Here is a 144,179-nt window from a genome sequence, read left to right on the forward strand (position 1 = left end):
AAATAATAAACCAAATAGCACCTATGAAACTAGAGATGTTATCTGCATTAGAGCTGACCCACTGAAGTAATTGGAGTATTAGACATAAAAAAAATAGTCCTACAAAGGAATTAGAACCTACACACACACACACACACACACACTGGGTGTTAAAAATGGAAGAAGAATGATTGCTGTCTTGGATGAGCACAGGAAATGATCCAGGCAGGGCTGACAGGGAATCAGCAAATAATAAAGGACATAAGAGTTTCTGGTACAACCTTGAATATGATCTCAGAACTTCTGGAGGTCAATTTAATACTCAAAATATCCTTTCCTATTTTAGATGGCTTTTTTCCAATGGCGGTTTATTTATGCAATTAGATGGAAGGACTCAGGAAACATTTTAATAGCAGCACCTGATGCCAGGCCAAGTTTACCTGGGTAGATTAAATTGGGGGTGGGAGTTAGGTTTTGGTTTGTTTCATCTCTAGACAAGGCCTGATGGAATACTTAGCTCAGAAGGATCCATAACCTATTAATTCCCAAGAATGACATGCAGTCAAAAGTTTTCTACAAATAAGGTAAAACTTCAGTCCCCAAAATAATGCCACAGGCACTTTTACTGTGCTTGAGAAGTCACTTCCAAATGCCTATATTGAAATTCTGGCCCCATGCCTTAGAGCTGTTCACATTTTGCTACATGAGAAGCAATGCACTTGCCAAACTGATTTTCTCAGTATAATGAGAAAAGGCTGAACCATTTTGCCATTAAAAACATGTACTTGTTTCCCAGGTATGTGTGCAGCAGTTACTTGTGTCTCTGTCAAGCAAGTCTTAAGTGTGATATAAACATTTTATTCATTACAAGACTGCATTTTCAAGTTACGCTTGCAATTTGAATAACCTTATTTAATACTTTTTTCTTCTTGAAAATATATAAATACAGAGGAAACTGATCTAGGCAACACCAAAAAGATACTGATCTCAACTAAGTGCCTCTATGATGCTGGCTTATGACTGCCATTCGAAATTGTCAGTGGGAATTGTTGTACATGAGAACTGGCAGGAATATCAGCTCATTTGTGTCTTTTGTTTGCTTTTCCTTAGAAGTCTGAAGACACCTGCCTTTTGTGCTGTAGCTTTCAAAAGCCAGAGAAACAGTACATTAAACTTCAAGAACATAGCTGTTCAACCGTAAGCACCCCAAAATATGTTAGATTTATTAAAAACATGAGCTCTACTTTAACATGTACTGTCACCTGGAGAGATTAGAGGCTATATAACTTACAGATTTTTCACAGCTACCTAAGTGAAACTCCAAGTATCTGATCCTGACACCTATTTAAACAGGATTTGCAAAGATGCCTCCCAATTGCAATGTGGGTCTATTTAAGCTCAGCCACAGATTAATGGCTGCAGATACACTGATGCTGCTGCTGGGCTCAGGCACTGCCCCACACTGGGCTCAGCTCTGCCAAGTCCTGGCCTTCTCTTTGGCAAGTGTGTGAGCTCATCTGGGTACCCCCATATGTTCCTGCAGCCGTAGCAATAATCACAGAGCAGCGGTGCTCTCTGCCTACAAGTTAACTCATTGAGTTCTAAGGGGACAACACGTGCAACAGGGCATTATTTTCATACAACTGCAGAGCCCAGAGACCTTTGGAAGCTTTTGAAGTACAGTCACTGGTAGAGCTTTAGGATGTTAAGGCTTTGCAACAGAGGTTTAGTGTTAAAGAAGATGCTATTGCTTAAACTTTAAACATCAACTAAACACCTGATGGTGTGGAAGCATAAAAATTTTCTTTTTTCGTTCCCCTCTAAATTTACTTCTACTCTCTAATGGGGCTAAAAAAAACAAAATAAGGCAAACCCTTAAGGAAACACTATTCTCCTGAGCTCTGTTTCTTTGTCCTCTGCCCCCACCATAGTACATTCAAATTTGCTTCAACATACGTTCAGCAGGGTGTTCTCCTTTGTAGCAGATGCTTCAAACCATTTTTATTTTTGACACTGCCTGCAGAACACACCAAGATCTTCTCTGAAGGAACAGCTGCTACCTCAAGAAAAGAAAAAGGGGGGTGATGCATGTTGAATATTTCCCATGGCTCTATGTCTCCACAGAGCATTTCCCAAGGAGGAAGGAGTTCTTTTGGTGTCTTTTTGAATCAAGCAAACAAAGGATTTCCACTTCATGATCACCAGACATTCTTCTGTGAGATAAACAGGAATGCATAAAGGTCCTACATTCCTTTAAGTATACAGAATAAAAACCACTACGAGATTCGAAAGGTTTATAAATGAAAAAGCTTTTGAAAATCACCATCAAGGAGCCAAGAAGTCTGGCTTCCCCCTTGAATATCGCTCTCAGCCTCAACTAGATGCATTTTTTCATTCAACTTTCTCACAATGTTCACCTAACTCCACTTGCCAGCATGTTTTGCCAAATTAGAAAAACTGCTGCAGAAACCATCTGCTTGACATTGCTTACATATAATAAAGTATCGCTCAATACAACGTATTGGAAATGTTTGCAGATCTTTACATGGGAACCAAGAGCAGCAGTGCTGACTCAGGCAGATCTCCCACTGATGTCAGTGGGAATTGTACCTGAACGAGCACCGCTGGATCTGATACAGGGCTGGCTGTGCAGCGATTGCTGCTCACTGACATGAGAACATATGGTTATAGTTTAACAATACCAACTGCAATGGCGATGAGAAGGAAATTTTATAGCATTTCTGGCTTGCTGCTCTTTTATAACTATCAAAAACACTCAAATGATTTGTACGTGTCTGCTTCTGAAACAGTTTTTCCCAGCTTTAAGAGAACACTGAGAAACTGCTTTAAAGTTAGGTCCTACCTCAACAGCAACAGTTTATCTGTTGATATAAAAACTTGAACACAAGAAAGACTACATGTGAAGTCTAAAATAACACTTCACAATTTCCCAGCAGATTGTAGTACATTATCTCTGGATGACAATGCAGACATTTCAGTACATCCCCATTGGTTCAATCGGAATCAGAAATAAAGCCTCCATAGCACAGACTTTGCCAGCACAGTAGTAGGGATATGTGTGTGACACCAAAGGACAATGGCTTCTCAAATTTGACTCCAAATTTAGTTGTTACAGAATTACAGCTTTAGTAAGTCTAAAAGCTAAGAGTGTCACTGAAGTTACAGCACCTATGAATTGTGATCACCAGAGCAGCACCTCTAGGTGGATAAATCAAGCCCCCCCCCCCACCAATTTGCAGAAAGGTGAATAATGGCAATACTGAGAAAGCAAGGAAGAGAAGCTATGATGCATGTTTTCACAAGTCTCAACCACAGTTTTAACAGAAGGGGTTCTGAACCTTCAATACTTCCTAGGAAGGGGCCACATTAGAGAACCAAATGCCAAAGGGTAGGTGAAATACTTCTTATTGCAACCCACTAGTTAGCCCACACCCATCACAAAGGTTGCAATTTGGTTTTAGCTGCCAGGCACATGCCCTTCTCTTTCAAATACCGCAATAAAGACTCACATGTTTTGCTTTACAGAGTTTCTACTACCATTATTTTACCAGCCATGGGAACACTTCCAGATCATGTCTAGAAAAGCTGTACTCCTTTTGCTCAGGCACAGGGACATGAAAGCTGACAACCATCAAAACATTGTCTATGTTTTTTTCATGTGAAGAAAGGCAAAAGAGGCTGGAAATTAAGAATATAAATGTAAGGGACATCTCACAGCAAACCTCAAAGTCATACAGCTTTGTAGTAAGTGACCATTCTCTCTGTAAGATGTTCCTCAGAGTGGACCTCTGAGTAGGTATATTCTTGTGTTTAGGGTGCCAGGATAGAGAGACAGAAGTTTCAACTTCATTAGTTAAAGGATGATAACAACTTAGTGTGTGACCTCTGATTTGGGCAAAAGCCAATGCACCACCACTTCATAAATTATTGCTCAATTTGCTCCTGAAGCAGACAGTAAACAACATTTGCATTCCGCTAAAGTGAGCCTGGAGAATCCATGTGAGGGACATCCCACCCAGGCTGGAGCTCACCAACGGAGAGGAGACTCTCTTTGGTACATTCTGTGAGGAGGTACTCTGACTATTTGCTCAGCCTCAGTGCTTGACTCATCCTTAGCAATATGGATGGGCACTCTTTTTTTCCCCATAAACCCTCTTGGAAGAGAATCTATTTGCACAGGAGTGGTTAGGAAGAACACTGAAGTATCATTAATGTTCTCCATGGTGCATTCTCATCACAAGGCTTCTGTGGACCAAGAAAATTATATCAAAAACACTCTGATCCCCAAAGCCAGGTCCCTAACTCCACATGAAGGAGTGTATCTACCATCCACAGAATCACAACATGCAGTTAGGGAACAGTAAAAGAATAAAACTATTATACCTTTAAAATTAGCACTCCTGGAAGATGGGTAAGTGTTAGAAAAAAACATCTGAAAGTTAAAATAAGGATGTTTGGTTTAGAGAAATCCTCACAGAAGGGGCACTAACTAAAATTCCAATGCCACTGTAAAATGTTGATTAACATACAGATACACCATTAATTTATCTTATGACATCAATTCCCACTTTAACAATAAAAAGCTGTTGGCTTGGGTCAAGTGAAGGAACAGAAAAGACAACACTTAACAGTTGTGTTGCTGCAGTTATTCAAAGGAACATGAAGCCTAGTTACATACAGGAAAATACTAATTTTAGGAAATGCTTACCTAAAATGGACCTCATTGGTAGAAAAATAAGGACTACCAGGCCATTCCTGAACAGCTGCTTACCTTGCTTATGACAGATCACTTGACACAGCTGTATTTTAACTTCTGTGTAAGCTATTATACCTTTATAGCTCTTTCTTCCTGTATACCTATTGAGACAAAAGGTTAAAATTAAATAAAGCAAGTGGGAAAAGTAGGAAATGCAGATCAGGGCTGTAGTTTCTTCCCCTTTGCAAGATAAAGGTAAGGAATGCAGTACCTACAGCTCACCTTAAGCAAAAGCCAGCCCAAAAGTAACCTGATGCTGAAGCAGACATCAACTTACACAGTTGTGCCCAGACACACAAATATTATTATTTAATTTTTGACATCCCTCTGTTACCTTGCCCTTGTTGCTTCCACTCTTCCTTGTGTTGCTGTATCCTATTTATCTCACATTTCTCTTTTCCAGCTGGAACTGTAATTCTGTTCCCAGGGGCGACTGAGAGCAGGGCAACCATCTGCAGGTCAGTGGTTTTACCTGGATCACCAGTGCACAGCACTCAAACTCCAACCTACCTCCAAAGCACAGAGTCCCAAAGCACGACTTGGCACAAAACTGAGGTTTTGTTTGGAGGAATCTGACCAGAATGCTGTTAAAAGCAAGAGTACAGCTCTATGCAGAGTGAGTGGGAGCAATCAGGGACATGATGTTGTCTGTGATGTCTCTCACACACGAAACCAAAGCAGTGATCCCAAAGAAGTGCCGAACAGAAACGTTTGCAAAGCTGCAGGAGGAACTGAACTTCACCTCTGTGCTATGAGCAGTACTATGTTATTTAACACTTCATCAAAAGAGATATGAGTTTTACTTTGGACAGTAGACTTTATTAGAAATTTTCTCCTCATTCATCAGTAAATTCACATTAAAATATGCTGAAGGCAGTTCAGTCTAAACATTTGACATTCTGCCATAACAACAACTTCCAGTTTAAAAACTAGATAACTGATCAGGCAGATAACTTGAAACATGTAAGAAACGCAAATAGAAAGCAGCATCTTAAAAAATGGGATGAGCCTGAAAAATTGATACATTTCAGATGGAGATGGGGAAAAAAACCAAAATCAGTCACCCCATGATGGGAAACAGTTAAATGAGAACTCCACAGACGCTAAACAGATAAATAAACATTGTAACCACACGTACATTAAAAAGAAAACAAAGTACTTAGAGTTCATACCACATAAAAATTATAAATTTGTTCAAATAAAAAAAGTGACAAGCTTTCTAAAATATGAATATCCTAAATTCTTGGGATAGTGAACACTTTGTTATAAACTGCAGAAGTTTGGAGGGACTAGATTTGGTCTTGAAAACAACAAACTGCGCCTTACTGTTACCAAGTCCAAAAACTGATCTGACACATATACCCTTTTTTTTTCCTCTCATGTTTTCAAACCGTAGACTCTTCTTCTAGACAATAATCTGCTTTTTTGAACGTTAGAGCTTTTAGATAGTGTAGGCCTAATTATGTTGAGTGCTGAACACTCAAAACTCCCAGCAACTCTGTGTACCAAAGACAAGGTTTAAATATTTTTCAGAAGTTACTGCCAAGAATTTTCCTTTGCTAATTTATTTTTATTTATTTGGGTAAGGTGTAGGAGACAAAAAGAAAATCACAATATTGAAGAATGCTCTGTCCTGCAGGACAGTGTATCTTGCAGGTCAGATTTTCTATTGGCATTTACCAGAGGCAACAAAGATAAACTAACATATGAGAGATGAGAATAATGGCCTTCAGGACTGTAAACACAACAGGCAACAGATAACACATGAATCTCAATCAAATCAACGTTTTCACATTCTTTAGTAGTCCCCCACAGTGATCTGCTTTCACTGGTTCAGAAAAAAATATATATTAAAAATTAAATAACACTTAAGTGTCCATCACAAAGATTTATATTTTGCTGTAAACAATTTTCTGCCATTTGCATTGATGTAGTCCAACGTGAGGCCAGAGGGTTCTAGACATCTTATTGGTACTGTAAATAATTTTTCAGAGACAGAGGCAAAGGTAGAATTTCTATGTCATGCAGGCGGTCTCTGCCAAGAGCAAAACGAATTGATCTTCGGCACAAGTCCATTAAAGGCAGGGGTTCCGCTGAAAAAATAGAAGAAAGAAAAGAAGGAGTTAATTTTTCAGCACCTCCATTTACAGGCAATGTTTTATTTATTAACACAGATTCTGTATTCTATCAAGCAGTCATAAAGATAGTAATGGTATTGGGAAAAGTCTGATAATCCTGAGGCAATTAAGATAATCAATGGAAGCCAAAGCAGAATTCTACACATTTCACCCATAATAAGGGGCTGAGAAGTTTCAGACTGAGCTTCCTTATCTGTGAGGTTTAAAATAATAATCCCCAACCACTCTTCAGGCTTACCAAATTGCAGCATAAGAAGTTACTACATTTCCAGATTTCAAGCAAGACAAAGAGTTTCTAGTGTTTATAACACAACATTCGTCATGTCGTGTTAACATGAACTACACTGGCAACTTGTGACCTTCACATACCAGCTCCTTCTGCATCTTAGAACTGGAAATGCTACTTAAGGGTACCCAGCTTAAGGGTACTTCTCAGCCAACAGTGCTTTTCCTACAACACTCTCTTAGTCTTTCTTTCTAGGAAGTTCATTGGAAGCAAAAAACTAAACAAAACACCCTCAAAAATCTAGAGGAAATGTAACCTTTTCCTCCTTGAATAAATTAGGGGAGGAGGATTGGGCTGACTGGAAGGCAGGGTGCATGTTCTCCTATGTATATATACAAACACCCTCAAAATATATAAACAACATCTGGAGATGTTCTTAAGTTTAATTTAATAGAAGTGAATTAAGTATTTGTCAGAAATGCCTGGCTGATAGCATTTAAGACTAGAGACTCCAACATGGTGATCCACAGCATCTCAAACCACTACACCCCTATATCCCATCCTGGCCTGCAATGCTCACACAGAATTGCAGGAACATCATAAAATTTCCATCTAATAGTAGCAACAATGACCTTTATGACTGCAGAGTTTGCAATGGAAGTCTTTTTGTTGCAGAAACTGCAATAAAGCCATAAAGTATTCTACCAGTTACAGCTATCTTCAAGAACTTCAAAAAGATGGATTTAGTTGCACGTGCTGGTTTAAAAGGGTAAGAGCTTAAGAGACTATAGGAAACTCTTCCTTTTTATATTATAAAGCAGTAGTAGCCTTAAAAACTTTACTAGTACTTTCAAATGGAGAAAAAAAAAAAGAGTCATGTGCCCATATTGTAGCAATAACCTTTTATAAACTTGACAGATTTCTTACAAGTGCTCAACACTGTACAGCACTAAGTGGTTTTGTCAAGATTTCTTTTATGTGCCACATGCAGACCTACACAAACTGTGTTTGTCTAGTGGAAAGTGTCCCCCACAGCAGGGGGATGGAACTGGATAACCTTTAAGGTCCCTTCCAACACAAACCATTCTATGATTCCATTCTATGATTCTATGTTAAACTAGCAATCCTTTAGCTGATATTATTTTAAAACCTACTTGAAAAAAAAAATCTTTATAAAGCACAAGATACCAAATTAAAGACTGGTTTTATATGCTATAACTGTCTGTTCTGGTGACACACCACTGACTTAGTGGATTTTCCATCATTTCTCCCAATCACAATTGATTTGTGTAGTTCACAGTTCACTACGGTATTTCCCAAAAGTGGCTAGCAAAAAAGCTTAGAAAGCATTCTGAAAGACTAAACAGGTTATTTAGCTTATAAACACTTCAGTGACTCAATACGGATTCTACTTAAAAATACATGTAATTGATAATTTTGCCTATTAAAAGATTCCAAAATAAGAGCCCTCACATTACAGTAATAAAGAAACATTTTCTATACACTAGCGCTCTTAGTTTTCATTTTTTTCATACCAGAATTATGAATGCTAAATCTTAAGGGATGAAGCTGTAAAATTCATTAGCCAGGATTAATAAGCAGAAGCAAAAATAGCTCATGAGTTCCAGGACACAGAATACAGCACATCTTACAAGTCTTACACCATAAGCAACAATTTTCTGAGTATCTTCCCAGGATCTCTGCGGTCCCATTAAGACATGTAAAATGAGGACTAGGAGTGTTTAAAGCCATTAACTGACCATGTGGTCTCTTTTTTTTTTTCCTAGACAAAGGAATATGTAAAATGTAGCCATCTGTGCAGCCAGGCACAGAGTTAATCCCAAACTTCAAAACACAATTTAAGGAAAGGTTAAATTATTTTTCAAGCTTGAAAAGCTAAATGAATGTTTCCTGTCTCACTGCTACAGGGAATTTTCAAATGCTGAAGAAAATGCCTCCAAGTGTTTGCAACAGCTGCTAAATTGCACATACTAAATGTGTTTTTGCAACTTGAAAATTGAACTATATTCTTTTTATTCTATTCAACAGCAGTTCAAACCCACAACAAAATTAGAACAGGTCTGTCCTACAATACTAAATAGAATTTATGTTTTCTGGGGTGCTGGTTGTAAGAACTTGAGAAAAAAGTGTAATAATAGCATTATAAGTTAAAAATGTATGTAGCTGTGGATAGTCCTAAATGAACAAAAATTAAATTCAGGAAAAGAAATAAACTTCGTTTCAAAATGGTTTATGGGACAGTGGTAAAAGTCTAAAAAGAAAGACTGACAATTTTCAGGCAGCCTAACTCAACAGAACCATTATTAAACATTTGGTCTGTACCTCAATGCATGCACTCTCCATCCATCGCTTCTCACATTTTTACTACATAGTTTACAAAGGCGGATCATTTAGAAAAAGACTTGCGTTTTAAGAAGCAGAAGTTTGGTTCTAAACACTAGGTTAGTTCCAGGGGGAGGCATTTGTATTATCATGGGGAAGGGGAAAGGGCAAAGAGCTTCTCATCCCGGGCACTGGGGTGCATCCCTCAGCTCCACCTTGCCCTGAAGCCGAGAGACACTGCCAGCCATGCACCCTCCTCCAGCACACCAGCCCTGGGCCAGAGGTGTCCCAGCAGATCCCACACCTCAGCAACTGGCAAAGACACACCAGACCCCAGTGCCCTGCAGCCCAGTGGTAACGATTTTCATTTAAGATTATACAAATAATGTTTAGAAGGCTCTTAATAATGCAAGGGATGGGAACATGATTACTCAGAAGACACATCGTTAGCTGTAAGCTTGACTACTGAAAAAGCCTTTCTTTCACAACATTAAATATTTACCTTTGAAAAACTTTTAAATTCGGGGATATTAACTGTCAGAACATCTCACTCCTTATAATGCATATTAGGTATACTAAGAGTTGTATTTTTAGAATAACCCCCAATGGAATGGAACTGGAGCATTCAAGCCTCCCAGAAGAACCTGAACCAGCCATTTTACCAAAGTTATGTGAACCCCAGTAATGTTCTTGCCATTAGAAAAAAGGAGGAATGAATTGCTGAGCTGGAATGCAAAATTGCAAAGAAAACATGATTCACAAGAATGGCTCTTTGTACTAAATTCCCAACCAGGCTAAGAAATGCAAAGTGAGACACTCCAGGGCAAGGGAGCAAGCTTTGCACAGGAAACCCAGTGCTTCCTCTCGAGATCCAGCAGCACTCAGAGAGAAAAGTGCAGCTTCTGGGTAACGATGCACTCTCCAAGCCTGGGCCAACACCTTTCTGAACATACTTCAAGGAATCATCTTCTCATTTAAAGTTTACTATGAGACTTCTTCACCCACAGGTGCCACATTACAGAAAATTATTTTTTCAAGAGAAAAATAATAATTAAAAAAAAAAAGAATTAAAAAAAACCTTGCATAACTGATGTGTCAGAGTTTAATTCCTGTGTCTCCCAATTTTGTACGAGTAGTTCACAAGAAGGCCCACGTACAAAAGAAACCAAGAGACCTTTGCTTCCCCTCCTTCTTAGCACTGTATCTGCACAGGTCCACCAAGGTCACAGGTTGGGTATTCCATCACAAACCTTCCTTTCCCTACACTACAATCATATTTGGAAGCTGGTTAAGGTACAATCACAGCTGCTCTTCTCACCTAGAGCTGCATTTTACCAAGTGGAGTACAATATAGCTTAAATAGCCCTTTAACATAACAGCTAATAACTTCAAAATAAATAGATACTTGGTTAATTAAATTAAAATAGCTACTTAGTAACTATTCAGATATTAATAACACAAAATAGCTGTGTTTATATATCTAGATATATTCATTCTAATGTCGTCACTGCTAGTTTAAGGACAAAGGCTAAGAAATGTTTTTAAGGAGACACAACCCTGAGCTTGTGAGCATTTCTCCAATACATACATATATCCGCAAGAGCAATTTGCACATCATTACCAGCTGAAAAGTTCATTTAGTTTTGGCAACCTGTAGTTATTTAACAGTCTGGCACTCCAGCAAAGCTGCCTCATCTCTGTAAACAGGCTTTTGTAGTTGAGATAAAGTCATTTAGCATCCGATAACACTAAATGTTATTAACTGCAATGTTACATAAGGCTCATGCAAAAGAGCAGCTTTTAGCACACAACAGTTACTTGCCAAACGAAAATACCATTTTTTTTAAATAAATTTTTAAAGCTCTATCATCACATCATGTTCATGGCTTTCATTAAGCTATGAAGAATATATTTTTATCTCATGTTATAAAAGCAAAGATGTCTGGGGGAAAAAAGCACAGAGCAAAATTAAAGCTGGGTGAAAGACAAAGTTTTTGTGAATTGACATCACCAAAAATTAAGAAATTTTTTAAGATTTTTATAGACACCAAGCTACCTTATGTTTTGATACTTTTGGACTTAGACTTATTAAAAAGCACTTATATTCAGTGATGCATGTTACCATTTCCAACTGCTGAAAGGCAGCTTTGAAGTCAGATTAAAAAATAAAAAAAAAAAAATACAGTATTACAAGACAGAGATGTGACTGCACATCATTAAATAAGTGGAGAACACTTCTCCAGTCCTAACTTTGCCATGCTGACAACAACAGTGCCAGGAGGGAAGAGCCTTCTTACTGAGGTGAAGGGGCACCCTCTCAAGAACGGGAAACAGAGGAACTACTTCTTGCAGAAGTAGGACATGCCTGGTGCACAGAGAAGTCTGGAAAGGAGGGAAATGCACGATGCCTCTGTTCATATCCGAAGGGGGCACAAGGTTTTCTGTGTTTTATGTACTCTGTGGCTATTGCCCAGTTCCCCTTCCTGCCCTCTCCTCTTTCCCACCAATAAGTCAGCAGCACCCCGGTTCCTGCTCTGCACTGCTTTTCATTGCTCCATTTCTATCTCATACTTTGCCAAGGTCCATGATCATCATGATCTTTAGAAGGACGGTGTCCCCAAAAGACTGACTCTTTGTCATGGAAAGGGATCCAACAATGACATGAGACAACAGCCCTAGCTTGTGCCTGTTATATGGCCTCCCACAACCAGGTGGGAAGGGAAAGCTCTCTTCACAGCTTGACACCACTCAGCTATCTGACATCTACCTGATCCCATGGACAATCTTCTGTTCCCTACCAGGACACCTGAGTCCCACCCTTTTTCTTGAATTTTCACCCTTCCTCCAAGTATTAAGACACCTGCTAAGAGGTAACGTGGCCCAAGTGTTTCCATTAAGGTGATTTAGGGTATACAGGAGTTTGTAACTGCCATTTAATTATCACATACCATAAACATACAAATATATGTAAGCCAGGAGTTTTCCTTCCAACCTTTCTGCCAAAGCTTAATTATTGTTTTAATTTTACGTAGTACAGGCGAAATTCTTTCCCCTGAATAATATGATACATAAATACACCCCCTGTGACATATTTATGGTTTCCCTGATGCAACTGATGGAAAATTTGAGCTGTGTTCCTTAAATGGCACAATCTAGAGAAAGGAAATTGCAAAAAATATATGAGAGAACACAGGCTATGACCAGTCATAAAAAATGCTAATAAATCTCCTAACAGCAATGAAAATTCAGACAAAGGATTAACAGGATAAAAAGAAATCACCTATCAATTTTTCCTACAGATGTCTTTAAGCTCTGCAGCCTAACCCAGCAAACAAAAATGAAGCACCTTAGAATATCTCATTTTAATTACGTCTCAGGCGATCCAGAGCCATCACCTCCCTCAAGAATTCCGCAACTCAAAAGGGAACGCTTTGGTTTTTCAGAAGAGCGTCGCCACGTTCCTCCAACTCCGCGTTTATCTATCCGAGAGCCGTGGGCTCTGGCAGACCATCCCCACTGTTAGGCTGGCTTTGCAGAGGCCGTGTCCCCGCACCCCCCGTGAGCCCCTCTGACACCGCCTGCCCCCCGGCAGGCTGGGCACACACAGCTGGAAATGATCGCCCCCGCTCCTCCAAAAGCGGAACGGGCGGCAGATGGTGCGATGGTGTGTTATCGGGCAGGGCTGACAAACAGCCGCTGTCTCCAGCAGTTGTCCACCAGGACAAATAAAGCTTTGTGCTGTCCACACCAGCACCTTGCTTTTAGCGAGGCAGGGTGGGGAAGTAAAAATACGAAACCGACACAAACACCGCCCTGTATTTGAGCTAGCCCGCATCCCACAAAAATTCGGTACTTGAAATTAAATATGTTAAAGGGAGAAAGGAAGGCAAGAAAGCTTGAACAGAGAGAAGGACTCAAGGGTAACCTCCCTCTACCCCTCTCTGCCTCCTCCTCTGCACGTCTGGGCCGGGCCAGGAGGATCGGTTTACAGATACCTTTGGCTTTTAAGTGTTAAATGCAGTTAAGCACAGTTTAAAACTTCAATCAAGCATCATTTAGCAGAATTAAGCTGAAAAAGCAGCAATGAACAAGCAGATATTCTGCAGCATCATTTGTTTTCAGTTAATGCTCTCCAGCTGTGCTTTCTTGAGAGGAAAGGGTTTGAAAAGCAGAACAGAATGAAAACAAACGAAAAGCAATCCCCAAAGCCAGTGGCCTCCTGTTAGGGGTTCGATAAAGAATCTATCCTTTGAGCACAAATGGAGAGCTCCACGCAGTTTCTTTTTTGCATTTCAGTGTTTGCAATCTCCTACGAGGAATTCACAATTCAGGAATCGAATTCAGACAACTGTGAATTCAGACAACTGGTCCTGACTCACGAGGACCAGAGCAAATGCCTAAATTGAAGAAATTCAGCACAGGCTTAAAATTTATTCCTAAATATTTCAATTTAGTAGGCTTCAGCATAGGCCTACATTCTTTTTTTTAATCATATTGGTTATAGGAGTATTCTTCCTAAAAAAGTAATTTGTTTACATTTATAGGAAGGCTGTATGTATGTATGGAGTCATACACATATATATCATACACAAATACCTGCAGAAACCCTCCTCTGAGAGGCTCCATGTGGTCTTCAGTTCTTACCCTCTAGGTAGGTTTAGGATCCATCCAAAAGGGCCCTAGACCCACATATTAATATGAAAAACAGGCACAAAGTCTGGCCCAGGCCAAATCTACAAGCAAACTTCACTGTGGAAACTCACCTGAAAAATCTTCATTTTCTGAATTACAACTGCTTAAATGTACATGTGCATCACCATACTTCAATTTCCAGCAACAACAACAGTAAAAAAAAAAAAATCACAGGTATGACTCATATTTAAAACATTTTAACACACTATTTCTACAACCTACAAATTATTAAATTGTAGTGCTGCAAAACAGCAGCAAACGAATGGCTTTTTATAAAAAGGAGCAAAGCTGTGTAATAAGCTGGTTTTGCTATATCTTGAGAAATTTGCATGCTGACAAAGAACACGAGAAAGAACGGTGGCAACTTCCCTTCTGAAAGGGGAAGGGCATGTGTGATTTCATTCCCTTTTTGCATCGGGAAGACGCAAATAGGGAGGATGGGCTGGAAAGATTTGCTTTCTGGCCTTGATTTGTTTGTTGTTCTCCTCCCCTCAGATCCTTCCACAAAACGACTCTCCACTTTGCTCTTGAACACTGTGCAAAGGTAAATTGGGACAGCTACTTCAGCGATGATCTAAAGCTCTATAGCAGCAAAGACACCCAATGCTCTTCAAAACCAGCAAACAAAACGAAGTGTTTGACACCAGAGATGAGCCTAAACTACAACCATTGACTCCTTAGCTCCTCCCTGCTCAAACCTCCCCAAGTGTACCACGTTGAGAATGAAGATTTGGCTTAGATTAATCTGTAACACATACTTCATAGCTTTTAATCTTAGAAACACATTTATCACCATTAAATTCAGCTTGTGTGCCAGGCCATAAAGGGGGAAGTAAAAATATATCGAGGTGAGAGAAGATTAAAGCTTGCATGAGAATTTCACTGAGTAGATGCACTGGAGTTCAAAGACCATGTTGTTCAGGGGTTATGGACAGATTTATAGACAAAGTAATAATGGAAAAAGTTGAAGGAAAGTTCAGGATTCAAGGACAAACCACTGCAGACAACTATTGCAAGAGGCGACCACACACTGCGAGCAATGTGGGGACTGGAATACACTGAAAAAATTCCTTGCATTTTATCTCTTCATGAGATGTGCTTCATAAATGGGCATATAATATACCATCCATAGGTACACACCTGTAACAGTCTTTATGGCTGTGAACAACTCCTTATTGCCCAGGGAAGGGGGACAGGAAATCAAAGATATTTTTGGTGAACCTCTTGCTATCCTTCAGTTCATTGACGCATTATTTCTGCCTTAATAATATGACAGCAGATGAGATTTCTTGGTGGGAAACCTAATCATAGTGATTACAACATTCTCAAATTCAAAACTGTTAAGTTTTCACAGCTGTTCTTAAATACATTTTTTTATTTTGGGTTAGCTAATCAAGGACGAGAGAGGGAGAGGGAAAGGGGGAGAGAATGAACGAGAAGCATGCAAAACCCCAAAACTTGGCACTCTGTGCTGAACTGGGTAGGTATCTGGTTGCCTGACTGTCCCATCTGCCCTTCTCCCACCAGGCTCTTTTATCTGCCTGTTGCATTTTGTATGACATATTCATTGTGTGGAACAGTGGAATACACACCCTGTCATCTTTTCTTGTACTGTGCCCAGCATGCTGGAGCCTCATCAGAATTTCTACACACTACCATACTGAAGTAACACATGCTCATGCAAGATTTCCATTGCTTACAACTCTCATTCTCAGCTGGAACCTCTCACAATAATTTTCTGTATGGCTGTTTAATATTATAACTGAAGTTATTTATCCTAGTTAGCAATTAAATTGATTCAAGGCATCTTCTGCATCACACTGCACCCCACTGCAGCTTTCTTCAAAGCTTCACCATATTGACAGGGCAACAGAACTGATGACTCTCCTACTTACATTAACACAGATTGTGCTGAGCTGTTTAAGACAACTAATATTTGACTGTATTCCTCATATCATTGTTATAAGACATTTTCTCAACTGCTTCAATTTTAGTTACCCAGAGGCTCCAACATATGCAGATTTTCTCAAACCAAGCGAGAAAATGACAGCAGCATGTCATTTAAATTTTAATGCAATTGTATACAAGCTAATGATCTCCAGGGGAGATTCACAAACAATAGACCTGACTCATCACTTTGTTACTCTAGTTTTGATATTAACAGAATTACACTGGAATAAATCTGGAGACATGAAGTTGCAATTAGGCTCCATGTAATGAATTTGATCCCATTAGTTTAGTACCATTTATATTTTCAACTTCTTGAAAGTGATTTTTTTCTTAAGTACCATAATCTTCATCAGCAGAAAATGGGTACTGGAGATGATCTGAATTATTTTTATACTGAATTTAGGATTCATCGTAATTCCTGGCATGCAAACACAACTGATGCTCTCTGAATGCATTTCTAAAACATTCATTTTGAACACAAATGCACTCTCACATCAAAGGTAGAGCACATAGAGCTGCCCACCATTGCTGAGCTCTCCTCAATCACAAGCTCCTGTTACCATCTTTCAACCCTGGCAAAGCTCTATCTGAAATTTCACACCATTGTGCCACCACCTACAGTCGGCACTCCTGGTATGTCATCTTACAAAGGGCCTGGTCATTTTGTGAGAAATAAGAGTGTGGAAAGATGATTTCCATATTACGCATTCCACAGCCACTGTGTCATCACAGCCCAAGCCTCTGAAGCACCAGCATAAACCCACTGAAGGAAGGGACAGGTGAGGGGAGAGGTGGGCCAGGGATTGAGTGGTTTGTCCACTGAAGTGACTTTCCTCTTCCTGGGCACGTGGAGGTAGGGAAGATGCAACATGATGAAAAACATTAAGACTCACAAAAACACCCCCTGGAATTTCACACAGGATTACCAGAATCTGGTAGCGAACTCGAGTTTTGCTCACACTGATTTGCTTCACCTCCAGTGCAGCATCACTGAGCAAAACTTTCCTGTACTTGGTCCTACAGGACACATGGACAGCTGGAGCCCTCTCTGGGCTGTCTTCTCTGGCCAGAAAAGCTGAAGGGGGAGGTGGCAGCTGTGGTGGAACCTGCTGCCATCCTCCATCCATCCATCAGCCTATTCCTCACAACACTGCTTAATATATTTTGAGAACTAGGTCTGCAGCAGCAGCACACCACTCCTGGCTTCCTCCCGGCCCTCCTCCAGCCCACCAGATCCAGCTAACACATTTCCTTTGAAGTTATAAAACTCCACACAATGACCTTCCCCCAGTGGTGCTCTCTTGCTGTTCCAGTGAATTCAGACACAAAGAGGAGGGCAGCACGGAGTGACCAGGGAGGCTTTAACCCCAGCACTGTCCCCTCACACATCTCCCAGCTCCAGGCTTGGTCTTTCTGTCCTCACTCAGTTTTACAACCACCATCTGCACAGGATGCCACTGATGTCAGACAAGATGAGGAGAGAGCCAGGAGCAGCTGAACCACTGAGCTGTGTGGCTGTGCTCTGCGAGGAACTATAAAACACCACCAAGGGTCTGGGTTTATTGCTTCTCACTGATTCATTATCAAACACGCTTTGTCCATAAACAGCCTGTTCCAACTCGCTCTGCCCCAGCTGCCAGCTGGCTAATGCAGTTGCACAGGTGTAAATGAAAGCATTATTTGGTCTGCAGAAAAGCTATTATGAACAGAGATTTATCTAGATTTTCAGATCCCAAAGTTAATTTGTGAGGTTGGCAATTAAAAAAAAAAATGCATCAGGGAACAACAAAGCAAAGTCGAGCAATTCACTCACCTCTTTAATGTACTTGCATGCCTTATTTCTGTGGGAAAGGGGGTCCCATCCACCCACTAATACAGAAGATAGCAAATAAAAAAATGAAAGAAATGGAATATGTACCAAAATCCTTATCACAGTTTCTACATGTTTGTGTTTTCAGATTCCTGAAGAGACTCATGTAGGAGCTTGAGGCACTCAGCTCACTATTATGTGTGTGTGTGTGTATGATTAATACCACAGAAAATAAAAACATCTCTAGAACTCTACAACTTGGCCAGATGTACAATAATTTCTTAATACAAAATAGAAACTAATTTCAACATGGTTTTAGCTCCAAAAGGATCTATTTTCTTATCTGGTCATTGGTAAATATGCAGGTTACAGTTTTCAACAATAAGTGAGTTTGTGCAAGCCCATACTGAGGTACCACAATAAATGACTTGATTCATTACAGTGCCAAGCAGGCAGCAGAGCTTAATGAAGACAATAAGGCCATTTCCAGCTCTCCAAAAAGGGATGGCTTTTTTTGTCAACTTTTTATTTGATATTTTATTTACAGTTTGGCTTTTTTCAAACTTAAACAGTAAGTAACTCACTCATGGGAAAAATTGTGCGGGCTTTTGTTGTTTTTTGTTTGTTTTTCATTTTGGTTTGGGTTTTTTTGTGGTGTTGTTTGGGTTTTTTTAGTTTGTGGAGTATCATTTGATGCCAAATCTCCATTATCTTTTGATAGATTCTGGACAGACTCCTTTACTATTAGTCTCATATTTTGAACACTAATTTTTAGTGTTTTCTTAATGTGATTACAAAAACAAAAAGTTGAGAGATAAATATCAGTCTCATTTTATGCTTGTGTGACACATATAAACATATATATCATTTATATGTATATATAAATATATATACACACATTAAAAAACTCCACTCTGACTCTTTTCAATCAAATCTTCTGACCTATTAAACCATTTAAGCCTGTCTTATTTTCTCTCTTATCAGTCATCTCCTTCCCATTCTTCTGCACTCCTACTCTCAGTGTCACCCAGTGAACTGGGGTTTAAAAAAGAAAATCCCCCTACTTCTGGGTGTGGAAGCATCAGGCATGGCATATTTTGCCTGTTTTAATCTAAAAATCTGGGTGACACAGGTGCAACAGATTGGTGCAAAAGCTAAATTATAAAAACAAATTCTTTAACTTGGTACTTAATCCAAAGTACAACCCCCCAAAATATTAAAAGCACATTCAGAATTACACAGAGCACAAAAGAATGCTTCCCACCAAATTCCTTCCAGTCCCTGGCGACTCAGCCTTTTTGACTCCACCAGCATTGTCAGCAAAGCCAAAGGGATTTTTGCCAGGGTAAATACTGCTAAATAGGGTCCCCCATCCATAGATATTTCTCTTTTTCCCTGTTGCCAAGAAATTTTTGATGAATTGGATTTTATTTTTTCATGTACTCACAGTTCTGAGATAAACACTGACCCCTCGAGCATAAGGACATGCCCATGCCCCTTTGATGTCTTCGATATTTCTTAACTAATTAAGTTAATCACATAGACAATGACTGAGCAAAAAGCTACACAAAGCTTTCCAAAATCATCCTTCATAGTGGTGGGAACAGCCACCCAGATCAGATTTCCTGGGAAGCATTCCATTTAAACCATCCCCTAAACCCATCACATTAGTTAGCTGTTTACTTTGGATATCTTTTTACTCCCCTGTCCAGGAGGAGAGATCAAGACCTTGTGCTTGTTCTAAATCTTATCAGCCATACATAGAATCAAACCCACAGCCCCAAAGCACTCTGTAGTCAAGCACTAGGGGGAAGAAAGAGGAGTATCCAATATATCCCATTTCCCAATGTGCTGATATTTGTTTTGCATCTCCTTGTCCTTTCAAAAATCGGACAAATTTCTTCAGTAAGAAGGACTAACAAATCAAGGAGATGCTTTCCTCCTGCTGTGAGACACAGGCAAACACTACTGAAGTTGAGACACAAAGACCTGGGCACCCAAGCAGAGATTATCGGGCTGACTTTATCCTTGCAAGCATCTTCCAGCTGAAGAGATGATGAGAAGGGCAGTGACCATCCAGGGTACTTCCTCAGGAGTTCCAAAGTGCTGCTGACTCGGTACATCCACACTGCCAGCAATGGAGGGGAGACCTGGAGCTCTCCATTACCTGTTCCTCCTGGTTTCCTCTGCAGACATTCCCACGGAGGCAGGGAGATTAGGAGACTAAGGAAAGCATTACTAATTGACAAAGACAAAAGCAACTTGGGAGTGGCCAGCACTACACCAAGAACAGTGGAAAAATGTCAATGAACAAAGAAAAAGAAAAATAAAGCCTTTCCTTACTTGGTGTTACTGTTAAGTGTGTTGCTTTCAGTACAAACACCATCTCTGCTGTGATGACATATCTGAATGTCTATGTCATGCATTTTCATATTCTGAATGAAATCTTTTTGTAACATATGCTTTAATTTTACATACTGATGCAAAATCGGAATCCTGGGCTTTGTGTATTTGGGATCCTGGTGAAATATGCATTTCACTTTCTATAAGGTAATTTTCCAGATTAGTAAAAAAGGGCAATGTTCACATTTCTTCTGCTTTATTGCTATACCTTCCAAAGACAAAAGCAGGGCTATATATTATTCATCACTGCCTTTCCCTTGGTAGGTAACACCTCCCAGGCCATTCTTCCCTTCAAAACAACAAAGCCGGGTGACAATTCTTCATAACTCCCAGACCTCTCTCCCATTCAGCTTTGAACAAGAACTTCTATGCCTGAGCACAAGCAAACTTCATAGACTGCGACCTGCATCACTCCTTGAGGATCTCACAGAAGAGCAACACTCACCCTACAGTGACTGGAGAGCACAGCCCTTCCGTTCAGATTTCCAGGGTGCACATCGTGTTTGTAACCTTCCAGCACAATGTGAACACACTCCCCCCCAAAAAAAAAAGTTTAATCTACTTGTTTCTTAGAAGCATCCCATTTTTTTCAGAAGTCAGTTGTGCATAGTACTTGTAATTTCATCAAATTCATGCTCAGGATGATCCATATGGATTTAGCGATTACCACTGACAGAAAAGGGCACAAAATTTTGCCTGTTCCAAAATCATCTGTTCCTCTTCTGTTGTGCTCAGTAGTCACACCAGAACTGAATCCTTGCTTTCAAGTACACAAAGCTCAATTAATTTTACGTGCATTTTTCCTTATGGGACTTGCCCAATTTTGATGAAAGGTAGGCTCAGCTTGGTCCATTCAAACATGGATGTCTCACAAAACACAATTTCCTTTGAGGTTGTTTAGAATATCTGAATGAAATCCCTCTTGCTTTTGGGAAGCACTTTATGGAGACAGCCTGGTTACAGAATGTTGTTAACAGAAAACCATTTTCAAGGAGTCAAGGAAATGAATACATGTTCCCAAATAATAGCACATGGACTAAAAAGCCCCTAAAAATCTAGAAAGCTCAAAAGTTTGAGTTGCCTGTTAATCACAAAACAAAAACACTAACAGACCAAAGTTGTCCCACCCTCCCCCTGTCTTTTTTAAATGCCTGCCCAGGAATTTTGTTTGTGCAAATAATGCGCCTAAAAACTATTCATCTAACTTGTAAAAATATTTATTTCCTTCACAATACCCAGGTATTTCCAGTTGCTCACACTACAACACTACTCTGCATGGACTTTTGCCTCATTCCAGGTGTTGCCATGCTCGTGGCAGCAGGGATGCAGTTCTTCCCTGAGCTAAACTATGCCACTTCCCACCAGAATTCCAGGACTTGTGGTTCCTCTTAGGACAAATGCACCAGAGAGGGAAGGGAGAGGGACAGGAGAGGATTTATCAGTACTAACAAAACACTTAGAGAAAAAGGATTTCCAAGCAAGCCTACATGCATTTCTGTCTTCCTTAAGTTCCCAAGACTTGGTGATCCTCAGGAGCTGATGGCTCCCTGCAGACAGTGGCATTTCAGTGCTTTTCTTTCAAATAGCTACTGCCTGTCTTGTTCCTAAAAACCCATTTCAGACCCAAAGTTCTGCTTTTTTGGCATTTCTTTTCCATTGCCTAGCCAGGCCAACACTAAACTTCAGAGGAAATGAAGGGAAACCTCAGCACATAGAGAGGGGAATGCCAAAGTTATTTTTGGTTGACAGGTAGACATGATGACACCTGCCATGCTTTGGCATTCCTGTTTTCCCAAAACACACCTCCTGGGCGATATGGTCCACTAGACATACAAGTATTACAACAGGGGGCACAAAACATTGCTCCTGTACAGCTAAACCCATTGCCATAGAGGAGAAACACATCCATAATGAATTTCCAATCTATCACTAAAACTTTAGTATCGACATTGGAATTAGTTATATTCATATGCACAAAATAATCTACAGCCCATGAAGCAGGGGAGTTGAAAGAACAACACAGAATACAAGAAGTGAGCGAACTAGCAGCTCTCTGAAGCCTCTGAAGTCTTTTTAGGATCCCCCTGTGCAAGTTGTGTTCTGCAGACATAACACAAGTATGGTCTGAACCCTGCAAAGCCTCAGTAAAGCTCTACCTACCCCAGCAGTAAGCCAGGCTTTTGAGAAGCTCTGCTCAGAAGAAGGTAAAACTAAGAACTGTTATCTGAAATTCAAATAATAATTATTCCCCTAAGTGTCATAAACAATTCACGATGCTGGAAATTCATTTGTTTGGGTGTTTTTAAATGTAATAAATATGATGACTCTCTGCATCTACCATCGTGAGAACTTAAAATATCACTTCACAACCCTGAAGTTCATCTGATAAGAAAAAAGTAGCACTGCTCCTGCAATGCCAGAACAGCTTAAATCTTTTGCAAGCCTTTACCCTCGGGTTTCAGAAACTAGAATTTACATTTCTAGTTGCACCTATGTGACTCCATTCTCTCCATCAAGATAAATAAAGCCTGTTTATTACTGCTCAAGCAGCACAGGGAGCCCCAGCCAGGCAGCAGTGCCTGTGTCAGACAGCTGTGGCTCCATTCCCAAAAGCACCAGCCAGCCTGGGCAGGTGAGGAGCCCATGCTACATTTTTCCCAGGGATGTGGTCTGCAATGTAAATGAGGCTGCTCTCTAAGCCTGCCTTCAGAAAACACTCTCAGGAACCCAGAGCTGCCATTTCCTCCTTGAAATCTCTCACTCCCAGAAGGAAAGAGAAAAAACTTCCCTAGTAGTAAGCATCTGCCAAGAAATTTTAAGTGTTCCCATCCAAACCCTCCTCCCTTTTCTTAAGCTTTCCATTAGTTGCTGTATTATAAATCACTCTGGGGAAATACCATGGACTCTGAATGTTTAAGTTATGTTATTAAGTAGTAAACCATCGGGTTTTACTAGACTCTTTAAAATAAAATAGTGTGGTCTATCTGCATAAACAAATTATATATTGCTTTTTCAATATTAATTATATGTTGCATGGATTAATAGCCATGTTAAGAGGAAGTTAAACTACCCCGTATTACATAAAACTGCTACATCCAAAACAGAACAAATACTGCAAAGGTTCAAGAAAACTTTGGGGAATGCATCAAAACACTATGCAAAGATTAGTTCACTTGGCTCCAAAATGGTTTGTCAAATAACCACCAAATATTTTTTTGAATTTGAGTAAGAGCATCTGACCTGTGGTCAGGCAACAGGCAGCACCTTTCAAAGTGCTGCAGCCCTGGTCCACGACAGCAGGTACATTTTCTGCCTGCAAGAGCTTCTCCTACACGTACATCCTCCGATTTTGTTAATGAAGGAATGTACACTCATGGGCCGATCTCCTAATCACATCTTTTATTCCAGGAAGGTCATTGAAGGTTAAGAATAAGGCATTAAAATGCCCTCAAAGTATTTATAGAAAGATGTTGAGGAAAGGCAGGAATAACTTAAGTACAACAGACTGTGCATTACTCATGGAAGTTTCCGCTGCAGCTGAGCACTTTGACAGGACGTGATCCTGGGAGCAGAGCTCCTAAACCAGCAGACACTCCAACAACCAGAAGATTAATGCTTTTTTCCCTAGCATCAATTGATGGACTGGTTTTCTTTACCATAAAGGATGATTTACGTGTCTGAGGCACATTTTTATTTTCTGTAAGTAGTGGCAGAAATTAGGAAAACAACATGAAAGGCACGGGACAGAGTGGGTCACATTCATTCAAGGCCAGTGATCACTTTATTTGCATGTCAGCAAATTTTCATGCATCTGACTTTGGGGTTCAGGTGTACAATGAAATAGCACTGAAGATATAAGTCACACCCATAGGGAGAAAAAAAATATAGTGTCGTCAACTTAAAACTATACATATAACTAATAACATCAGAGAAAGGAATTATCATCTTGCATCACTCTTAGTTTGTCAACATTTGGTGGAAATACACATTGGAGTTGACTAGCCAGAACCTACAAAACACTAAAAAAATCATTATTTCAACACTGTAACCACCACAGTGTTTTTTGGGAATCTGGAGACTTTGTGAATACCAAACCCCAGCACATGTGAAAGCATGGCAGTCACAAAGGACTCACTCCCAGCTCTGACACATTTCCTACACAAGGCTGGCCAGACCACTCGGGTTCCTGCCATCGAGTTTGCTCTGCTGCACGTGCAGGGAGAGGAGCTGGTTCATCACACTGCACTGCAGCATTGAGCCACTTCTGCATTTAGACCTGACACATCCCGGGGGGGCCTTCTGCTTGGGAATTTAGGGGAGTGTTACATCCTTTTGCTGTGTCTCAAAAGCCTTTTGTAAGAGAACATTTAGATGCAGGCTCCTGTCTACACCCTCTGTTTCAACTGCTGAAGCAGCGAAGATCCAGCTCAAGAGGCTGAGCTGGGTGCAATGTTTGTCTTGTAATGTTTGTTTGGAATGTGCTGGACATGAGATATGATGAAACCTGGCAGGCAATCCTGCCAAGTCCTGACTGCATAATGGGGGCCTGAATAGCTGAGAAATCCTCCTGTGTGAATAAAGGCCATGAAGTACCTGCTACCACAATAAACTCAACTTAAATAGTCCACAGCCCAATCCAGAAGCAAACACCCTCACGGAACCACATTAAGGACCTTGGTGGATCTGTCACCAACACACACCCCCAAGGAGCCACTCCAGTCAAGCACTGGCTTCTGCTTGACATAGGCAAGCCCTCAGCCCTGTGCCAAGGTGACTCTGCCCTGCCTATGTCAAGAAGGAACTAGGATTGTCTCCTGCTGGAATCTGTTTTATACTGCATTGCTGTGCCACAGTGTGAACTTGCTGGAAAAAAAAAAACAAACCCTCAAACAAAACAAAACCAAAAAACCAACCAACAAACAAACCAATGCACAACACCAACACAATAAAAACACCAAACCACAAACCCCTTAAAATGGAAAGTACAGATTTCATTAAAAGAATGAAAAGATTTCATTAAAAGAAAGAAAGATTTCATTAAAAGAAAGAAAGATTTCATTAAAAGAAAGATTTCATTAAAATGTGGCTTTGTGAAATAAAAATTGTGTTAAAAAACAAAATATGAGGTGTAAAGATTAAAACACCTCTTGTGCTGTGATCTGACTATCTCTTCTCCATTATAATTTATCATTAGGAGGAGGCACACAGAGTGGACCTCTGTCCTGTCAGCAACATCTGACAACACATCACCATGATCTGCCTTCCCCACTGGGAAAAACAACATTTCCTTCCCAGAGCACATAAGTGAAAGACCAATTTCCAAAGACTTTTAGGTTCTCCTATTGCTATCACTGAGAAAGGAAAGTAAAAAGCAAGTCATTAACAGGAGGTGACCTTTCTGCCAGGCTGGCTTCCATTATAGCAGTTTTCACACAGTAGAGAAAATCTCTAAAGGTATTAACAGAACAAGCACCTGCAGTGCCTCCTCTGTGAAATGAAGTTTGCTCAGTTAAAAACAATACCAAGGAAAGGAGTTCTGAAAACAAGCGAGCTGTACCACTTGGGAAGAACAGGGAGGGAAGCACTTAGTGCATTAAATCACAGGCTTATTTCTTTCTTGTTACCAATAAAAGTGAGTGATAGAGACCTAAATACTTGTGTATTTTTCAAGAATCCAGAAGAGATGCTATAATATCTGAGCTGCACAAATGAACTGAAACATCTGATTGCCTCTTGAGGAGCTACAGCATTTATTGTGCTTCACCTGGGCCATTCCCTTGGGTAACACACAACACACATTACTGGGACAGAAGAGACATGCCCGCAGTGAACAAACTGGGAAACTGCCTCATCCTGCACAGAGGGAGGGAGCAAGGGCTTCAGGAATGTCCTGGGGTGTGAACCCCAGTAACACTGTGCTCCCCTCCTCCTGCAGCAACACACGTGTCCTGCCTGCCCATCCTACTTCAGGGCAGTACAGGAAAGCTGGGAACAGCAACCATAAGCCACCACACCTTGACTCACTGCAAGATTCTCTAATCTAAATTAAAGTTTCACCTTCACTTACACTCAGTCACTGCTCATAAAGGGTAAAATATTGAGACAGTATTCCACAACCCAGTGGCAACCATGGCCTGAATTACTTGCCAACAGCTCCACTACTCCGTCAGCATCCCTGCCTTTGAAGCACAACCACCAAACCAAACTTAAAAAACAAACAAACAAACAAACAAAAGGAATGCCTTTGGAGCTTTCTTCTGAAGTAAATTCAAAGAAAAGGGCTCACCTAAGTGCCAGCATTCCTGCAACTAAGCCCAGAAACCAGGTTACCTACTTGGCAGCACCAAGAGCTAGCCTGGGTACTGCGGACAAAACTCCTAATGTTAACTTAGCAGCAAAAACGCCTGTCAAATCCATTTCTCTTAAGAGGAATACTGTAGTCTTAGTTTGGTTTATCATGACAAGCTGGAAAGAATCACAGTGGCTGTTCATGAAGGCAGGAATGACATCGAAGCGCTCTGGGTTTCGATGTGCCCAGCCTAATTCCATTATTAAACCATTCAGTCTTGAGGAGCAAAGCTAGACATCACTCATTGCACTTAGTCAGACTTAAGTGTTTGAAAAAAAATCTGTTCCTTAAGCAGCTTTCAGCATATTTGAATAAAAGTGACTGTGAAATATACTGAGAGCATAACAGATGGCTTGTTCTGAAACCAGGCAGCAAAACATGTCAAGGGGATGGACACACAAAGTGTCTCTCAGCAGTGAATTATGGAGCGTGAGTCCAAGGCAAAGCTCAGCCATATTCCCAGTTCCTTCCACTTCATAACAATAGAAAAAACAGCTTTCAGTTTCTCAAATTTGGTGTAAAATGAAATCCCTAATCCAGTTTCCTAGTGCAGAACCATTAAATTGTAGTATATGATAAATGAATGCATTACATTAGTACAGTTCTAGTGTTCCAGCACTTGTATGCAATAATTCAACAATTTAATCCTGATTTAAGATTGACTAAATTTAGCTCATGAGGAGAGATTAAAAGAACTCACCATAGAACTTGTTAAAATGAAAGCAGTAATGAGGAGATGATGGGACAGACAAAAATCAAACGTGGCAGTTCTCAGCACAAAGAACAACTGCTCAGGAAAGCACACAACTTCGGAAACAAAGGTGGTCCAAGATGAATACCAGATATGAGCTGTGGAATAACCTCCTGAGCCAGAGTACAGGACTTTTATAATTTGGGACTTGTACAATAGGAATAGGGGATGTGTGGTGGGGGCAAAGATGCTAAAACTGTTCGGTCCAGAACAACTAAGTCTTCAGGCAGATGAACAAAAGCCTTAAAATAAAACAAAACAAAATGTCATTGATTTAACTATCTTGCTGCTGTAAATAATGCAATATAATGCAATATAATTATTTCATTAACTGATTGAGCCTTATCTTAGAGCAGTCTAAGTTTCTTTCCCTTGTCACAAGTATTAGAGTAGCAAACAGTCCTAGAAATAGACTGGGCAAACTGGAAAAGGGATAAGTAAAGATTTTTCTTTTCTATGCTCTTATTACTCAAACAGGCACTGGAAAATGAAACATCAAATATACAGCTAAAGAGAAATATTGTCTGACCTACGGGAAAGTTACTCTGCATTTCTGCAGTAAACTTCTGTTTGGCTTCTGTTCAAAGGCCATTTAAACTAAACTGTTGTTGAAAAGATGGCTGATTAACCTAAAAAATCCACACCTTTTTCATTCATTCTTTATTTTTATTTTTTAAATTGATTCCTGCTGTAAAATGTCCCCACTATTACCATGGACCAATGCAAAATATGCCTTTCAAACAGGTTCCATGTGGTGGTTCTGTTGGTTCACAGCCCCAGGCACGCTCCAGGCAGAGCTGGGCAGGTGATAAGGGGCTGACTGGAGAGGTGGCTCCTCTTCCCGGCCAGATCTGACTCCTGCTCCTGGAAGTCAGATCCATGACCCCTTCCGCTGGCTCTTAAGCTTATGGATGAGCAACTACTTCCCAAATTAAAGCTTGTCACTACCCTGTTCCAGACAGAGGGATAGTTCAAAGAAAGTGGGTCTCAAAGTTTTTCTTGGGAACTTTTAAATCCCTTCAGAAATTGCCTGGTCGGTTAAACAAATCTGTGGCCTTTGGTTTAAATTTTGTATGTGTTATCTGTCTTCACATCAGAGCTCAAACTGCCATTTCTGTCCTCCTGGAAGTCTTTTAGGCATCAAAAAAACGCAAAGAGGCAAAAGGTCCTGTCCTCTATGCACACACAGTGGCACTTGTGCACACTCAGAGTCATCTCACTGGCTGAGGTAACTGGTAATTACAACACTTCAGAAATGGCTTGATTTCAAGTTGATAATATGGTCAGAACTATTAGCTTCTTCCATTACCAGATGGGCTGTATAATGTGAAAAATAAATTACAAAGCACTTCCCAGGGTTGCTGTAAATGACTGATTTGTAGCTGCAGGCATCTAGTAAGTTGTGAATGATTACTGATGTAAAAGAGCAACTCTACTGGGGATGACAGTAATTAGTCCTTACAAAATTCAGTGAAACATAGTCAGGGAGAAGAACAAGACACGTAAGTAATTTATGCACCACAATTAAACAATTGTTAGAACTTGCAAAAATTTAAACCAGATAAATACTGCATAAAACATGCACCTGTGGATTTAAAATCTTATCTTACAATACCACTTTTCTTTTATAAGAAAATATCAATTAAGTTAAGCATAGCAAATAACACACAATTTCGTCAGCCTAAATTACTGCTTTTATCACCACCTATTGTCTTTCTGAAATGTTTCTTTCTCCTGTACTGTGAAATAATGTAAGTAGCCTCTCTTTCTCATTTTATCCATGGCAATGCTTAACCAGTGAGCCAGATATCCAAGAAATAAACTAGCTGTGAACTGTTGAATTTGCTGGTGCTTGGCATTTACAGGCTTTTAGCAGTATAGTGATGAATATAACAGAGAGACTTAATTATATACTGCATTATTTTGATAACTATAACTGAAATATATACATGCATGTATGTATATATATAGAAAAACATACAAATGCCTGGATGAATCTATTATTCTGAGAGAGAAACAGATAATAAATACTTTTCTCACCTTGGGAGTGAACAGTGGAAATGAGTGGTTTGATCATGGAGGCAATGGAAACGTGGTGGTAATCTTGGAGGTAATGGCAGTGGAAGAGAAGGTAGCAGTGATGCAGGTAGAACAATTTACTGAAATCTATTCAGGCTGATTGGATGCCACCAGGAGGGTCTGATTCCATGGCACAAACGCCTTAGCTTTGCACCTAAGCTTTTGCTGTAACACTGTGATCAAGCCAAAGCAGTGCTGCTGCACACCAGCAGGGAATCCAGCCCACCACAGTAATAACACAAATTGATGTGATACAGTATATAATGAACAAAAACTAAGACCCAGCATCGAGCTGTTAATATGTTACACCAATAAATTTCACCTATTCTCAACTATTTTGGGACTGTATATAAATGTCACTAGATACTACAAAAGCCTTTTAATGTTCCTGATTCTCCACTCCAGTTACAGCTCGTCATGAATCAAAAATCATTTTGTTAGGGGTCAGTTATTCTTTACGGGGGTCAGCACATCAAGTTAACTGGATGAAAAATTGTGCCTTAAGAAAAAAGCACAACGTGTCACCTCCTGCTACCCAGATAGGCTTAGGCTTACTCAGCTATCATCACACACTTCATAGCCTGCCAACCAAAGTATTTCCTTTTAAAATAAACATTTGAATTACAGATTATAAAGAGCAGTCTGTTTTAGCAGGTGCTCCGTCAATCCCTGCCATTCTCAAGTTTTGCCTTACCTACTCAACATCGAGAGAACATGTTGCTAAAATGAACAGACCACGCCAAAAATCTCTCCGCAGCTGTGCTGGGTAAACCGGAGAAAAAGAGATTTAAGCTTTAAGTAAGGCTTTCAAAAGGATATTCCATCTGGGTAAACAAATACAGAAAGGCAGGTTTCTATTCCCTAGCCATCCTGTGAAGGGTGCATCTGTGTTTCAGTAGTCTTCTGACCTTCAGAAGTAGTATCAAACATACAGAAAGGACTGCAGTGGGCACTCTGCTGGCACCTCTGTGCCATGCTCACGGCAAGGTCAGGCCTGAGTGAGAGAACAGGTGGGACGAGCTGCAGATCCTGCCTGACGTGTCTCCAGCCCTGTAGTTTGCAGCTCCCAGGCCCTGCCCTGACCTGACCTCTGTGCTGGGTGCTCCCCTCGCCCACACAGCAATGCCCAGGGGCTTTCATGTATCTAATAAAGCTCTGTAGATAAAGTTATCTAAATACTGGTAGACCAACTACGTCCTCGGCACAAGAGGGACATTTAGTAAGCCTAGAGAGACAGATCTCTGCTGAAGAATTTGAACTCTGGAGCTGCTTTATCCATATAATGTTATTGTCTGCTAAATTCACCAGCATTTGTAGTCTTGTGGTTAATTCATCCCCTTCAAACAGGATGGCAGCTAAGTAATAACAGGGGGAGAAAAAACCCTTAAAGGCCAAGAGAATTAACTGTATCTTACTAAAGCCAGTGAGGTCATGCATTATTCATGCATGGAAGACAGGAGTACACTCAGCTAAGAGGGCTACAGGGAACTCAGAATCTGAAGCTCCCATGATTTGTAGCCATTAAAAAGCAGAGCTGCGTTATTTTCTCTGAAAGCAAAAGATAGCTAACTGCTGCATCTCTCACATGGAGGCAGAGGGACTGCTTCCAGTTCTCACAGACACAGCAGGAACTTCTGTTGCAGAGCTAGCAGGAGAAGTTGACTGTACTGCCCCAGACACAGCAAGGGAACATGGAGGAATATTTAAGCCAACTGATATTCCTAAATGCAAGAAAGAATTCTTGTGTTACTAGAGGATGTCAGAGCACGTGGCTATTATACAGTTGCTTTCATGGGCTCTAATGAGACCATCAGCATTTCATGCTGGCCAATACACAATCCTTGAAATTAATAGAACCACAAAAATAGCTGCTTCGTACTAAAAACAGCCCTTTACATTTAAACCACTTACATCCACTGTGAAGTGCCAGTCCAAACTAATATTGAATGTTTGCCACCTTCTTTCTAAAAATACACCCTTATAGTACAGAAGCTATTATTTCTCTACAGCATAATCATGGAAACTGCATGACTGCATTACTTCTAGTCCATATGTGTTAAATAAGTGAGCTCATTTTGTAGAAAATTTCACACCGGTGTCTGAAATCCGTCTGTTACAATACAGTATTTACTTTTTACTTGGGCTGTAAACTATTAAAACCACAATGCCAAATCTTGCAGACAAAACTCACATTCACTGAAATCCCAATTGAAAACTGCAGAATTTTGATCAGTGGTGTTCATGCCACAGACAGTGGTGGTGAATGAAGGCTGGAGAACCTCAAAGAATTATTTCACATTTGTCAACAAGTTCTCTTCAAGGGGGTGCCCTCCTTTAAACCAGGTTTTACAAGTGGGCTACCTTTAATTTCTACATCTCCTTTATTCTTTTAACATATGCTGATATGAGCTGTTACATGCTGTGCACTAGTTACAACTAGTTACAACATGGAATATGAACAATGATTCCACTGAAATACCTTTGTGTTAACCAACCACATCTCACAAGCAGAGCCTCGGGAGCAGATGAACTATTGATCCCTTTTCTCTTTCTTCTACTCTACAAATCTAATGAACTATTGATTCTTTCCTCCTTCCCCCATTTTCTGCTTTGGCTATGCATGCCCCTCCTCCACTGTCCAAATCTCCTTTTCAGTGCAGCCTTAGGCTCGTCCTTCTCCATTCCAGCCATGCCTGTCTGTATGTGGGTATCTGACAGCAAAGCTCTCAAGCCAGAAATGCAGGACTGCATGTTAAACTGTGCCCAGCAATGAAGAGCATTGCAAAGGAGCTGGTTCTCCACCCCACTGTCCCTTTCCTACCCCATGCTGGAGCTGCAACAGTGCACATCTGCCACCTCCTGCCCTCCACAAGGCCTGATCCCACAGCCATGGGAACCACCACACCACGCTGGGGGTGGTGCTGCCAGCCAAGTGAGATGGGAGAGCTCTGTCCCCTCCATCCTCCCCATCCCTTCCACACAGTTCAAACACAAGAGAACCCTCTCTGTTTTCTGGGGGCACTGGTACAACCCAGGTGCCCCAGAGAAGGCCAAACTGTTGTGGAAAAAAAAGTCATCCCAGTTATCGATTATTTTGTAAGTCAATGACAGTATTTACTGTGCTCTGCAAATAAACTCCAAGTGATTTTTAAAAACTCCTTCGAAAGCAAAAAGTGTGAGCCCAAGCTCTTGCTGTGAGGAAAATATTTAATGCTCACTGAGCCTGTCCAAACCTTTTTGCTTGTTCATCTTTCTATCTGTAACAGCTCCCTTCTCCTTCTGCCCTGAAGGCTGCCCAGGTGCTTAGAAGTTGCCCACAGCTCCAGCCCCACACACTGTCCTGCACAGCAGGCACAACACATCCAGCCACCAGCCCTGGCACAGCTTTAACCTCCAGAATCTCATGGCAGAGATATTTGTAGTTTCACTGTTAACAAGAGATTTTGCTGTACTTTCCCCCACTGAATCCTTTTCTTTGCTGTTGACAGCTCCTCTGCAGGCAGGGCAAACGAGGAGAGAGACCCCCCCAGCTCCAGAGATGGGAACAGAGAAGAGCAATGTGCTTGGCTGTTCCAGACAGATCTCCCATAATCAAAGTTTAACTACGACTATAAAAATAAAGTATTTTCAAATAAAATGTTTCTATTATTCTCTAAATGTATGGGGAAAACCGCCTCATTTCATCAGAACAAGCTAGAACAAGATAACATTCAATAATGAGATTTGACTCCCACAGGTAAAACAATTCAAGTTGAGGTCCTGTCTTTCTGTCTTGCCTTTTGCTAATCAACTGGGTTGTTTTCTGGATTGGAACAAATTCCCCCAGCACATCCACAGAGAAGCTGTTTCTTCCATTGCCTCACAGACACAGACCTTGGCTGTGCATCAGCTTCCTCCTCCTCCTGGCAGCCACCAAGTCCCGCTGAGCTGGAGGTCACTCTGGGCTTGTGTCTCCAGCCACCTTCCACCCCCTTGGCTGAGCACACGGGGCTGCTTTCTAGGAAGGAGCTGTCTCTCCTTTCCTCCCCCAGGTCCTGTGTGATGGCACCGTGCAATCCCAGGATCAAACAGAGCAGTCCTCACCCAGGCTGCCCAGTCACTCCTTAAAAACACAACATCTACTAACGTTCCACAAATAGGAAATGAATGCATTAAGCAGGGTTATCACCCATCATACCTTCTTAACTTTTGGTAGAATTTGTTCAGCCTTCACTGTAAAACCAGTATTTGTCTGTTCTGACTTTTCTTAAAAGCATTTACATGTAGAAATCTTATTGATTGCTTAAAAGGTGAATTAAAGGAGAGTAAGTTTTGGTGTGCATGAAGAAAGAAATCTGTAACTTAAGCACTGGACTAGGAAGAGATTGGGTGGTCAGGGCCTGTGCCCATTCCCATACTGAGTATGGGGACACTGAGGGAGGATGGGGGACAGGAGTGTGACCAGCAGAAAGGCTCTCTGGCAATCCAGAGACAGGAGTCCTCACTCTCAGTCATAAGGCATTTCTGCTGAAAGATCTGGGAAGAACCAACAAGATAAAAACCCACTCAATTGCCCACCCAAACAGCTTTGGGCCACCTCTGTAATTAAGAAACAGGATGTGAACAAACACGAACATTGACTTTTAATAGTTTCCTTTGGGCCCTGCTTCTTGATACAGATACTAAACCCTTTTGCTTAACTGGAAGAAAATAACTTGATTGCATAGCATAGCTTTGGGATACATTATTATCAATAATATATAAATATGAACAACAATAAGCAATAAACTTGACATTTAGAGTCTGTTTTTCCAAACTGCCTTCCTTCCCCCAATTCTGAGAAAGTTTTAAGAGCTCACGTTATTATGAATCATCTACTCAACATGTTATTTCCCACCTGGAATAGCATTTGACTTTTTTAATATTCCTGTAAATTTATATGTGAGTGCTTCAGTCCTATTACTACTAAATAATTTAATCAGCATGTGTCTCCAACCCTGGCTGCAGTAGGAGACCAAATGAAATATCTGAATGCAAAAGCCATAGTTGAATCATAAGCTATGAGAGATGAGAGGCAGGGAGAGTTCCACTTTATCAGCCCTATTTCTATAGTTTACCCAAATCCCAGTTCCCACTCATTAAGGAGACCACAAACAGCTCCAGACAATTATTTCCTCTACAAGGTTTAATTTCTGTTGTGAAAAAGCTGCTCAAGTTTCCTTACCAGGCAACACATCACTGCATCAGCAGCACCAACCAAAGGGAGGGAAACAGGCCACAGGGATGAGCCACCACCCCCCAAACAAACTTTCACACAGCCTCCTCCTCTCCCAAAATACTTCATGTAACAAAAGCCTCATTGTTGTGGCTCCAACCCAAAGTATGCAGATGCTCACCAGATGCTGCCAGACTGGGAAGTGAGGTGGAAAATGGAGCTTCAGCTGTTACAGACACGACGGGGTTTGATCTGCTGCTGTAAGTCAGCGGAAGGACAGCACCGTGTTCCATGGCAGTACATGCTGGCTGACAAAGGCTGCTCCTCTGCAGGCAAACAGCCAGACTGGCCTTAAAAAAACCTCTTTGAAATGTGGCCTCATCTTTCTGTCACTTCTCATGCTCAGGAGATGCATCCACCAACTTACCTTGCTCTGTCCAACAAGAGATGCCCTCTCTGTCAAAGCCAGGTGTTCCCACACTGGGCAGCACAGGATACACAGATGGCTCCTGAAGGGCTCTGTTCTGTGTAAGGGACACTCCATTTCCTCAACTAGGAATCACTGTGATACATGTTTTATCTTGATAAACTAACAAATATTTCCATAACTATCCCAAGTTATGGAAACATCGAAGTTCGTCAGAACTTCTGAAAGGAATAATAACAGAAAACCTTCAATGAGAAGGAAAGAAAATCGATACAACTGGTAGCATGTACTGCATGCCTAAAAATACTGTAATTACATTTTCCACCATAAATGTATTTAATACCTTGACAAATACAGAAAGCTGACCCACTGTCCATTGGGTTATCAAGACTTATCAACTTATCTGGGTTGGCCAAGCACCTGGCCCGGGCCCAGGGCTCAGTGTGCTGCTGGTGCTGCACTGCAGGCCCATATAAGCCTCTGCCAATGGATTTATCATGCTTGCTTGAGCTTGACAGATGATACTTGAACAACAACAAAGCTGGAACTAAAAGAATTTTCAAAAATTGTCTCTTGTATTTTAAACAGAAAGAAGTTGAAGCATGAATAAATGCCTGGTCATCTCAAGAGCCAGTTGAGTACTACAGGCTGTAACCATCTAACAGGTAACTCCTGTTCCTCTTGTCTTTTTCTCCTCCCAGCTTCCAGGAAACGCTGCAGTAAACATAGATTAAAATGGTGATTTCTAATGCATTAAAGACGTTTTTAACCCTGACTAATTAAAAAAACCCAAACCTCTCTGTCCCTCAAAAATTGTAAATATATCTTTGTTACACAGACACACACCAAAACAGATAAGAAAGAGAAGCAGAGATAGTGGGGAGAGAAGGAAAACAGGAAAGGAATTTTTAATCTCTTCTTTGACACGACTATGACATACATCATTTTTAGATGACTGAGAAAGCCACAGCTCTCTTACTAATAAGCACTGCTTCCATGTGAGCTGCACCAGGGCTGGGAAGACTTTTCTGAAAACCTAGAGTCTCCCCTGGGGGTACTGTGGGATTTTTCTGCTCATGCCCTTCCTCAGTTAAAGCTTTACAATATCAGTATTGAGAGGGTGTACATATGCATACATACCTATATATACACACTCTGTATTTGCATACATACATGTGTATATGGAATTTTCTTCAAAAGGCCAATTAAAAGAAGCTGTGGTCAATGATGAAGTAGCATCCTCTGATTTTCTGCTTATAAATACCTGTGTCTGCTTACATAAGCTGATTTCAGACCTCTGCACAGGTATAGGAATGGAAGAGAGACAGATCATGTTGCTGTGGTTATAAGAACAGCATCCCCTAAGTATGGCTTCCCATAGGTGGGAAGCCCAGGCCACCTATGGAGCAGAGACATAATGACCCACTGCCTCTTTCTCCCATCACATTTTGCTGAGGAGCAGTGACTACAAGAAGCTGACCAGGGTTGATCCTGGATGGTGGATCTGACCTGGGACTTATCAGTCCAGTTCTTCCAAATGAAATCACTGAAATATATCAGCCACGTGATTTTACACAAACAAGGTTAACAAGAATTTGCACAGCCTTTGTAAGGGTAATTGCATCTTCACAATGTCATCTTCAGGCACTTTAAGGGGAGGAAGAAAAGATGCAGGAAAAAAACATGACTTGTTTCAGAAGCAAGCTCCCCATAATTACACAGAAATAACTCTATGCTTATATTAGATTTTATAAGAGCTTTAAATGTTTTGGGTTTGGTTTTTTCCCTCATTTTAAGCAAACATTCTGCAAGCAAAACAGCCATTGAGCTGGATTACAGAGAAATATGGGAAAAGACTAATCCCAAAAGAATACATTATTAGTCTTTCTTCACTATTCCTAGACTAAAAATAGTTTTTAAAGGGCTCGTCAGTGCCACCGGGCTTCCAAGCTCCTGTTAAATCAGAACCCCCTGATGTCCTGTCTCCCTGTCAGTGCCAGTTCAGCACATGAGAGAAGCAGCACAACCACAATTCGGCAGTTTTCTATGCTGTGACATCCTAAAAATGAGATTCAAGAAACAGAAAGATACCCATTTATTCACTTTAAAACACTGTGGGGCTTTCTGTGCTCTAGAGAGGCTGGAAGGGAAGCACAGAAGCAGACAGTGCCTAAGACAGTGTGGGGACACAGCACAGGGAGCATGGCCCAGGGCATCCAACACTTGCTGTGACTAATGTTGCTTCTTCAAGTGGTCAGAGAAACTTATGTGGATCTGTAACAAGGAGCCTTCTGTGCCTTTCCATCTGTCAGCCCTCGTGGTGCAAGGACCACCTGCATTTATCATAAAGCAGATCAGTGAGTCCACTCACGGGTCTTAAACACACTGTGCTAACAGCGGGTCGAGAGCTGATACCACCAGTCCCAACCACAGCTGCTCCAGGATTATCGCTTCCATGGAAAGCAACAGGTGCTTGCCCATAAAAAACAGAGTTATTCCCCCAAACTATCTTCCTGAGGACCATTATCTACAGATACACAGGCAGCCTGGACTGGATTCCTTCTCCTCATACTGTTATCCCAAAGATTTTAAGAAAAAAAAAATCTGACAGTCTGCAACCATATGCCAATGGACTTATACCATCTTGGATCACAACCAGCCAGGGATAGAACCAGTCTCCAAGGATACTATTCTTCCTGTAACCAGTACATCTTCTCTACACAGACTGCTCTGGTTTCTTCAGTTCTTGCATTTCACTGACTTCATTCCTTTGCTCAAACTTCCAGCAAAAGTATCATTATCAGACTACGGTGATACAATGCTAAGGGCTGTATTTTAATAGGAAAAAGCAGAAGACAAATTTTGCAATCCCTCAATGACTCTGTATCACGTATCACATATCTATACAAAAGCAATACAGCAGCCCTAATGTTGAGGCAAACTTTATTTTGCAATACTAAAAATCCAAATAAAATACAAATATATATCACCTTTACTACACGCACACAGTTGCACACTGATGTCAAATTAAACACCAGACATTTTAATGAAAGTTGTCTAACTATGAATTTCAAAACCTACAACACCTAGATGCAAACTTATCAATAAAAATCTTATTGTGATAAATTGATTTTCAATAAAGGAGAAATAAAGCGGAAAGAAATACATTTCAAAAAACCATACTGTAAATTCTAATCTAATGGTTTCTCTTTTTTAAATTGCAAGGCGATACAATCACATTTCTGAACTTGTTTCTGTGGTTAAAAAGGATAAAAGTTGCCCTCAATTATAGCACCACATCTGGAGAGCCAGAATATAAACACTACCCCATATATATGGAGATACAGTACGTCAGCTGAAACCAAAAGGTTGAGGGGTTGGAAACACTAAGAGAAAAAGGCCAACATGCCCTCAAGGAAGTGGAGATGCCAGGCCCAGAGGTGGTGAAATAACTACTGAAAGTAACTTTAAACAAGTCCATAGCACTTATTGCAAACCCTACTGGCACCAGGGAGCACAGGATGGCCTCCTGCATTACACCACTAGCACGCAAAGCCACAAATTTTGCTGAGCTCTTGGCTACAACTCATCCCCAGGTCTTTTAAGGTAGTAAGTAGACCACAATACAGTAAAACACTCATCTCAGCCCAGAAAAAAAATAGAAGAATAAAAGAGAATTTGATATTCCAAATTGCAGGCAACTGTTTACAATAACTTTCTGTATGTTCTCCATTATCTTCAATAGACTTAATAGCATTCAAGTCAAGGTTTTTTTCTAATATAAAATGACACATTGATACAGGAATACAAATTCCTGTAATACCAATTCCAACAGCCTAAGAAGTACACACCACGACACCATTTGTGCCAGCAGCTCCAGCTGATGTATGAATTCCTAGAAAACAGACAATACTAAGCTCCTCTCTCCCAGTTATGACCTCTTAGCAGTAATGCTTACCACACACCCCACCAAAATTTCCTAATTACAAGTATATGAAATATACTGCTATGTTGTTTGTTTGATTTTACATGAAAAGAGAGGCCACTGCTCTCTAAAACTGATTCTTCATGGACTGTACCCTGTAAACATTGTGTTAATTCATCCAGGGCAGCCACCAAAGATACAGATATCTCTGCAGCAGAGAACACTATCAGCTTGTTCTGAATCAGCAGAGATGCTGGCAGCCTTTCAAGTCAGCCAAAAAAAATTAGTTAACTGCACAACGAATGAACTTCAAAGTGCTCATCCAGAATTCCCTCTGGGAAAGACCATGCATTTTTCACATGCTAATTCCAAAAATTAACCTGAGCAGCTTATTTACAAACTTCGGAATCAATTTTTAAAAGCAAATAACAAACTTCATATTAAATACTAAGCCCTCAGAGAAAGATACCACGTTTATACTATACTGCACAGAAACAGTATGCTCACTTCTTTCCAGCTACATCAAAGGATCCCTAAGAGGATGATTCAGCAGTTAAGGTACATCTTTCAATATTAAGCTGGTGATTCTCTTTCCTCAGACCACACACAGTCAACCACCCTCCTCTTCTTTTGAAATTTTTAATGCATGAAAAATGGTCATGAGTCAGAAGAGGAAACTTTTCATTACTTGTACTTTATGTATGAGAGAGGAAGTGCTGCTCTGGCTGGTTTGAGTCCTGCTCTTCATTAGCAGCACCGTGTTGGCTGCAGTCACCTGTACTCTGTCCCCAGCAACAGCATGGGCAGCAAGGCCTCCTCAGACGTGCTGCTGCCTCAAGGAGGAATAGACACACTAAAATAACTAAAATTACATTTAATAACATTAGGTTCTAAAAACCTGGAGAAAACCAAGGAGAAGTAAAAAAACCCCAACATAATAGTGCTGATTAATTCATACATGCTCCCACAGAGACACTATTTCCAGGACATCAAGCATCTTAAAACCCCGGTCTAGGACTTCTGTTTCCTGCTGGTCTTGAGCCACACACAGTGTGTGGGGCCCAGGACTGCCAGCACTTGTACACAGAACTCAGGGGATCCTGAAGGTACGGGAGCCTTGGGAGCTACAAGCCAGGCAGGATTTTCAGGCTACCACTTTCAGACCTATATATGTTGATCCTACTGTGCCTACATTTGATGTGAACATTTCAAACGTTTGTTTAGCAGAATTACAGACTTTATGTTAATTTAAGAAGTTTCTAACAGAAGCAACAACTCTTTGAACATGGGCTACACACAGCTAGGTTGAAGGGGAAAAAGAGGATTTGGTGGTTTAGTTATTTTAATATCTTTCATTTCATTCCTGCCTCCTGCAGCAGCACTAGCAAGACTATCAGAGACCCATATAAAAGCAACATTTTTGTTTTGCAACCAATTTCCACTTCAAAGCAGCAAATCTAGACATGACTGCTTGAATGATTTCTTAAATCTCATTTCCATATGCCAGGCAGAGACCTGCTTCTTCTGGTTTGTACTGTGGAAGCTTCAAACTACAGATCCATCTGAGAAGGGCATGAAAACAAAGTACACACATGCTCCCTGGAGCTTTTTGATAAAGAGTTGATTTGCATGAGGCATTACAAATTAGCCTTTTTCAAATGAATGCAAAATCCCTAATTTACACTGTGCACATATTTAACAGATTATGAAATTCATGATATTAGATAAAATATATCAGTTGTAACTGCTGATTTGGCCAGGGTTATTATGGAGTGATCCTAACCACACCAGTAACTTTAGAAAGAAAAAGGGGTTTTAATAAACACTCATACTGCTAAAATGCTATTCCTGAAGGAAAACTACAGCTGTAGGGATATTGAGAATGCAATCTCTTCCTCACTCCATCTATCCCGGATATTTGTTGTCCGCATGGCTGTTGCTCAGCCAGACAGAAAATAACATCAAACTTCATGCTATTCCTTGCTCTCAGCCATGTTTCTGATTTGCCTTTGGAAGTTGTTATATTGCCTTAACACCTTGGTAGATTTGAGCACTCCAGATAAACACAAGGTATGCAGGGGAAACTGGTTCACTTCACTCACGTCCACCTATTTCAGACTTCAAGTGGAGACTTGCAAGTCATAAGCCTTGAACTACAGGTATACAAACCCCATACTCATAAAAATTAAATACACATCCTATTTCAGTCACAGTCTCCTCAAATATTTCTGCAAGCTAAATTCAAGATTTCAACCGAAGTTGTCCATAATTAAGAAATGTACCATGAGAAACCTGTTCCCCATGCCATGAGTTTAGCCCTGGGCAGAGAAACCTGCTGTACTCTCATGTCTAGATTTTTCTTATTATTATATTTTAATAGAAAACAATATTAAGATACCAGCCCAGAGCAACAATCTACAAGTTAATTGTATCCATGCAGTTTGTGAAGGCAACAGACACTCAGGGACACACACGATGTACACGAGAAGGAATATTACCCTCTGCTATTTTGGCACCATTAATCCCTTTCCCCTGTTTTTTTTTCAGTGAGACGAGCTCAGAGTTACCCTGTGTGATGTCAATGGTTATTTTGTGCTGATTACCGGAATCCAATCTCCAGACAGGATATATTTACAGCTGTCTACACTGTCTTACAATAAGCTGATGGATGACTCATCCTTTTCCCCCCTTCAGCTGAAATCATTCGGAGGAAGATGGAGGAGTGACAGCCCATGCAAAGCAGGGATCCCTTTCTGCCTGCCCTGCTCCCCTCTCCTGCCACAGGAGACTCCTGTACAAGGAGAGGTGAGTTGCAAAGACCTTGTTCTGTGTTTAAAAAGCATTAGAACCTAAGTCTTTACTCGTGTGTGTGCAATGACAAAAAATAATCCTAGAAAATATATAATTTTTAAGATTTCAGTACATGTAAACCCACTAATAAACAGACATTTATTCCAAAGTTCCAACAACTGTGTGCTTGCAAAGGCTGATATCCCAGGGCCATGAGTGTATGTCTCCTTGTTGTGTACTTTAAACAGAATACAAGAAATTAAAAACCAATTATCATAAACTTAAATACACCACAGGAAGATGAAGTGTCAGAAGAAACAAAAAATTGGACATTTTCCATCAACTATCTAGATGGGGCAGATTTGCCAGCAGAACAAATATAAGACCAGATGATGGGCTGATAGCACAGACTGAGTGACAGAGACTGTCAACTCAGCAGGGCTGCAGGCAGAAAGCATGTCTGCTCCATGTGTCAGTGGGGAAGGATGCAAGTTTGCATTATCACAGACAAATTTAAAAGAGGGTAAGTGTATTCATAGCCTGCCTGCTCTCATTTCTGTCAGCATCAGCAAAAGAATATTTGATGAAAGGCTGAAAAGAGCTTGTGGGTTTGGTTGTTTTTAAAATCGGATCAGTCAGTCTATAATCACAGCCTATTACCTTAATGTAGGGTGTTCTGACAGGGGAGCCAGCCTGCCCTAAGCTCCCTCAGGAATAATGGACCAGCTGGCTCTGCAGGACGTGCATGTAACCTGCTCCTGCCACAGGGAGGTTGGTCCCTTTCTACAGATTTGGGCCAGCACCAGGAACTCCTCGAGTACAGTTAAGCACGTGCCTACATGTTATTGACTTCAAATGAATTTAGGTACATATTAGAAGAATTTGGTAAACAGAGATGATGCCATGAGCTGGGATTGGCACTCAGCAAACACCTATGGCATCTGCACTTTTGGCTTTTCTCACTATCCAAATGTGCCTTTGCTAAACTAAACCTGAGGACACTCTGAAGTTTGACTTCTGTACTACACCACTGCCCATAAGTATTGGGTGGACAAACACACAAATAGTTTCTGTATGAACTTCTTGAGAAATACAAGGAAGCCCTGGAGTGGTTTGTAGCATAGCATGGAGCAAGAAGCTGTAATATTTCATAAAATACAATACTCTGTGCTATGCAACAGGCACCCAACACATTCATATTGATTGGTTCTTCAGTTGAAAGTTAGAATCAAAATGGACTTTCTAAGCTACTCTATCAAAACATGAGATTTAGCCCACCAAAAAACCCTTCTCTTTAAATGAATGATATATATGTGGAGGGATTTTCAGCACCAAAATGCCTTTCCTCATTTCTGAGTACCCCATTTGCCAATTCAAGGAATTACTCAGAAGCCACTAGAAAACAGCATGGAGGAGAAATCCCACTTATTTTTATCACCTTGCCCTATAGAACAAAGAAAGAAGCAAATTCCAGTATTGGTCTGGAAATGCTACCTGAAGTATACCTTTCATCAAAAAATGAACAAATAATCTGCACTAGAACTATGAGATAGCAGTAATGGCAGTAACACTTGTTGAAGTATTTTCTACACAGGAACACTGCATCTCAAACAGAAAGCTTTCAGTACCACAGAGATAAACAAAAGCTTCATCTGGAATAATTTTCTCTTTAAAAAACAACCAACCAGTTCTTTGTTAAAGGCATCAGTTCTTGCACATCACGTCCCCAAAGATGCAATTGCTACAAATGTTTGAATATATATTTACAATGTGCAAAAACAAAAAAAAAATCAAATTGTAGAAATAAACACATCAATACTGTTTTTTCAATGCTTCTTACCCATGGTAAACAAAACCAAGCAGGTGTATGTCAACTCATGGATACAAGCTCCAGACTTCTGAAACGTTCAATACTGAATTAAAAGCGTCCTGTCAGCCTTCAGGGGAAGTTTTGTCAACCAAACCTGCAGCTTACAAAAGTCCATTCCTTGCTTATCTACAAGAGGCAAACATTGCCAGTGCTTTCTACTGGCCCATGGAATTGCCGTCTCCTTTTGAATATGCTCCTGACGTGGATTATTTCTGCCAAGTCACAGCATTTCCTTGCCATCTGCAAAGGTACAGGCAAGCTAAAGTTATTCCTCCTTTCTGGAGGCAGCTTAGAGGATGCCACTGATCCTCTCAAAGGACACAGCAAACTTGGCACCATCAAAGTGCTGTTTTTCTCTGACTGAAGGAGAACAGGCGTGGAAATCGCACATGGAAGGATAAGCAATTCTTCTCACAGCCTACCCCACAGAGAAAACAAAACAGCAAAACCAAACAAACTAAACCAACCAACCAATAGCTCACCTGCCTGACACAGTAAAATACTGATGTTGCAACCTCTGAACACAGCAATGCAACCAGGACAGTCCTAAGCACTGACCTGCCTGTGCAGTACAACTTGCTTTGCTCCAGGGGATATTGATTTTATTGCATGGCTGTCATTTAGGGAGTCATCCAAGTAATTACAAATTTTACTAAGTAGCCTCCTTGCTTCTAGATGTGACTTCAAGGTCATGACTAGAATCTACATCAAACTGGAGTTACAGAAAGAAATTTCTCACTGCCAAGAGCTAAATTATCTTTCCGCTTCCTTCCCCAAACACACATACACACAAAAATCAATTCTTTATGTGGCCCATATTGCATTATTGATGGAGAGATGACATAAAATATTCCTAATTCCATTAGCTGCTGTCTGAAAGAAATGTTAGTAAGTACATGATATTTAATGACAAAGACACAAGAAGCCTGTGGTGTGGTGTGATTCTGCTCACACCAGCCAGTCCCTCATCCTGCCCAGGGCTCCATGGAAGCATCTGCTGGCCAGGCATCACTCAAGGGCCTCAGAGTCTCTGCAGACCAAAACCCTGTCACATCTTTTGTGCTTTATCCAGCTAGCCATGTAAATCACCCAGTATTAAAGGTTACTTTACAGCATATGTTTCTGAAAACCTTTAACTTCCAGACCTGATATGGAGGCAAAGATGAGTGGCTGCCCTGGAGCCGACGGATCACCAGCCTGTGCTGATTTTCCATTTCTAAAATGGAGAACACAATGGCCACATTATGTGCCTTGTCACAGTTCTAAACATGCTCTGGACAGCAACAGGCGAGTAACCTTGTCTGCCATAGTTACTAACTACAAAAGTGACTACGGGTGGCATTTTCGGAGGTGCTTGGTTGTACTCCCACTGAAAAATCAGGAGTGGAGCTGCCCTGGCTGTGGCACAACAAAGCCAAGTCAGAATTTGCCTCTGCTGTGACTGAATCAATCTCAGCAGCTCCTCTTCATCCAGAAGAGCCAAAATCACCCAACTTTAACCCTGCACAACAGCCACAGTATCACCCTGCAATCCCCCCCCATCAGATCCAGTAAACAGAATACAGTTGAATCAAGGTAGCTGAACTTAAACTAAAAAAAACCCCACATATAACTGGGACAATTTACTGCATATCCCTCAATAAAGTGTTCCAAAGGCAATAAATTACTGTCACTATTAAAACCTAAAACTTCTAGTTCATATTTTCCCTCTAAGCAGCAGATCCTGCTGGGCTCTGTGCATTCTAACTGAAAGAGCTCTTTCTCATACATTTTTTCCTTGAATACAAACTCCTAAACCATGATGTGGTTTCTGGCTGAAGGAGCATTCAGTGAGGAGCACTGAACCATGGAGGGAAGGGAGCAAGGCAGCTGACAGCTGCAGTACAGAGGGCAACCTCGCCTCTGACGGACTAAGACAGAAGAGGGTTATTCCAAGCTCAAGAACATTACATTTTTTATTTATATCTGTATAAATATGTAGGTGTATGGAGAGGGAGAGAAAAATCTGATAGAGGAGTTGATGGGGAGTTTTCTGAATAACAAACTTTTCTGAACTTTTCTAAACAAAACCAAAGAAACAAACAAGGTCTGAGTGTGATTTCAAGAAAAATACACATTTCAACAGTTTCAGTAAGTTTTAATGAGGATTTATGTTTTGCCAGTTGGTTTACACATACTTTTAAAATCTAACATTTAAGCACACGTTTAAACTGCAATGGAAAAACGTGTGGATTCACCCACACATTTTTCAGCATTTCCCCTCACGGAAAACAGGAATCATTCATCTACAGGAACCGTTTGTCAAGGCAGATGCAGTAAAATTTCTCTTAAAAAGGTCAAAGAATAGAGATTTTATTTCTCCCCAGATGCACTCTATATGTTTGTTCTACACGATAATGGGGTCCATAGTGCCTGCAGGCAGCCCCTGAGCAACGATACCAATCCCAGGGAACCCCAACAGCTGAAGAGAGATGCAAATCATAAACCTGGAGGTGTTTAGTTTGGCCTCATCCCAACACAAGCTCTTTAGCTAAAGAAGTGCCAAGTTTTTTTCCTTGCCTTATGAACTTTCTAGGAGCACATGGCCACCTTAATGGTACAGCAATCACAGCTACCTAAAGCAGGACAGACAGAATCATTTTCTCCACAAAAAGTTCCTTTGTAATAAAGCAATGTCAAGCAGGACAGGAAATAATAGAGTCTGTGTGTCTAATACAGTAGTACTCTAGTCAAAAGATCTTTGTAATGGAATTTAATAGCAAATAAAAATTTGCACTGAGAGCTTATGCAACAAACAAATGCTTCAAAAAATAAAAAGTAACAACAAGAACCAGTATCTGACAAAACTGGGTCTTACACAAAAGCCTCTTATGTTCATTTTTCATGTTTCTTATTTTTTAAATATGCTGATGTCATTGGGAGCCAATCCCAATATGAGGCTCAAATAATTTTCTTAATGGAAACATAAGACTATCCTCAAAATCATCCCATACCCCAAAGTGACCATACTGTCTAGTTACTCTCCTCTCTTTTCAGTCCAGGATTTATTACAGTTTCATTAAAATATTATATGTTACCCTCCCAGATATCTGAAAACAAGAGCTTTGTAAATAACACACAGAATTATGCTGTGTGATTTTACATGGTTTTCTTCCCCCTTGAAGCTTAACTCAGTACATTCAACACAGCACCAGTATCTAAACTTAGCTCCTACGCTCTGTAAGCAATCTAGTCAAGGATTATATGTTGTTGGACAACACTGACCCGGCAAGTCTCCTCTTATTTTGTGACTGCAGTCAAAGTTTGCTTACATCCAATATTTTCACTTTCCCAAGGGAAAGTAAATTCTGTGCTTGTGGAAGGATGAAAAACCAAACTATGGCCAGAACACCAAAACTGATCCAAAGTACACACAGTGCTGATGGGGTGAGGGAGGGAAAGAGGGGGAGGAAAAAAAAGAGGAAGAGCACAATTTTTTTCAAATGCACCCCTCTCAGGCTTATCAATCATGACTATTAAAGATCACTACTAAGACTGACAGTAAACCCAAAACATCAACATTAAAAGGAAATATATGGTTTTCACAGCCAAGTTCCTTGTGTGATATGCACAAAACGTTATCAGTTCCCTTCCTTGGTATTTTTGTCGCTTTAATTGGATCTTAATACCAGGAAAGAACATGAAGTGTTTCAAAGCCCTGACATCATCATAGCACTGTTATGTTCTTTTTGGAGAGGTCCATTTCTCTCAATAAAACAGCAGCAGGGATGTTATAGGAGGACTGTGCAGACCATAATGTCATGTTACACTGCATAATAAATAACACTCTGAAGAAAATAGCATTTAAGAGACACAAAAAAAAAATTAACAGAAAAGGTACAGCGTTCAGGGAACTCTTTTAGAAGAACACACACTTGGCTCCAAAATAGATATTAATGCTGAAATTATGGGTTTAACCAAAGAGTGGAAAAGCCAGAAGAGTGAACCAAATACAAAGTCAAATTTGCCTTGACATTTGCCTGTATAATGCTCTGCAAATCTCAGCAAAAAGAGAAACTAGTGAGGAGGATGGACAGCTGCTCAAACTCTCACCTAATGCAGAGGCTGGCCCAGAGCTCTGGCTGCATTGGCACGAGAGCACAACACCAGCTGAGGGGGTGGCCCACTGCATCTGTGTCTCAAACACAAAAACCTTTTAAGTGAGAGACAACACAGCACTGAATTTAAACAAACAAACTAACCAACAAAAAGCACAAACAAGCTTCTGGTATGGTTTTAAACTGTTGTGTCGAAGCTACTACAAGTTCTCCTGCTCAATTAATTAAATCCCACAGTTTGATTCTTTTATTTTTAGTTAATTTCAGTAACTTATCACTAAGTGCTAACAACAAAACACCCCTGGTTCACTCACTCTCTTACACAGAATTAAACATTAAAAATGCACATCGCTTTCACAGGTCACTTAAGGCATTTAATTTTCCTCTGAAATCAACTACCATTTTTTTTAAATAGGTCAACTGCTGACCTTCCTGACACTCTCCAGTGCAACAGTCTGACAATTAACAGGCCCAGGAGGTTTGCTGAAAACATAAGCTTGTTGTACGTCTGGTGCTACTGAAGGACAAACCATGGAAGAAACAAGGGGATGGTGGTGTCATTCTGAGCTGGGAGAAGACTGGGTTACTTAATATGAGACCTTCCTAAAGTTAGGCAGTTTGGGATCTTAAGCTCCAACTCAGGCAATAATGAGAAAGTAACCTCCTTTAATGGACTGGATCAATGCATGTCAAATAGATTAAGCCTGGTGGCAGATAAATCAATCTGCAAATGAACTACTCCCAACTTGTTCAGTGATTCAAGGTATCTGTAACTAATTTTTCTAAGAACTCAATATCTTTTCCAATAAACTTCTCAGGCTTAAAAAAGAGAGAAGTTCAAAATGAATGTTTTTTTTCTTATAATCCATCTTCCTTAGATAGCCAAGTGCTGCTACCAGACAGCTCCACTGGGACACTGTTTCAGTGATGTGTTTGTTAGCCATGTTTTGGTGGAGGTGAGGATTTGCAAGAGTCACACCAACTTCACCGACTGCCAGTAAGGCAGCCTGATGTTTTACTCCCTGCCTTCAGATTCAGCAGCAATTTTGTTCCACAACCAATCCACTGAGAGTGAACTTGCACCAACACTTGGAGTAACAATGTGAGGCAAAAGGCAGCTTTTGTCACGTGCTGCATAATGCCTTAAGGACATATTATGGAGCATCAATCTCCACATGTAATCAGAAACAAGGCAGAGTAGACTTGTGTCAGTCACCAAATGTTTAGGATATAAATGCACAATCTTTAAAAAGAATCAACCCACATATACAGAGTGGAAGCAAACCATAAAGGGCAAATTTGCCATAAGTTAGACAAAACTCAAAGTGAGCCATCTCAAGGATGCATAGCAGCAATTTCAGCAATATCAGTTTTTACCAATTCTTTGAATACAACAACTCTTGTTTCAGATACCACACCACTTAATCAGTGCTAGCACAACTCAAAGTTGTGTCTAATAAAGTCAACATAAAATTAGTCAGGTGGTGGCCTTTGCTTCCTTTGCTATCCCTGCTGCACTAATGATGGGTTTGAGCTAACAGCTGGATTTTCAGTCTAGACCTAATAAAGTACTTCATTCTAAATAGAACATTTTCCTTCCTCACAGGTTGGGCTACATCTACTTTCTAGAGAGAGAGAGAGAGAGAGAGAGAGAGGGCAAAGGATCTGCTGGCTTTCCTCAGCAGGGAAGGTTTTACATTTACAACGTGTTTGTGACGACCAGTTCTGAATGAGCAATTGGTGAGTGGCCATAAGGATACCTGCAAATAACATGCACGGCTTCCTTTAAGGTCTAAAGGTTACCTAAATATGAACAGATGCCCATATTCAGCTCAAGAAAAAAGGTGGAATTAACTCCACTATCAAGCAACAGCAGGAATTCTGCCTAGGTCTAATCTTTATTGAGGGCAGTTTTTAGGCTTACCTATAATAATCCATTTTAAGTTGTTTCCATTTTAAGTGGTTGAAACTATTTTATAAACTGTGTCTGACAAAAACTTGTTTTCAGTCTCCTGGAACTATTTTAAGCATTTAGTTGGTAATAGAAAACACATGTGAGAAACAGAATATCAAATAATTTTAACAGTAGTATTTCCATACTTTATTTTCATCTTATTCAGAGAGGTGAAGTGGAAATGAAATTTACCTTACATGACCAGACAAACCTGTAATCCCTGCTGCAAGTCCTGTAGCAGCTTTAGTGCTCTTCAAAAATACTTGACATTTTACTAAATATCAAGTTACCCTGTCTCTCCTGTCTTAGATCATATGCATATATCACAGATTCACTTCTGTTACCTTTTAGCATTTTAATAAACATATAGCTAGATCTTGTATTTATTTTAATATACAAGGAAGCATCATATAAAATTTCAGCTTTTTTAAATGAGCAGATAATTTTATGATATTTTATCTAGCACTATTTTGTTTTCCATTTTATGGCATTTCCTGTGCTGAAGGATGTAACTGGACAGCCACATTGAACCAATATCAGTAGATCCTTTATGAATATATTTCATTCCTTTTCAAACCCATTTATACTTTTGATTTTCACATAATTTCACTGCAATAATTTATAGGACTGATTTTTTCAACGTATGATTTTTTTTAATTTTTTTTAATAAGGCAACTGATATTTCCTGGGAGCACCTCAGTCATCAGGTTTTGACACAGGACCTTCCATAGTCACTTTTTCTGTGGCATTTATGAATGCATAGACTTTTTTTTGTATATATTTTCTGCAGTTACTTCTTTTTCAGGCTGAAGAGTTAAGCCAAAGCAAACCAAGAGAGGTGTTTTGTCACATAACACATATGTAAGCTGCCACAACGTGCTCTGGATGCAAAAAGCTTACACAGCTCCACAAAAAGAGACCAGAGAGTTTAGGAAACTAACTATTAAGGGTTACTAAACACATATACATCTGGCTAAGTATGAAATCCAGATGATTAGGGCTAAGGGATCACCCAGATGAAATAAGCTTCATAGGAATCAGGGAAAGAACAGGGATCACTGTAAGCTTACCCAGTTCCCATATTCTCCTGCAGTCAGCCAGTAATTGTAGCTGTTGAAGACTGGATACTGAACTAGGTGGGATATGGGTCAGATCCAGGTTTATTTACTCTTTCCTTGTGCAGAAGCCATACTTTTCTTCCTATTCGGCCTATTAAGTTTTAGTATTTATTTAGTTTAGTATTTATTTCCATGTTTTTACATCTGGGGAGAAGGGGACAGCTATGGACAGTGAGAGCACGCAGTACTCAAGACACAAGCTGTCCACAATAACATCACCAGGTTTCCTGCTGTGTTCCAATTCACAACATCACATTCACTCTTGTATTATCCATAATAATAATGGATCACTCATTATTGACATTTTCATAATATTATGTACAATGCCTCCAGGATCTCTTTCCAGAGTTCATTGTGCGCAGAACTCCTCACACACTACACACAGGCAGATTTGCTCCCCTCACCCTGTCCACTGCTGCATATTACTGGGCACATCATTAAGTTAAGTACTGCAGGACTCTTCTGGGAGTGCAATTTAGATAAATCTACCTTGAAAGATTTTGTGTTAATTACTTCACCTTGATTTCCAGATCATTGTTACTGTACTGAGCAGAGTAGATGCCAGCAGAGATCCTACTAAATTATCTCCTCCCAACTTAGAACCTGATCATTTGCTTCCATCTTTTGGTGCCTGTTTTTAAGAAAGGCTCCCTAAAGAACTGCCCAACTTTAACAACATACAGGTTTCCCAGAAGGGATGCTCTTATCAGGTTCTCTGAAATATCTGAAATTCCAAAACCTCTTGGATTGCCCTTACTCCCACGTTTTGCCACATTTAGAGAACTGAAAAGCGTTACACTCTCTTCCATGAAATAATCATCATGTATATTCGTCTGTCTAATCATTCTATTCTTTAATACAGTTTTTAATAGCAGAAGCCCAAATTTTTGTTAAATTTTAATTTAATTTTTAGTTGAACACTAGATCTGTGGTCTGGATCAATGAGAAGCAAAAACTAGACGAATTGCCCTCTGTAATGGAATCTATTGTACATAGAGTTGACTAGATAATTGAAAATATACTTGTGTTTTCTCAGCTGGAACATCTAGATAAAGTGGAAAGCACTGCCAAAATAGGTCTGAGGCCTCAATAGGAGCCACACAAGAATTTCTGTAGCCTGTACACAAAAATACCACTTGAAGTGCTGCAGAGTCACCATTCCAGTGGTGGAAGTTCTAGTTTCATACACTGATTACTAAAAGGGAACAGAACTTAAATTGCAAGTCTGAAACACATCCCTGTATATGAAGAGTCTAAATAAGCAATCATCAAGACCACCCTTGCTGCCAGTTATTTTGTTCGAACTGTTGTTTGAGTACAAACTCCAGCAGCAAACAGGCAATAAAAAAAATCCCTGGTCTCCCACTAGTCAAAAGGAGACGCAAACAGTCCCTCACAGCTGCTGAACAGCAAATCCCAGGACACACACAGCTCTAAGGGACATGCAGGAAATGCCTATAGGGACACTACACTTAATGACTACACCTTCTAATGTACCCCAGGGCACACGTCTTTGTCAGCCTAATTAAAACCAGAAATCATTTACTGTTCGCTGTTTTCCCTGTGAGGCAGGAAACAACTGGAGACTGATGGCAGGAGATGTACCCCAGAGGGCACTGAATTCCCTACTACAATTACCTAGCAAAGAGAGTAGGAACATCCTCAGAGACTGCTGTCTGCACCACACAATTATGTGTTTAATGAAGGAGCTGGTTTCACTTTTTCAGAAATAGCTGAATGTGTTCTATGAGAATTTCAAGAAAGGCCCTAAAATTAATAAGAATTAAATATATATATTAAATCATCTTGGATGGCCCATATGGGACATGGACAGTTTGGCTCTGTCTGCAAAAACTTATTTGTAAAATTATAATGCAGCCAAGTGTGGACGTTATTACTTAAAAACCATATAAAAATCTAAAAAATTACAGGTCTAATCCTGCTTAATGCAGAACATTTCATGCTTTAGAAGTGTCATGTAATAATGAACATCAGCCCTTATGTGAAAAGGCTCAGTTTGCTTACCCATTTACTGCACTCCAGGTAGAGCAGAGTAACAAGCTGTCAAACCAAGCCAAAGATTCCTTAAGAAACCCTGTGACTAAGATAACTTTGACAGAAACAGAAGCAAAACAGGTCCTTCTAAGCACTGGCAGCAAGAAGATCCAGAAGGGCCTTTAGTCAGTGCCTCCCCCACCTACCCCATGAAAACCCACCTCTTTGGCAGTGTCTTATTCTGCAAGGTTAAAGGAGTGCTCTGCAACTGGATCGGTTTTACCGTGATCTTCCACATTCAACAAAACTAACAACTGCTTGACAGTCAAAGAAAATGGTTCTTTTTTAAAAAAACACAAGAATTTGAGTAAATTCAGGGAGTGAATTAAAATTTAGTTGTGTTCAAGACACATCTAGACAGCTTTGCACAGTTGCACTCGGCTTACCCCAATTTCTCACTTTTTACCTCAAAAGACTATTTTAAAATACTGTTGCTGCAAAACAGCTGGCAGAATCAGCTAAACAGGGTCCATTTTTCAAATGTAGAGGAATAGAGACAGTATCATTTGCAGATTAAAGAACAAAAAAGAATGAGGAAAAGATGGCTTACAGCCATCCACTCAGAGAAGGACCCCACAGCACTCCAACTCCTCCAACTCCTGAAAAACCAGTGTTTTATAAAACTGCAAAAAAAGTACAGCAACAGCATTGCCCATACCTGCTTACTAAAAGGAGACACTCCATCTCCAGCTAACTCAACAGAGAAGACTTTCTTGCACAAGGAGATACCATTTACCAGCAGCCTGTGCATTTCAGAGAAGCACACAGCATTACTGATCCACAGAGGATCAGATTAGCATCGGGAAATGGATTTACCATCTGCCTTTTCGGCTCAAAATCTTAATCCCAAAAGCATGAAAACCAAAGTTTTTTTATACCTGATGTGTGTTCTTGTATTGGTTATATAAATGTGGTTTTCTTCTTTTCTTATTACTGAGCAACTTCCAAGTAGAAAGAACATTGGATTGCCATTTTCACCTGCTCTAAGAGCAGTTCCCACCAAACACCTACTTTCATGCATTGCTTCAAAAACTGATTATGTGGAGTTAGCCAAAAGCTCTAGTGTAAAAGCCTAATCTCTTTTTAAAAAATTATCACAGGGAAGGCAGTTGTGACTGAGGAGGGAACATACCTAGAAGATGTCAAAATTGATGGGGTTTTGGATCTACAGTTTATCCTGCTTATAAGGGTGACTAAACATACAATAGGCAAAAATAACAAAAAAATTACATTTGTTATTGCAAGTAATTGTTAACAATGGGAAAAGAAATAATTGTACAAAATGCTAGCTCAACTCCTTCCTGTCTAATGATTATTAGCACTTTTTTTTTTCAATTAGTAGTCTTCCTTCACCCACAAAGGACTTCATCTTCAGAACATTGCCAAATATCCTTAAAATGAGAATGCTATCTGTGCCTCAGTTAGGGTCTGTGAATATAAAATACACATATAAAATACACATAAGATCTACTTAATGTAGAGCTCCTGTTGAGTTCTGAATATTTACATTTGCAAGTAAGTTATGCCTTTCAGAACATATGCAGAAAAACTGACTTTGTTACCAGATACAGTGTTTTGTTATTTTCTACCTAGCAAGGCAAATCTTTTCCCTATTTAACATAAGATGTTTACTGCAACAGTTTGTTAAGCTATCTCATAAAGTAAACAGGTAACTTAAAGTGAATTTCCATTAAACCAACATGACAATAATTCAGAATAATGTGGAATAAGTGATTTAGCACACCATGGTAAAAGTGGCCCTTGGATTTTACGCTTACTCACATTTCATACACAAAATGTTTCCTGACATTTGCATTTTAAGGAAGTTTCTATCAACACAGAAATCTGGGGAACAGAAAGCAGATGGTGGTTCCAGCCGAGGAGCCTGATGAGAAGTTACTGGGAGCTGTGGGATTTGCTGACCAGGACGTTCAAGTGGGTTGCTGAGAAACCACAGCAGCGTGATGGCTTCTCTCTGGCTCTGAAAGTGGCACGAAACGGTGGGCTGCTCCCCCTCCAGAGAACCTCTAGTGACAGCAGCCAAACATTGCAGAGCAACGTTTCTCAGTGGACATACACCCAGATCCCAAAGCACGATTTTTTACACAGTTCTGGAAATAATCAATTCCTAGCCAAGTTCTGCTTTCACCCACTAACTACCCATGCATGCAGCACCTCACGTGCACCCCTGGCCAGGACATCTCAAGAACCAGAGTAGCAGCACATGGGTAAGAAGCAGAAGCACAGAACTGCTGCTGCTCCATGGCCAGGGAAGCTGCTGAAGCCATAACACCCTTTGGTACAAAGTCTTAACTGTCTAGTTTTGTTTTGTCTCTGTTCTGTTTTAAAGATAAACTTGTTTTCATTAGCATTTTAACATTATAACTTACATATGCATTATGTATTAAAGGTGTTTGGAAAAAATGGGCCAGAGGAAGTCTGGAAGTTCCTCTGCATAAGTGATTTAGGGAAAAAACTGCATTCTCAGGAAGCTGCGGTTTGCATACAGATGCTAACATTGTTCATGCTGCCCCTTTAACAGAGTTGCATTTTGGAAATGTTATCAGAGTTTCATATCACAGATGTTGCTCAGGATGATGCTAAAGGACAGTAACTCCAGTATTTCAAGTACATGCAGGATTCTGAAAACGTTTACGTCACAGATGATTTACTTTCTGCTTTATTCTTGAAATGAAATTATAGAATGCCTTAAATGTCTCACTGATGATCACTTATACCTGAAAGTTAATAAAATTATTTTAGAGGACAAGAGATCTGTTATGTAGAAGTAACAGATTTGAATTTATAGTAAGTCTTCAGAAAATTGAGAAAAAAGAATTTTAGAAACATAAAAGTCTATCAAAAATTAAGAATATTTCATTCAGAAAAATCTCCAGGGTTAATTCAGCCTCTTGGACTCAGAAATATTAACAGTTCACTCATTTCTACTAAAACTGAGTGCTCCAGTTGCAAAGTCACAAATGACAAAAAATCATGGGAGATGCCAGTAGCATCACAGTGATTCCTATAAAGTTCATACTGAAAACACGGAGAACATTTGCCAAGCTCTGACTTACACAGGCTCTTAGTTTGACTTATAAACATAAGCAGTTACAAGCAGTGGTCAGGAAAGCCCAGCATAGCTGTGCTTAACACCAGGAGGAGCCAGGTGAATTTTCACTCCTTACCATACAGCTGGAGGTTGGTATCAGAGCTCCTCTGTGCTCCTGCCAGAAAAACTGGTGATGAAAGTAAAGTAGGGATGTTCGGTCATTCAGGAGCTTGGGTAGTTCTGACCTTTCTTTTCTGTGTTCTGCATGGCTTACAACATCAAGGCTTATTCCCCTCTGTCAAAATCTCAGCATCTTTTCATTTTTAACCCTCTTACTAGAATTCTCTGCTTCTGTCCTGCTTTTAAGCACTATGGCCTTCTTCACATTTGCTCTCTCAAGTACATCATCCTAGATCTCACTGGCACTTCTAACTTTGCCTCTTATTTTCCCTCCTCCCTTGCCAAACATTTCATTCTGTTGCCTATGGATTGTGAGTCTCTCATGATATTGTTCATCCTTTGCACAATACAGCCCTTTTGCCAATGTCCCCACAACTTTAACTTTTAAATCTAAATCCAAATGAAATGTAAAGCATGTGTTAGCATTCCCTTCCCAAGTCAAGAAAATACCACTGAAGCTAGCTTTTTAGCATGAGCCCAGTGCAGTTATGTTCCCTGAAGTCTCCCTGCACCAGGTGAAGCTGTCCCTTCTTTCCCAAACGTGTCATGAACAAATTACTCAGAAGTACAAAAGGATTGGCTGTAACCAAACACTAACGTACACTTAATGAACTGCAGATTTTGCAGGATGTTTAAAGTTTCCCCTCTGATCTCTCTGAACTTTGCCCTTCATTTGTTTATACAGGCAGAGGCCAACAGGTCATACCAGTAAAATCAGCAAACTGTTTACACATATGGCAAGCATGCATGGAGCAGGGATGGAGTCATGGCTACAACACAGCACATTAAAGCAATTGCCTTAGTTAAAATAACAAAGATACAGTGAGTCCACACCCTTGGATGGGGAGACCTTCCAGTGCAACGAAACCCAGTGTGAACTACGGAATTAACCGGCATTTCTTCAGAAGCCAAGGCACACGTTCCACTCCAACCTAACCCAGTTCACTCACTGCAGAATTCAGAAAAAGTGGCAGCCTTTGACATCAGCAGTGTCAAAACATCACAAATTTTTCAGTGCACAAGCTAATTCAGTGGGGTGGCAGTTCATCATCATCATGCAAACAAAGATTTGGGGAGGGCTCTACCCACATTTGCTACAAGCACCCTGGTGGCTAAAGAGGCCAATGTGAGATAGACAAGTCCAGTTGCAAAAGGCACAGCAGAAAGACTCCTTGGATGGTATCGGCAAGACATGATTCTTTCTGCATTGTCTTTTCTCCTCTAGAGTGATCCTGGGTGTGCTGGCAGTTAATACTGCGAAGAATATAAAGGCCAACAAAGTGAGGTTGGAAGAAAAGCTGTTGCAGAGCACACGAACCCCAAACACGTTGGGTTGCCCTTGTTTGAGCACCAGGTTCCATTATGGTGCCCATGGCTGGATGATACATTTCACCAGAGCCAACTTACTGGATAGAAGTTCTTTGTTCAGTGAAAATATATTGTTTTCATAATACTTATGCTAGATTTGAAACTGAAATTTGCTGTTTAAAAAAATCATTAAGTGCTTAAAGAAACCAAATTCCTAAGCCTTTAAAAATTATTTTAACCTTTATAAAGGTCTTTTTAAAAGTCTCCCCAAACAGCATATTTTATATAATATGTACACTTGGAAATGAGGCATTTTCAGAAGCATAAAGCATTTCAATTTTGAACGTGTGAACAGGGTACTAATATAACCCCATACTCTGTTTTGTTTTGATGGACAGAGAAATGTATTTTTGAGAGCAATTACAGGCTCTACACTTAAGAGAATGCCAAAATATGAAAGGTAAACATTACAAGAAATGAGGAAAAGCAACAGGATCTAAAAGAAATTAATCACTTTGTCTTAGTCAAATACGGTGTAGCTGTCAAGCTTGCTGAAAACACAGGGAGGAGGAAGCAGAATTTTTTTAGCTTCAAGATGCTGTATCAAAGCTTTGAGGCCCATTCAGTGGCACAGTAAATAGGTATGCAGATATGTGGTATACACAAGAATATTATTAAACATTTATAGTTACTTTTTATTGAAAAGCAGAAGCACCATATCTTTAAATGTCAATTCCACACAGTACATGCAGACAGGAATTCCCATTTGCAACGGAGATGCAGCATCTTGGAGAAACAAAAATGTTTGTTGTGAGAAACATTACTCTCAAACAAAAGCTATCCTTTTCTTAATGTTACGTATTTCTCTGCTGAAAATACATTTTGGCTTCATACAAATCACTTCTGAAATAAGACAATTTGTTTGGCCAACCGGTCATAAGAAATTGGCAGAAATGGAGCTAATAAGAATTTTCTCTTAAAAAAAGAAAACCAAAAAACAACTCAGCCCAAAGATATACCACATCTAGAAGTTCATTACTTTCAGAAAGAAATGCTCACAGAAGGCAGGGAGATACTCATACTGTTATTCAGGATACATGTTTGACACGTCTACAAAATTCATGTCATCTTAGGCATGACAGTGGAAATACAGGTATAGCTTTGACTAACTGCTCTGGGGTTACACTGGAGATCTGCCTCACTCCATCACTGCCTGCCAAGTCCACTCTGAAAGAGCATTACCAAAAATATCTTATCCAAAGTTCCTAGTCAATAATCTTCCCATTGCAATGGGCACTCTTAGCACCAACACTGGATGTGCCACTCCACACCAGGCACACGGAGTCCTGGCCAACACGCAGGAGGCTACATGAAGTGGTCAGTTTGTTGCAAGTTACAACAGAGATTCTCTTTGTAGTGTCAGCATTTTATCTTCCGTATTTCACCACCGACTGGTATTTAAAAATAATGTTTAATCAACTGAAAGCATCCTTACATCTTTTGTACATGAAGTTCAACCGTGTCAGTAACTTCTAATGTAACATCTCCTCTGCCTCAACACTGAGTTCCAGCACTAAAGGCTAAATGTCCCCTCTCATACTTTCAGTGTTGGAGGTTTTTCATCAAAAATCAGGTTTGATAACAGGCCTAAAGACAGATTTGATCATCAGTTCCACCCCAAAACAGTTTAAAGTGAAAGACTTAAGTTAAATTCACAAATCAAACCAGACGAGGTGGAGCTTTGATCCAGTGCAGTCCCTGCTGCCTTTCTGCTGTCGTCTTCAAAGGGCAACACAAACCTGAACCTGAGAACACAAGAGACTTGTCATGCTCCTAGTTTTTCCACACTGCCTGTCCTGAGGAAATTACAAAATACACCAGCTCATAATCACAGAAGACTGGGGAGAAAAGAATCAATGCAAAAAAATGCTGGCAAAAATGAATACAAAAGGTTGACTTGCAGCTAAACTTACCACCTTTAGCAGAGTGAAACACTATCTGGCTAAAAGGAGGATGAAGGCTGCTGAGCTCAGGATTACAGCTGCAAAAAAGCAAATCCCATTCTGCCATTTGCCAGCTTCCAAGTGCTTGACTTCACAGCCTCAGCATTACTGTAACACAGTGCTACTGCTGGGGCAGCTTTACTCTCATTTACTCAGGAAGGCAGAACAGCACCATCACTACTGCCAGTGGAACTACCTGAAGAACACAACAGCATTTCTGGATGTGCTTCTTTTCAGGCCCATTGCCTGTCAATTTACTGTAAAAATATGAATTTTTCCATAATATGAAGACTGGTGTATGAATTGCCAGTCACCAAAATATACTCTTTTTTAAAGTGGAATTTGCTCTGACCTCAAACTAGAAATCAGGTGGTTTATCTGCCTCTCCTTGTAGAGGAGCTACATTGGGTTTAGGGGAAGAGAAAGAGGCCATCTGCAGAAAGAGCTTATGACTGGAGAAGGAAAGACACTTCCATGGCTACAGAGACAAATAAGGATCTTAAGGAGGAATATAACTTATGAGGAAACTTGTATGAAAACAGTCAAAATGGACAAAACACATGCATTTTTGGAAAGAAAATAAATATATCACTGAATGACAGAAGCACCGTTATTTGCACTGAAGCTTGGATTTATGCTCTACAATTCCCAACAGCAATACAGATGGAGCAAATCCAAAAAAATAAAAAGCCCTCTACAAATTTCTACTTCTAAAACAAACCTGTGTGAATTATTTCACATTGCTGAGCAATTCCAGCATTGTAGCTTGTGCAAATTTATAAAATAATTAAGCACAACTCTCGGGTTTCTAACTGCTATTTTCGTGTAATAAGTATGATATTCACAGTGTAACTTTAGATTACAATATTCACTTCAATTTTGAGAACAAAGGTGTAGTCACTGCTCTTCAAAGCTTCTTATTTCTTAAAAACAGGATACATGGGAAATCAGCAGAAACATGATCAGAACACACTAACAGGCATTTTTTCCTTGAAACTGTAGATTTGGTGGTTGCCATGGCACCTTTATGAACCAGAGTAGGAATAAAAAGCACAGGTATGTCAAGATTCAAGTAAACCACAACACAGCTGTGGACTACTGATGCTTGTTCTTAGCCTTAGGAACTACTGAGCTTAAAATAAAGTATGCCAGCACCTCTTAAGTTTTAAGCCAATGAAAACTGGATTCCCTGCTAATGCACAAACTAGACAAGACTGTAAGAAGAAAAAAAAAAAAGAAAAAAAGAAAGAATCCCCAAAAAGGAAAAAACCCTGTTATCTGTAAAGCTAATGTGTGTCTTAGGTTGTCTGAGAAAGCTCTATCACTAGAGGTCTGAAGTTGTATAAAACAAGTTCAGGCTAATCTTACAAGAAGTGTAGGACCTTACAAAAAGACTATTGCAAAGCCCATTCATCATTACAGCTGAAGTCATAGCCTTAAATCTGAAATGTCCTTCCTCTGGAAGAATGACACTGCACTTGATATTCTACAGCTATCAGTAACAAAAACTGCCCTGAAGTTTGGGACAAGAAAAAGGAAAACAAGATTGCTAAGAATATATTATTAATTAGAACACAGTAACACAAAAGAAGAGAAACTCAGCTGGAGACGGGAAGAAAGAAACGGGAGGACTGAACAAAAGAAGAGTATCTGGGAGAAAGATATAATGCAGAGACCACCAAGAAGGGGCAGGGGGTGGCTGGGGCAAAAAGCCAATTAACTGAGTGGCATATTCTGCTGACAATACAGTGGTTTCAACCTGCTGAGAAAAGGCTGAGAATTAATTAGAAAGTGTCAACAAATTAGGATTAAAGGACAAAAAAATGCATTTAAACCTGGGAAGGGAGGTGCATGTGGAAGAAGACAAAAAAACCCCAACAATACCTATTTGACTCCTGAAGCAGGAACTGAAAATGCTGGTTCCTGTTAAATTATCTCAAAAGCTAAAAATTGCTTCTTCACAACATTAGCTGCTTAATTACTGCTGCTTCATCCTCTGACTGCATGTCTGTAGGGAAAACCCTTTCTAAGGTTTAGCAATACTGGATTTTCAGAGTACATTATTTCCATTGCAACCTCCAGAGTCATGTATTATATAAATAGCATAAAACAAGTTTAGATAAACAAAAAAAAAATCCATTTAAAAATTTTAATTGAAAACCATCTGGGGGAAAACCCAGAGTCTGAAGAGAGATTATATATTTCTCTTGGCAGTTAACAATTTCACAATTTTGACTTAGATTTCTTTATGGTAAAAAGACCTCCAAGGGGAAGAGTGCATATTTATAATTAGCAATTGTGGTATGTTAGACACAGATCAATGCAAATTAAAATAAACTGAGAACAGTAGGATAGAGGAAAGAAGTTGTGCTTAGCTCCATAGCTCCAAAGTTGTCGTTTTGGTTTAGAAACATCACCTTATTTCAAAATTCTAGACATTTACAGCCTGAGAGAGATTCAGTGGTTACACTGTGTTGTTCTGCACGGCTGAGAGCAAAAGGTGTGAACAGACCCCATGTGCCAAAACTTTTGTAGCTGCATCAGCAAACAGAGAGAAAGTGCCTCGAGCTCCCTCCTCCTTCCCACTGTTCCTGAGCCTCTACAAGGAACAGCTACAACTCCCCAAAACTGAGCCCCATGTTCTCCAAACATCCTCAGCTCTACGCTTGCATCAGCTCACCTGCAGGCACAGTGAGCAGGCTGCTGGCACAGGAAAACAGGAGCCCAGATTTCTGCTTGGATGATCCCTTTAGTCCACCTGTTTGTTCATGGCAGGTAAGTAAGTTCGAAGCACATTCTTTGAATAATACTTCTGTTTCATTGGGGATGTAAACAGAGGTGTTAAAAACAGGGGATGTGTCGCAGGGCAGTGGTCAGTAACCAGACAGAGAGCCCAGGGACCCTCACCCGCCAGGGCCAAATACAGACCCAAAGAAGGATCCGTAGGTTAAAGTATGAACAGGTACAGACAAATATTTTCCATAAATTACACTTGTAAGTAAAGTCTTCTCTTCCAAGACAAATGCTTCCAGCTCTCTGAGCTCGACAGTTATTTTCGAAATTGTGTAAGGGATATGCAAGGCTTAATGCAAGAACTGCAATGAGTTCAGCTCACCTACTCAGTGCCCAAGTTTTCCACCACAGCACTATTTTATTGATTGTCCTCCCAACATTTTGTTTAAACACACAAGTACTAATGGTTCAGTCATGATCTGCAAAGTACATTTACAAAGAAGTGTTTTGTTATTTCTCTGTTTCAGTTTATAAATAGTCTTCAGGACTCCTCATCAGACACCAGATATAAATTAACCAGCTTTTTGTAAACATGCACATACCCTGATAGGAAAAATAACAAAAATAACATATTGCATTTATGTTATTTGGGGGTTTAATTATTGCAAAAGGCAGTGAGTCAGAAGGCTGATGTAAAATTCTGTCCAACTTACACACAGCGTGGTATATACTGATAGGATTTGATCAAAGAAGTTTGTCCTCACACTCAATGTGTTTATGATGAGCACTCTCCATCTTGTCCCCTTGCCTTCCCTCCCAAACCCTGTCAAATATGTGCAACTCCAAGTCTCTCAAATGTGAGCAAAAAAACCATCTTGTGAGAGTCACAGAACATCTTCATGTGATGCTCAAAGTAGTTTCTGAGGCAGAATACTCTGGGTATCAGATGCAGCTGGAAGAACTACAATTTATTTTAACTACAGCATTATTCTAGGAGCAATATCCAGAGATCAGAGGGCACACAGGTTCTTGATCTTTGACCTGCAGCCTTATCCTTCTGTGAATCTGCCATCTATGCAGTAATTAAGACACTTCAAAGTCTGCATCATCTCTCTACTACTATGACACATGTTTGAGTTCATTGCAGCTGCACAAGCCCATCATTTGAGCCTTTCACTCTTCCATTCCTGCAAGCCTTTCACTCTTTGCCAGGCAACTGAAATACATGGGCCTTTAAAGTATTCAGAGGTCTTCTATTTAAGCGGCAAGTATTGAAAACACTAAAAATCCCTGCCGTTGAGGTCTCCATTTGCTCTGTAGGACACACCTCACAAACAGCCATCACAAGCTGTGGTATGCATTCTGAGCAGCAACAATCAATCACTAAATAGCAAGTTACAAGGCACTGCTTGACAGCAGTTCCAAAAACAGCTAAGACTCTATGGCCAGACCTGCTAAAAGCTGCACTCAGAGCTATGAGATACTTCCAGGGAAGAGGGGGGCAGGGAAAGACTGAAAAAAGATAATTGGTAAGGTTAAAAAGGAATCAAACGATAACAACTCCCTCACGCAAAAGTATTTTCAAATGTATTTAAATTTGTGAACACAAATGTTCTTCAATATCTACTCCAATTTTCACAACAACAAGCAATTATAAAAACCCGTAATTAAAAGTGCAATGAGAGCAAACATGAAGAGGTACCATGACTAAACTCAAAGTTACACAAGGGCAGGCTGGATGGAAACACCTTCAGCAGAGAAGAGACAGTGTTTGCTTTGGAGCACCAGCTAAACAAGCTAATTTGGTTTCTTGAATGTTGTTTTTGTTGCAGGACAGTAATGGATCAGTGAACATGTGATAACAAATGATGTGACTCTAGGATGTCAAAATGCCCCCCGGTTTGAAGTGGCTTTAAACTTCCTTTTCACGTGATCAGATTAACACTCAGGCCTACATAAAAGTTGTGTTTACAAGTTTACTTTTATCCACCGGTTCGTGTTTTATGGATTTCCGCCGAAAAGGGGGGAAAACCCGGACTGGACTTTCCGGAGTATGGAAAGGGGGGAAACCTGGACTGGATTTTTCTGGAGACTGGATTTCAAAAAAAAAAATAAAAAATGAAGCGTTGGACTTGATGTGTTTTAAAAAAATAGAGACTTTGACTTTCTCAGGGATAGTTTAGGAAGTTATCCTGCCTCTTCCAACAAAATTATCCCACAAGAAACCAGATGGGAATCTTTCTCTCTGTCATCACACAGACCACAGCTATCCCTTCTCTACTTAGCCCCTTTTATTTTATAATTTCTACCAAACTCATTCACATCCTCTCCTGTGTTTTCATCTTCCTAAAGCTCCCTTGAGCAGCCCCGTGAAGGCTACAAAACGAATGCAGAATCCTGTGTGGACGTGGTGGACCAAGTTGAGCTTAGTTTGGCAGATATTCACAGTATTATAAAAACTGCTTTTGCAAACAAATATTCAGCTGGCAAAAAAGTCTCTCTCCCCCACCATCCAAAGAAAAGATTGTCAGCACATCACACTGCAATGTCTGAGTAATTGCAAAAAAATTACAATCCTCGGATATTCCCCTGTATGAAAACACTTGGGAAGCTGCCATTTAGCATCTAGCTGGAATAACCTGCAGGGCTTCTGTGGATAAAAAGTCTTTCCCCCAGTGCATGGTACAGATGTTTATGAAAATATAATCTTAAACAGGGTCAAATTATTTAATTATGTTTCTACTTGGTATGTCAGATGTAAGACTAATGAGCAGAGAATTAATTTTTGACAAAAAAAAAAATTAGACCACTGCATCCTTACTGAAAAGACTAGTGAATTCTTTTAGAAATCACTCATTGAAAGGCAGGTGTGTTCTCTTTTTACAAGACCAAGTCCCGTTCAAAAAGCCAAAAAACATTAAAATTTTGCCCAATCGTCCATTTTTTGTAAATCTACATATTCATATTTGTAGTTCCTCCTACAGCTCAGATAATACAGTCTTAAACAAGAACACAGTTCCACCTAATACCTTGTCCAGCTTTCCATTCCCCAGCACCCAGCAGCCAAGACGCTGATGATAAATAACTGGGCTTGCCCGAGTGCACACTGTGCTGCATTTGGCCCTGGCAGAGCACTCGTCTGCCTGAGCAGGGACAAGAACTGGACAAGACCCAGTTCTGCAACTCATCTTCTGGCAGGTCACTACTCCAAGGTCACAGCAGCAACATGCTGCTCCTTACTACTTATCAATTTAATTTGATATTACCCTTTTAGATCAGAAATAGCTCATGCTCGCTTATCCAAAAACACGGATTGCTGGAGAAGAAAATACCCTGAGAGAGCACCTCCTGAAAGGAACTAAGGAACAGAGCTCTCTTTCAGAAAAACTGCTGAAAGCGGTATTTGACCTGAGCTCCCAGATTCTTGGGGATCCACAGCTGCTTCTGAGGGTCCTGGGAAGGCAACTACAGAAAGCAAGCCTACTGGCCAGCATTCAAGTATGTTTATGAACACCATGTAAGAGTTTCCACTACTACAGGAAATTTTTACGGGATCCACAAATCCTATTTGGAAACCACAGATTTAAAACATATCCTCCAGTAAACAAGAGTTTTACTGTTAAATATACCCAGGAAGTTTCTCAGTATCTTTTTCTCAGCCTGTTCACTTTCCTTGGACACAGATTTCTTGCAACTCTGCTTGCCAAAACGGAAGATATTTTGATACAATCCACACCATCATTACAAGATACAACTGAGATATATTAGTTTTGAGCAGTCAGACAGGATGCAGTTTACTCACAGTGAACAGTCCGCTCCCCCCAGCACACTGTCCACTGCAACAGGATAAAAGAAAAACTCCTACATGAGAAAAGTTGAAAGACAGGGTAATGAAGAAATTCAGTAACACTTACGGTCAAGTCCGTTGATGTATCTCATTGTAATTTCACAGTGCCCCCAAACTGCACTGACTATGGGGTAAAGTTTTTTCCCTTTTAGTCCCCTGAAGGCCACTCCAAGATACTGTCCATCCACCATGAAGCTAAGCGTCCCTTCATCCATATCCAAAACCACCAGTAACGAGTCTGGGAGTACAAAAGACTCATCTGGTTCCAAAAAGACAGGATACGTGACGCCAGGCTGGTTTTTACAGTTGTGGTAGAGTTTGTTGCGCCCCAGATCCCAGCCCCATGACTCACTGTTGCTACCGACCAAGGACGTGTATCCCACCGAGTGCAGCGGGGCTTCGGCCGTGGAGACGCCCACCACGGCGTGAGTTCCCCGCTGCCTCGTGGGCCAGTGGATCTGCCAGACATGGAGGCCCCTCGTGTAGCCGACTTTGCCCCGGATACAATCCGTGCTTTGGGCAACCGGGTGTCTGTGAAAAGTCAGTTTATCGTCTTCCTTTACAAATATATTTAAGGAGCGATCTTCGTTGTTCCAGGCGTGTTTGTACTGGACCTCCAGCTTGGCAGGGGGCATATCCAACAGCATGTCCAGGCGCGCTGGCTTGCAAAAATCCGGGCCTCTCAGCTCTCGTTTGACAGGTCTATAAGGGGGCTCCCTCACATCCACAGACTTTATGCTCCCTGAGATTTTCTGGCCCATTGCTTGGCTGCAGGTTTACAAAGGAGAAAAGAAAAGTTGACTTTGGCCCAACGTTACCTCATGAAAGCACCGTTACACTGAGCCAGTGGTCTGACAAGCTGACTGGATTTACTCCTCCTGTTTGGAGCTTTTTAGTAGCAATGTTTTCCAAGAAAAATGCCCCTGGAAAAAAAAGCAGAAAGTTTCCAGTTAGTTTAAGAAAGCCAACAGAAAACTCACGGTATGTTTTTAAGGAGCTTCTTCTCATCCCTAGTAGTTATTTTAAACCCCAGAGCTGACAATTCCCCACTCCTGGTTCAGTGTCCCACAGCGCTCACCAGTCTGCCAGCAGGATGCGGAGCCCACCAGCGCACGGAGTGCAGACAGTCATTTCCTCCAATTCATAATAGGATGCAGACATTCCCCACCTTCTGCCCTTCCACCTATTTTGTCTGGCCAAGTTCACAGCGGGCCTGAAGCAGGCAGACACTATTCCCCAGCAACAGTGATAAACTTTATGTTCAGCAGTAGCTTCACTTTCACTTAAGCTTTTGTTTCACGGCCTCAGAAACATGCAGTGTCACAATCTCCTTTTATTTCCAGGTGTTCTCTTCCCTGGGCCCTGGCGACAGAGGCTTCAGCTTCTCTGCCCTTATTAAAACAAATGCAGCCAACAGCAAATGGCTGCAAAATTTAAATGTTTCTTTTTAACTTACCCTGGCCTTAAATAAAAGAGGGGGGGGAAAAAAAAACCAACAAAACCCAAAATTCATCTTTAGGGTTTTTTTTATAAAGGAGCTTAAAAAAAATAAAAAGAGAGGGAATGAGGAAGAGGAGCCATGGAAGGACAAGTGAAGAATGGCAGTTTCAGTTCTTTGGCAGATGTTTCTAACAGGGATGTTCCTCATGCTAATGGGCAGCAGGCTAATCAACAGTTTCTATATTTTAGCATTAATCTAATGAGAAGGGCTGGAACACAGTAAGACACATTAAGGGAAATACATGATTTTCGAATGTATTGTTTCTTTGCTTCCATAGACGAACATGGTAAAAAAGTACGCAGGAAAGATTCTTTGCAACCTGGATAAGTTAAATTCATTCACATTTTAGAGCTCACACAGAGCGCAAAGGCAAACCAAGGACCTCTAAAAGTACTAAAAGAATAGAAATTAAGACAAAATCCTATAAACTCAAATAGGTGATTGACATGAGATCAAATAAAGTATCTGCACCAGCAGACACATTTCTGTCTTTTAGCAAAACAAGTGCCAAGTCCAGGAATGCTCAAATATAGCCAAGTAGACCCGCTCTGTTTATTTACTGACTGAGTGATGAAGTGTTTGAAGAAGCAAAAAATCTCCAGACTCTCAAGAGGCTGAAAAGCCTAGGTGACAGTTGTCATAAAGTACCAAACAGCAGATGGGCACCGATGTCCTGCAAAAAAAATCTTTACTTTGTAAGTCACAAGTCCATGTTCTTCCTTGATTTTTCAAAACCACATGAAAATATTATTTTCTGGTTGCTGGTCCCACATGGGTATGCATATATGTATACACCTGAGCATGAAAAAACAACTCGTTGCACCTAATTTTAATCTTTGAAAATTAAAAAATAAACATAAGCTTCCAAGCCCTTCATGTCACATTTGCAGGAAGATGCACAACAATTCCCAGGAATCTCCACGTGAGATCAACTTGAATGATCCCCCTTACCTCTTTTCAAACCACGTAAAAGGAACCTGAAACTTTAAGCAATACTTATATTTAAGTTGATGTTTGCCATTTCCAGTATTGCAGAAGCACTCATTGATTGTTTCAAAGGTATGATTCCAATTTGGCCCATTGAAGCAAGTTCAATACTTTATTCCACACTAATAGTCCCAGGGAAAATTAAATAGTGACACTAAAATATACACAGGGAAGCAATAGGGAGTAAATGTTATCAGGTAAGCAAGCTTTCCTAAGAGGACACATGCTCAGGGGTTGGGTAGTTGCTTTTAAAAAGGTGATTATTTGAGCTTGAAAGGAAATTAAAAGGGAAAACATCAGACGCTTAAAGGGAACTTCAGTGATTTCTACATGAGATTTAGTTCTGTGTGCCTTTGAAAATTTCCTCTTTAAAGCACAAGACAATTGCCACATTCCTGTCAGGGTGCTGAGGGGAGACGGCCGGGGAAGTCCTCAGTGCATCCTCCTGTATCACTTCCTGATCACATGAGAAACTAAACTTGGACAGACATTTACCTGGCAGATCACCAAGAAATTATAAACACTGAATTGACTCACTTGGCAAGCCACTGACATTCTTCCTCATGTGCCCCAAACTGTAACATAAATAGGCTGCTAATAGATAGATCAGTAATTCAGAGGAGTAAAATGCAGCATTATGAGTATCTTGATACACACACCCGTGTCCTTACTCTGGGATCTGATCAGTAAGTACTTTGGTTTGAAACTGTATCTTACAATATTAGGTCTTTGGTCATACACAAACATTACCACATAAATTAATTATATGATATATCATTTTGCCAAATAGCTTTGCATGGACATAGGACGAAACAACAGTGAAAAAATCTTACAGTTAGTGAGCGATGCATTCAAGATGCAGCAGTTCCTAAGCACCAGTACAACTCAAAAGGTACCTTTCATCAAATACCTCCTCCTACACACCATATTATACTCTGTTGCATCCTAGTCCTGTGTAGCTGGTAGTTCTCAGCTTCTGCCAGAAGGCCAACTATAGCCATACTAACCTCATTCAAATATCAGAGGACTTGAACAAGTAAATAAAAAAAAAAAAAACAAGACATTTAATTATTTGTCACCCCATGTTGGCAGTGACCTAACAGCTCTGACTGCTGGACCTTAGTAGTAGCTGACATGAAAACTTTTAAGGAGGAGGCAGGGAGGGGTTTTAACCCATGCCCCAGCTCACAACCCATGCAGCAGTAATGTGAGTTCCACAGGGAGCAACTTATGCACAAAGTCCTCCTGGCAGCTACAACAGCCCCCTTGGGTGCTTGTAGAAGCAAAACCTGTCTCAAAGCCACCATCTATTCCCTCTCCTTGCCTGTATCTTGTGCATTCACACCAAGCAGATGGCAGAGGTCCACACTGAGGTGAGAACAGCAGCAGAGGCATCACCTTGACCTTCTCTCCATCAGAAGGTGCTGCTGGAGTAGCACAGCTTAACAGGGCCCAGCCTGTCTCCACCAACAAACACCCCCTCCCTACTTCCACAGGTAACAAACATACTTCCAATGTAGATGCCTCAGAAAAGTCATACTTGCACCACTGCTATGATAATTTCCAGGCAGCTTCTCCCCACAGAGATGTGCAAGTGCCCTACACCAGCAGCTGTTGGGAAAGCTGAGCTTGTGCCCACAATGGGAAGCAGAGTGATTAACACTTCATCTGGCAAAAGAACCTTAAACTGGTTCCGTGTCTGCAGGACTGGATGGATACATCACACAGGATTGGTAAAAGTTGTGGGTCAACCCAAAAGGACAGAAGGTCAGTTACTGTTCAATCCACTTACAGAAATATTTGGTTGTAAAACCTTCTTACCATCTCCCAAATTAATAAAAACTTGCCAAAGCACTGTCATTCAACTGCTGTGATTTTTTGTAATCTTACACCTCTTAGAGAAACCTAGACTTCCTTGCCTGTATCTTCTCACTAGACACAGGAAAGTTCAGAAATACAAAGAACATGAATTTTCACTGTATAGTTTTGCTTTGAAGGTTTTCCCAAATCTTTGTTCTTCCAGTAATTTCAAACCACTACAGGAGTTAAAAAATAAGAAAATATTTCAATCTGGCTTAATATATCAGTTCTCCATTATACCTGTTTAGTGACTACAACTGAAACACAAATTTTCATCAGTTTTCCCTATAATAAAAGATATTTTGTGGAAAATAATCAGCATCTGGAAATCTCTGGCTGAGAAGACTGTTCGTTTTCATAACCCAAATAATTTCTGTCTCAGTTTCACATTCATGCCATGCTTTGTCAGGATATGATGATTAGACTAAATGTACTGTACAGGAACAAGACAACTTCAAACAGGAAAAGTGTGTCAATGTCACTTAGCAGTGTCCCCATGCAGACTGCCAAAATATTTTGGGAAATTATTCACAATAAAAACACGGATTATACTTACCAGAGAAAGGCTTGCTGGGACATCACTTTGTTGTCACTAAATAGGGTGCGTTTTTAACAGTTTGGTATGTTGGCATCAGTGGAACATAACTCTGATAAAAGAAACATGCTTTCTCTGCAAAGTCAGCTTTCAGCATTCATAGTTGTATTCCTCTCTGGATTATGAACTAGACATGCAGAAAGCTTGAAAAACATGCATAAGAAGTGTCACCACAAACACAATTCAAAACTACATTAAGAACACACTAAGGCTCAGGTTAATCCTACTAAATTGACACTTACCAAAAAGTGAGAAGCAGCCAGGTGAGTCCCAATTAATGACACCAGTTGGTGACACTGTCTATCAGAAAAGGCAGGGAAGGCAATGCCTCCATCCAGCAGCATTTCCAATGTCTACACAGCAGTTCTCACTCTTTTGGCTATTGGCCCTCATCAGGTTTTTTCCTTCCTGCAGCCAGAGCTCACTGTCACCTCCCTTGCCAACCTGGGCTTTGTCACCAGACAGCGAGGACCCCTGAATACCAAGACAGAGGCAACAGGAGGCTCTGAACCAAGGCCTCTCCTCTGTGGGCACCAAAACTGTTAATTCCCCAGATGCCTGAACACAACTGATACCCAGAGTGTTTGAGCACTGAATGTAAGCCTAGTGCTGAAGTCTCTACAGAAGGAATGGGAAGAACAAAACCACCCGCTATGCTGTGCTGGGCAAATCAATGAAGAGGAGTTCGTATGTTCAAGGACAAGGACTTTTACCTCCACCCACACAATGTAAAGGCACAAGGCCCAGTGTCTATAACTCTGTTCCCAGTGTGCAAACAGCTACAGAACCATGACAACACTGTTTTGAGGGTGACAATGAATTAAGCACATTTTTGGCACCTTATAAAGACTGGCTAGCTTGGATTCAACTATAGATCCTGGTATTCAACATTGTTCAAAATGGGCAATAAATCAGCAATGTTGGCTTTCTTTGTCAAATTGGGAATATGCAGTAACAATGCAACCAGACAAAAATGCTTGGCTATTCTAAGCTATCCTGTGGTAAAGATGAGATTTTATGCTGCATGCACACTTAGAGAATGACATTTAACATGTGGGATGAACAATGCAGCAGTAAGTCATGACTTCTTCAATTCCTGAAAGGAATGCAAATCCTGAAAATCCCAAGGACATTCCTCTGTAAAGAGTAACTTGCTTTGTAATGTTACAAAAATGTAATTGTTTCAAAATTCAGCATAAGCTTGTTATTAAAAAAAGACTGTGCATTTAGCTGTTTGGAATTAGAATAATCTGAAATACCGCACCATCTGTACCACTCGACTTAGAAGCAGTTTAGTCATATGATCAAGAATGCAGAAAGAATCTTGAGTAGCAATGAATATAGTAGAATGTATATTTTTAAATACTTCCATCTACTGTACTTTGGAACTGAGCTGACTTGAGGTTTGGGGTTGGTTTTATGCCTTTGGTCTCTCTGCATGTGTTTCTGGAATTCGCCTCTTTCATACTGAAAGTTGGATTTAGATGCAGACACTTATATTCTGAAGAAGCATGAAAGATGACAAAAAACATTTGAAGCCTGTAAACAGGTTTTTTGCGTAATGACTTCTCACAATACAGCAATGTAATCTGAAAAACAAATATAGTAACATAATACAACAAAAATTGCCTTTTTTACTACGCAAGTACTTTTAAAAACAGCAACACTTCAGTTCTAAAGTTCCTGCAAGGAAACAGTTATTTTCTTTTCAGGGCATTTAACAGGAATTGTGATCCCACAATTACAGATGTTCAAGCTGCTACATCCTTTCTACCACCTCTTCCTTTTGTCTTCAGCCACCTGCATTCAAATAGCCTTGAGATGGTCTGCCTCAGAAAACCGAAGTGTGCAAAATCTAGTATTTCATTTTGCCAGGTTATTTTCAGGTGGATAAACCCTCTGATCTGAAATATCAGACAATTATGTAAACACTTGTTCTGGCAAAAGGAAAGAGAGAGAAAAAAAATTAAAAGCTCAAAGGCAGAACCGTCTATTTAGGCAGCAGCCCAAACCATGGAGCAAATTTCCAGTCACTTCCAGCTGCCCTAAAGGGAACAGCTGAACTTCATGTCTGAATTCAGTACAGACGTGAGCTTCTGCTTACATCTTCCTCACTCCTCTGACACGAAATCATTCATCTTTCACCCTCCAGTCACTCTTCTGTAAGTGAATACGTTCCTGTCTTTCCCAAACAGCTGATGTAGCCATTTTGAACATTCAAGTGTCAGGGTTATATTAAAAGAGCAAATTAACATAAAAAAAGGCTTAGCACGAAATTGAAAATTATGTTTTCAGCTCCACTTCACATTTTACATTTCTACTCAGCCGTGCTTCACCAAGTAAGTAATACCAATAGGTGTCAGACCACGTGAGATTTAAAGCCCAAGGAATAATTAAGTTTTAATATTGCAATTTCTCTCTAGTCATTACTACTTCTCACCAGCCTCACTCTTTTTTTAAATTTATTTTACATTTTACCTCTAGAGCTTTGTAGAGGATCAATACCCCTATAGCTTCAATTTCAAAACCAGAACATCCATTAAACAATGGCCTTGAAATGTGGCTGAACACCTTCCCACTGCCTCCCTTTTGCTGCAGTTCCCTTTGCTGCAGTGTGTAGTGGAGCCAGTTGGCCTTTAAAATGAAATAAGCTAGAAAGCTGTAGATGAGAAAAATACTCCTGGAAAGCATCATTCCTCAGTCTAGCCAGCCGTGAATCCCAGGGAACATGCCAGAGATGATCCCTGAGCAGATGAGGGAAGGTCTGCAGATGGTAGGAAGTGACGATCAGACAGACGAGAGCTCCTCCAGCTTGACACAGTCATTCACCAGAACTTTACTGAAACTGGAGAAACTGTAATTACGTGTTGTAGTGAAAATCTGGCCCCTTGGCTCAAGCTTCAGTCTTAGATTGTGTCAATGTTTTCCAAGTCTGGTGAGTCTTTGTAAATCATGAGGGAGCCAAGGCCTGCAACTGGTTTTCTAGGGGGAGTATCCTGATAAGGATGGGGGTAAGGAGGAAGACCCACTAGTAGCAGCTTGGCAGGCATCTATAGCATCACAAGGCTGCTGTAGATTTGCCAGATGCTACAAGAGTCAGCTCCACCCTCACAGGGCCTGTCTGTACATTTTGCAGTGGGTGATTCTAGTGCTTTGCCTCTGTATCATTTATAAAAAGACATTCCCTAACAGCTGAAAATCTGCAATGCTTCTGGAATGACCAGGATACTTTTGTGGTCTTCTTTTGCATCCGAGCCTCATTTTGTTTAATTCTCATTTAGATGAAGCAGCAGTGTACAGACAACACCTGTCAGATGCTCTCACTGTTGCTGGGCAGGAAGCAAACACGTTGGATGTTCCTGCTGTTCCAGCCCATTAGAGGTTGCTCCTGATATGATCTGGATGACTTTAATACTTCCAACAGCGCTGCAAAACTCCAGTGACATAAACATACTGTGCCTCTGGCCAAGCACAGCAGACAAGAGTTGAAGATATTCTTCCCCCTACAGTGAATTGAGCAGCCTGATGTGGCAGAGATGTCCAAAAAAGGCTGTCTTGGACAAAACATGGGGGATCTGTTGTATGGAAGACACAAATGCATGCAGGGGTCAAGCCCATTCCCCCACTCAGGGCTGCACAGGGAGAGGGGGAGGGCAAGGTTGGAGGGAACCCAGCCATTGTACTTGCACAAACATGTAGGAGATGAATACATGAGAACAAGTTTGATCCTGAACAAAAGCGTATTCTTTTGTTTAATAGGAAAATAGGCTTACACAATCACACCATCTGCATCCCTCCTCACCCTTCCCCCTCTTCAGGCTACTTCAGTCAATAGCCACATCAGCCAAATCTGACAGAACAGCAGCAGGCTCAAAGACAACTGTGTTCCTACAGGAGAGGACAGACATCCTGGAAGTGATCACATGGAAGACCAGGCTGGGCTGCAAGTTCATATCTTGCCAAGAAACTCTGAACAGAATGAGCTCAAATCAAAGCTGTGACTGTAGCAAAGTGTCCTCAAGATTTCATGTCAAATCAGCCACAAGACACAAAAACAAAACGAGGAAGCAATGCTTCATCAGTCCTGCAGTTTCTTCTTTGAAAGAACAGAAATTAAGTACACAGACTTCATATATGTTAAGGAAAGCATCATCATAAAATCAAATCACATAGATGATTTTGTATTTCCCAGGTGCGCTGACAAATGAAGTTCCATTCAGGTTTGGAGTGATAACAAAAAGACAAACCAACTTCCTGTTAAACAAATAAATGTTTTCTCAAAAAAACCTCATATTTTTTAAGCAACGGCAATGAATTTCATCTGTTTTAAACACACGCCTCTGCTAAAGCCCATCTGTCAGCAGAGAACAATTGCACAGACAAATGGGGATGATGGAGAAAGTAATATCATAGAATCAAACCGCCTGAGCTCTAAGCAACAAAATTGATTTTCCTTACGCACATAAAAGCATTCCCATTTTACAGAGTAGTATTTTTGTTTCTGTTTGCTATTAATTTAGGAAATAGGACACTTGGTAACCCAGGAGAGGCTGGGAAAGGCCACAGGGCTTTAAAGAATAAAAGATTTACAGTTATGTCCCCATGTCAAGAATCTGACTCCTCCTGAAGAGACAAAGGACACCTTGGTGAGAATCCAGAATGGGTCTCGCAATGGTGAATCATAGAATAGTTTGGGCTGGAAAGGACTTGAAAGATCATCAGGACTCGAGGAAGTAGCATGAAGCTGAGCTGGGGGAGGTTTAGGTTGGATATCAGAAAAAAGTTTTTCACCCAGAGGGTGGTTGGGCACTGGAACAGGCTCCCCAGGGCAGTGGTCACAGCATCAAGGCTGTCTGAGTTCAAGAAGCATTTGGACAAGACTTTCAGGCCCATGATGTGACTCTTGGGGTGTCCTGAGCAGGGCCAGGAATTGAACTCAATGATCCTGATGGGTCTCTCCCAAATCAGTCTGTTCTATGATCTAGTTCCAACCCCCCTGCCACAGGCAGGGATACTTTCCACTACACCAGGTTGTTCAAAGCCCCATCCAACCTGGCCTTTAACACCTCCAGGAATGGGGTATCCACAACTTCTCTGGGCAGTCATCCAACCAATTCCTAATCCACCAAACGATCCATCCATCAAATCCATGTCTCTCCAGTTTAGAGACAAGGATGTCATGTGGGACAGTGTCAGATGCTTTACATAAATCCACATAGATTACATCAGTTGCTTTTCCCTGATCCACCAATGCCATAATCTTGCCACAGAAGGCCACCAAATTTCTCAGGTACAGTCTGTCCTTAGTGGAGTCACACTGGCTGTCACCAGTGGCTATGTGGAATGTTATTTTCTTTCTGGATCTTTCACTGTCCTAGAACCAGATTAACAGGAAAGGCTGCCTTTTCAAACAACTACTGTTCTACAGAGAAAAAGTATCACAGACTTTGTGGTGTCAGAGAGGGCCTCCAACTAGGAAAAGCCATGGTGAAAGAAGTTGCTACTCTGAGTCTCTACAACTGACCTAACAGTGCAGAACCTCAAAAAATTTCTTGTTACAAGCGCCAACAATTCCAGATATTTTTGACCACAGGAAAGTACTTTAAAAAGCCCACACTAGACTTCCTAATAGAGGTGTGGATAAAAATAAATCAGCTTTGTGCCTGTCTACAGGAGTCTCAACACAGACTGCGATCTATAAGCTCAAACACAAGGTCTGTATTTCTCAAAATAACTTCATACTCCAGTTCCCCCTGCTAAGCAGTCTTCCACAGGGAGTTTTCTTTTAAGCGGCATTTTATTTGTAACAATTAACTACAAACTATACTTCATTCTTTAATGTATTGGGTGAAAAGGGGGAAAAAAGACTGAAAGTTATTTGGAACAAAAGTGCACCAGATGCAAGTTTGATGGCAATAAAAATATAGTAGTAATAATCTTTAGGTGTACTGCCACTGAAATAAGTGTGTTCCAATTAATCTTTGCACAAAATCCCCATATTTGATATTACTGCAAAGAATCTTCAAGACATCTAAGTCTCCCACACACTGATTCTCCAATAGCTCAGGCAGGGCCCTGTTTTGCCCTGGACAAAAATGTGCTCCATCTAAATTTGGATCAGCAGTACTTTACACACAGAGAAAGCACATCAATAATTACAAGCTAAGCTCCAGCAACAGGTGTAATATATATTTTAAAAAATGCTCAGAGTTTTTAATTCTGGAAAAAGAAGACCCTAGATTGCATTGGGATATATAGATCACCTTGATTTCCAGCATAATAAAGAATAAAGGTAACATTTATAAGTATCTTTAAAAGTAAGGGACTACATCCAGTAAAAGAAGTTATTTTCCCATTGAGTTATAAAAACCATAATACACTCAATATGACCCAAGCAAATATTGGGAAAATTATTCTTTTTTCAACTTCATCAGAGCTAGACTTGTTTTTGTTTACCACATCCTCAAGCAAGCCACAGGAAGGCTAAAAGTAAGTGGACTAATACAAAGATCCTTTCAGAACCATTTGACATCTAACCAAGGTTAGATGGAGCCTAAATGAAAATTTGCCTTTATCAAACAAACTATCATTTACTACTGGAAAATACTTGGAAGTCACATACAAACCACACCACTATGTTGAATGTAAAACCATGTGGGATACTACACAAACACTACAAATAGCTTCAGAGGAGAAAAACAAGCCTTTTGGCCAACAGATTAATAAAGAAAAATAATATCTAAAGATACTAGAAATCCGAGGGGGTTTAAATTCCAGCCATTCTTTCAACAGACAAACTGACACACACAGTTTTCCCCAAAGCACTGTGCAGACACAGAAATTGCTACTAGAATCACAAGATCAGGAGCAATTGCGCATTTTCATATTTAGCAGGAACTCTGTTACAGTTTACAGTAAAGAGATCAAATATAGAGACAAGTTTGAAGGAAGTAATTTACACATTATGGAAGTTTAATGGAGCGTTAAAACCCAGAAGTTTAATAACGCTTCTGACTACTTGAATAATCCCCATCATGAACAGAGATCTTCCTCCACAGTGAAGGAATGAATGAAAAATATATTCAATTGCCCTACATATCATCTTCATCACAAATTTATGGTAAAGGGCTTTTTGTTACAATCCCAGTCTTTCCAGTTTCCCTTTTTTTTCCATCCCTTCCCCCCCTTTCCCTGTACATCCCTTTGTCAGCTTCTTTAACACTGGGAAGCCACATGTGGCTGAAAATTTTATCCATTTTTTAGCACACTTTAAGATTTTTATGTCCCCACGTGGCACTTCTAGAAAGAGAAGGATCATGGAAGCACACTCAACCCTCACCTTTCATTAGGTAGCAGATACCTGGTTTAATCCCAATCTAGACTAAGTAAATATCAAAACACATCATCATGTCTGATTAACAAAGTGTGCTTTGTTAATCAAGGGGAGCAGAAAAGGTAGATGTAGTGTCAGGCTCCTCACTGAAATTCTCTTAAGGATAAAAAACCAAAACACTTACAAACACAGATCCCAATTTCTGAAGCTACTGCATGGATTTAATGACAATCTGTGTGAGACACTGCAACTTCTGATACAGCAGAAATACTTATATTTATACAAAAAACTGCAAGACAGAACCAGAAAGACCTACAATTTGGAAATCAATGATTTGCTGAGCCAGCAGCTGTAAACACAAGAGCTGAGCCTGTCAGAGCTCTGGGCCGCCTCAATACCCAGCAGTCAATCCTCTTGGTGCTGCAGCTGGTACTCATGGGTGGGTTCTCCAGTACCATCAGAGTCTGTAGGATACATAGAAATTGATTCCATCTGAGGCCACTTTTCTGTGCTCTGAAAAATATGGGATACCATAACATAACCACCATCCTTACTGGAAAGGGAGGAGACAAGGAAAGCAAACAGATGGACATCGGAACTCTGTGCTACCATCTAATTCCCTATTTAACATCCCTATTCCTATTCCCTATCTAATGACACATGCTGCAAAGATAAAACCTTTGGGTAGGAAAGAGAATGCACCAGGTTACCTCATAAGGACACTGCTGGTACAATTAGGACATTTAATTATATTCCAAAGTGGTCCCTCAGAACAATTCCCTTGCTTGGGAACCACTACCTTAAAACGTTGGTCAGAAGAATACAAGAGCAGCCACTTGACTGGTGAGAATTTGGAGGGAAAGTCTTTGGTGAACTGTGCCACAGCTGCAGCCAACACAGACCCCCAACAGCAACAAGAAAATGCACCTTAAAGAGCTATAATGGGAACATGGCACGGGGTACTCCTGACCAAAGAATCCCAGGCCTAAAAGTCCCCCAGTCACTGTTCTGGCCAAGCCCTACATAGATACTTCAGCTACCCAGCTCAGGTACCAGAGGATGGCATTCAGAGCTGACCCTGCACTACAAAACCAGGCTCAGAAGCTGAGAGGGCATGTTCTGCTCTGCTGACAAAGGATTCAGAGTGATCTAAGCAGGGGGGAACTCTCAATACCAATAAAAAATAAGGTAGTCAGGCTCCATTCAATTGCACTGTGTAGAAATCACTGTGATTTATGACTTCTGCCAAGAACCAATTGCAGAGAGGAAAAAAACCACCCCTGTGTGTGCCTCTCATACTAAGCATACAGCACCTCATGTCTGTGCAAGACACAGGAGCAACCAAGGCTGCCTGCTTTACAGGGACACAGTACTGAAGGAATTAATTCCTAAGGCAATGGGAAAATACTACATGGGAGAACTTCCAAGTCACAAATTCTGCTTACTTAAGCTAAGCTGCTTAATCAAGTTAATTGAAGGCATTAAAAAAGCATCTGGAGAAGAACACATTCACCAACCAGTCTCTAGCCATTCCTGATCTGGTGTTACTTTTTCTGGGCGCCAGTTCCCCTACTGGCACAGCACAATCTATCATCAGCCATTACACTGATTACCATCCATTAGTTTTCCTAAGCACAGGCATGAAATTTAAACCTACTTTTGTAATTTATTTACAAGCTGTTCACATACTGAATATGAAGCGTACACGTAATGCTTCGTGTTAACGAGAGAAATGTAGCTGAATATTAGAGTCGCACGTTAAAGATTACCAGTAGAAATAATAATTCTCTTCACAAAGAATTGTCTATGGAATTTTTGTTTGGCAAGACAAGCAGGACAGAAGCTTACACTCTTTAAAATACAGCTGATTAATAAACAGTGGGGAAACAGGCAAGAACCCACGAGAATGACAAGTTTTAAGTATCAGTCCCATAAATATAAAATTCAATTAAAATGTCATTATAAAAAACACTGAGAACGGAGTTGGGACCCTTATTAAAAAACAATGATTTTCTTCCCTTCCATTAAGGCAGAGTGATTAAAATGAAAGATAATCCCCTTTATTTCAAAAGCTAATTATTACATGTAATAAAATTTCTTCTTGTACCACGAGACCTAAACACACAAATTGAATTCCAGCTAGACCATCAACCCACACATCTTTGCTGTAATAAAGTAACTGCTTGAATTTTCCCTTACAATCATATTTCTACAACAGACTATCAGGCTCAGCTTTGATTTGAGCATACCACATTTCTTACCACTGTGGAAACCAAGCACAGAACAGCTGTGGAAGCAAAACCAACTATATACAAATATTCAGACCAAAAAAAATTACATGCAAAAAATTCCTTGTGAAGACCACTTCACTGGGAACTCTGAGGAAAGTTATATTAAACTGACAGTTCGGCCTTGGCCTAAAGATTATCCAGAGGAAGTATCCCACACACATTTTTCACCAGAGGTATAAAAGATGCCTGCTCTGCACAGTTCAGATGCCTGCCCAAAGTGTCCATACTGCCAACCAGCAGTACTCCAGAAGAACTGAGCTGCTTGCCATGCTACTGCTTCCTACATTGTTAATTCAGATGTCTAAATTTAGATGCCAGCTTTAGCCAGTGATTTTCCCACTTCTTCCAACAGTCAAAACAAAAAGAAAACCATCTCTGCATTAATTCATTATCTCCATCCATCTGCTGAAGCAAACATGATGTCAGAACTCCACACACTGGAATTACAGTACACCAACAGTAAACCAACCTCCAGCTACAGGGTGAGAGAAATAGTCTCTGCTCATCTCCTGAGTGACTGCACACCGAGCAGCAGTTGCTGCTAAGTCACATTTCTACCCAGCCTTGGGCATAGCTCCCCCAAGTTCCTAAGTGTTTTACCACAGGGAATACATAAAGTCTAAAAATAAAGAGAGTAAAGGGAGAGGGTTGGCTTCTGCATTCATGAAGACTTCCTGCTCCCATGTCCTCTATTAGCAGGATGTGGGTGGAGTACAGCAGTAAAAGTGAACTCTCATCAGTTGCTCTCATGTCCCTGGAGTATCGATACATTTCAGCTTGAATTTCCCTTTGGTGTCTTTTTCCAGCAGTCAAACTGTGATGACCTAGCACATATGGATTTTTTCTCCCCTTGCACTATTATTCAGCATTGCTAGAAAGAGGTGTATTTGAGTAAAAATGAGCTGTTAATTCTTGTTACAGGGTCTAAGAGCAGGAAATACAAGCCAATTATCAATGCTGGAGGTGGTTCACTGAAACAAAAGAAGTAATTGTAAATCAAAAGACCACATGAATTCAAGGCAGCAGCCTCGTGCACTTTCTCCCATCCCAACTGCAGCTTACTGAGGTGAAGGAAGGAATGTTACCACGTCAGCGCCGACTCCTCACAGGCGTTTGAGCATCACAGAAGGATCTTGCAGCAACTCTGACAGTTTCTGACAGGTGCACCCTGCCTATGAGGTCTATTTTCACTCCCTGTTTCATTTTTAAATCCTGACAAATATTTAGGCTTAGTCCCTTTGGCAAATTAATCACCTTTTCTCCAGGTGCACCCTCAAGAACTCGCGCTGCTGAACATTCCCCTCTTTCCCTGTTCCTGCTACATCCACACTCCAATACATGGCTATCAAGGGAGAAATCTCACAGGCGAGCCTCTCTTCCATCTCTCCACCCACACATTTTGCTTCAAATACCATTAAAATGAACACCAAAACTTAAAAACAACAAGTACATATTCCAGGTCTCATGCTCATGCTTGTTTAATATATCTTGTTCTATTTAAACCTCAAAGGATAAGACACCATACAAGTTGTAGCAAATCCTTCCTGAGCACATTCTTGCATCTTTGGTAGACAATCATTACACTTACAACACTGCATCTTAGTCTAAACAAGCCATCAATGAACTGTGTGTAAGGTTTTCTAGACTACTGGAAACAGTTACATCAGCACTGACCAAAGTACAAAGGCATTCCTTTATTTTATGTTATAATATTTTAAATGATCAAAAAGCTTCAATGCATTATTTGCCTTTGATTACAAGAGATAATAGAAATCCCACCCTTTTTCTCCTAAAACATCAAAACCAAAGGACTGTATAAATATTTAGTGAATGATCGGTACACTCTGAATTAGAAGCGAGAATATCACAGAATTACCCAGATGTTAACAGCATCAGAGACTGATGGTACTGAAATGCAGGGACAGTCAGGTGCTGGCACAAACCAGATTTAACACTAATGTGCAGCAACGCAGTCAAAACGAGGTCAGGGTGGCAATGTTCCTGTCTTTTATACACCTTGATGTGTCATCGTCTTTACTTCAAACAACTTCTGTCATCTCTGAAATGCCTGACAACAGTTTTCAACAGCAACAAGGAAAAGAGTATTTTGACTTCTTTATGCTGCATCACAGTTTTTGAAAGAACGATGACACAATGCACCTAAACCTCCTTGTGGGGTCAGACCCCCAAAATAACCACCTGCACTCCACAAGCACGGGATGAAAACAATCAAAGGTCAGAATTTAATTTCTCAATAGTCTCAGGTTTAACACCTGCCCAGAGGTGCACTCACTGCTGGCTCCTTCTTTCCTGGGCAAAGGATGAAATAATGGCCCTGCCCAAGTGAATTAGCTGGAGCCTCAAAATATTCTCAGTCTTTGAAAGAGTTCAGCATGAGCTCATATCACTTACTGAGATCCTCAATGTAAATCCAAGTAGAGTAGTGATAAGCCACAAGGAACAGATACTCAGTTCCCCATGCAAATATGTTACACAAATCAGACTAAAATATCTGCAAGTACACCTTTACAAGTTAAATTAGGATAAACTTTCAAGATAACCAAACAAATGGAGTCGTTAAAATTTAATTTTAATGAGGTTTTTTTTAACCTCAACCAAGTGTCTCAGCCAGAAAATAACACAAACAATGCCATAAGGACCAGGCTCCAATTTTAACTCATAAATCCCCACTTCAGCTATACTGAATTTTAGGATCATTTGTAACTTGAGCCAACAATTCACAGAAATGAAATCAAACACAGGACATACTACAGAATTAAATGCAATGACATCACTGAGCAGAGAAAATAAGTACAAACAAATTAAACTTTATTTTAAAGCAACTATTCACTTCATAACACTACAGTTCTGCAGTCAAAAGCACATGACAACCTTTGGTGAGGAACAGAGCAGAGCTTATTTTAGAAATGGAGTCTAAAACATTTAAACTGGAAAATAAAGTTTCAAAAGTACCAGTACTGGTTCCCAGATTACTCTGTGCATCCAAACTACCTTTAAAGTAATTCTCAAAACAAGAAACCTTTTATAATTTTGCTAGTAACTTAGAAAATATTTAAAGCTCAATGTTCAAAATCCCCTTTATTTACCACTTAAACCAACTATTTCCTTGGCTATACAAAAATTTGACTGTCATGGTATTTTCTCTCCTGTCAAGTAACACAGTCCTTGTTGACAACATAGTGCATTTATTGCTTAATTTTGTGTGGCTTCTATCATGAAATAATTAGGAAATAAGCTCAAGATTTTGGAGAATTAGTTCACTTTTCAAAGACAGCAGCCAACTTTCTTTCAAGTCATTTTCATCTTTCCCTCACAAAACTATTTGTTAGAATATTCTTAGAGAAAAACAAAAAACCCAGTACACAGATCATGACTGTGCCTACAATCCGCATTTAGCGATTTCTGTGGACAGCACATTCTCAGTATAAAATGTAGCTGTGATGTAAATACTTTATGCAACAAGGCTTTCTTTTAAAATTATGACCTCCAACATGTAATGAAAAAAAAAAATCTATCCTTTTACTAGAGGCAATTAGTTTCTGCATTCATTTGAAGAAGAGATGGAGGAAAAGTAGTTAAAATTAAATGACAACTGAGTACCTAAGCCTTTCATCAGATTTGAAAAATCTCACTTTTGTCCATGTCTAAAGCCATGCAAGTGCTCTCACATGAAAAAGCAATTCTAAGCAGGTTGATTTTTAAACATTCAAGAAACACCTTTTCCAACCAAGGCTACATGAGGCTGTTGCTGCTGCTAACAGGTAGAGAGAGAGCTTGAATGGTCTCTAGGTATGGGCCTCACTTTCCCCTCTTACACAGAGCTGGGCCATATTCAGGTATCCAGCAGAAAAAACGCTGAAGAAATACAACAGCAAAGTCAGCAGCCAACAGTCCCTCCTGCTGCCTGCAGACAAAAGGAATCCCAGGATGTCCAGCCACTTCACAAGAAGTTCACTCAGCAGCTCCCCATCCTAGCAAGGGGAGGTTTCAGGAGCTGAACTGCAATCCAGACCATGGTTAGGTCCCAAAGCATGGACCTGTTTCTGTAGGAGGGAAATCCTCACTCTTCTGACAAGACAGTGTAAATATGACCAAATCTTTCTTCTCTCTCAAAATCTCTTTGCAAAATCTTCTTCAGGAGTTGTTACCACAGAAAGGCACAAGAGCAGACAAGTGCACACCAGACTTTGGCAAAAGGGTAGAGTGAGAAAGGCAGTGTAAGAACAAGCTTTTGGAAGTGTGTCTTTAAATGAAGAGAGCAAACTCAACTAAGGAGTCTGCTGTATGGCTCTGAAAGCATTAGCTTGCAATCAGCTCCAAGACAGATCTCATACATTGCTGAGCTTCGTGATGCACACCAAAGCTTACTTGTCGCTTCAGCCCCTGACAAATCCTCCAAGATAAAGTTGCTAAGTCACCCACACTCTGCAGTGCAACACAATAAAACCTGTCATCTGACACCAGCCATGAGCAGGATTACCCCATGATGTTCAATCCAAAGATACACGAAATAAGCATAGAGAAGCAAAGAATTATAGAGAATACTGCTCAGCATTGGTCTAAGTTCAAATGGCTTCAGTATGAACAGATTTAGGTCACAGAACACCTGTGTTTTAGCCCAGGCACCTCACCTCTTCTTCCTTAAAGAAGGAAACAATGTGTCCTTCATTGCCATGGCCAAACCACAGCAAATCATTCTGCATTTCGATTGCTACAGAAATTAGGTGCTGCACCACATTGGCCTCTGAGGCAAAAGTGACATCCACTTAAAAAAGACACCCCCCAAAAAATATAAATTTACATACATGTACATTTCAATAGGTTAGTACCTATTAGTGGAAAAGAAGCCAAAGGAAGGGAAGCAATGAGCTCTACACAGTACTCCTGATGGGCAGGCGCCCTCTAACAGAACGGAGGTAGACAAAATAGAGCCATCAAGCTTTAATCAATTATTGACAGTCAAATTGCAACTGCAGTTCTTAACCCAAAGTCGTGGTACCCTGTGAGCCCTGCTCTCTCAATCAGCACGGCTCCCAAAACATAAGCCACGTTTTCTTGCTCTCCTCTTTGATGCGTTTTTCCACACTGCCACCAAGGCTACTGGGGCACACTGTTCTCTTTAAGCTTTGCTTTCACATTAAATCTCTTCAGGGCAAGGATTTTTCCTTGATAGGTTGTGAATGCTACCGATTATACTGTCAGTTTTCCAAACACAACCCCTCCCCCCCCAGCCTAATTTTGTCACCATCCGATCTGAAGGACTGTGGGCTGTGGAGCTGTACAAGCAGCTGAGGCAAAGGAGAGGCATTTCCTGACATCATTCCAGATGTCACCTGAAAATGGGATTCAGACAGTACCCACCACTTCAAATACTTTAACCCTTGAGAGAGCCCAGGTCAAGCACACTGCACTGCTGTCTTCAAGCAACACTAGCTTGGACACTGTAACAAAATAACAAACAACTGTTGTTTTTTGAGAAACTTATCAGTAAACTCAGTATTCAGCCCTTTTGGAGGAGCACTCCCTAGTGTATTTGCAGTCTAGCACCAGTATTAATGATGCAAATGCACCTTTTCAGAGCAAGTAAGCAAAATGCTCCAAACAACCAACCCCCACAAACAACCTGAGCATAAGTCGACTGAAGTTAAAGAAGTCTGAAGACATGAACTGCTCTTCCAGGAAGCACGTGATTAACATCTTATCCTACAGCACAAATGCATGCCAGCTAACAGAGTTACACGTTACAAAGACAGCTTAAAGTCAGGCCTGAAGGCTGTGTGTGCTGCAGGGAGTGACGCAGATTCACTACCATGTACACAACGCCATGAAAAATAAGTGTGGGCGAGGTAGCTATCTGGTCTGGCAAGTTTCAACCCACAGCACATGTTTATTTTCAAACAGTAAGTCCAACAACAATAACTTCTAGAATTATTAGCAAATATTTAGCTACACAGAGCAACTTTACATAGAGTTTCAACTTCCAAAACTGGTTAGCTGTTCAGTGGGCAGGTTTAAGCAATTTCTTCATCACAGGAAACGGATCTATACTGGCTTAATAAATAGCTTAAATTGCCAGGACAACATGCGTGTATCTCCACTAGCCTCCAGTTGCACACTCATTGACAGAGCTCAGGGAGACTACACCAAGTTCACTGTGTCCATCTAAACAGAGTTTTGCCAGCATGGAGCCCTTCATCACTGGAGCCACAAGTCCAGGTTTGCTCCCTGGATGGCACCAGGAAGGCAGGCACCAGCCTCCACTCCTCTCTGCCATCAGTCTCATTTTGGTCTTCAGGATTTATCGAGTCCAGCAATATTTACGTCCACCCTCCACCCTAGGAGGATTGCTAAGAAGAAGACACATCTAGGTTTCCTTTACACGGATATTCTATTAAGAAGAGTGCATTTATCCTCGCTAACTGATGGTGGAAATAGAAGAGAGTATCAAGGACACTCAGCATTACCATTATTCAACCTGAGATTTACCAGCCTGGGATTTACCACTTTGAAGGCCTCAAATTTGCACTGAAGTGATGTTGCCCCAGCACAAAAAGAATCGAGTAGAGGGTGTCAGTGAGCAGCCAAGGAGGCTAAAGAGAGCAGACAGCTAAAACACAGCTGGCTTACAGACCTTGAATCTGGTAAAGGCATCACTCTTTCTACCCGCCACTTCTTGGACATGCAGAATTATGGGGATGGGACAGTTGAGTATCTAGCATGACATTGCTCTTCAGTATAGCCAAGTAGTTTTAACAATTAACATCTCAGAAAACCATGCAATGCCTTCTTCCTCAATTGCTCTCATTGTGTTTCAAATGTGTAGGCAAAACAGCTCATCAAAGGAAAACTCTCCAGCTGTCTCAATTAAAAGAAGCCAACTCAAAGTAACCATCAGACGGAGTCCTGTAATATGGCATCAAGTGCCACTATGAAAATTATCTTCCTTCCCCCCAATAAGAGGTCAGTGTCTTATACACAGAAGAGGAGCAAACAGTGATTGTGAAGGAAAATGAGACAAGAATAGCTTCCTTGAATTTTTCTTGGTACATGGAAAATCCATTACGGGAGTTTACACAGCAACAATGAAGCCTGACAAGTTAATGAGCTGCTGCTTGTGGAGTCACCGGAGAGATGGCCCATCGTTCAGGAATTCCTATGCTGCACAAACACGAGTCATAAAGAGGACTGTAATTTGGTCAAACCAAAAATCCGAAATTCTGGTTGTTTCAAGAAACAAGATATCTGATTATTAATTCTCCTGCAGGTTTTCATGCCTCTATTAATAAAAAGAAAAAAAAAATCTCACAACTCTGAAAAGTTCCTGGTAAAAAGGTGGCACTGCTTTGTTATTCCCCAGCCCCAAAGCCTGTTGAGCAGGAAACCCGGTGTTTCAAATCTGGCTGCAGAGACATTTGCAAAGACAAACACACTGGCAGGATGGCATGGGTGTGAACACAGGGCTCTCCGAGCCTACCAGCACCAGTATGTACTTCCAGAGCAACACCCACATGAGGGCCTCAGCAAGGCACAGAACTGTGAAGTTTTATCATCCTTGTGATGCAGAGAAGTACCGGGCCTCCCTTCAGCCCTGGCAGGGACACTGAGGCACAGGACGGTCATCCAAGGACATCCAGAGTCAGCAGCAAGACACTGAGGCACATTAGCTACCAAGGAAACCAGACTTACATGACTAAGGCCAGTTATAAAACTTCCGCTTGTTGTTAAGAGAACATAGGGTATCTGGCATTTCTCTGTCAGCAGCACCAAATAATCTCACAGCAATTTGATATTCACGTCCCTGACGGGCTCCTTTAGTTACAGAAACAACATTAAAAATGTAGCATCCTTCGAGATACCCTGCACGAGACAGGCCAGTTTCAGCCATAAGCATCAAGAGTAACTCTATGGGGCTATTTTTTCTCCTGATAAGCTCTTTTGCAACATGGAGATACCTTATCAGGGATTGCTTCTGTCACCGGAAGGCAAACAGAGGACTGTGAAAATAGCAGGTATGACTTAAACACCGAAGGGCTGTAGTCTACATCAAACCAGCGGCTGAAGTGGTAGCTGGCCATCTCTCTATATAGGACATTTCCCACCCTGTAGCAGTCTACACTCTAAGTCCTGGGCACAAAGAAATAAATATGATCCGCTGCCAGCACGGACGCTGCCACATCAACGCCGAAGCCTCTCCAGGAATGAATGAGGCTGCGAGGGCACGGCGTTCAGCTCCCCTGCCCTTGGTGGTTCTGCAGGAACAGCTTCCCACCAGAGACAGCAAACCCCACCGCCTGGCTCCGAGTTCTCACAACTAACATGAGGGCAAATTCAGTCAATACCTCCCTTTGTTGAAACACAAGTCTCGCATACAAATTCAGGCTTGTCTTGACAAAGGTTCAGCTTGCCTCTTACTCGTACAGAGAGGACAATTTAGTATTTCAGATCCGTCTAAGTTGAACTGAGGTCTGATTTTTACTGCCTGAAAAAGCATCAAGTAACCACTGTAAAACATTAGCTTGTGGCAATCGTTAGGCAAGAGGTTTTGCTTTCGCCAGCGCGAAGTTAGATTAATTCAGCTCACAAGAAACGTAAATCTCTAGTCATTCAACATCTAGAAAGAATTCTAATATGTAGCTCAGGAAACTAATTTCTACTGTAAACCATTTCGTTATAAACCAGAAAACGGTGCACAAGTGTATTTCTCTACACACCAGCTTGAAAACCAGCAATGCTTTTTTTTAAAAAAAACAAACCACAAACGCGTCTCCACACACGGTCCAACAAAACACAGAATTCCCACGAACTGAAGAATTCACCCACCGCAAACTTACCATAAACCCCCGGCACAGCACCGCCGCCGATCCGCTACGCCGGCAGAAAAGGGAATCCCGGGGAAAAGAGGCGCGGATCCCAAGTAAACAAACTCGGGAGCCCCCCGTCTCCCCGCCCGCCGGAGCGCGTGTGCCCCGCGCCCGGGAGAGGCTGATCCAGCGCCGCCTTCCCGCGGGCGCCGGACGAGCCCTCCGGGGAGGGAGCGGAGGCGAGGCGAGGCGCCGCGGGCGGGCCGCCGGGGGGCTGGGGGCTCGCTGGGGCTTCGCTGGGCTGCGCTCGGCTCCGCCGGGCCGCCCGGAGCCCGCCCGGAGCCGGGGGCGGCGTGCTGCGGCGGACTCCGGGCTTTGTTAGCGCGCTGCTCCCCCTGGGCCGCCCGCCGCCTTCTCATGTTAGAGCCGGCGCAGCTGGGCAGCGCGGCGAGCGCGAGCCCCCTCGCGAAAGCCGATCCCGCTGATCTCATCACCGCGGGTTACTAATCCAATGACCGGGGAATTAACAGCAGATGGCGACGCCCCTTCGCCCCCGCCCGGTCCGGCCCGGCCCTCGCGGACGCCGGCGGCAGCTCCGGCAGCTCCGGCACCGCGGAGCGCAGCCCGACAGCGCCCGCCCGCTCCCGCAGCGCGGCCGGGACGGGCGCCCCGCAGCCCCCGCGCTGCCCCCGCGCTGCTCGCGCGGTGAAACTCGCCCTCGGACACCGGCAAACTTTCTTAGCAGCGCGCTCATCCGCCTTCACTGCCCGCACCCCTGCCCGCACCATCCTGCCGCAACCGCCGCACCGTGCCGGGGCGGACCGAGCGGCGGCTTCGCACCTCCAGGAAGGCACAGCAGCGGCTTCCAGCGTGCCGCTCTGCCGGGGAAGCGACGGGCAAATGAAATGCCCGAAGTCCTTCTAGCGAGTCCCTGCTGGCGTCTCATAGTCTGCGAGGGAGAGCCGAGCGGGAGCCGGGCAGGGATGGCACACGGGCTTAGTGCCGCGCATCGGGCACTGACATGAGAACTAAGCACACACGTTCTTGGGGGCTTGCAGGGGGAGAGGAGAGGATTGCATTACTGGTCTTTGTAAGCCACGTACATGCAGGTGAAACTCTAATTACACTTTTCAATGCCAAAACCAACCCCACGCTTCTAGATGAGCTTCAAGTCTTCTACAAGGCTACAGCAAGGCAAGTCCTGTCAAACCGGTGCAGGTTACAGAACAGTCAAAAAGTGAACACTTCCATCACTGCTCATTAATATCAGTAAATAACAACCTAAAAATCAGGGGTTTCTAACCCTAATAAGCTCTGGCCCTAAACCAACCTCCCCCTCTCCCTTTGGGAACACCAGCCTAGGTTCATACAGATGTTGTGTTTTCCCTCTCACACGTACAGCACTTGGGTCCATGCTCAAGGCAAGAAATGTCAGATGCCGCTACTCGTCACATTACAAAATTCCTACCCCAAAAACTAGATTATCCACTCTTAGAGACCTTAGACCAGTCCATAAAGCTGACATAAAATAACTGTCTCTTCCAGGACAAGACAATAAAAACTTAGAGAGGTGAAGAACTTACATTAGTAAGTAGTTTTCCTCAAATTCTCTTCTACCTATGCATTATGCTTCTGGACATGGAGAGGGCAAAGTTTTCCTCCCCTGCGCTTTCACGGTGATACCTATTTCTACATTATTTTTATTTCTTTTACTAAAGTCTGCAGACAGACTTTTAGCAAAGAACTGAGCCAGACAAGAGAAATACCCGTGCTTAGACCATAAAAAAATAGAGAGGAAATTCTGCAAATTCTTTGAGAGTCTTCAGTCAAGAAATCCTCAGTACGAGCTGCAGTAAAACCGGCTGTGTGTTTCACACATGCCATGTAGGCACAAAGTGTCAGATAATGGCAGCGCCCCTTCTGTGGAGACCTAGAGGTGCCTCCGGGGGTCAGACACTCCTGAAACCTTATAATATATTTTAGAAGAGAGCACTAAACTCCAGTTCCTCTCCAGGCCCTGCATACACAGCCATTTGGGATGTACAGTAGATAGAAAACAAAGGATGAATGGGAGTTTTCTATATGCTCAACAGTTCTTTAGCCTAGAAAAGGCTTTCTACTGCTTCCCATTCCCTCAGGCAGTCTTTGTCTGGTTTATATATACACATACATGGAAGTCTTGACATGAGTAGTCGTCTGTGCTCTTGCTAGCAGACAAGTTACTGAATTTAAATCCTCTTCTTGCATGTGAGCAGCAGCTAATATCTGTTCCATGGCACTCCCTGGGGAGAGGAGCCCTAGAATGAGCAATGTCTGAACAGAGTCAGTGGGCCAAGTCTGTGCCTTGGAGAATGTTTTGCTTTCTTTTCCTCGGTTTTTAACAGCCTTATTTCTCTTACACACTTTCCCAAAACAGCAGAGTCTCCTAACACTTCTTTTGGCAGCAAGCAGTGTGTTTCCCAGCGTAAGATGGGATGTGGTCCTTCGTGCCTGTGCCAAGCTTGATGCAAAAAGCAAACTTGGAAAGACCTTCTACATGGTTTGTAATACTAATTCTACAAAAGAAGATTAAAGAAATCACATTGGAAGTCAACCTTTGTATCTTTTCAGCCAGCTTTAGACACATAGGTCTGAAAAGTGCACAAAGCGGAGATCAATCAGGGAGCACAGAATTTTGGGAACACACTTCATGTGCAAATGTGAAAACACTTGAGGGTGTAGAAAGTGTCATTTTGATTAATGAGGGCGACAACATGCTATTTGTATATAGATGAGAACATAAAAGAGTAGGAAACAATCACATTTTAAAATATTAACACAATTTTGAAACAGACTTTGAGCATGGTACAGATACAGCCAGTTCTTTTGAGCTGATCTCACACAAGACCTGGGGAGGAGAGGAAGAGGTGCATGTTTGTGTAACATTATGAACCTTTAAAGATAAACTCTGTAACGCAAAACCAACAAAATGGACCATTTGGTAGTTTCTGGAACTGCACATCACAGGTGGCAGAACCCAGGCTGTATCATAAGCATTGTGCATTACTCAGATTCTCTGAAGTCTTCCACTGGTTTGAAATTACCTCACAAAATAAAAATCACAGTCCGAAAGGAAATCTTAAGAATAATATACATTGTACTTGACTGGGAAACACCATGGTTAGGTGGTGAGGGGCAGGTGAGAAATCTTCTGCCTCTCCAATCACCTTGGAATTGCTGGGCAGACAGTTGAGAGTAAAAGCTGTTCACTGCTGTCCATGAAACAGTAAGTGCAGCTGAGAAAAAAAGATGAGGAAAAAGAAAGTTGATTTAGATCAACTAAATCTTTTTGTGCAAGTTCCAGGTAAAGGTAGAGGGGAGAGTTGAGCAAGGCCACAAAGAAAAGGTTATCAGCTGAATGGACAGTATGGACAAAGCCCACCTTCAAGTCCGTAAGACAGCACAAATATTCAACTGAGGTTTATCTATTGTAAAGAACTATGCTCCATTGTATCATATTTTCCATTTATCGTGCCTAAGGGACCCATATTATTTCTAACAGACCTCTTAGGTACAGCAATACTAAAGTCATCATGCCTACAGGGGAGCCAACACTGAGAATTATGATGAAAATCTTTGTTTTAGATATTTGGATATTTTACATAGTTTGGATATTTTAAATATCCACAGGAAAATATGTGACCTTAGCTATAGTTGTCCAAAGTCCACAAAATTCCCACTCAAGATGTTTAAACCTTAAGAGTATTCCAGTCCTAAATCTCTGCTTCCATGAATGCTGGACATTTGTATGAAAGTATCCAGAGAAACACAGAAGCACATGCCTTTTAAAACTTTTCATTCTGACCTGGCCATACACCAGAAGCCATGAATTTGGACTTTACCACTCCTTGGAGCCTTCCAAAACCATTAACCAGGAACCTAGAGTACGTGCATCTCCTAATGAACTGACAACTTGCTACTGAGACTGAGATGTGCTTCCATAGGCCGTTGGGCAGAGGTTAGAATTTACCTTCTTGGAGTTCATCCCCCTAAAACCACAGTGACAAAACCCCACAGAGATTAGGAAGTCAGCACTTGCATAAATGTTTCATTAGTTCAAAGATTCCAAACAGAGGATAAAGATCCTGCATACCCCATTTGAGAAACAAGGATGACATTCAGAAATACTTAAGAATGCAAAAGCAGCCTATTTTAAAATGTCAAAAGTCCACCTATCCAAAACCAGAGCTATTCACAGCCTCAGATGTATTTCCGAAGCTTAGTGTGTGCTTCATGTCCTATAACACAGTCAAGTCTCTTCCCCAAACACATCAGATAAGGGGAAAAAAATCAGACTACACAAACACAATGCTCTCAGGTAAGAAGAAAGCAGCTTCCCTTTCCTTTTCCTCAGTGTTATCTTCATCAGAGCTCATGGTCTCAAGGACTATCTAAAGTAGCTGATTGCTCTGTGGAGCTGGTATTCAAGTCATTCCCTCATGCAAAATTTAGTGGGACATAGACCAACTGTAAGTTTCCACCAACAGAGAAACAAGACAGTCCAAGGTTTTTAGGGAAGAGTTTTTTCTTTAACACTGTAATGACTCTTTGGCCTGTGCCAGTAGCAAACAAGGAAGGGACATCTCAGAAGATGCAACATACTCAATTCACAAACAATGGCAAAAGTTATTACTGTACTAAAAACAATCCAAAACTCATTCTGCTTACTTATTTAAGGTTCTGCACAACCTAAAGGACAAATTCCAGTGGTTAAATTGCAACACAGAAACCTCTGTCTGAGACTGATCTCTGAGGAGGCAGTTCCTGTTTGGGAAGCCCAGAGGGTCTGTACCTCTACTGGCTGCTGCAGTCCAGGACATACAGGAGTTTTCTCAGAACTTGCTTCAAAACTATATTAGAGCCTTTTAGTCATTACAATGCCACAAACCCCATCAGAACCTGACTGGTGGCTGGTTGACATCATGAGAGTCTGTGGTCTCCACTTTGAACTCCAGTAATGATTGTAATCATCTTTAGCAGTGGCTTTAATTTTCAAGTGGTATTACTACCCTGCACTGTCTGGAGTATGTTGCAACAATCATATGCAACTATAGGAAGGTAAATTTCAAACACAAATTTTCCAGTTGAAAGAGATGGATATAGAGTCTGGGATGATGGCTGTCACAGGAACACCTCAAACCAAGTCAGTACACAAGACTGCTGATGCTGTCCATAATGTTTTGCAAAAGGACAGTGACACAATGAGTTTGGGGTGCAAGTGGATCCTCATTAGCTCACTTAAGTCTCTTTGATGCATCAATACCATCTCAGCTTGGTTTAGACTAAATCATGTCTGACCCAAACCCCCAGATCATTTGGTCGGTTCAGCTGCAACGCATGTGAAGGAAATTCAGATTAGATGTTACTGCTGTTTCTGCTAATATTGGTACTTGTTCATTGGGACTGTGAGAGAATAGGTCTTTGTGGCCTCCCGTGGGAAAAGGTTTGACTCTGTAGTTAGCAAGAAGTGACTGCATTCTCCTATCTTTTTCTTTTAATGCGAATACATCCCAAAATAATTACTTGTGGAAAGCCAAGAGGTTCATAGTTCGGACCACAGGCAATTTGAGTGTGTAAAACCACAGCACATTAGCTGTTCTTTCAAATCCTGTCATGAGCTAACACGAGTGGGTCTGTCACCCAGACTTCTCCACTATGTATTTCTGGAAATGTCAGTAATAATAATATATTTCTCATACATAGCACCCAGAAATGTTTTAACTGAAAAAGACTGCTTTTGTTTCAAAACTGCTTTCCTAAAATGCTTGGTGGGTAACTTACATAAGATTCCAAAATGTAACTATCAGACAAAGGAAGAGGTAGGTCCAAAAAAAGATCGTTCTCTTTGAAAAGCCAGAATTTATCCTGCATTCTGCTTTACTTCTGGAAGAGAAATTCTGCATTTTCCAAAAGTTTTGGAAGCTGTATCAAAGACAGATTTATTCACATCCTCCCAATAAAAATACATTACTGCTGTTACTCAGCACATTCCAAACATTCACCATCGTTTTATCCTTTATTTTATAGGTTTTCATATATATATATATGTATAAAATATTAAGGGAATGTTAGATACACCTAAGAGTTTTACTACTTCATAATCTTACCTCCTATGTTAAAAAGCCTGGTGAAAATTACTACTTCTAAAAAGGTTAAAAAACTGTTTAGATGTTAGAAAAACATGTATTAACAACACGCTTCAGAGAGCTAAAAAAATTTTACATTGACACATTTTTTCATCATGTTAAAACCTAACCAAACAAAAGAAATAACCAAACAAAAAACCCCACAACTTTGTTTTCCAACCCTGTAATACTTACTCAAAGATAACATTTAAGTCTGACTAATATCAGTGTGGACTCTTTTTTTGTTCAGACTGACTACCAACATCTGAAACTTCAGGAAACTCCATCTGAAACTCTCAGGATTAATCACATTTTTCTGTTCCCTGATTTGAAGGGCAGAGGAGAGGGAAGAGAGCCTCAAAGGTTTTCAGTTATTGCCATTGGAAATTTCTGGGAATATTCTAGCAACTGCAAAGTCTTCTTGAAAGCATTTTGTTTCAGTAAAATTACACTGCTAAGAATTCTAGATATCAAATATGGCCCATGTGAATTCAGAACATACAAAACCAAGTCTGTATTAGTTGCTTAGCTGCAATAATCTAGAAAATAGGATTTAAGAAATATTCTACTAATTCTATGATATGTCAACTTCTGCAGTGCTTGTTTCCTCAGCAAACCCAATAAGTAGTTGTAATTTATTCAGCTTTACCCCACACCCCCCTTCAAGATTTACAATGATACATATCTCCAGCAATTTTCCCCAGGAGATCTTTTGTTTCTTCAACTTGAAAACATCCATTCACATCAAAAGCAAAGTCAGTACAGTTTATTATCCATTAGACAATTTGAATATGATTCTTCTGCTAAAGGCTGTGACTGCAGGCAGCCATCTGGGGTCTGAGCACACAAAAGGCTGTTCGGAAGGGTGTGCTCTCAAAAGCACCACGGGGACAGGGGAGTGTGTGCCTCACAAAGACACACAATTGTCTTTGGTTTGCTGAGGGCTTTTTTTTTTTTTTTTTTTGAGGGTGCCATAAGCATCTATTCAGAGAATTAAGCATGAGGGAGGCAGCGCTCAGATGGCAGACGTCAGCTCCAGCAAGGACAGATGGTGAACAAAGGTGAAAAGCACACAAAGCGCGTGGGCCAGGAGAGCAATTCCACTCCTCCCTCAGAACCTCTTACAGCCCTTGTGACATCCTATGCTGTGAAGTGAAAGTGTGGCCCTACAGGGCCACTTTCCAGCAACTTACAGTTATCTGCAGGCTCTCTGTTAATATCCTCTGTGAAGCATTGGCTGCCCTACCTGGGACGATGCACAGGGCTCACAAGAGAGATACCATCTCTGTGGAGGAAAACAACATGGACTGCAGCCCAGATACTGCTCTGGCTTATTGTTCATCAAGGGGAACGAATCCCACTGACTCTCTTTTGGAAGAGAAGCTCAAGGTCTGAGGAAACAAAGAAAACAATCTCATTATTTAACTCACTCAAAATATACACCTGAAAACCCTTATTCACTTATATTTCATTCTGTTACAATTGATTTAAAGGTAGGGTCCATAAAGTAACAAGCAGCCCTCCAATAGAGCTTTTTCTTATGATGATTTATATGCAGTTTATGCAATGTCAGATATACTACAGCATACATTCCACTGCTAACTAAACTCTGAAAGACTAAGGGTGCTTGTAGCCCAAATTGTACTTCTCTAAAATTAAAAAAAAAAAAAAATGTTTTACATCATATTTATACAACAAGGATATAGTGACTCAACAGGCAACAAAGCCCAGATATTTAAATTAAGAGCAGAAATGCCAGCAGGAAAACTGAAAAATCGAAGAGATCATAGGTCAATTCAAACAAGCATAATCAGTCTTCTGATATGGCACAATTCTTGCTGAAATTGTAAAATACTTAAACTACTGCAGTTGCTGCTATCTATGAGAGAAGAGTAAGTATTTTTTCCTTTTGTAATATTCTCTCTCTTAAAAACATATAATGAAATAAAAAAATGCAGAGGCACTTGCATAAGTGGGTGCACAAAACAACCTCCTAATTTTAAAAAAAATTACTGTGGTCTGTCTTTCTTCCTATTCTGAGAAAGAGAGGAATATTTAAAAGTCTTGAAAGACTTTTCTTGTTTTGTGGAACGTTGCCCAGGCATGGACACGTTCAGCATCTTTGGGAAGGTTGTCACTTTAGACTCTGAAAATTGATCCATGAACAAATAGTAGCTCTTTGTGGATTAGCCCATCTGTCTGCCAGATGGGGGGAAAGGTGGTATTGTACTAACAGCTGCTCCAACAAGTTGTGCTGGTTTTGGCTGGGATAGAGTTAATTTTCTTCATAGTAGCTGATATGGGGCTATGATTTGGACTTGTGCTGGAAACAGTGTTGAGAATGCAGAGGTGTTTTTGTTACTGCTGAGCAGTAATTACACAGAGTCAGGACTTGTGCTCCCACCAGCGAGTGGGCTGGGGGTGCACAAAGATTGGGAGGGAACACAGCCAGGACAGTGACCCCAAAAAAACTGGAGGGAAGAAGGAAGGGGGGAACATTCAGAGTGATGGTGTTGTTGTCCCAAGGAGCCCTGCTGTCCTGGGGATGACTGAACACCTCCCTGCCCGTGGGAAGTGGTGAATGAATTCCTTGTTGTGCTTTGCTTGCATGTATGGCTTTTGCTTTTCCTGTTAAACTGTATTTATCTCAGTCTACAAATTTTGTCACTTTTACTCTTCTGATTTACCTCCTTCTGACTGGGGGAGAGTGAGCAAGAGGCTGAGTGGGGCTCATTCCCCAGCTGGGGTTAAGCCATGGCACAAGGACAGCAGATCATGGAAGAACAAGGATCATGGAGTAAGGTGAGGAGAGCTGTTATTCAGGAAGCATGTAAATTTTGAATGAGATCAAGATGAGCAAATTTAGAAATGTGTCACTACCATATCAGCACAGAGAAGACACAAGGGAACTTTAAAGATGTGAAAAAGAAATGAAACAAAACTATGCTAATTTATTTATGGAAAGAAGGAAAAACTATTCAGGACTAATATAGAGTCACCTTTGTTATGTGCAATTTTAGTGTAAAGGCCCCCAAACCTTGAGAACCAGGATTTCTTTTGTGTCTCTATCACAGCAGAGCTCCAAACCTCAAAAATGAAAATGAAGTGCGTGTGCAGTCAGAGATCTGCTTTGTTTTTTCACCTTTGGAGTTACACGTTAAGTCATCAATCAAATGGTCCTGTTCATATGGATGTAGCTAAGAGCCAGGCAGAATTTTCATTATGTCAACCTACTTTTCTTAGTAGTTAATGCTACTGTCCGTTTTGTTTCTAAGGTGAGTCTGCTTCCCAAATTTTAGTCTTCATTTAGCTTGAGACAAACTCTGATATGCTATTAAAACATCCTACAAGCCAATTAACAGCTTGAGTTTCCTTGAATTCATGGAGAGGAGAGGACATTTAATGGAAACTGTGGAGAGCGAGAGTGGAAAAATTAACGTTTTTCTGTAGTGGAATTCAAATAAGGACTTTGTAAACTCTAATTTCCTTCCTCCCTCCAGTTACTTGGATCAACACATAGCCTGCAACACAGCATTCCTGGTTACAAGCTATTCAGTTCTAATTAATTTCTTCCTCGATGCCATGATCCAAAGATTTTAACAGCAGAACTGCTTGTTGGTAAGGAGTGCTGTCACATACCTCACTTGGTGACACCAGGAAGAGCCAGTACACGAAACTGGAGAGACCAAGAGCTCTTTGAAAGATCAACAGGTTTCTATCTAAAATAGTAGTTGCATGGTATTAAGATTTCACAGTGCTGAACTGCATGCATTTCAGCTGTTTTCACTTCTCTAGAAAACGCTACTTTTCTTCTATGAGGGAAGAAAGCAAAGCAAAGCTTGAGGACACAGTCACAGGAGGTGATGGTGGAGGGTGTGGAGGGAGATTTCACTGTTAGTTTTAGAACTCCAGCATTCCCTGTTAAAACCTGACACTATAGAGGTAGAGTACTCAATCCTTCCCTCCAGAAATCATTTGGGAACACAAACCTCTCTTCCCTAAAATGTTTTGCCATGGGATGCTGAAGGCAACCATGACTGTGGAGTGTCAGCACCATCTGGGGCATCACCCACAGGAGTTTGCCAGTGGGGCAGGGAGGAGAACAGGCCACTCTGGAAGCTCTGTAATTGCATGGTAGGTGAACTGTAAGTCAGCAGCTCTATCATTAAGCTGTAATAATATTACTGCCGTGAAGAAAGCTCGGCTCAGGGATTGAGTTAAATTGTATGTTGTCAAACTGTGTTCACATTGGAAAATAAATGAACTCTAGTTCAAATGAAACTTCCCTTAATCATACCTCAACATTACCACATGGTTAATTAGAGGCTTTTTTTAATTAAAAAAAAAGTTATTTAATAGACAAGATAGCAGGCTTTCAGAAGTTATATATATGCACCTAGTTATTTATTATATAGCTGATCTCCCATCCATATAAATTGCTGCTGCAGTTGCCACACACTTCAAAAAGCTTTTAACTGAAGCTCTTTAGATCAACACAAAGAACTCAACTTTGACAAGATCCTTTACAATTTCCTTAGGTTTAAAAAAAAAAAAAGTCACACATACAGGATGCCTAAAGCTTTTTTTTTTAAAAAAAAATACGTCACACTCTCAAAAATGTATTCAAAAGTCTAAAAGATGAAAGGAGGAGGATGCTGCAGAAAAACTAAAACCAACAAAAAGCACGTTCAGTAAAGAGGCACTCGCCAAAGCACATTTATTTAAAGTGAACTCTGTGAGCAGGACTGTGTATTGTTCAGCTGGAGAGCTTGGAACTGTCTCTCACGTCAGCAAACTCCCGAGGCAGTGACTCATGTCTTCCCAAGAGTGTGTGTCTGGCTTCGGGTTTTTGCAGGGGGCGTTGTATTTTCTTTGCTTTTGGCTTTTAAGAAGCAGGTGTTGGTTTTATTATTTAAATAATTGCTTGTTTGCTTTTGAAACATTTGAAACCTTGCTATTGAGACATGGGTACATGTGAATGTGTTTCTCTCTGGACTGCTAGATAGTTACACTCGAATGTGAATGGAATAAGGAACTCTTAAACGTTCTCTTTTTTTGTTTGTTTGGTTGTTTGTTTTTCTGAAAGTGGATCCAGATAGTTGAAAAATTAAAATTTAATTTTATAAATTCGATACATTTAAATAAAAATTAAAATTTAATTAAATTTCATTTAAAATTTCATTAAAATAAATTTTATACATTTAATTAAATACATTTAATTACGGCATTTCTAAATGTAGTGCAGCTATATATATTTACAGATTTTCACTGCAGAAAAGGGTTTGTTTACTAAACAAAAAAGTGTTGGTGTTTCTCCTGAAAACAAAACAAACAAAACCACAAAGTAAACAACAACTCCCACAAAAACATAAACATCCTAAGAACTAAAAACAACACCCTCAGAAATTCCAAGTAAGGAAAAGCCCAATTCAGATCTACAGATTTTTACCAAAAAAATTACAGAAAAATTTTTGATTCCTCAGTTCAAGATAGTATCTTTATGAATTTCTAAAATTAATGTTAAACATATCTATCTATTAAAAGTTAACTAAATTAAAGATCTGATTAATTATGTAACAGTGAGATCATGAGGCATGTAGCTTGAAAAGTTGATGGGAAAAAAAAATAAAAACCATTAATTGTAGGACCCTTTATAACCAATTTGAGCTACAAGAAATGGAAAAGTAGCCAAAACATAAATAAAAAAACATAAATAAAAACCATCCCTTAGCCAAATAAGGTATCAGCTTTTTTTCACTGCAACATAGCAAAATGCAGGCTCTAGAAAATCACGTTATGGAAGCAGATAGATTGATTGATAACATTAATTCATGCTGCTGACAACTGAACTTGTAAATTGATGTAGTGTTGCTTTGAGAATATGGAAATTAGAAAAGAAAAAAAAGAAAATCAATATTTGGTACAGGTACCTGAAATATGTTAAGAAGCTGATTACAATTCAAATTTATTTTTAGGGCCCCTTAAGCCATTTCTACTTTTTAAACCAAGTAGAACTGCAGATATCTCTATTTAGTACTATCTTGCCATAAAGGAATAGCTCAGGAAAGATACTGGAAAAAACCAAGCTGATATGGAAATCTATTATTGTTCTTTTCTTAAAAAACACAGGAATTAATACCTGTTAATTGCATTAGCAAATCAGCACAAAAACAATGACAGGATTAACTAATCTTCAAGACAATGTCCCAGAGTTTTAATTGATGTAAAACTCCAGTGGAATTGCAGTTGGGACATACTGAGGAGTCTCAGGCTGGGATCTCCCTGTCTGCCCACTCCCTGTGCCAGCAGCACTGCAGTGCTGGCTCCAGCCAGGAACCTCCCCAAGGTCAGCAAGGGACGAGGCAGAGGCAGAAACCTGCAGAAAGTCTAAGGAACATGTGCTCTCTCCCACCCCACAATCTATGAATCTAAGGAAAAGCAATTTAGCTAAGGCTGAATGTTGCTCCTCAACACTTTTAAGGACAAACCCCTTTTTAAGGACTAGTTCCAAGGGCAACAGACAACAAAGAGATTTCCAGAAGCGTGTTCTCATTACTGCTGCACTTCAAGCAAGCCAGGAAAGTCACTGCTGACCTTGAGCCAACAGAGGAGAGTAGTCCTGTGAAGTCTTGTAAGGGAAAAATACTCCTTAACAAAACAACCTGGAGGAAGCTCTCCACGTTTCCTTTGCAGTCTGTCCCTCCAGGCCTCTTCTGCAAAAGTAAAGTTCTCTCTAAATAAGGAAATTGTCCTGAAATTGGTTAAATGCACAATCAGATTCTCTCTTAGAAGACGGTAATTCTCAATGTATGAGTTACCTACACCTCTTTGAGCACCTCACCAGGTAGATTTTCTTATAGCAGAGCAAAAAGGATCAATTTAGTAAAACTATTCAGTGTTCTAGTGAACCTAATCCAAAATAAATAGTTTTAGTAAAATGGAGGAAAACCTTAGATTAGGACCTGTTATTTTAAGTTTTATTTCTTATTTTTAAAAAATTAGATTAACATGCATTTTCACACATCTATCACAGAGCCATATATCCAGATTAAAAGTTCTACTGATACCTAACTCAAGCTTTCTGTGTCAAATTTTTATGTTTTGGTGAAAGTTTACAAAACTACTACAAAGTGTCAGGACAGGTATTTTTAAAACTATTTCCTTAGTCACTGTCAGGCTGTTTTGTTAAGTAGACTCACTTTGAAACGAGTGGCAGATTTGCCATGAATATGAGGAACATTTGTTTGCACGAGTATTGTTTCATTATGTGATGAAAATTCTGCTGTGCAGAAAACAGAAGCTAATCACAACTCACTACACGTGGGGACACCGACAGCCACTGAATAGACAAAATCTACATTAAAACACATCATGGAGATTACAATCTTGTATGGAGCAACCTTTCCACACCAGATTGTTGTGATTCGGGGGTGTTAACAAGTATGTTTATAAAATGAGATCATCAAAAGCTCTGAAAGTCTGAGGAAGCCTAACAGCAGAGGTGTGGTTGAGAGTCCAGAGCCCACAATATCTGAGTGTGTTCAAAACCAGGACAGTCAGTTTTCCTGTCCTTTCACTGAGCACTCACCCATGGAAGGCAGAGCGTAGAGTGCCTCCTATATGGATATGGGCATACTCCTCTAGGGAGCAATTAGAGTTATAATTATTGTTACTTTATCAATCACCTGCTGGGGGTACCTATGTCTTACTTTGACCTCTGTGGGAATCCTCTGAGCCTCAGCTGGCAACCTAAAGGTTGAAGCTCTGTACGAAAGCATGTATACACTGTAATTTAACCCTCAACCCGTGGAACACTCATTTCCCCAACTAAATCAGAAAACATCCAAAAATGCACCACCAGCTTTGCAGAAATTAAGGAACACAAAATCCATAACCCAGAGAGCCTTTTGCTTTAGTAATCCTTAATGCTTTTCACAGAGACTGCTTAAACTCGAGCACTCAAAAATAGAACTATTTCCTGAGAAGCTAAAAAGACTGAAGTCACTGCATGAAAGCTTTCAAGTACTTACATAGCCCCCCAAAATATGGCAAAATCATCCAGCTACTGTATTACATGACAGTGCATAACTGAGGAAAACATGCCAGATGGCTGTAATCCACCCTTAACAATTTGGGAAGTTCTCGTCCGAACTGCTGCCAGCTTTAGATTACTTACACATGACCAGGAATTTGGTTTGTTTCTGGTTAAAAGAAAACTGCATTTCTTATGTTCAAACTATCACTACAGCAGCCGCAGAGCTGTCACCTTATATTCTTTAATTAATCATTAAGAAGAACAGAAAACTGTGAATTGAGAGGTCATTATGATAATGATGCATGAAATACCCTGAATTTCAAAAAAGAAAGCAAAAATAAAACAAGCTACATAAGTATAGTGCTCTCTAGCTAATAATTTTGATTTTATCCTTGTAAAAATATCGAAATATAAAGATATAAACCAGGCAAGAGAGAGATATATTGGTCTCTAGCAGATAAATGGACAGGTATGGTAAATACTCCTGTTCATAAACATGCTTTTCCAGATTTTCTACATTTGCTTCACCTCAGGTGAACTACCAGAGCAACGCAGAATAAATACCTTATTTACATCAAAGTAAATGACACAGCTCTGTCCTGGTCCTTGTTACTTCACACAGGTTGTGATCTTTATCACCTCTTATCACTTCACCATTAATTCTTAAAACTGCAAATTAGACTGCAACACCCATTGTACTGTCAAGATAACAAATTGCAATGTCAGCCCTTGGCTTCCTGCTCCACATCAGTGGAAGGACTTGCCATCTGCACAGGTCTTTAAATAATACAGTATATGGAGGTGTATTATTCTTTACCACAAGTTCAACATTAAAAAATTTTCAGTCTCAGTTTTGAAAAGTTCAGCACTGCATCTAGCTGCATGTCAAGGACTATTTCAATAGGAAAAAGTGTTTCGTTTATACGGTAATACATAATCTGAAAATTCAGTTTGAGGACTTATCTGAACATTTTGCTGATAAAACTGTTCTACAGATGAAAGAAACGTTGTGATGAAATCCTCAAGAGCCAACAGCCATGACTGTCTGCACACACCCCAGTGTGCACCAGTTAGTTCAGTGGCACGAGGCTGTGCCAGAGGGAGAAGCAACAGGCTCATCTCTGGGAGCAATTCCAATGTGTCCAGCAATTCCAATGTGTCCTACTGCCCAACCCAAGTGTTCACCAGACACCCAGCTCTGTTTATCCAGGCACTGCACCACACGTTTCTCAGGAGCAAGACAGCAGGACTTTTCAGTTATGCTGGCAAAACACTGAATTCAAGCTGCATATGATCAAAACATGAGGCTTTTACCCACACCTTCTTGTTAGACCAAATTCTACAGATGAGAGAAATCAGAACTCCCCCATTACCATGAAAAAACCCAAAATAACCAAAACCCCCAAAGTTTCTGCCTGGCACCAATGCCTTCTCTCTCCACCACCACCACTGATGCTTCTGTGCCTGGAGAAAACCCAAAACTTACAGAAGGCAGGTTTTGAAAGATTTCTGCCTTCTCCCCACCCCCCACCCCACTTTGTTTTCTTTTATTTTTTATTTGAGTGACATTGCTGCCAAAAATATTACAAAAAGATTTTACTTATTCACCATCATGGGGGGGGGAATCTATCCTATAGTTTAACAGACTTTCCAAATATTATGCCCTGGAAGCTTTCAAATTCCTCTAAGATCTTTCAGAAAATCAGATTAATACAAAATACTGTGTAATTTTAGCATGTTAGCTCTACAGAAGTCTGGAGATTTGGGGGTCTCCTTCATTACCATATCACTTAGGGCAGTGGGACATCCTTTTAAATTCCTTTAACTCTATGTTCACCACCCTTAGAACAGCAGATTGCTAATGTTCATGATAACACTCCACTGCATAATCTACTGAAACTTATTCTCTATTATGGTCTCATTTGGGAGACAAAGTGGGAAGGGTTAAAAATTATGAAACAAGCTTAGGAATTTGCACCCAATATCTGCTTGATTTAACACAAATCTATGTTTCTTTTTTTACTACACAAATAGTTTTCATATTTATTTCTTTTAGGAGGAACACTCAACTTACTTAGAACAATGACATCTGTGTTGCTGTGCTTCTAAAACAAAGCTTGGCTTATATAATATGATTAAAATTTCTAAGTGCTAAGAACTAGCCTTTGACTTTATACTTTCTCATGCTTTTTTTTAAGGTAGTCTGACACAAAGACTGGATTGTTATAACATTTTCTTTTGAAATCCTCTTATATGTAAAGCATCATGGAGATGATTTCAGAGGTGACAAGAAGTGAAACTAAAATAAAAAGAAAGGACTATAAGAAAAAAAAGGCAAAATATATCAAAATTGTTGGGTTTGGAGGTTTTAAGGGGTTTGATTTGATTTGTGTTTCTATCAACTAAGTGAAAATGGAAGTCAGTCTCCACAAGTCTACAGCTTTATCTCTAATGCACTTCAAGTGTGCTAATCACACAAATTTCAAGATCTAGACCAATTTAAGACAATGCACTGTTATTTGGGTGTAAACCCTTATGAAGCTTCATATGCATGGCCAAATCCCAAACACTCTGAGCACCAGCATGTACTAACAGGGGCACAAACAGGACTATCACCTCAGAAAAACAGTAAAAACCCCGAACTTCTAAAGTGGCCTCAGAATATTCCCAACTGTAATTGCTCAGAAATGACACTGTTCTGCTAAAGTATTGTAGTGTTGTAGTGCAACAGTGCAACAGTGAAGAAATCCAGAGTTACTGCGTTTGATTTGGGCTTTTCCCCTACCCCCCACTCCCCTCCTTTCTCTCTTTGCATGTGAAAGGCTTTCTGTGCTTGAGAAACTTCAATGGCTGAATTTAGATAGTTATGGTACAGGTCAAAATAAGACCATGTTCATAGCCAGCCCTTTTGACCAACAAGATCACAGAAGCAATCATAAATTATTACTTTTAGGCTTTTAAGTTCACTGGAAGAAAAGATTGAGAACAATCAACATTATTTAAAAATAGAAAATAAGTTTGCTATGTATTGCTCAGGATAGTCCTGTTCTACAGTGGTCTTTCTACTTTTATACTTTAGTATAATCATCTGTACTGATTTTTTACCTCCTTCCTTCTGCACTCATTGTTAAAAATCAGTTTTTGTATCAGTAAATTACCATAATCAAAAATCCCCTGATACATTCCAAGAATAATACATAACTGGAAAAAAAACCCCAAATCACTAAACTTTTAGCACACTGCTGTCCCTTCTCCTGCATTCCTTTTCACTTATCCCACTGCTACTCTCCCTGTGGCTTTGTAAATAGACCAGTTTCTCACACTGTCTTTGCAGGAAGCATCTCAGATATGTGAAGCTGCTAAGTCTTTGTCTGTCCCACACAATATGAAATACATCAGTGAAAAAGTACAGCAGTGCAAGTTTTGGGTCATATGCTCTACAGAGACTTGACCTTGGAAAAATATGCAATCAGCTGTGCCCAACACTCTCTATTCCTCTAATAACATACCAACCTCTTCCTACCAAAACCATCTGACACGTTACAGCAGCCCAATATCGAGTATCTTACTGCTGTTCTTTTCAAGGATTTTCATCTGCAAAAATAATCTAAGAATGGGAAAATTCATTCTCCCATGAACTGAGCTCAGATCAGACTCATTTCTCCCCTTCCTCTTCTTCTGGGTGAGGTGGTTCAATACAAGCCCCACCCTGGCAGCCAGACAATAAAGCTGCATATAACTTCTTCTGATCAAAGCCCCATCTGCTTGGCAGCAGCAATTCAACTGCACTTGTGGTTTTTGTATGGCTGCAGCTTCGGAATTGAATGATCTTTTCATTTAGATGGAAGTTTAAACAAAATATGGTAATTAGCATCAACCACTGCGGCTTTCATGGCTACTGTCTACAAAGACATCTCTAATAAAAGGACTTTGCTGCTTTCCCATCTAATTACACAACGTTGTTGAACAATAAAATTTAAATCAGGCAGCTCTTTTTCTTTAAGTCAGTTAACAGACTTACTGTCTTACGCTACCTATCTGATGGTAGAGACTATGACTAAAATGAAGAATTCCACCTCAAAACCATCTCACTGAATTTTGTTTCATCTTTCCCTGAGGAATATGGCTGAAGTTGGTAACATTTAGCACTAATCATGCCAGTAAGAAAGCTACCTATCTACCTTTTTGAAAGGAAAGTAGGATTTAAGCCTTATACTCAGAGCAGGGTGAAAAATCTGGCATTATCTAGCATTGCAGTTTTATGACATAATAAAAGACACCAGCATACAATGATGAATGTTTTTAATGAAACATCCACAATGCTGTAGTCAATAAAAAATTTTACAGGCACAATCCTCAGCGATATAAACAAGAGGAAAATCAATTTATTGTGACCACTACCAGTTTTTGTTTATATACTATAATTCCTCATTATAATAAAAATCAATAGTGGAAAAATTAATCTTAAAAAAAAGAAAAGAAAAATAGTATTTTTGGCAAATTATACTTTACACAGTAGCATATAGGGCTGGACTTAGTTGACCTGACAATGAAGCCAAGGTGGGCCTGACCAGCATTTGGCTTGAGAAACCCCTGGGGTGTAACAGCGGGTTCTGTAGAAAAAAGCCAGCGGCTCAGTGTCAAACACTTAGCAAACATTAGCCCACAAAACCTGACTGAATGGAAAGACTTAATCTGGTTCCATCATTGCTGATGAGCTGATAGGCAGGAATAAAAAATACTGTTTTAAAGCCTCTGGCTGGGACAGGGATTTGGACACCTAAATTCCCTTAGGCTGCTCCTGACTACTCCAATCTGAAGATTTATCCTAAAGACTTTTCTTGCCACCTTCTATCTGCCAAGTGAAACAAAAAAGGCAGGTAGACGAAATGTATATGAGGGAGTCACATATTTTAGTAGCATGAGTTCTAATTCGAGGGAACAGTTTTACTGTGTATATAATAAGTCTGACATGTTTGCAAAACTCGTTTTTAGAAATATAATTGGAAGAGAAAGCTCCAGGTGGATAAACGGCGTCCTCCATTAGTTCCAAAAACAATGAGAGTAACACAAGGCACCGAAAGAGGAAAACTTTCTGTTTCAATAACATCATTCCCCAAACAGCTAAATCCCAAACAGATTGAGAACTGGAATACAGACAGCCAGCATTCCTCACTTACATCCTGCTACAGAGCTGAACAGTAAAACAGAGCAAGCTAAAATAGAAACTCTGCGTTAAATCCAGCTAGACAGTCCCAGCTTTTAATAACCATTCCAAGGAAGTGCTCTCCCACCCAAACACCTTGGGCAGACCAACCTGGAAGCCCCTCATGTCCCACACCATGCAGTACAGATACTCTCACAAAGCAATTATTTCCTGTTCTTCTCAGCCTGAGCTATCTGTAGTCCCCCATCCTGGGAGCTGGAGGCTCCTACTCCAGGTTTGTTGCCAAGGAAGACGGTGTGTGGACTTGTCCCACTTGACACATAATAAGCAACTCATCTACCAATCCACCTCACCTAGCAATGAGACACAGACACTTTCCTGCTTTCCACTGGAAAAAAAATTACTGACAGTTTTAGAGAGAAGTGGCAAAAAGAATGGAAAACAAAGGTGTTACTTCTCAGGAAACTGATGGAGGGTCATTCAGCTGTGCCCGGTGCAGGGAGAGCTCACAGCAACCTGAAAACCCACACAGAAAAAAATAGGAATTCTCACCATAAATTACAGCCTTCTTCAGAATTCTTCTGCCTGTATCTTCTGGATAATATATTAAGATCCCATTTAGAAACAGTCAATACAAGATACATGAATGATTAATAAGTTTTCATATTGTGTGATACTGATGGTTATCTCCACGTTAGGGGACAACATTTCACACAACATAAAGTACAACATCTGACACACATAAGGCTCTGAAACAGCAGAGACCTTCCAGTTCCCTTTTAAACATCTGCAAGAATTCTGTGATTTCCTTGTATGTATTTCCCTCATGTAACAGAAATTCTTGCCTGGCACTTTGTGTTTGACAGGGAGAAGCCAGAAGTTTGTGTCTGAGTATAGTTTCCAAAGGTATGTTATAAAGTTATCATTTTGTTTCATTTATGATCCAAATACATGTTTGATTATAGAAAAAAAAAGTCATTAAAAAGCAATCTTCTAAGGTATATTTTTTAGCAGGAATGATGCCAAATATTGTGCCTTTAATTGCTGCAAGCAGAAAACTGCATTAACTTGAAAATTATGTGTCATGCACCCATTACCAAAAAACGACCTTCTGCCCAGAAGAAAGTATTTGCCAGTTGCACAAGTAGTTCCATGCCAGGAGAAACCACAGGGGATTTCATTATGATACAGCAATTTTGTTTGGAATTTAACTTGAACCTTTCAGCAAAGAGTATTTGCTAAACTGAAAATATTATTGCTAAGCAAAACTGAAACATCCTCAAAAAAAAAGGAAAACCACCCACACTGCCATGGCTACAGCCACACAGGCTCAGAGTTCCAACACATGTAACAGCTTCCATATGCACAGGGAGACTGATGCATCCCTAAGGAAAGATTCCCAGGCTGGGACTGCTACCACTGATCCAGCTTCAGCACAACTGATTCAGCCTGTGCACTGCCTGCACATTCGAGCTGCTGCCTTAGGACTCAGGAGCCATTGCTCTGACTGGACTGTAAAGTTTGGGAAATCACCTTTTCCTGGAAACCTCTAGTGTTATCACAGATACACCTTCAGTTTAATCAGATTTGCTAGTCAGGTTGCCGTGTAACCTCGTCTTTAGTTTTTCTTTATGTCGGAACCAAATGTCAAACACAGAAAATATTCAGCTTCTCAGCACTTAGTCAGCTGTTTCAGCAAGCCCTGACAATAACTCCACAGGTGTCTTTGTAGAAAACTGCAGTGAGGTAGCATGGGAGGGGGTAGTCAGTCTTCATCATACTAAAAGCACTACAATTAGACACCTTCAGTTCCAGCAATGACAATGACGAATGATCTGTAGCTCTAATGGTAGAATTTTAAACTCAAAAAAGACATCAGATGTGGATTGAAAGGCAATATGTCAAAAAGAAGTGTTTTCCTTCCATGAAAAAAACAAAATGCCTTTTTTTGTACTGTAAAAGGCACTAAAAAATAAATAGGAAAATGGAGGTGTGGAATGCAGGGGTTTTTATGGAAAGGGACCCATAAAAACCAAGATGCATATTGAACTTACATTAGTTGATCTGGGACTAAACAACGAGTCCTTAAGACCACAGGTAATCATTTTGCAGTGTTCATCCTCTTCAAAAAGACTTCTGGAAGCAAGTGACCACACCAGCTATTTAGCAACATCTCAGTTATCAGGCCTTGGACTTTGCACCATCAGGAAAAAGAGGTTTTGATCCTTAGGAAAGGAGATTCTCATGAAATCAAGTTCCTGCTGAAAACCAATCAGGACAGATTCAAGATTCTTTCGCACAGAGGAAGCTTTACTTTACAATTACTACTTTTGAAATGTGTTCCCCTCCTCAGATTAAGGCCACCTGATCTAAAGCCAATCTCCTACTCTCAGACCAAATATTAAAATCCAGTAACACCCTCCTACAAGAGCCTGAGAGGTGCCTCAGTAGAGATTATGGGCAACAGCTCTCAAGGGAAAGGACAAATACACATGCTGTAGTAAAACTGCACAGAAGATATTTGTCTAGGGTACTGTGTTTACATGAAATGTAGTTTCAATTATCCAAAGCCATTATTATGATTATTTTTTCCCAGTAAATGTCATTACTTGACAGAACTGTGTATTTCATTCTAGCACCTATAGGCAGTATATTGCTTTTAAAATCAAGCATGGGAACCCTTCAGTAGAATGTAAATTAGATGTTATAAAATGGTGACTATTCTTTTTTTCTACAATGAAAAGCAGAAACAGGCCTACTTTTCCCCCCCCCCCCCCCTCAGTGCCACTCATTTCTCAGTGCACCTAATGATCAAGCTGTCTCTCAAAGGACTTGTTAAAACTCACCACTACTTTTTAATACACAGACTGCACCCACTGGCAGTGACTGGACCTATTTGTACATGGATGAGAGTTGCACACTTTTTGCATTTATATTGATTATACCATCCCCTTCATCCATTTGCCTCTCATGTTATATTTCATCTTGGAAAGCTAGACCAGATGACCTGAAGAAATTCCTTCCAAAATAAATTATTCTATTATTCCATTAACTCTTGTACTGCGGGTTCTCCAGGGAAAAAAGCACTTCGTATAGAGATCCAACAAAAAAAACCCCTATGTTTTTTAAATTTCACACCATAAAAATAATAATTCTGGGTATGGCTATGAATATTTAGAATTATTAGTGGAAATGTTATCAGTTTTCTCAGTATGTCTATACACGCAAAAAAAGCTAGCTGTCCCTTTCTATGCAGAAAAGCACTCTCAGAGTCAGTTTGCCCTCATCTGTATTAACATATACATGGTTAAAGTTCACTAGGTCTCCTGTGCTGGTTCTAACAATTGCATTAAGATTGGCAAACCAAAATGGATTAGCTCAGGTAGCAGGAATAGGCAGTGTTTCAATTTGACCAAGGGATAATAAATGTGTTTCTCGTAAATTGTCATTAACACAACCTCCAGGAAGATCCATTATCTATCCTAAAACACGAGTATCACATTTAAAGTCATGCCCAATGCCAGTGTCACATTATCGTCTGCCACACTCATCTGAAAGTGAGGTACTGTGTGGTCTTCTCACTTCTCTGCTTAACATTGGCAGAGAGATATTCCAGCAGTGAATTTAAAGGATTACTACAGGTTTTCCACAACTGAAGTCTCTTGCCTCTGGCCTGATGCCTTTACAGCACAGCATAGGCACACAGTAACCCTTCAGAAAAGCAGAGCCTGTCATGTCTTATTATTTAAATATTGAAAGGCAGATAAGTATTCCACTTAAAAGAGACAGGGCTTAATCTGTAAATACTTCAAAGGGATCTCTAATGACTTGACTTTAACTCATCTTTCCTCATTTTAACTGCTGCTTTGATGTCCTCCCTAATCTTCATCTAACCCTCCACTCAGGAACACATCATCACACAAGAGTTTTTGAGGCTATAACATGGACCACGGGCATACCAAATAAAAGTCACAAGTAAGCTACACCAGACGATCGAGTTTACTTGAGAAGTAAATGAGGCCTCTGTGTGCCACCCTCACTGCTGACAGATACTCCTCACACATGGGACCGATACCATATCAACATCAAACAGGAGAAAACAAAGACCTTTCTTGGTATTTGGCCACACCTGGTGACGGTGACAACCTGCAGGTGAGGGAAGCATTTGCAGCCATTGTTGACAAAGGTTTCACCTTCACTGCCATGACTTTGTCAACTTGTCAAAGACAGGTTCGTGTTTCCTCAAGAGTCTATCCATGTTATTCTTCTGAGAGGTTTTAAATCAATAATATATGCAAATAATGGATGCTTCTAGCAGACTAAAGGTTTTGTTGTTGGTGGTGGTGGTGGTGGTTTTGTTTCTTTTTAGTGCAAAGCAAGCCCTGAGCAAGCTAATATCATAATATCAAGACAGATGTAAAAAGAGGATTACTTTTTTTCTCCAAAGGTATTTTTTATGACCTGATGATACTTTCTACGTGGAATGGAAAAATCAGTGACTGTTCCTCTCCAGAGAAGCTACTTGCAGTGTAAATACATTTAATAAATGTTATTTTTGGATTATGTATTAAATATGCACACTATAAAGAACAGCACACATACACCAAGACTTTCACACTAAATACTAATAGTTAATAGTAGTTAACTACCGACCACTAAGACTCTATATAACAAGATAATATTCTAAAACATTACAATAATGTTTCATCTTAAGGAAATAGATTTCATATTTGTAAGCAAGTGTCAGAGATGAAGGATTTGGTGGCTGCTCCACCCAAACAGGTGAGTCTAAAAGGCAGAGCAAAAGACTGGCTGAACAGCTGAGTTCTGCTTCCCCTCTGATAGTGATCTTCCAGTGAATCACACACATTATCTAACACCTGTGCAAGTGATGACAATCCTGATTTCTCATAGGTCTAGAAAATGTAGGACTCTCTGCAGAAGCATTAACCAGCTTCTTTTTCTACCACTTAGTCTTAGCAGCTTTTTCAGTCCTCAGAAACATAAGCCTTCTCATAGTTTGCCTGCAAACTCTGCTACCAGTTACATCCATGATAAGAGCATGAAACCTGGAGTCACTGCCCAAGAGCAGATACCAAGCAAAGGGTATCTTACCACTGCCCAGTTCAAAGGGCAAACATGGGATTTAGCTCTGTGACAGCTCAGGCAGTAATACAAATAACATGCCAGCTCCGCCGAGCAGAACCAGAGTACAATTAAAAGCAAGTTGCACAGCAGCCTACACACTGAAAACATGCTGTCTGTGAAATGCTCTGTATTGCCCAGTCTCTGAGCACAGGATGGAAAAGTCTGAAAATAGTTCCAAAGCAGCAAGACATCCAAGTCAGAGCAGGACTCATGCAATTCATTTTTTCATTATGTTTCGTTTATAACCAATAAGCCCCATGTCAAGTCCCACTGCAGCCTAACACTGTTTATTTCCCACCATCTCCAGTGGGTGGATTGTAATGCCCCCACTAATCTGAGAGATTTTATCTAACTGCTGAAGAGGGGTCACTTTTTTACTCCCCGGGAACTCACATGGCTTTTGACAGTGGTAGCAATAACTTGGCAAAAACATTAAACAAAACCAAAGTAAGCCGTGTCTTAAATGCACCTCTTGCAAAGAAGAAAAAAAACCAACACAGTATTTAAATCTTATTTTTTTTTATCTAACCAGCAAACGAAAGAAACTCCTCTGCTTCATGCAACCAACCGGAATGTGATTTAAAAAGTAAAACAGAAATTTCTGAAAGTGGTTAAAGTCCATTGATCACCTGCCCCATCTGCGGCAGAAAGAAATCTATTGATTATAAGCACAGTACAAAACATAGATTGCGATGCTTATTAAGGCTCCATCAAGCTGTACAAACTCTTTCATTCACCCACCAAATCCTCAAGTGTGCAGCAGTAACTATGAAATAAGGAGCATTATGTTACAACACCTCTAGTACCAGCTGCCCCACTCTTTGCAGGCATGCTGGGAAAAATCCGTGCCACAGCAATGCAGGAGTTTCCTTTGCTATTTCTAAACAGAAAATTATCGGAAAAAAAAGAATTGTGCAACAAGATTTCTGCACTTTCACTTGTGTAATTTATTTCTGCAGTTTAAAAATAACCTGTGATTCCGGAGTAGTTCAGATTATAAGTGAACATAGGAAAATTTATTACATCATTTCCTTCCCTCTAACAAATTCTGTCTCTGATTTTGTACAGGCTACATAAACCTACGGTTCTCTCAAGAACTATATCTAGGTATATAAGGTCCCATAACCTTAACTGAAGTAAAATGTACCTCAATTCTGACAGTTTTGTGATGTTAATTTCTCTTTCTACTCTCCCTGCAATAAATTACTCTTCCGAAATTTTCATGTAAAAGCATCAAACTAAAGAAGACCCTATACATATGAAGTGCACTGTGGAACAGAACCCCAACCCATCATAAAACAAACAGCAAATTTTCACAGCAAGGGACTCAAATGATTTGCCAACCAGCAATGATTTGCTGAAATAACCTGTGAATGACAAACAGAACCCAAAATAAACAAAAAGTTGTCCACAGTCTTTTTGAGAACAATGGGGAAATAGAAAGATAAAAGAGCACCATTCATTCATTAATTGACAACTACTAATTTATTCACTGAGTTACAATGGCATTTTGGTCTGAAAAGCAAATACTGGTGTCTCCCACTACATAGATTTCAACTATAGTATTTCAAGCAGATGGCTGTAGGAGTTTGGATCATTTTCTTATTTACTTCTTTCATTTGCTTGGGTTTTTTTTAAAAAATTGGACCAATTCCTGCCCAAGCACAAAATTACAACTAGATAAGAGATCTTCAGTTGTTGTATTTGCAAACTGTGCTAATAAGAGTGTATTTTTAGGGAATGTATTAATTGGCATAAATCTCAAAATAAACATAAGAAATTGGGGGGGTTAAGTTATGTATATCCTATATTATGCCATAGCTGGCATTTCTGTGAGTTGCAAGTTCCTGTAAAACCTAAGGCCCATAAAAAATAGGGAAAAAACCCCAACCCTTTGGAATAAGTAAGGACCTTGAAGTGAAGAAGATGGTCTAACCTGATGGGATACCCTTCCTAAATGAGAAAGTTTTCAAAAAGGGCAGCAGGGTTGGGGACCTACAGCAACAGAGATGGCAGCAGCTCCCATTACTCCAGGGTTGGAGCAATATCCAGTGAGTCCAAGAGCATGTCCTGCTTCCCCCCCTCTTTGGAGGGGCCACTCTAAGCTGGAGTCAGAAGGTGCTGCTGACACTGTGTCGATGGCATGGAAATGGCCTGACAGACATGAGCTGTTTTGACAGGTCAAACATCTGCTCCAACAATATCTTCAAGAGTCCAGGGATCATGGAAAGGAAGAACATGCAGCTACAAGGCAATGACTCTTCTCACTTTTGTCATATTAAGAAACCCACCTGAGGACTTTTCAGGGAACAGTGTCTCTAACTGCTCCCAGGTTAAGAAAAAGTTTGAATATTTGCTTACTTCTCTGCTTAATCTTTAAACACAAGAAAATTGATTTAAACACATTCAAATCAGAATGGTGGTGAAGCATGAGGTCCTGCCATGAAATCAGGAATCAGTAGTTATTGTGGATAAAAAGGGAAGAGGGGCCCAGGAGCAAATTGTGTTCAACGGAGATTATATTTTTTTTATAGATTCTTTTTGGGTCTTAATAATCAAAGAAGAGATCCTACTTTGTGGACTCTGAACCATGGCACAGGCAGACCTTGGATTGCAAACCTCAACTTAATTTCTACATGTTTGACTCCCTAAGAACATGTACAAACTTTGGGTGCAAAGAACACATTTCCTTATAGTTATAACTTCAGACTCTTCTTGGAGATTTTTAATTTATCCATTTCACATATCAGTGAATGTAGCTGTGGTTATCAGAGTCCCCTTGTGAGAGTTCTGAAGGTGAAAAAGCCACAAAAGGAAGAAAAACAGTTCTGTCAGCATCAGGGTACAATCAATAGCATCCCAGATTAGACAATCAGTGCCACAGTATATCATTCCCAATTTTTTGAAGAAACATTTTAAATTGAATTCTTAAATAATTTAAGGATATCTACTTCATATATAAGAAAAAGAGCCATTAAGGAAGCACTTTACAAGAGATCTACAACTTTCATCACCTTCAGCTGAACCCAGTTGAACTGAGCCTAAACTTTCAACATTTGTATAAACAAATTAAAAAGTCCTTAGCATAAAACCAAAGATTTGCAAGATTCCTTTAAAAATATATTCAAATAAACAAATTACGTCATGTAACTATATATATCCACAATTTTTAAGTTCACACAATAAAAATAGAGTCGTTTTTATGCATTACTTCAAAACTATCCTACAGAATATAATGGGATTCTGTTGAATGAATGCATTTCCTTCTGAAAAGTTTAAAATTTGTAGGAGAGAGCAACACTGATTCCAAATTCATAAGGCAATCCTTCTAAATGTCATCCCCACTATAATGATTTCATACAAAAAAACCAGTTTCAGTAGGACTTCTCTGAAAGAAAACTGTATAAGAATTAGCTTCCCATGGCATAACTCCTCATCTGACACACAATCAATCAACCCCTGAAAACAAAGGAATTAAGAAGGAAACTGAGAACATTTGTACCACCCAAGAACAAACACTAGGAGTATAAAAATCTGTATTGAAGGATGTGTACATTAGTGGGTTTAATATTTCAAACACTTATTTATTTTTTGGTATTTCCTGTGACTAATTACAGGGAGAATTCATAATAACATCATATATTTACCATGAAGTCCTCTCAGAAAGCAAGAAACCCAGTGTTCACACTATTAGTAATTACACACCTCTTTTACAAGCATAGGGAAGCTCAAGTGGCCATCACTGGTTTTAGAGTCCTTTTAAGTGCTCTCTCAATCAGCTGCAGATTGCACAGCCGACTGCAATTATGAATTTACAGCAATTAGGTTTCCCAAGTAATTAAACATGAAGATTTAAAACTATTTCAGGTAGAATTTGTATTTCTTCTCAATGTCTGCAAAAGTATGATTGAAAACGATATTAAACTTAAATTTGTCACTAGTGTTTATTTTTGACTAATATGTGGTTCCTAAGCATTAAAAAAACAAAAAAACAAAACACCATTGTTTTTTAATTCCTTCTGCATGGAAAATTCTTCAAGGAACCCAACACTGAGTAATCCAGAGAGTGCAGCTGGAACAAGTCCATGCTTTGCTTTAGTACCAGAAAAATTATTGAAGTGTTGGTCTTTTTTTCAGACAAACTGGCCAGTGGGATTCATTTGGAAATCATTGTTCACCACTACAGACACTACTTTGTTTGATGGAAAGAAAACATTTTAAACAAGCAACGATCCTACCTGATCATTAGGTTGGTGTTAATAACCACCAAACCGAGACCTGGCCAGTCCAGGAAAAGCATCTGAACACACACAGATACTCAGCTTTTTACCCCACCTGTAACATTTCTGCTGCAGAGCTACACTGTGTTTCATTATTTACTAACACCTTGAGCACCCCAATTCCTGCAGCACAACATGTCACCCATGAGCTGCTTATAAATCTGCTTGTCGCAAAAATGACCAGCAAGAAAACAAAATAAAGAGTTTCTACACACACACAAAAAGGATAATTTCCCCCTTACTTTAAGAATTCCTATCTTCCCCTCAACTATGTCTTCATTTTCCTTTCTTGGTTTATACATGTCATGACTCGAGCTGCCACTAAAACTTTTGGAGAAGTAAGAGTTGTAAATACTGTGAGGGATTAAAAATCTCCTTATATATTATTCTGAAGACAAAAATTCTGTAGCTCTGAAAACATTCCATTAAACATACACATTCATACCAGCATACCTGCATTCCCAGTATGCAGCCAAGCGTAAGAGCACGTGGACAGCCAATTTTCTAACTCATTACACTGCAGCCACCACTGGCAGGTGCACCGTGCTGAAAAGGGATGAGCAGTTAATATGATCTGCTTTAATGCAGGTGGTTACATTTGGGCTGATTTGTCACCTCACAATATTAGAACCACTAGAAAAAAAGAACGTAATAAAGAAATACCAGCTAACAGACTCTGCCTTGGCGCATCCAAAACATCTTACTCCGCTCCACAGGTCTTAAACTAAACAAGCCTTAGCTGGTTCTTAAATCTCTCCCAGCTCGCCCAGTCTCGGTCTGCAGGTTTCCTCTCCTCTGTGTTCTCTTGGCTGGGGCATCTCAACCACCTCAGAAGCCTGTCAACAGCAGCCTGGGAGGATTTTGTGGTGCAGCCCCGGCAGGAGGCTGACACCTCTCCCTGTCTCTTCGCTATCTGGATCGGACTAACAGGGAGGTGTGAATGCCTACAGCTCGTGTGTGGCCTGGTTAAAGCTCATTTCTTAACCCTTTCCTCCCCTGACTCCTTTGCCAGTTCAGAGAGCACAATCTACACTCTGCTAAATATATATATAAATACAAAAAGTGAAGCCACTCGAGCCACTGCCACAGCTGGTGAGGAACATTGTTTTTTCCAGCCATAGGACAAAATAACTTCTCACAGAAGGTGAAGATATACATGTGTGTAACTGTCTGTAGGATAAAGCTGTAGATCCTCTGGGGCTGTCAAACTGGAGCAATCAATAAGAATTAATCTGTAGTTTACAGGACTTTAATTGTCCTTCCTGATCGTATCTGACTCCAGTGAAAAGTTCACACAAAGGGTAGCTCGTGTGATTTAACCTATAGTAAACTGCACATCAACATATTTAGGGTAGAAAACTAGGGCAAACAGTTCCTGTTTGCACTCCTTTATTTAAAAAAAAAAAAAAAGCTTTAAAAAAGTGAAGGAATGCCAGAAGTTGTACAGAAAAACCTTTACATGAAAAAGAACAGCACATGAGAAAACATTTAATATAATTTTTTTACTCTATGTATTTGCATGTATTTAAATTTTCAAAATATTTCCTAACATTGACATTTCTACATTGCCTTCTAGGAAGGAGAGTTCATCCTTTATTAAACTCTTCACTAATCTGAATATTGCTGGAGGATTTCCACGAAGGGACAACACGCAGCCTGATAATAAATGTTGTAAAGGGAGCAAGAGCACTGCTCATAACCCAGAACTGCTTCAGGGGTTTTAGCCTATTTTAGATCAATGTCTATCAGAGAGAGCAGTACTGTTTTTGCCAAGACCCACTATGCTCTCAAATGTTTCCTGACCACCTTCTTTACCACTACAAAAGGGAATTTTGAAATTTAAACATGAAATACAAATTAAATGAACAATGTCTGGGAGTTTGTTTGTTTGTTTTTTCTTAACTGGCATCTTTTGATTCACAGACAAGTTCTTGATGATGCACTACTATCAAATCCAAGTGTTCAAAGATGCTGAATCAGGCCACAAATTCCATGGGATCTTATAGAGAAACAGCCAATCTGGACATTTTCTTTAACTTCTATTTTTATCATCTGTTTTATAATTTATGTTAAGGTCCACAAACCCTTGCTAGTCTAGAGCTTTTTTATTTGTTAAAAAAGTATGTAAATTCTTGAGGCTTGCAAATAAAAAAATGAGATAGGAATTGCCCATACTGAGAAATAACAGAAGTGAAGAAACTCAAGATTGTGCTAATATAAGAAATAAAGATATTATAAGCATAGGAAAAGAGTAAACTTTTGTCAATTATAAACTAATCTTGAAGTTTTACCCACCAATGGAATAAAATAAAAAATCGGGTTTACTGTTTTACATCTCACTCAGACACATGGAGAGCTGGGACTTGCACAGTGCTCTCTAGAGGATTTCCTACCTTGCTCTGACAAACCTAACTCCTAGGATATAATGGCAACCAGCAAAAGCAGTAGGAATTCTGTCTTTGATGTCAAGTTTCAAGATTTTCTTTTGGTGTGTAGTTAAAAAATGAAAGTACTGCTATCATCACAGTTTTTAGACAATTTTAAACAAAACCCAGAAAACTAACAAATCTAAACAACAACAAAACCCCACCACCACAATCCCTCTTTCCCACCTTTTGTAGGCTTACAAATTATCTTAAAACTATTGTTGGTTGGTTGGTTGGTTGGTTTTTGTGGGGGTTTTTCTGGTGGTGTTTTGTTGCTGTTGTGGGTTAGTTTGGTGGGGTTTGTTAGAGTTTTTTGGGTGGGGGTGAGACTGAAGGCATATTAAAGGATGTCTAAATGTGTTGCTTCTAAGTAATGTCTTCGGTAAAAAAATAAAAATGTAGAAGAATACCCATCGCCCATGGATATTTTCTTAAAACCCAGGGGACCACATTAATTACTGCTGCAACACATAATCCTTGTCTGTCCACTGCCAAATCTGTTCTCTCACAGGGAGTTGTCGATAGGATCAGGATCTAAGCTGAGCTTCAAGTGCACCTACTAATATTACTGCCATTACCAGTCTGTACTGGTCTATCAGTCGAGAATGCGTCTCCTGCATGAAGTGCCCTCCGTTTAAATGAATTTGTCAGAATGAGATGCCTCACTTGGCCCAGTTACAGAATAGACTCTTTCGGCGGGGATTGAAATCAATCAATTCACCACTGAGCTTTTAGGGGACCCGATCTGCCCTGTGCTCATTAGCCATGGAAGTGGTAAAGCAAGTCATTCGCTAATGTACTTGATGGTGCCTGTTTAAAAAGGCTGAAAGGAGAGAAGACACTGGAACCTTGCTGAATTCAGCCTGAGAGAAAGGGTTCAGCACTGGTGAGTAACGGAGAGTTTCTGTAATGCATTGACTGGGCTGGCAAGCTTTGATACAATTAAACTGAGGAATAACTGCGGCAAACTGTTGGCATATGCTGAATTTACTCGTGTCCGTATTGCTTAATGGGCCATCACCGACACCGGTGGGGGTTTTCTGTTTGTTTTTAAGACAGACAATAATGCTGGAAAATGAAAGATCTTTGAAAGACGACTGTTACATAAATATGAAATAGAAGAGGAGCTTTTCCATTAGGGTACCCTGATTTAGGAAGAGAGGATAAAGCACAGCACAGGCAGATTTCTAGACCAATGGTGACAGTAATCTGACCGTCTGGCAGAACCCACGACAGATGATTAAGAAGAAAAGGGGGAAATGCGATTAAACCGTACTACAGGTAACAGTTTCATACTGTACTGTCACCTCTAAAGAGAGCTTTTTATAGGGTCCAACACAGCACATATACAAACACACTTTAACAGCAAGAAGCTAAAACAAGTGAATACAGGAGAAATAAAATATATTCATTAAAAGTAACTTGAATTAGCGCAGAGGAGCCTCAGATTCAGGTCAAACTGAGCAGACTTCAATAAAAGGATTCAAAGGTACTTAGTAGTTTAAGTACCCTGGTCGATAGTTCAATATTGTTTTAGTTTCTTTGCTGAAAAACAACATAAAGAAGATAAAGCAGGCTAGTATGTGCAGAGAATTCAAAACTAAACAAACCACCCCAAACTCAAACACAGCTCTCCACGTTTATCCTTAGAAATGCAAATGCCATTGTCCCTGTTAACAGGTGCTAACGAGCGGGGCACCCCGCCGCGCTCAGACGTGTTACGGATGAGCAGATGCCTTTCTGTATTTCTGGGGATAGCCTGAGGAAAAGTGTCACACACTGAAAAAAACCACAGATCAAACGCTCCTCCTCAAAGCTGCCCGCGAGATTTACAGAATGCAAAACCAGGGACGGGGTTGAGAAGTACCGACTCCATCAGTGAAACAGGACCCTGCCATTGTGCGGGACTGGGGTTCCTGTGCTGAACTGTGGGAGAGTTTGTGTGCGTACACAACTTACATTTTCAAGAATTTCTTTCACCCATTCCAGATTCGTCTGTTATTTCCAAACGAGACTTGATGATTCTATCAGGTGGATGTAAGTTGAGAATAAATTCAGAGAAGCAGAGAGATAAACAACCCAAGAGGCTCCTTACACTGAATTTTACACTCCCTGTAAATATCCTGTGGGTATTTCACACTCTCTGTCACCGTGTACCTCGCAATCACCACAGCGAGGCAGGACAAAGCTCTTTTTATTTCATAGATGGGACATCTACTGGAATAATGCAAAAATTCCAGCAGAACGGGGATAAACTGTACACATTCAGGTAGGCAGAGACATACATAACCTGTGATGAACAAGTGTGCATGGAGGTGCCTCTGTGTACGAGCTGACCTAAGATCCTTTACAAACGTTGTCCTACTGAGTTTCTACTGTTCCTACGGAGTCTGATACTCGACAGAGCATCGTGTAATAAAGAACAGTAAAACGACACCTGAGCCACCAGTACCAAGCAAAACAAAGCAGCACAGTCACACCAACAGGGTTTAGTAAATCACGTACATTGCCCCGAGGCTACGCTGTCTTTCAAAGAGTGAAAACTAGAGCCTTTGTACGGCCCCATTGATCTGTGTCCTGAGAGAGACTTACAGCTTGCTCAGTCCTTTTTTATATGGTGCATGCATCAGCATAATAGAGAAAAAATGACCAAAAATATTTGATGGATCACAGAATTAGCCTTATGGGTGTCCAACCCCAGACTCTGAGCAGAGGTTTTCCATTCCTTCAGGCTATATACACCAGCTAGTTCTGTAATTCAGGCAAACTGAAATTCTGCCCAGTGGTTTAAATGAACATTTCATGTACCATATTGTCTGAAACTCCACCAGATTAAATTAATCCTGCCCCGGGGCAGGGAAGTAGATTAGAGGACCTCAAAAGTCCTGTACATCCTTGTACCATTGCTTGGGATTGCTGCTTACTCTGTTCCCAACCTGCCCCAGTGACATTCAGATGATATCCTCATTTTTGTGTGTTAACCACCTGAAAATATTTCGATGAGTTCAATATTTTTTTTCCCAAACTAATCTGTTGTCAATGTGCAGTATTCCAGTCATCGACATGGTGACAAAATACCCATGCTTATGTAAAAAGATGCTTTAACTTAATTGCACCCACACTATCTCTTCCAAACATGTAAGTGGAACCCCTGTCCCAGATTAGGCTGCAATCTTTCCCCATCAGGTTAGTTAAGAGGGCCCAGCTCACAAAGTCTGCTCCCATTACTGAAAACGACCTCAACTGATGGTGCTCAGCAGAGGAACAGATGATTTAAAAGGATATTGAAATAGAAACCCAAGCCAGACTAAGCTGACTCAGATTTGAGAGCCTGGGCCTTACAGCACATCTTTCTCATTTGTTTTGCTCTTTCCTCTATCAGCCATTGGAAAGTATCGAGTCATCCTCTGCTGTGGAAATTCATTATCCACAGCTTGGTTCCAACAGGATTCATAGACAATTCATCTCCTGACAGTGAAATAGGTATTGCAAAGGAAGAAAAGATACCCCAAGGTCAAATATTGCAGGGTGTGCACGATTCACACAGCTGCTCCTGGGATACTGCTGCTTTCTGCTTTCCTTGGATACATTCAAGAGAGATGACAAAGTCAAGAAAGAAATTTTCAGATCAATGGGACAGCAATATAGCTGAGAATTGTGCAGTTAGGGAATTGACATTTTAAAAGGTTATTGATTGTGTAATTAACAGAGATAATCAATAAAATTTAGTTAACAATTATGCAGAGATTAAATCAGGTATGAAATCTGACTTTGAATGTCTGACAAGTATTTCCACTAGGAATTTAATAACACATTTGAAGTGAGATGTTTTCCTGCAATCCTAAAACATGTAGCAAATTTGAAGAAAAACCTCTGCTAGACTCATTTAGTAAGGTGATCTTTCTGCAAACTGTTTTTACCCACTAATAAATTCCTTAGACACCACCCAAAGCAAGTACCAAGTCAGCATCGCAGCATGGATTTGTCATTAATCATGTCCATAAGTGACTGCCTCTTCTCCAGAAAGGCCAGATCCCACATTGCTCAGAGCACACTCTATCACTCCTCAGCAAAAAAAGTACTTAGCAGCTGTTAGTTATAGGTGTTAGGAATATTCCAAAAAACCATCTTCTAGTCAGAATATGCTCATTTGAGGGGTGCATGAAGGAGAAGGGGGAAAAGAAACTTTTTCTTGGAACATACCCATCTCAAAGAGGTTTTGTGGGAGAGGTTTGTCATGACTGGGCTCTATTTTCCCACCAGAGTAACCACAGGGCAAGGGTTGGAGATTGCAGAGGTGGCTCGAGAAGAAAATGTAACCAGTGGTTACTGGCTATTCTGAACTATATAATTTCTTTGCTGGAGAGTTTGTTTTTAAGTGCCTCAAAGGTCTGTTTCACTTCTGTGGCAGAAAAGGAAACTTCACATTTTGCAGAAGAGAACCTGGATTTCTAATTAGGCTATAATTGCATTCTTTCCTTCCCCACCTCACCCCGGCTCTCGGTGGGCTGTTCCACAGACCACCCAACTGTGGAAGCTCGCAGACTCAGAGTCCTTCCAACACCTCTCCAGAGGCTTTCTGTGAAATAGCTGAGTTAATGCCCAAAGTATCAAAGTGCTCATACCCTCAGCTTCCTCTGGTTTTACAAAAAGGTAAATGTATGCAGCTCTTCCCTGTAAAAAGTGAGCAGGAGCACAAGCTGAAAGGCATAAAATGAGTTTGGGTAAAACAGCGACAGGCAGCCCAAACATTCTGAGAGCATTAAGGAATCATGAGCTAATCAGAAAAAAAAGATTAATTTTTGTACAAGTTACCTGTAGATCTAATTAACCTAAGCAGCAGTGGAAACTAAGTGCCACGAGTGGAAATAGGGAAGTTGCTTTGTAACTTTTTCTTTCAGTACAACCCAAAGATTTCCCCAAACAAGTCAATCCCTGCAAGTTGTTCTGTGTTATTTATAAATCAATCACTGGAATAAGGCAATCTCAGCAGAACCAAAACAGCCACACTGAAGAGCAGGGACAATGCTCAATGAGAATTAGATGGATAGAGAATGTGCACTGCCAAAATAGAAAACAAAGGGAGCTTATTTAGATTTTTTCAAAGAGACACTTTTTTTTAAAATAAAACTAAAACTTTGAAGACACAAAACCTGTTTCACCCATAGCAAGCATATAGGTAAATGTATACATACACAGAAGTGAAACACAAGGAAAGCAGTAACTTTCAGGTAATACTTTGCCACAACATGTCTAGACTGCCCAAAATTACTTTTAACACTGTAATTAAAAAAAAAAAAACAAAACACACACACAGATTTTTTTTCTTCTTTTAAATACCAATTTTCCATATTATTTCTCCTTATACATGTCATGTTTTTCCTTTTGACAAAGCAGTCTGTGAAGGTTTACAATTATCCTAGTAGTGATTCTGACACGTGCTGCTGACCTCATTAACAGCATACAAATTGGTAAGCACCAAAGCATGTTGCTTCCATCAAGATCAGGCACACTATGGGATTTCTCTTCCTCTTACCTCGAAAGAAGGTCACAGTGAAGCTGCCAGAAACCAGAGAGACAAAGAAAATGGGCAGCTCCAGATGCATATAGGATAAAGTAAGCAAGACTGAGGTAAGTCTCATTCCATAAAGGACAAAAAATGACCTGTTCAAAGTCAGCTCAACACAACAATCCAAGTGAAACCCAAAAGATGTGAGGACTCAACACCCAGCACCCTTGTTCTGTGAGCTGCACCCAAGGATCCTGTTTAGACCCCTGGGGCACGTGTGGTTTGGTGCTGGTGTCCTCTCAATAGCCCCAAGAGGCTGAAGACAGAGCAGCTTTCCCACGCACCACGAGAAATACTGAGTGCTTATTTCCAGGGCTCATGAACTGGCTGTTCTCTGGGTACAAGTCATTGCAAGACTTGAACTTCCTTTGCCTCTGCCCTCCTCAGAAAGTCCCCCTAAAAGTACCAGCAGATCAACACAAAGAAGCCTCTGGTTTCCTGACACGTGTTTACCTTCTCCTGGTTCAAGCCCTGTGGCTCATTCCCAGCACACAACAGACAGTTTTATGAAGGAGGTGAGTGCTGCTTAGTTTTTCTGTAGCTTTACTTCTGCACACTTTCCAACAGATAGGACAAAAGAGCTTCTTATCACCCAGCGATTCAGATCACAAATACAAATTAATGTCGGTCATAAACAGAATTTTGATGTTTCCTTGTGAGTAGTTAAAAAACAAATAAAACAAACCCAACCCCCTTCCGTAGGGAGGAAGAAAATGAAGGAAAATACGAGAATACAAGTCATGCTATAAAATAAAAATGCACCTTAACATTCAGTTAATAGTTTTTCACTCTTCTGACTCAGAGTTCTGGGTCACTGTTCTTACTAAAGAGAACCAATAATATAAGTTACAATCCAGTGCAAGTAAAATACCACATATCATTCACTTATCTGGAGCCAAAGCAAAAATATTTCTTTCATCTCTGTTAATACTTGTTTTTTATGCTACATCAATTAAAGATAGTTGTGGGACATTTTCTCTAATTATTCACCAAAAGTGGTCCTTTACATTTTAGCCAGGATTATCCAGAGAATAATACACTTTTATCCCTTTCTTCAAAACATACTTGTGCCCCAGGAAATTTAACTGCCTCTATCTAATCCCATGAAAGTCCTTTCTGAATCAATTGGGGATTGACCTCATGAATTTTTCATTGCTATTTCTTGGTGGGACTGTCAATCAGAGATGAAAAAGAGGAAAACAAAACACGGAGTGAAGTGGTTTGCTAGAAACATCACCTCAGCCAGTGCCAGGATTACTTCAGACGGCATAAAGAAGAATCACTTTGAAGAAGTGGCATGGAAGAAAAATGTCTCTTTTGTGTCCTTTTCTCTCTGTTTTCTCTGTTCTTTAGAATTAATTGCTTATTTCCTTTCTGTGTGGGCTTTTTTCAGGCACACTCAGCATTGCATTCTGTTTCCCAAATAACATCATGGGCACTCCTCACAAGTTTACCACAAAACTCCAGCATCAGCTGTGTTTTAATCAGTTTTCTTCAAGTCATCCTCAAGTCAAACACCACAAGATTTTTTTTCCTTCCCACTTATATGCAGTTACAGTCACATGTCACAAATATGGAAGGTGGGGCTCAGATCCCACAAGACATCTCCTCACTACTGACAAGGCAAATGCGAGCACAGCGAATGTTCTCCCCCAGGCAGCCACAGCACAGACACTGCACACCAGCCCCCTCACTCAGAGCTTGGTACAAGCAGCCTGGACCCAGTATCACTTCAGAGTCCCCAGGGGTCTTTGAGTTTGGTAATTCTTGCCTTACTCTGCACAGTTCACTAATGGAGGCAAACAGGGTATTGGTACTGGTTTGGTAGCAGCTGGCCTGTGTAGCAAGTAAAGTGTCTCCAAACTAAAAAACCTTGAAATACTGTTTACATCTGGATTTATAATGGCAAGAGAACACGTGCAGCTATGATAGCAGGAACTCATTGTACCAGGAACAGTTCCCACTAAACATTTTGGTGTCCTCAGAGCCTCAATTAACGCATGCAATTTGTTAGCTATCACACATGGGGACTTAGGATTTTGGTTTCCACACTCCCATGAGTTGGTGTCCACACCACCTGTATCTGCAGTGACACTGCTGCTCTCTTTTGCTCTAGACCACCCTGTACCAGAAGCAGCAGGTTAACAGGTCTGTCCAGAGATCTGGTGAAGGAGGCAAGAAATAAGAAATCACGGGGGAGAAAAATGCTGCTCAGAGACAACTATAGTTCTGCCCTGCAGAATACCACTCACCACATGAGATTACTCTTGGTTGTACTTTTGCTATTGCCTTCCACCAATGCACACTAACAGAAGCCTCAAACATTTAATGATTCTGTGTGTGATAAAGCCATTGTATGGCAGGTGTGGTCTATACACACCTAAATCCATCCTCCTTCAGCATGTGGAACCCTGAATGAAACTAAAAACCCTGAATGAAACTAAAGGACATTCTCCAAGAGTGCATATAAATGCATGCCTCTACCAATAAATGTTGCAGTGCATTCGACCAGCAGCTGTCAAATCTGCCTTCTATTAAAACTCTGCATCCTTTTACCTTGAACAGGCCTTTGCAGACATTCATAGAAAAAAACCCAACCAGAAACAGCTTCAGTGCATAAATGTAATTTCTCAGGCATGTCCCAGAATATATATTTTAACATATTCATACAATGAAAAAGGAGCCTCAAGTTGTAATGTGCTGTCAAATAGCAACCAGTCCTGAGACAGGTGCTTCCATACCTGATTAAGCAAGAAAGAAAGGATGAAGACAACTTTAAGGTCTTTAAGGCAGGAAAAAGCAGAAAAGCTCCCAAAAATGAACAGCAGTAGAGCTGTGCCTGCTAGAAGTGTTTTTAAAACAGGTACAATTTTAACTGCTCATTCTACTGAAGTGTCTCAGGCACAGCTTTCAGAGATTTTGATTTTCAGACCAAGTGTTTCCTACGTAACATACATACATATTCCTTGTATGTAAAAAAGGTTGGGGTTGCATGTGTGTCAGAGCAATTGGGTGACTTGACACAATAATCACCCTGGAAGAGACCTGAGGGGCCTCAGGAAGCCCCAAACTCCTGCTCAAAGCAGGGTCAGTTATAAGGTCAGATCAGGTTGCTCAAGGTTTATACGGTTGGGTCTTGAAAACCCCAAACGATGAACACTGCATAATCTCTCTAAAAGGCAACCTGTTCCACTGCCTGGCTCTCATATATTTAAAAAAAAAAAAAAAAAAAAGGATTTTGTCCAATCTGAACCTGTTTTGTTACAATTTACATCTGTTGTCTTTCATCCCTTCACAATGAAGAGTCTGGTGCCTCATAAGGAATGGCACACTGTTTTTTCCTAGAAGTTTGTGACTGCTTGATAAAATATGTGGGAGATTTCCCGGAAATCTCCTACGCTGACAAGAGGAGCCATGAATAAACCCCACAGCATTTGTAAAAATTTCACTTTAAACTACATTTGCCTTACAGAAGAGCCAACTCCTTATTGCTTCTTGGTAAGTAGAAACACAGTGGAAGAGTGGAAAATATTAATTAGCTAAAAACCAGGCAGAGTAAAGAGGTTTCAGTTTCAAGGACAAAACAAAACAAAATATGTTGATCATGGAAATTTCAAGATCAAAATTAGGCAGTTTAGCTGGCTGGTTGTGACATAAGCCACAATTTTCCAATCAGTGCCTAAGGCAGAAATGTCAGAGCTGAACTAAATTGCCTAGATTAGGATGTTTAACTTGACATGTTTATTCTTGCTGAAAGCCAAATAAATCTTTCCAACTTTCTAGAGTTTTCTTCAACCATTTTGTTTTTTAGAAAAATTAATCAACTATTTTTCTAGCAACTCTAGTAAGAAAAGAGCAAAATTACAAATGTATACATGCAAATGTACTCATACAAATGTCCCTAGTATACAATATTTATACACTATTTTTTATATATGCATAAAAATGATCAGGTCCTTAATATTTGCAACAGTGGCCTTAGCTGGCAAAAGATTTCATATTTATCTATAGATAATTCATACTAGTCACCTTCAATAGTCATAGGTAAATAGATAATTAGAGATGATCCTGAATTCCTCATACAGCTTGGTAAAAGGCAATCCACCATGGTATCAATGAATTTTGGCACAGCTAGACAAGGATCAGACCAGAGGGGGAAGAGATCTGAGGGAAATAGGCTTTCAGAGAGCTGAAGCTGACACAGTTTTTGGATATCCTTTGAACACAAGAACACACAGCCACAGCACAGTGTACAAACATCCCATTAGAGGAGGAAGAGCAAATACCTGTGCAAATGCATTAGGCTCCATCCTGTACCTACATCCTGATCATCCCTGATTTATCTTAATAACAGTCAGTATCCTACTTTATATTTAAAGCAGAAGAAACTGCTTCTTGCCTTCAATATTTGCCTAAATTCAGCATTAGGAAAGAGACAGCAAGTATCTGGAAGGAAATTGAAAAAAAAAAAAAAAAAGGAGCCATTATAAAATATTCCATGTCTGTTACAAATGGTGCTTGCCCAGGCACATGGCACATTCTAATACATTAATTAGTGAAGTGAAAGTGAGGTGACTCCTGAGAGGAAAGATACTAAATTCTTCTCAGGAATAGCAACTCCAGCACTAGGAAGACTCTTCTCTCCAGTTCAGTCATGGAGGGTCTGCAGCTCACATGAGGCTCTGCTACTGGGGCTCAATTTTTGTGGCTGAGCAGTAAAATGTCCCACCCAGGACCCAAAAATGCATCTCTATGATGAGGACAGAAGAAAGATGGAATGAGAAGAGCTGTCCTCATGTATGAATGAGCTAAAGAACCTTTATTCTTCATCTCTTCTCATGTTTGACTGATAGGGAGTAACTGGATCCCAGCACTGTGTTCTCTGAGGTCTCTTGTACTCAGAGATCCCTTAAGTACAGGTGGCAGCCACTGCTACAGGAACAGCTCAGAATGGAGCAGAGCAGCCAGGACCCAATGGAGGCCCAGGGCAGTCACACACAGATGCTTTGCTAGAGGTTAACATACCCCACTAGGCCATTAGGATTTACAGTTTGGAGATTAGAAAGTGTTTGGGGGCAAATTACAATTGGAAATCAGGTCCTGCTTCCCTGATCTCATCCTAAAGACATGCTTACTGAAAGGGACAATCTATTTCCACCCATGTCTTTGGACCTCCCCTACCCCCCAGATAAATACATCTAAAAATATATATTCTTTTTTATGATTGGGAAGTAGAGCTTCACATTATTTAGCTTCTATATCAAACTGTGTCCTTTATATTAAACAATGAATTCTGTCACTAAACTCCTCTTTTTAGTAATATTTAAAATACTAAATGCCTGTTGTTCAATGTCCTAGACCTGCTCAAGTAAGAAAGATTAAGTGCATCAAATTGGACTGTAAATTACGTGAGTTCTATTTTGAGCTTGACATCATTCATCCTGTTGTTTCAATTTAATTATATTTAGTCTTCAATCCATCCCCAGCAGCCCCAATATTTCACATTTTGTTAGTCTGTCTGCTTTGCTCTGACTCTAGTGACTTACAAAAACAACCACACTTCAAAACATCGCTTCAGAAAATTAACCCTAAAGCAGTGTTTCCAACCCTTCAACACTTCTGCACAGAAGGAAAAATATCCTGAGTGCCCAGTTGACAACAGTAGTTGCTGAAAGCAATAACAGAAAAGTAAAGTGAAAACTCAGAGAAACACACATTCAGATTTCAGTTCTGAACTGTTTAATAGCCTAGAATCTGAATCTGACAGCAAATACTGTCATTACTTTATTATAACCTAGATACATATGCTTAAAGCTTTCTATGAAAAAGCCTTCTTTCATAGGGTATTTCCTCTGCCAGGTCTTAGGTATAAGATGATACTTTTCCTTTAGTATTTTCAGTAAAATCAGTTGGAAGTAGTCTTTTGGCTGTAAGGGTATGTTACAGATTCTTTTTTTTTTCAGAAAAATGTTTTAAAGACATGGAAGTTATCCTCACTGAACAAAAATATTTTTGCTACTTTAGACATTTAGAGTTAAATTATAAAAACTCCAAAAATTATTCTGCAATTTGGAGGGAACAAACTTCAATTCTAAAGTTTAAATTCTAAAGTGGCAATAATTTTCCTTGGATCATGAAATAATGCATCAAGCTTACATGCTTGTGTAGGTAGCTTATATAAGGTTACATCTCTGCAGTACAATCAATTTGGTACCTACACTCCTGAAAAATTGAGTTTCTGCAAGCAGTCCCTAATCTAAGTTATTTTCAATGTAAAAAACTCTTCCAATGGATACACCCAGTTCTGAACAGTATAGCTTAAAATGTTTAATAATACTCATTTTTTACATAGAAGAAATTGCCCCAGGACTGGACACTATATGAGCAGAAGGCTCCAGCAAGTATAAACCTCTCCAAAATCCCATTCTGCACTGAGCAGAAGTTTCTTATTCTTTCCCAAACCTACCAATAAAAGGATACCACTTCACATTGTAAAGGACTTAAATGCACTCGTGGAAGTAACATTTCTGTTTTGTTTTTCCAGCCTAATATGAAAATCCTTTACATCCACTCCTGCTGAAATGATGCTTAGCAGTGATAGGGTCGTAGGACAGAAAGTCTCACTTCAAGTCCCACTTTCACACAAGATCTAATGTGTTACGGTACAAATTTTTTCATTGTTCATTATTTCTTCAAATTATTTGTTTGAAAGTGACAAAGCTGTCTTTGATGTAGGGCAAGAAGACAACTTATCAGAACCATCTTTTACATAAAAGTTAGTTGCTCAGAGCACCAACAGAAATGACTTTGTGTGAATGAACATATTTTGAAGACAATCAGTAAGAAATAGAATCTGATGATTACATTTTGCATGTGTAAATACTGGAACTTAACAAATTGAGAGTGCAGCTGAGATCTTAGCCTGCTGTATTTCCCTCAAATCCCGATTTATCATTGCCTCCTATTGCTGAGTTTGGCTCAGCATCTTGCCCCAGGGTGTTGAATGACACCCTCAGGGTCCTGCTGGAAAAGAATAAAAGCTTTTTCTCTCAGCTAACCAATAAAGAACAAGTCAACAGCACTCTAGGAACACCTATTAAAGCCTACCAGAGTCTAATAAAAACAGTTACTGAAATATTAAAACCATTTCACTGCTAGTGGCTGGAACACAAGAAAGCAGGCTTTTCAACTGGTTCAAGTCTTTACCAAAAGTTTAAAAAGAAAATCTGTGCTATTTATAGGCACAAGCATAGAAACACTGATCTTGCCAGCCCATTTTATTGCTAATATCAAAGAAAATTCATGTTTAAACCAATTATTTATTAAATCCTCAAAGTAAAACTGGTGTCTCAGCCCCCTACATCACTGCTACTGTATCCATCCACTTGAAGGACAGCCAGCCCAAAACAAACCATGACCAGTCAGAACCATTAGTAACAACCACTGGGTCAGAGTTTATAAATTCCTTCAGGGTGTTAAAAGCATCAGAAACACCATTTGTGTTTAGACAGATGTAAAGGCACAACAGATTACGACCTTACAAGGCTTAACAGAAACAAGGGGTGCAAAGGGAAACAAAAGGGAATGGGTACCAAAAAGAGAACATCTCACCACTGAATTCAAGATAAAAATAAACCACTCCTAAAATAAGGAGCACCAAAATTTTAAGGTGTTTATTTTCCTTTAAACTGAATTCTAACGCCGAGAACTAAAGTCAAGGTTCATTTAATCCTTTCCTCCCCTCCTGCTGTGCACCATTTCCACCCTAAAGACAAGCAGAAGTATATATTAGTTCAGAGACAGGTTTTGTGGGGAAAGGCTCAGCTTTACTGTAGCAACTATGGGTCAGAGAGAAAAAAATGGTCATTGTGCTGGAAATTTTAGCACCCCCAGGTAGAAACCTGCCACATCAAATTTATTTTGGGCTGCCTGTGGATGTCCTCACTGCCTGCTCTCTCCCCTTTCTCTGCTCACCTGTCTCAGAAATATTCCACACTCAATCAAGGTTTGCAAGTTGATCTTCACATTTTTGATTATTCATATGAGTGTGTCGTCAAAAGCATTTAAGTGAAGGTTCAACTTTATTTTTTTTCCAGTCTGGGAGATTTTTGCTTTTTATTTTAAAGACAGTTACACCTCTTACATTTACATGTGTTCATCTAGTTCTTGAAGCCATTTATGGACCTGTTTAAGTAAACTCTCGTTCAGCAAACCACTTAAATATGGTTTGTCTTTTGCTAACTGGGAAGCAGTGCTAATGAACAACATTGTGTCTCCTTGGATGAAGTCCTTTTCATAACATTACATTAAGGAAATTATTAATACCCATGAATGTACGTCTGGGTTATATTTCATAAGTAATTTAGCAGGTCTAGTACATGTGAATGTATCATCAATCAATTGTGCAGTAATCCCTGTCTTTCCTCAACTAACATTCTCTTACAGCCACATCAGCAAGTTTTGTCACATCTAACACTTGGGTTCAACACACTTCCATGGCAGTCATCCTTTCCTATTCAATATGCAGTGGGTTTCTAGAGTAACATTGGCTACAGACAATCAGCTTTTTATGCATGAAAAAAAAGCTACAGACAGAGCACTAAGTGCAAGTTTTGATGGTGTGCAGGACAGCCTCAAACTGACCTCAGAATTGCTGAGGGCAGCCCCAGAGAGCACACACCTCCGACAGCATTAGCATGGGGAGAGCCTGCAGGACAAGCAAACCAGTAGCACTTGGCAGACACATGCTCTGAAGAGGCAGATGCTGGTCTTGACACTACTCAGAGAAATTCCCACCATCCAGCATGAGTACGCACTGGGAATTTTTCCACACAGATGGGAGTGCGCCATCCTCTTTCCAATAACCAGGCTGAGGCACACAGAGCCAAGAAGGGTTACTGGGATGTGGTGCCAGTTTAAAAGAGGGCTGGAGCACAGTCCCAGTCTGCACTGCAGTGGCTTAACCTTGTGTGAAAAAAACCAGATACATGTTGGCCAAATGGTAAAAATCTGAAGTACAGCTTTAAAGTGGTTTGCTATGTTACACATAATTGAAACTGTCACGTATTCTAAGAACCTTCCTCTGCAAATGCAGAGATGTAAGAAACACGCAAATGAAAGCCCAGGAGTATGACAGCAGTGCCCATCTGCCAAAGGCACAGCACTCATCATGGATCATCCAGTTCCCTTCTGCAGGGAAACCATAATTAGATGGCCAAAGAAAGAGAACAGAACAAAACGAGCTATGACACATCACCGAGAAACAGCAGCTTTGCCCTTTCAGAATCCGGAGCAGCAACTTGCTGGAGCTCAACTAAAGAATAATAAAATAGAGCCATCCTTCTCGTTTAGTCTCTTATACTAAATTAAGACCAACCACATCATGCAATTCTTCTTACATTTCCCTGTTAATGATCTTTAGAGAGACTATTAAAATACTACTGTGAGCTAATATACTGTGGGGTTTCGTTATTAAACAAAAGATAGTAGATTGTTTTTTTCTAAAGACCGAAAAGGTCACATTAGTAATGCAACTGGATTTCAGTCAGAGTTTAAGTTCTCATCATTGCTTTACCTTTCTCCTTAGAGACTTCCTGCTGATAAATTTCTTTGGAAAAATCAATATTAAAGTGTATGCAAATCCGAAGTTCTCAATAAATGTAGTCTTACTGCTACTTACAAAGTGGTCTAGCCCCTCTGGTTTCCTAATTGCTACCAGACAGAAATAATATTAACAAAAATAAAAGATTTATTTAACTTTGCCATTCCTGCAGTGGTTCCCAAATCTTTGCCCTGTAAGGCAAAGCAGTACATTCCACTGAAGAAAACAATCATTGAAATCTGGCCCATTGTGTCTTGATATTATACAAGAAGAGTGATTTTGGGATGAAAACTACCAAACTCATTGTCTCGAACTATTCCTCCTGCTGCAGGAAGAAGGAGGTACCTTACTTCCAGAGCAGTAGGAAATTTTTTTAAGGCTGTTTCATGTTCTATCATCATGGATGCAGAGCACATCTGCTGTCAGCACTATATGCTGAGGCCTCACAGACACACCACACCGCGCGTGCTTACTGTGCCTGGCTTTGGTTGTAGAGAAGACATGGGTGCCTCTTTCCTTCCTGACCATTAAAGAGTCAAATCCCAGCATTGTGCAGATAAAGAAATGATTCTTTAGCTTGCAAGGCACAGTCTTTAAAACAGGAGTTCAGAGTAGCCATTAGTTTTTTCATCTGTTTCTAAGCAGGTACCAAACTGTCCACACAGCCAAGAAGTTTAACCAGCCAAAGCACGCTTTTGGTCCCACCTGCTTGGGAACCAAAGTCTTGCCAGCTCCCAAGATCTGCAGAGTCTCACAAGATTAAGTGCCTTCCTTGAAGGGTGTGGACTACAGAGGGAAGGATTTACAGGACAATCCCAGGCTTTGAAGTAAGGCCCCTGGCTCTCATGGCTGCCAAGATGTGCTTTAAAAGTCATAATGGCCCACAGAATAGAAGTCAATTAAAAATAACAATTTCTCATCTAATTTTTAAGCAAACCTCATGTTTTTTTGGGTACCTGGTGATTTTAGTAGTGATAGTGTCAAGTTTAGCAGGTTCCAAGTGTGCAAATCTCAGCCTTCCGCACATCCTATCTATAAATGCTCTAAGGTACTCCAGTTCTTTTAACAGTAGGATACACACAGAATGAAGAATTACTTCATGACTACTTCAAAACCAGTGTTTAAAATGTGTCCTTCACTTTGCAGCAGAGCTGGAAGAAAAATAAATCCGAGCATGCTGTCCACTCAAAATATACAACCCAGTTCAACCTGCCAGCTTCTTTCCCCTGAGTCAGCAGGGAACCCAGGGACACAAAACAGCTTTCCCCTAAAAGCTTCAGAGGTTAACTTGCCTAATTTGATATCCTACCAGTTCACATGAATTGCACACTGAAAGTAGAAGGTTGGCAGGAGATCAACATTTTTTAATTTAAATGCTAACATTTCCAGGCTTTTTAACCCTCATTTTTGCAAGCTGATGGATTTGTTTGTATCTTTTCACTCTGTCAGTGGATCTTTCTAGAACAGTCCTATTTGACACTGAGACAAAGTTTGGGGTGTGCATCAGGCAGCGTCGATGTTTTGCTTAAGAAAGAGAAAGACAAATACAAAATAACTCTAGAAAGACTTTAAGAAGAAACTTTGGATAACACATGGGGTATGGCTTAAGATCAGTGCTTTGCTGTAAAGGGGAATGTAATGTTTGAACTGAAAAAAACCAAACTGGTTGTACAGTAGTTATTTGTCTACAGAGGAAAAAATCAAGTTTAATTCAAAAAATATTTTTATGGACTGTCATGCCATTCTGATCACATAAGAAGTCACATGCAAATAGGGCTGTTCATTAGCACAATCCCAGAAGTGATCAAAATGTGATAAATTATAAGGGGGCACCATGCAGTAATTGCACACGAGGTATTCATACGAACATTTCATTAATTTCTTGGGTCACCAATGAAAAAAAAACTCTAAAAATAAGTGTGTTTCATTTGCAATGGAAAAAGGACAACCCAAACCCAAAGCAAAGCAGCTTTACATTCTCAAAATGAAAAAAAAAAACCTTCACCAAACCTGTTGGAATGGTGTTGATGATATAGAAACGAAGAACAGTTAACTACCCAGTTTAGACTACATTTCATGTACTTTTCATTACACGAACCATTATTTTGCCATTTATTTCGTAATAGCCTTTCCTTAAATCCACCCAAAGTGAGTGGATGTTTCAATGAGCAAAGAAACAGGAATGGAGACTCAAGAGTTTTGGATCACAGCCAGAAAAAGAAAGGCTGCTGCCATATGTTAAATGCATAGGAACATGTCACATCAGAATTGAATTCAAACTTCCCCAGTGTCTGCAATTTCACTTTTAAAAGTGTGGGACGATATAAAAAGACATTTTAATATAAGTTTCATTAATTTAAAAATATTATCATAGCAGTGATTTTACAGCAAACAAATGACACCACTCATTAGTGATGTACAGAAATTTATTTATGTTTATATTAAAAAACAGATCAATGGAAGATCGTCAATATAAGCTCAAAGATAAGCCCAGCACTCTCAGCTATAGGATAAAAAAGGAGGGTGGGATAGTGAGAAGAACAGAGAAAATAAGAAAGAAAAATAAAAGGGTGTTAAATAAACAACCATCACAGAAGTCAGCAAAATATACTGTCTCTAGAAGTGAGGAAAAAAAGTGGAAGTGCCAGAAGCTCCATATAATATTCTAAAATCCTTTGATACTAGTTAATGTAAGGAACTTGAAAAGTAGTGACAAAATAGTGGGTCGTTGATGGAAAACAGAGGTGTGGGAATGTACTGGACTGAAAAGTGACAAAAAGATCTCTGGCTGTTGCCAGGCTGTTTGGACAGCACATAGTCAGCCTGGAAAGGGGAAAAAGTCATGTCAGGGAAAACAGAAAAAATCCCAACCAAACATATGTTTGCTAGCAACTATGTTAAACTCCAAATAATGCCTCTGTGTAATCCTTTCACTAAAAGCAAATTAAGAAGTACAGTAAGCATTTGCTTACTTAAGAAGGACAATTCTGATGCCATTAACTGTTGAATAAGGGCTTAGTTCTTCCCATTCAAAGAAAAGTCCAATGAAAAAGAAATACTGAAGACTTAATGAGGACATACATTATTGTTCATCTCCCATTCTGCTGCCATACAAATCCCCCACAGAATCTCAAATCATTAACAAATAGAAAAAGCAAATTACAAGAAGTTCACCCAAAGGTCAGCTGTCTGCACCCAGCCAAAGATGCAGACCCAGAGAGAAGGTCTTCAATGGAACCATGCTCTGTGAAAGGATGTTGGCTTGCTTTGCATAGCCAGAGTGCTTTGGGAAAAATGTACCAGGTACAAAATCCAAACTTCTAAGACCATCAAAATATTTCAGCATTCCATGAAGAAAATGTAGCAATGTTTCATTTTATATAATACAGTATTAACTATGACAGCATAGTTAACAAAAGAAAAACATTTTGACAGAGGACATTTTTGTCTCTTCGTTTATGGAGAATTTAAAAATGAATCAACAGGGAACTTAACCAAAAGGCAGAGAAATATTGAGGGCTTAAACCTTCACAAAATACATCAGAACATGTGGGGCACTGCAAATAATATGGCTGATCTGCCCATAGAATTAAAACTGCTCTAGAAACAATGTACTGCTACTCTTACTGCTTCTTTGTAGATTTTTTTTAAGGGGAGCAGAATTTCACAAATATTCTAAGTCAGCAGTACCTTTCCAACTATTTAGGATAAAGCCGACTCACTAACCCATGTTACTCCTCCTGTTCCATGAAGACATGATATGGAATAGTTGTTTGAAGTTGGTTGCAATGAAAAGGTGAACACACCTTGGCTGGTTTTTAGGTTATGACAGGTGGCAATCTAACCCTGACAGGATGGATTGGCATGGATTTACCTTGTCAGGCCTACCAAGACTCACATGCCCTGTGGATGACCACATTTTGGAACAGGAATGTGCTTTATTATGGAATCGCTCTTTGACAAAATCTCAGTACTCCCCATCAAGCCACTCCAACCTGCATGCTTTTGACTTCACCCATGCCTCCCCATCACTGCTTTTCTATTCAACTTACTTGTCCCAGTAGCCTTTTCCAACCCTTACTCATCTGCCCCTTTCTCATGCTGTTTTAAATACTGGACTTGTTTCTCACAGTCACACAGAGGAAAATATTTTGTACAAAGCAAGAAAAGACTTGCAAACACCTGATGGAGAAAGCCAGTGGGAAGAGAACTGTGTGAATATAATTACCAGTGATCCTCAAGAGAAGCAGCATTTCTAGGAAGAGCAGTGAATCCATGTTGGCTGAGTAACTTCCCAACACACCAAAATCCCCTGTCCTAGAAGGAGAATGATCTCATCTGTGTTTGACATCATTTCCCATAACAGAACAACCAAGCTACTCTCTTGATTAGCAAACACCACACAGTGCTTTGCAACCATGTACATCAGCCCTTCCTGCACATCAGAGACCTTCCACTGAAAAAGTAAAGCAGAAACCCCACACAGGGACTTAGACAGGGTAACAATGGTGTCAACCTGAATGGAAAGAAGTTTTGAAGTTATCTTTTCTTTGGCTACAGCCTCTTATCGTATCTCTGCTCAACTGCTAAACAAAAATCATATTTACACAGCAATGATATAATCAGGCATTTACATCACAGCATGCAAACAAGAAGAAATCTAGAATGACATATTTTGTAATATCTATGGAATGAGGTTTTTCTTTACTTATTTATTTTTAAGAGTATGTTCTATTGACTGAGCCATATCCTGAATTCTAACTCCTAGAGTGTGGAACTTCACCATGAGTTATAATGAATTCACAGTAAAGCTTACTAAGAGGGAAGCTCCCTAACAGATACTATGCTGGCTCTTGCAGCCATCACTTGAATCTGTAATTTCGTTACTTAGCACAACACACTTGACATGTGTGGATAAGAGCAATGTATTGCCACTGCAAATATTTCTATATCAGCCTCATCTAGTGACAGAACACTGTGGTTTTTTACACAGTTTGCAAGTGCAAAGAACATTCATGTTCTCTGGGATTTTCTGATTTGAAAATATGAAGTATAAAGCTTAAAACTATAAAGGTTGATCTGCAAGGAAAATAAGACAAAGTAAACTGTAAATGATGCATCAAATTCTTAAACACAAGTTCTGCCACTGATGGCCAGCAGCTGGAATCATAAAAAACTGATTCCATGCAGCAGTGGAGCACCTTACATCAAGAAAGACAACATGAAACTCAGAAAGTTACAGAAACTCCATCATCTGGGATGTGGCTTTTTTTGTTTCATATGAAATCCAGAAGGATGATAAGCCATTTCAATCAGTCTCTAAGTCATGTTTTTTAGGTGTGAAGACCAGAACCGAAAGTTATTTTCACTTAATTTTGTACAGCTGTTTGTAGACAAGTGCAGGAATTCTGAAACTGCTGGGAAAAAAATCTGACTGGCTGCTTAGTGCCTCTGGTGTGAGAGCTACAACGTGACTCAAGACTGAAAACAGAAGGAAATGGTGTTTTGTTTCCATAGAATCAATCACTATGGATTGCCTGACAAAATTTTCTGGCACTGGAACAGAACACAATAAACCAGATCTATTAACAAGCCTGGGAAGCACAGCTGGGGTATGCCATTTGCCTCATGGAGGGAGATGTTCTTCAAATCCTTTTCCTATAAGGTGTGAGAGGTTCACAACATCATAGAGATTAAAAGAAAAAAAAAGAAAGTAAGAAAGAAAATAAAGATGGTTAACAGAATACAAAGAGAAGGCCTTACATTAATATTTGTAAAACTGAATGGAAAGATGCACCTGGACCTGCCAGAAGCACCTCCAATTCTGTTGGTGTGTTAATGGAGCTTTCCCACACTTCTCCATAATCAGCAACATTAGGGCACAGTAGGCATTCCTCATGTTGTTCTCCCCTTCCCTGTGTTGCAGGCCGTGCACCCTGAGCTGCAGCAATGTTGGTGCCTGGCTGCTGCTCCCCACTTTGGGGATGAGCACACTCTGCAAGGTTGGCTAGCTGAGACAGTAAGAGCTGCAAATGAAAGCCACCTTTCCCAGAGAAAACTTACGTGGAAATCAAAGTCAAGTGGCAATTTGCAAGCTGATTAGGCTAGTAACAAAATTCAGCTACATAAAGTCCCACTGAAACAGCTGCCTCGTGGTTATTTGACTGCACGCCAGTCTGGGGCTGAAGAGAGAAAAGAGGATAAAGTCTGTTCTGCATAATGAAGTCCATCTTCTGAAAAGAAGATGGGAGACTGAAACACCTTCAAGAAGCTGCATCAAAAACATGTGCTGTTACTTCCATGCCAAGAGTACTGGAAAAGTTTCAAGAAGGGATTTGCTAGATCCACAGCAGGGATGGATACACGAAAACATGTTACAAACCAGGTGAAATGGTGAGCAGGTGACCCATTTACTACTCCTTAACAACTTACCAAACACGATCCCCCCTGAGGAACTGACTGCACAAATATTCTTAGGTGGGGGGAAACATAAATGCTGGCTTCAATATAACAAGAAAAGTATTGCTGTGTGTTTTCCTCTGTCAGCTCTAGCTCTTCCCAAATGATGATTTCCTCTCATCAAACTCCACATCAAAAGGCCCAATGGACTGTTGATCCTTGCAGACCATTTACCACAGCCTGGCAGGTACCAGCAGTCTGCAGACCAGAGTTTCATAACTCTAGGTCTAGAAGCCATCATGGAGTTGCTAATGAAATTAGTTATAGTAATTTCAAAAATCCACAAGGTAAAAAAACCCCCCAAAACCCAAAACCAAAACACATTAAATCCTTACTAGCTAAATCCCAAGAACAATATCTTAAAAAAGTGAAAAATAGAAACACAGCATCATCTAATAACAGTTAATATCTCTTGGGATCTCCTGCTTTGGAAGACTTCATGGAAAACCCACAAAGCTACACCAAGGTGAAATACATAATGAAGACAAAAGAGTTACTGATCAAAGAATCCTTACTAACACAATAGGCAACATCCAAAGATAGTGGCAGACTGGGATGTTAAGCCAGTTTCTTCTCCTAGGGTATTTTAAAGGCTTATAAATTAAAGGCATGTACAATGGTATAGACATGTAAAGGATTACATGAAGGCATAACATTATTATTAACCAGCCAAGAATGTGTGCATTGCATTAAACTTCCATCACCCTGTAAGCATCCACTCTGTTCCCATTATCCTGTATGCTCTGAAATGTGCGATTACATTAATCTTTGCTGCTGTAATTATTCCTGGTAGTAATTAGTAACAGCTGTGACATTCAGACTGAAGTTCCATAAGCAATAAAATTCTCCCAGAGTTTAATAAGCAGAGGTTTTGTAATTTTATGTTGTGCTTGTGAAATTCCTAAGGAAACTTCACGTGTTGGAATACAATCTCTTCTCCATCTCTTTCTACAACATTATGCTCCAGTACCTCTGTTTACAGAATGTTTTACAATTGCTGTTTTCTGTGCAGTCTCAGCTTTCTGCCACTGATTTTCCCAAGTCTCCCTTCAGGTGCAGAGAGGTTGTACATCACAGAATGCAAACCCTTTGGACCATGAGGAACAGCTAAAAATGGAAGCTTTCCACTGAATGTGCAGATAACCTTAAAGTCTATAAATAGTTATCTAAAGTATAACTAAAAATATTAATCAAAAAATCATTTCTTTAAATTCAAGTGTTGACTTTGAAGCTCAGATGACAACAGCTTGAATGTAACATGGGTAATTTCATAATTACATAGTATAGGCAAAACCATTCAGTCAACTAGACTATCCCAGAGTTCCAGCTATCTTTCATGTGACAACAGATCTACTGAACTCTATTCTGCTCCAAAATACCTTTGCTTTCCTCTGGCAGTTTCTGCAGGAAGCCTGTATACTCTCAGTACTAAAAAAAAAAAATTAATACAGCACACACTTGTTTACTTTCCAATTCAAAAGAAAAATTCCTTTCATTACATTTATTTCCTTTCCACTTGACAGAGAAAATAAATAGATTGGGGTTTTTAATTAATTACCTGAAGCTGCTGAGAAAAACTATAATAAACTAGAAAACCCATCAAAACCCCATCATTTGATTGTCAGAATCTATGTTTACAATTACAGAGTACAGTTGTAATTTATGGAGGAATACACAAGGCAATATAAATATTACATTTATATTTAAAAAATAGGTCAAAAAAGTTTGTGAAGTATAGCCTAATAAAGGAATAACATAAATTTGTGTCAGCATTAATAACTGCCCAACAATACACTCAATACTGCTTGAGACTCTAAAATGCACAACAATAATTCTGTATCTTTCTTATTAGTTAACTAACTTGAATTGAAATATAATTCATATTTCAATG

At 40.2% G+C, this 144,179-nt stretch overlaps 1 protein-coding gene across 1 annotated transcript; it reads right to left on the minus strand.

The window, feature by feature from the left end:
* Positions 1–5,550: 5,550 nt before the first annotated feature.
* On the minus strand, positions 5,551–102,306 carry SPSB4 (splA/ryanodine receptor domain and SOCS box containing 4). Its single transcript, XM_008931213.3, has 4 exons — positions 102,198–102,306; positions 96,850–96,994; positions 66,118–66,973; positions 5,551–6,849 (listed from the first exon to the last, which is right to left on the minus strand). Exons 3-4 carry the CDS (start codon positions 66,809–66,811, stop codon positions 6,722–6,724), a joined length of 822 nt encoding a protein of 273 aa, XP_008929461.1. The 5' UTR covers positions 66,812–66,973; positions 96,850–96,994; positions 102,198–102,306; the 3' UTR covers positions 5,551–6,721.
* Positions 102,307–144,179: the final 41,873 nt, after the last annotated feature.

This window comes from Manacus vitellinus, unplaced genomic scaffold (genome assembly GCF_001715985.3).
Source record: "Manacus vitellinus isolate BGI_N305 unplaced genomic scaffold, ASM171598v3 scaffold_49_pilon, whole genome shotgun sequence".
Classification (NCBI taxonomy): domain Eukaryota; kingdom Metazoa; phylum Chordata; class Aves; order Passeriformes; family Pipridae; genus Manacus; species Manacus vitellinus.

Bases quoted from the DNA above. Each gene is read 5' to 3' on its own strand.
- SPSB4 (XM_008931213.3), bottom strand. From the start codon at position 66,811: ATGGGCCAGAAAATCTCAGGGAGCATAAAGTCTGTGGATGTGAGGGAG. The intron at 6,850-66,117 runs GTAAGTGTTACT...CTATTTTTTCAG, and splicing joins ATACATCAACGGACTTGACC to CGGAACCCCTGCCTTTAATG.